Raw genomic sequence first — 144,179 nt, 5'->3', positions numbered from 1 at the left:
CAGCTAGCAAACCAGCTTCTGCTGGACACTGGTCCCAACGTCTCTGCTCCTGAGAGCAGGATTTAACCACCATCTATCTGCTAGCTGCACCTTTTCTTCTCTGAAAGACCTTCTCTCATGCCTTCTCTGTGCTGAGCGTTTCCCTAGGGATGCAGGGCAATTTCCTCCTTCCGCTCTCCTACGTGAATTGCTCCAACATACGTTATCTCTAAGACCGGCCTCAGAGTGGTGCAAGTAAGATATGCCTGATGATACAGGGAGCACACGCCTGGAGGATTAGCAAGGGTTTCATGCCATGGGGAGCTGTAACTACTATAATTTTCCCTCAAGACAGGAGATCCAGTCTATCCTGCTGTTTGATCCTTAAAATAGTCTCTTTATTTGTCTGTTTGCAAACTAGTTCAATTTTCTGAAGATTAAATTCTCTCGACATTAATGATGGAGGCAATCAGCTTTCTTACAAGAAGTTTCTTTAACATTTCCCTCAGCTACAAAGAAATCTAAGCTTTGAGAAGTTGTATTTTAGCAAAAATGCCTGGGAGTTTGCAATGTTCATACTCTTACTGGTATTACAGGTCACTGCCCTTCTCAGCATTTACCAAACCTGAAACACTAAATAGCTTGTTATTTCTATTTAGAAATGTGTCTATGCTTGCACCCTAGTAGTAAGGCTAGTAACATTAGTGTAGTAAAGAAAGATTAAACATTCAAGTAATTAGGCTTAGTTCCAGTTCATTTTCAATTAACAGGAGAAAATCCTCTCAGACATAATAGGCTATTTTAGGTTTGGTTTTAGTTTATTCGTCTGAGAAAAGTAAGCATTTAGGCTTACAAGTTAAAATCACTAATGCTGTTAAAAATGTAGTTTATTAAATAAAAAATGAGAAAAAAATATCAGAAAATTAAAATACTGATTTCAAGGGTATTTTCCCTTTTCAGGATGTTTTAAATGTTGTAAATATCCCAGAATGAATACTATACAAAACATCTCAGGGAAGAAATTGTAGTATTATTATATAAGGTTTTATTTCGTAATCTTTAAGCTTTCTATATGTTTATTTACTGTACTTAGAATGTAAAACCTGCTCCTGCCCAATTTATTGATGTCCGCTTGTCTTCTCTGATCCCATTCTTGGCTGTCTTACCCATGTTGAGCTGGGAAGGTTTATCCAAATACCTTTCTTCCCTGCCATACTAGGCAAGAAGATGTCTTCTGAAGACATCTTCCTGACCTTACAGGCAAGGAGAATATGAGTCCAGGGAAATAAGAAGGTTGGCTGGCCAACATCTCTCATTGAGGTTGAACACCGTGTGATCAAACAAAAAATAAAAAATAGCCTCTTCCCAAACTGATGTCAATTGTTAGGAAAGTAACTGTTTCCTCTCTATGTGGCAAATGAGGTCCAGCAGTTTACATAGGTAGAAGATCAGAAAGTATAAGGGTGAGGAAGAGAGCAGATGTACCTCAGGATTCTTGGGTCAAATCTATATAAATGGATACGTTTGAAAACACACACACGTCAGTTTTGCTGGTTCTGATTTTTCTATTAAGGAATCCTTCTTCTCAGATGATTTTTTCCCAAAAATCAATAAGACCTCAGACTAGAACTTCCCGCTCCACCCACCCCCAAGCTGCTAACTTTTATGTTTCTTGTGTTTCTCCCTGTCTTTGAAAAGTTATAAACCCATCAATTTTTTTTTTTTTTTTCCATGGAATCATTTTCTTTTCTGTAGCAGGACAGAAGCTATTGATGGGTATGTATCAGTGAGCTGTAGTTGGAAAGGTGGAACAGAAGAAAGGGGACAAGAAAAAACAAAGAGCATGCAGAAAATCCTAGAGCTGCCTGATATACTTTTGATGTAAACACATGGCAAAAACTCTGGTAAAGAGTAATGAGAAAGTTACAGATGCATGAGGAATCAGCAGTGCAGTGGACACTTTGCATCTGCGAGAAATGCAGGGGAAAAAGTGACACCATTCTCATTCAAATTAGTTTGACAGAATTGAAAACGAATGCTTACACAAAACAAGTAAACATCATAGTCACCTCTCTCCAGCAGTTCTCATTGAGCAAGCATTTCCTCTTACCCTCGCCAGTGTGTATCCAACTCCTCAGAGACACAAATGCTCCAGTTCCAGGGGAACCTGTGTTTAGAAAATCAGTTGAAGTGAAAAGGAGACTGATAAACATTTAAGAACAGTGAGGAGCTAATGATCCTTTTACAGTTCAAAGACACCACAATTACAGTAATCTTTACAAAAGACTGTGAGCAGAAGCTCCTCCCTGAGCACACATGTGGGAAACCTCTCACGGGACTGAGTGCTTCTGCTAAGCCAAGGTGCCACGACAAAGCTGTATCAGAAAGAAATATAGGACAGCCAGTATTCAGGGGTGAAAAGGAGGTCCATTTGGTGCCATGTTTAAGTTAAACTAACACATCTTTTCATTTCCATAAGGTATTTTAGTCCTTTTCAATTCTTTATTTTCTGACTCACCTGTACATTATTTTGGTGTCTTTGTACTTTGCTATCCCCCATTACAAAATGGAAAGAAGACGAGCCAGAAAAATAACCACTCTGGGACCTGGCTAGCTACATCTAGGCAAAAAACCCTGTTGCAGGGTGGTGTTTCCTACAGAAAGATACCTCAGTGTCCTGTAACCCAGCTTCTCTCCCATCACCTCCTGATGCCTGGCCATTCCTAGGTATGTCTCTGATAAGGGAGTGCTGATAAGGTCCAGCTGTGGAGTTGGCAGCCATGGGCCCCAGTCACAGTCTGCCTGCCAGAAAGCTTCAGAAGCCCAAACATGTTGAGATTTAACCAATTTCCCATGACAGAAGTTTTATTTTTCTTTCCTTTAGCAAACCTATTTAGTCCTTTTCTTGTTTCTTGGTTGTTCTGGATAGATAAACCCCAGTTTGAATCACAGACTTCAGGATTCGCACCTGTGTCAGAAATTTCACTCCAGTTTTCTAATTTTATCCGTGTGGCTTTTTATTTTATCCACTTGCCCTGCATAGCTTGTTTATCTCCTAAATTTCTCCAGCCCACTTCTGTTTGCTTCGTGATTTGTCTCTTAGCATGTTGCTCTTCCACCTTCCTAAAAATAAAAAGCCTTAATTTTCCTATGGATTGCTCTGCCACCCACCACTGCGATTTATAAAGACCTGTCACCACATTCAAGTGCCAATCTTTCTCCGTGAACAAGTATTGTTCATTGGTGCTATACGACTTTCTGAAACCTCAGGTTCTGCACTAGATCTGAAGAAGCCAGGCTAGTATATGAAAATTCTGAAGTCAAAGTTGGATGGATTGGATCGGAAGTAGACAGCATCTTCCTGGCACTGTCTGTATGTCCCACAGACTGATTTTCCTATCTCCTGTCCCACGATCCACATTCACTCTTTATACAAGAATCTGTCTCTTTTTTTTCAATCACGGAAATGGAGTGCTGTAAATAAGTTACCATCTCTTCGCTTGCAAGTCTGCCTCTTTCTAGAGGTTCATGCAAATAAGAGAAGTTTCTCAGGTGCTTGACATATGTTTTCCTTGTTATTCTACTTGCTCAGAGCCTGCCTCCTCCCCACCAAGCAAAACCAAAAAACCCCAGTGACATACTTAGCCCAACAGGAAATTTTTATTATTGACTTCAAAGAGCATCAAATATTAATTCAAAGCCTCAGTACTAAAATGCCCCATTCTTGTTGAAAATATTTCAATTTAGTAACTATTTTACACAGTGATACTAATACAATTAGCTGGAGCTTACTTTCCACCCCCCCCCCCCGCCCCCCCCGATGCTTATATGTAGAACCACAGTTTATGCAGGTACCATGCTGGTCTTCAAAACACAGAATTAAATACATAGTTAACCTATCTTAATGCTGAAACAATCTTTTTTGCTTTTATTATTGACTGAATAAAGACAGATTTGCAGAAATTGTTCCCTGCAAAATAAGCAGTTCTTAGAACATTTGTTACTCTTTAAACATATAGGTCATAGAAACTGTGGTTAAAATTATAGTGTCATATCTCTTTTTCCTGTACTTCTAACATAAATTAAGGTTTAAGTACTAGGTTATTTTAAGCAGTGATCAGACTTAATTAGAATCCAGCCTGATGCAGTTTGTCTTTTCTAATCGGGAAAAAAAACCCAGAAAATCCTACGACAATCACCACTGCAAAGCCCCAGTGTTCTGCTTTTGAAAGGAAACAAAATGACTTCTCAGAAAAGAAGATGGGCATCTTAGCAGAACCATTTTAATCTGAAAAACAGAAAATTGCGTGATTGAGTGGTTATGGCTCCGAAGCAAAATTTACACAGTGAGGACTTCTGGGAACAGCCAGGTCATGCTCTGAATCCAGAGCCCCACTACTGGGACTGGGGCAGTTTTTTCACTTAAAGTCTTTAAAAACAACCCTTGAATCTGAAACTAAAATTTTAATTTTTCATTTGTACAAGGATTTTCTATGATTTTCTGATGGTTTTCTCACTTTAAACTTCCTACTGAGTTTCCATCCTTTGACCTCTATTAGACTTTGCACCTTTTTCACTGAAATTTAACAATATTTAATTTCATTACAAGTTTTAGGAGAAGAAACTTGAGGTTACCTTTTACACAGTAAAGATAGAAAAAGTCTGTCTGAATCAAACAGAGCTCTTTTGTATATGAAGAATTTGAGTCTGATTTTACTCTCATGCTGGAAGAAATGTGAAGTCTTTGAAGTCACTCCATCAAAGTAAACAACAACACAGTAATAAAGAAAAAAATGAGCTGTTTATATCTTCTTTTTTGTTTGTTTCTTGCCTTAATCTGAAAAAATAATAAAAATAATCTGATTTATGATTGTTCTTTGTGTATATAAGGCATGACAAATACATTCAAAAATACAGACTAAAAACAGTCCTGATAAAAAATTCAGAATTCTTTCCTTTCATTTGCATGGAGTGAGTTTTGGCTTTTCATTTTGATTTTTTAGAATTCACATTTTCCACTGTGGTCTCCTTTATTTGGTTTATTAATATTTCTCATGTCATGAACAGAAATGACAGGAGTTCTGCTTCACTTTTGACATTTAGAATCAAACACATATATTGAGTCAAAATAAGTGAAGCTCACAAGTTTCCCTCCATTTTGTTTTTTCTGACATCACTGTGAGTTATAACTTTGAAGCAGTGGTGAATTAAAACTTTGATGCAGTGGCTGTAAGAAATGCATGAATAAGGAGGGAAATCTCATGTAGAAAATTAAACTCAAAAGAGGACTGAATTAACTAAAATGAATTAACTATTTTTCCTGAGATGAGATCAAATTAATTTTTACAGAAAGAAATGGTAAGTGATTTCAAGTGTATAAATGCAATGGTAAAAGTGGAATGTGTTTTATTCTAGGATGTTCATTCAAAAAAAAAAAAATCAGGGTTTTTAAAGCCTGAGGGGTTTGGGTTTTTTTAATTATGCAAAATTAAATTACCATGATTATGTTGAGAAGAACAAAAGGATGAACAAGACACACATTTTCGCAGGGGCAGAATGTAGCTGTGCCAAAATTTCTGCACATAAAGATCATATAAGCAAATTTTAAACTGAGGAAAAATGTCAGAGTGAGCTCCTTGGGCTCCTTGTAATTGCCGCCCAGCCCAGCCCAGGGCAGAGCAACTCACAACATAAGACGTGATGCTGCTGGCACTCCTGCCTCGCCCTTTCCAAGGTCTGTAAGTTTCATCACAAGTTTATTTTCTCCTTCAGTTTTGGTTTGACAGTCAAGCTATCTTTCCTTTCTTTGCTCTATTATTTATATGTTTACAGTTAAGCACACAGAAAGCACCTAGAATAGACTCTTCAGTGCCTTCTGATGTCTCTGCGGAGGATTACCCCAAACTTCCACTGGCTGCAACCTGGCTTTCACTGGCAGAAGTTTCCTTCTCCATGCCATTGTGGAGACAACCTTCTTACCTCTCAGGGTTGGTTTAACTTTTTAAAAACTACAACATGCTGTATTCAAGGCTTCGTGAATTAAGATGTAAAGAACAAGTGCCAGCAGGAAGGTTACTGCAGTTCCTCCCAGAGCAGCCCACCAGCCGAGGACCTCATTTCATCCACCTGCACAAATGGAGATCTGGCACTGACTGAACCCTGAGTGCCCAGTCTGTCCCTGGGACTCAGGGCTGGCTTCAGGGCATGCTGAGGAGCACCGAGAGCACTTGTGCAGCCAGCACAGTGGAGGAGCGATTGAGAGAGACTTTCCCTGTTTCAACTGTAGAAAATACTATTCCTCTAGTTAAATCATAAATATACTCTTAGAAAAAGCATGAGGAAAAGTATAGGTTACTGTGGTAGAAAGAAAAGAAGCAATGGAAATGGCAGTAGGTGATGTAATGGTCTAAAATCATGAGGGACCAGACAGTGGGGTGCCAGCGGGCACATTTACATTGGACATAGCTTCATTTCTGAGGAATCTGTCCCTCTTAAGGGCTTGGCAACACTTGTAGTGCTTGGCATGCTGACCTAAATCAAATTGACTAGAGAAATCCATTTGCTTTAGTTTGGGTAGGGAAAAGGGACACGTTTTCATATCACAAATCTCTTCAGGGATCTGAATTATCTTTCTTTCCTTGCAGTCATAAGAAATATGTGTTCATCTCCTATGCCTGTGCATGGTTAGTGGCTCCTGGGGGAAGGAAAAAGATGTTATCCTTGTTGTCTGGCTAGCATTTTAGGAGTCCCCAGAGGTGTTCCACTTCTGTGCATCCTTAGGAGGGCAACCACCGCGTGCAAGCACAAGCGAATCAGTCAAAGACACTGTTCAAAGGGAGGTGAACATTGTAAATGATCCTGTCATCATTGTACAGAGGTCCTAGAATGGCTTTTGCCAGGAGGATGCAAACATAACGGCTTTTGGAAGGAAACAGAGCCACAAAGCAGTTGTGCTGAATACAAACACAACACCAGTCCTACAATGGGGCTGATAGGGCAGCAGGAGCAGAAGGAAAAGCGCATATTTCAGTATTTCTTGTAAAGAAATATTTAATCTAAAAGAAAAAAAGCAGGCAGAAATGTCAAGGAAGTGTCTTTATATTATGATAGGGAGAAATATTATATCTTTATCTACATGGAAGATGTAAAACCTATTTCGCAAAATGGATTATTAAAAATTTGACTTCAAGTACAAAAATCTTAAAAAACCTCTCCCATTTCAAGATTTTTCTATAAATAAACTGAGAGCAAGTTTTGTTTAAGAACATAACGTTTAACTGCAACATAATTGAAATAAGATTTGATTTTTATGAATATAACAGACAACCAAAAAATAAAAATAAAAAGGCAACAATCTCTTAATCCCAAATAGACATAGTAATTTCAAAATATGGCTTCCCATATCACCTCTCTGCCCCGTCCTCCAGCATTGATATCAGTGAAATGTTTGCAGAGGTTATTGAGGCTTCAGTGAAATTACCGCCTCTGATCAAAACAAAGGTTTCCTAGGGTTTCCAGTTCTCGCTCCATCCATGGTGGTAACCAGACATTATAAATAGACTGTGCCCTTTCACTCTCCCTCTCGCTAACTAAAATGCAATCGATACCTCATCGTCCTTTCTTCTGAGCAGCAGCCCACAGGTTATTCAGCTTCAAAACACCGCTATTGAGACTGTCAGTGTCAAAGGAAATGGCAGGATTGTCCTGCACTAATGCGATTCTGTCCCTAATGTGATGGCCTGTGGAAATAGGTTGCCTCTGTCTCTCGTGCGATATTCAAACTGCATTTAAGCCTTTACCAATTCCTTCTTTTCTCTCCTGCAATTATTTTCTTTTGTTGTGGGAACTGAAGAGGCTCAATACTCCTTTAATAATCTCTAATTGAAGATCTCCAAGCGTTACTTGGGCAGCTTGTGTCTCGGAGGATCTCCTAGTGGGATCTACTCAGCGTATCACTTCCAGAGCTGTTGCACAGGAAAGAGGGGTTGTGGAGCCGTGCGCCTCCCGCATTGTGCCCAGAAGAAGCGCGTGGGAGAGAAGGGTCTGGAGCTCAAACTGTTTTTAAAAAGTTTTCTGTGATTTCCCTTCACTGAAGGCTCAGTGTTGATTTTCGTGGTGTGGGGCTTGGTAGCACGCAGATCAGTGCGTGTTGTTGGAAACAAGAGGAAGCCACCCCTTCTGAATGGCTTACCCTTACCTAATTCTTCTCAGTTTAGGGATCAAGAAGGAATCTCACAGGTGCACTCTTGCTTAGTCCGATTCAAGCTCTTTGTTAACGCCACAAGATTTTCACTAAAGACCAGCTTTGTTGTGCTTCATCTTCACAAAGAACTGGCATTTCTGATGTTCGGTGCTATTACACTTTCTGGCAGTTTCTATGTTCCCCAACGCATCTGCAAAACAGGCTTCTCTGGTAGTGACCTCTGCAGGTCAGATCTTCTTGTCCATGGTGTGAAATATACTTGTAAGCTACACAACTCAGAAGCATAAACTCATGCTCAGAGAACCTCAAAGTTTGCATGATGGCATTATCATACTCTGCAAAGCTGTTGGCAACTGCCAAATACATCTCATTTATATTGAAGTCTGAGAAAAACATAATTAGCACCTCATATTAAAAAGAAAGCAGCATGCTGTTGACAGCAAGCCAGGAAGTTGATAAACACAACTTCCTCAAATTAAATTTTCCTGAAAAACCTAGATGAGGACATAAATTCTGAACAGGATGGTGTTAGCAGCTGTGCAGCACAGTCACAATTAAACTCCAAACCCTAACGTTATCACTTACTCTTATAATACATCTTTTCAGAAGATTTTCAAATTATATCAAGCAAATATAATGTTTTGGGTGGGGGGACTCTAAGGAAGGGATGCTTTGATAAAATAAACACCACTTGAAAAAGAAGCGTGCAAGTTGCTGAAAAACTCTTGCAAATCCAGAGTTCGTTGTCATCCACGTGTACTGCTCAATTAAAAACGTGGTGTGACTTTCTTTTTGTAGCTACATGGAAATGTAACTTTCAAAATAGAGATTCCTTTAACAGGTAGAGCATATTTAAAAAGAGAAAAAGAAGTGAAGCCGTATGTTACACAGTGCGGACTTCCTTGCTTCTTAGAGCCCACGGCAAGCCTTGAAAGGCAGGGGTATGTGGCTCCGTGGCTTCCCCCGTCCTGGTGCTGCCTCACACCAGCTGGGTGAGTGCGGGGAGACCGAGAATGGAAGTTGCTTGCTCCTGTTCTAGACCAGGGACAAATCTCGACAACCTAGAGGTCTCAACCCTGACACGTGCTGTTCCTATTTTCAATGTGGGACAACTTTTGCACACTCCACATTTTCTTCGGGGCTTATCCTGAGAAACTCACAGTCCAGTCTTCTACCATCTGGACTGCTTTCTCCTGTCTTCCTTCACCACCCAATTTTCCCCCAACTTGCATAGTACAGACTTTCTTCCTATGCATACCTCTTCCTCTTGTTACAACGTAGTAATTAGAATCATAGAATCTTTTAGGTTGGAAAAGATCTTTAAGATCAACTCCAACCGTTAACCTAGCACTGCCAAGTCCATCACTAAACCATGTCCCTACACGCCACATCTACCCGTCTTTTAAATACCTCCAAGGACGGGGACTCAACCACTTCCCTGGGCAGCCTGTTCCAGTGCCTGACTACCCTTTCAGTGAAGAAATTTTTCCTAATATCCAATCTAAACCTCCCCTAGTGCAACTTGAGGCTGTTTCCTCTTCTCCTATCGCTTGCTACCTGGCAGAAGAGACTGACCCCCACCTCACTACAACCTCCTTTCAGGGAGTTGTAGAGAGCGATAAGGTCTCCCGTCAGCCTCCTTTTCTCCAGGCTGAACAACCCCAGTTCCTTCAGCCGCTCCTCATAGGACTTGTGCTGTAGACCCTTCACCAGCTTCGTTGCCCTTCTTTGGACACGCTCCAGCACCTCAATGTCCTTCTTGTAGTGAGGGGCCCAAAACTGAACACAGTATTCGAGGTGTGGCCTCACCAGTGCTGAGTAGAGGGGGACGATCACCTCCCTAGTCCTGCTGGCCACACTATTCCTGATACAAGCCAGGATGCTGTTGGCCCTCTTGGCCACGTGGGCACACTGCTGGCTCATATTCTGCTGGCTGTCGATCAACACCCCCAGGTCCTTTTCTGCTGGGCAGCTTTCCAGCCACTCTTCCCCAAGCCTGTAGCGTTGCATGGGGTTGTTGTGACCCAAGTGCAGGACCCGGCCCTTAACCTTGTTGAACCTCACAGAGTTGGCCTCAGCCCATTGATCTAGCCTGTCCATTGTTTCTCTCTAATTGTGTTTATTCTTTGGTGTTCATATCCTTCTACTTTATTAGTCCTTTTCTCATTGTGCAGATGTATGTTACGCTGTAGCAGCTTCTAGGTGATTTTTATGTATTCTGTGCCAAGCTTGTCCTTTAATAAATATTAAAAGACGAACACATGTAGAGTCATAAGTCTGAGAGAAGCTGAAGGGACTGATTTCTAGAAGCACACCAGAAGGCTGCCTATTTTCTTTGGCTTGATCCCAAATGCTACCCCCTGTTATACCAACATAAGGTTATACTGGGTGCAACTGCCTTCAGTGATGGCGACTGCCCTGGCAGTAGGTTGCACTTCTTCTGAAACAGGCAGGTGAAAGGAGTAAGAGAAATATCAAAAAGAGAAACACCCATTACCATTAAATCCAACAATTTTTGTGGGTATCTAGGTATACCTGATGTCACAGTGCAGCTCAGCAGTGATTGCACAGAATTGTCTGTTGGCAGTCTGTGCAAAGGGTGAAGAAGGATTTTTCATTTCATGCATCATTTGCAACTACCTTCAATAATTCAGCAAAGTCAATACATACCCTTGATGCAAAGTTAAGAGAAAAAACCCTGAAGCAAACAGACAGAAGTAAGTAATCCAGAGAGTGATCAAGCAGTTAAATCCTTTTTCACTTTGTTTTTTCCCCCCTTTTGCTACATACTACATGAAAGCAAGTAATTTTTTGCACAAAGTTCATTACAGTCATGGAAACCCCTTGAAATAAATACATGAGGACACCCCCCCCCCGCCCCCCCGCCAATCCCACAGTGATTTCAAGGGATTTTGTAGTGCCTATATTTGCTCAGATCATCCAGGGTTCAAACTGCTCATTCCCCAGTGGTAGAGACCAGAGAGTAGCCTTGGGAGAACATTTAATCCCCAACAGTAAGATGAAACTGTCATTTAGACGTGCTTCTTTACCCTGACCTCTGCTTCCCAAAATGGAGAGAGAATGGTCAGGATAAAAATGGGGTAACACAGAAACCAGAAATCGCTGCAGAATGACACCACAGCCCATAGTCTGAGGCCAAACAAGGCAGCACTGACTTCCTCAGGATGTCCAAAACCTCCAAATTTGATACATATCCCACTCATCGTGTGACAAATGCTGGCTACAAGGGTGGGCATGCCACGTAGCCATCTCAGAGTGGGCAAAGGGCTGAATCAAGAAAGCCAGACCTCCTGCGAGACAAAGCACTTCTTTATCCTCTGTGGATTTTTTTTTAATTTAGGAATGTGACCTTCAGCCTGCTGTAGCATCAAGTAAATGGATAAACTGTTGTGACCTCAACAGACTGCATGGCTTTGCTGGGAAAATGATTGAAGTTTCACACTTAAAAAGGGAGAGGATCATTCCATGAACACAAGTAACTCTAGAAGCCCCACAAAGTGCCTCTAGAGAAGAGGAGGAGTGTGTTTGGGACACACATAAGGCAGAGGGGTCAGCAGGTTGATAAAGTACAACTTTTCTTGACAGCATGTTATTCAAGAACCACGTATGGTTGTTTTGGGGGCTGGACAACAGAAGCAGGACATTTGTTTCCGTGCTGCAAGATCATTATGGCTGCATTTATGTGATAAAGCATATTACTTGCAGAAGTAACTCTTTGGCCACACCATTCCTCTCAGCCATGGCACTGGGATGGGAAAGCCAAATGGCGTTGGAGATGTGCTGTTCTGCTCTTCAGTGTTTGGGAGCCTGGACTGTAAATGGCGTAGCTGCAAAAGCCACCTCTATGTGACTTTCTTAGTCATCACAGCTCTCCTTAATTATAAATGGCTTTCATTCTCAACCTGCTTTCGAGACACTGCTTGTAAAACAAGTTCACAGCAGCCTTGCGTGTGAGGCAGCAAAGGCATTCACTGCTGCGGCAATAAAAGGGAAAGCCTTGGTGAATCACTGCAAGCAAGAGGCATGCTGGACTCTGAGATTGCTTGAGAAAAGCCTCCTGGAGAAAAGCATAGGCAGTGTTCTGGGGGTTAATTTTTCTCAAAGTTTTCTTTTGAGAGAGGTTTTCTTTCCTGCTAAGAATTCAGATTTCTTTCGGCTCCTGCTTCATCCTCTTGCTTCAGCAGAACACAGCAAACACATTTCATTTCCTTTCCTGCCTAGTGGGATGCTGAGGAGATGTGATCTCTGAATTGGTGTACGTTTCAGCTGGCCCACATTCCCAGCAAAATTTATGACACATGCCAGTGCCTCTGCTAGCTGATTGGATACGGCCAGGGAAATGGAGAATGCCTCAACTCGCTGAGCTTCAAAAAATGAACTTCACTTAAATGATGTATTGTTGTTTTGCAGCAAAAAGGAACACCTGGCTTATACAGTGGGGAAAAAGAACAAAATGCAACATTCATAAAAATGACTGAAAAGGGACTGGAGAATATGGTTATTTTTGCTTCCACATGAGAGAACGTGCCACAAAACACTGCAATTATAATCTGGTGTATCTGTTGCTTTTGTTTGACATGATTGCATTGGTATGTCCACTAACTCAGTTTTAATCTTCATTAACTTCTACTGTACTTTACAGAACAGATTCAGACTGTCTGATGCTTCCCATGTCACTTGGAAGAAGCATTAGGAAATTATTATTGCTTTTCTTATGACACTAGATAATTACAGCTTCAGACATAAAAGTCATTTATATTGTATGAGTGAAATTTTGGTTTTGCTTATCCCATTGTACATCCTCAGTGCAGATGCGTTGGCTATATTCTGAAATAAGAGAGTAGAACTGACTCCTGAAAAAAAGATTTTTGTATGTAGCTTCAGTGCAAAAAAGATTTTCAAATATTTTTAGGTAACTTAGAGTTCAGAATTCTGAATATGGAGCACATATTTAATTCAGCTAAATTAAGAGTTAACCCAAATTGTAACTGGGCAGAGAGAAGCAGAGAGGCATGGGAGGAGAGCGAATGACCAGAGAGGACCCAAAGGTAATCCTTTATCTATTGAGCTACAATAGAGAATATAAAATGCAAAATCTGCATGTGTGTGCATGTATCTGCAGGATAGATAAGATCTATATTTATGTATACATACACAGAAGAAATATATAAACCAAGGGATATATTTTTAGCAACAGGATATATATAATGCTACAACACGCACTAATTTGCTTTTTCCTAAATGCTGCAGAAAAGCAAATCCTGTAGCAGATTCAGCATGAAGACATAGAAGCCATATCATTCATTAAAGCCAGACCAGCCCTTTTCTAATAAGTAAACAAACACAGCTGACTCTGACTCTTATTTACATGTAGACTCCTGCACTCTGCACCGAGCAGTAAAAATTTTGAGTAATTTTAATGCTTGATGAGAGTGTTATAAGATCCTAGCACAAACATGAATGAGGTTCCTGGGAGAGCAGAGGTACCTTATGGCTGTCCATTATAAGCCTGTAAATAAATGGTTCTGGCGTATAAGCGCTGATGTAGAGCTATTGCCTGGGAGTGTTAATAGAGTTAGTGCCTAGCAATCCCAATTGCAAATGAGCAGCTCCACCTAATTGGTCCAGCAGTATTAATATAATCAAAGTATACTCATCTTCACTGGGAAAATGTGATACCCATTTTGGTCTGTATCGTTCTTGGAGACATCATTTCAGCCTTTGTTCTTGGGAAGCAGAATCCATTACGATGTATATATTTTTAAGAATAATTACTTGGCAGAAAGTGCTGGTCCCAGAAGAAATATATTCTGAATTGATTAGCACTCAATCACCCACCCCCCCATAGAGTTGGGGAGTTCTGCAATATCTTTTGTGACTTTTCAATTAGCTTTTGATTTGGGAACGTTTTCACCTCCTGCCATGGAGGGAGTTGGCTGGCAGGGTGCAGAGAGCAGTGTAAGGGTATGGTGAACCCTCCAAACCTACTGCTGTCTGAGGGTCAATGACAGGTTTAAAAACTACAAACATGGTATTTTCAAAATAATATGGAAAATAAACAGTACTGCTAAGTACCTGCCATTGCATGTGTCCCTTGTTTTTTTGTTTTAAACATTTAGTACATGGGTTCCTCAATATTCTGATGCTTGGAGAAGGGCACAGTCACTCTTGCAGAGATAATTCACCAACTGCAAACATTTCTGTTCTCCTGTTTGCCTGCCTTCAGTTGAGTGATCTGCTAAATAAGAGCAATTCCTGAGACTGCAGTGGACAATCCCACTCTGTGCATTAGCCTGCCACTCAGTATAAATCAGGAGGTGACCAAATTCCTGGCAGTCTGAGCTGTGGGGCCAGTTATTTTAGAGGATTACATATGAGCAAATCATACCAGTATAGAAACCACAGTCAGTTTCAAAATGATCTGCCAACCACAAAATGAAATGAATTGGCTGGATAATTTATTCACAAAAAGTAATTCCTCCAGTTTTACTGCTTAATCTCCCTCTCAAAATGGAAGTCTGGCAAAATCAGTGTATCAATGTGTGTATTTTTGAAAAGTATCATATGAGAAATTATCATCATAACATACCATCAACAAAGTTATGGAAGCACCTTGCATTTGTATTTCAATAGAGTAAAGGAACTGCTCATATGCAAATTATACAAAAATATAATAACAGTGATTTCTTGGTATTATAGAGAAAACCAAGACAATTTCAAGAGGCAATCTGAAAACAGAATGCTAGACACACTGCTTTCATCAAACCAAAGATCAATTGTTTAACAAAGGCCTGGTGGTCAGACCAACAATTAGCTGCTGTTTCATCATAATAATTATAGTGAGCAATTGAAAAAAAAATTAAAAAACAATCATTACAGGCAAATAAAATTCCTGAACTGCTGATTCCAAACCAGTAGCCTATTTCTGTCTTTTTGAAACAGCAACATCGTGTAGCAGCATTTTCAGGATAAAAGCCTGTTTGTTTCAAACGCAATAACAAATCTTCCATTAACTCTGGGAGAGAAGGAAAATGAGGGACTACTATTTTACCTTTATTTCTATCTCCATATTGCTTACAAGAGTTTGTAAAGTCCCTTTCACATGTGAATAAATACCCCAATTCCTTCCCATGGCGTGGATGTGTGTAAGGTTAATAAAGCATGTGAGACTGGGAAAACATTGCCTATGAAACCATCTCAGGATGCTCTTTTATACAAACAGATTATCAGCAGAGCATCTTTGAAAGCAGCTTCCTAATTTATTTTAAGTTAGGCTAATTTCGCCTCTGATGTCGTTTATTGATGAACTAGAAGCCTGCTTGCATCGGAAGGCAACTATCTCAAGTGAAACACTCAGAACTGTAGTTTGGGCTCCAGGGAATGCTTCAGCACTTGCTGACGCTCAGGAGATGCTGGACCTGATTTGCATTTCTCCTTGCTAACTCATAGCTCACTTGTACAAATTCTCTCATGTTCTTCAGAAGAAAACAATTTCTGAGAAAAATATGACCAAGACAGCTATTGACAAAGTTAGTCACTATGGAAGGCTAAAAAAATAAATAACAAATAGGAGAGAGACAAAGAGAGATTGACTCTCCCATGTCCTTGCTCCTGAGGAAGAGTAACACCATGCTGCCTCTTCCTCAAAGCCTCATCTCCAACAGTGACCAGCAGCATGTGGCTGTCTCAGAGGAAGGACCCGGGCAGGTCATGGGCGAGCACTGTCCTGAGGAGCTGCGGCAGCACCAGCAGGTGACGGTGCTCTCAGGGAGAGGACCCTGAGCTGGGGCAGCACTCCATCCACTTGGGGATGACTCATGTCTCTATGCCACTTGATGCAAAATTAATGCTACCACTGCACAGCCCAGGGTCTTACTTAACTGTAACTCTCATTTGATTTTCTCTGAAACTCAATGATCATTTCCAGGAAAAAGTGAACTCCCCCACACTGCCTTCAGCAGCTCAGCTCAGCTCTCAGAGAAGTGGCTTCACTACAAGGATGTTTTTCGGACTTCAAACTGCTGGTATGAGATGTCTTCTGAAGAAGGACAGGGAGTTTGCACTTTTTTGAAGTGTTGCAGTGGTGATGAAACACAAACCACAGGACCAGCACTACTGTATTGCGTGGCAAGGTTTTGGTAGTGGAGGGCAGGCTACAGGGGTGGCTTTTGTGAGAAGCTGCTAGAAGCTTCCCCTGTGTCTGATAGAGCCAATGCCAGCTGGCTCCAAGACGGACCCACTGCTGGCCAAGACCAAGCCCATCAGTGATGGTGGTAGCGCCTCTGTGATAACATATTTCAGAAGGGGGGAAAAGAAAACCTGTGCAATGGCAGCCAGAGAGAGGAGTGAGGATATGGGAGAGGCACAACTCTGCAGACACCAAGGTCAGTGAAGAAGGAGGGGGAGGAGGTGCTCCAGGTGCCAGAGCAGAGATTCCCCTGCAGCCCATGGTGAAGACCATGGTGAGGCAGGCTGTCCCCCTGCAGCCCATGGAGGTTAACAGTGGAGTAGATATCCACCTGCAGTCTGTGGAGGACCCCATGCTGGAGCAGGTGGATGCCCGAAGGAGGCTGTGACCCCGTGGGAAGCCCATGCTGGAGCAGGCTCCTGGCAGGACCTGTGGACCCATGGAGAGAGGACCCCACGTTGGAGCAGATTTGCTGGCAGGACTTGTGACCCCGTGGGGGACTTACGCTGGAGCAGTCTGTTCCTGAAGGACTGCACCATGTGGAAGGGACCCACGCTGGAGCAGTTCGTGAAGAACTGCAGCCCATGGGAAGGACTCACGATGGAGTAGTTTGTGGAGGACTATCTCCCATGGGAGGGACCCCATGCTGGAGCAGGAGAAGAGTGCGAGGAGTCCTCCCCCTGAGGAGGAAGGAGCGTCAGAGACAACGTGTGATGAACTGACTGCAACCCCCAATCCCCGTCCCCCTGTGCCGCTTGCGGGGAGGAGGTAGAGAAATTGGGAGTGAAGTTGAGCCTGGGAAGAAGGGAGGGGTGGGAGGAAGGTGTTTTAATTTAAGATTTAGTTTTTGTTTCTCATTACCCTACTCTGATTTGATTGGTAATAAATTAAACTAATTTCCCCAAGTCGAGTCTGTTTTGCCCATGACAGTAATTGGTGAGTGATCTCTCCCTGTCCTTATCTTGACCCACGAGCCTTCTGTTATATTTTCTCTCCCCTGTCTGGATGAGGAGGGGAGTGATAGAGCAGCTTTGGTGGGCACCTGGCATCCAGCCAGGGTCAACCCACTGCAACTACATTTAGCAAATATTGACTATGCGGAGCCTCAGAAAATAATTTTATATGAACTGGTAAATGGCATTACTGACCCCTGCAAAAAGGCTGGAGATGAAAAGTTTCTTTATCTTTCACCTTGTGGTCCTGGTATGTATGTTCTCCAGGTACAGCCTTCCCCCTTCAGCTAACATGCGATCTCCAGAGGAGCAGTGAAGGGGATTTGGCAGATCCAGTTCCCTCTCCTCCCACCCTGCCCTGCCCAGCCTCTGGCTATGAGCTGAGCCACCCTTTCTTTGGGACCCTGCAGCCCGGTGGTGATCTCAGCCACTTGCTCTTGTTGCAAAAAGGGTTTGTTTTACAGGCCAAACAAACTACAAGGTGGCTGCACAGCGATCCCTGACAGCAGTTGTAAAGCTTTTTCTTTTCTTTTTTTTTTTTTTGTTTTCAATAGCAGGGTGTTGAAGATGTGTTTGAGAATGGTGTGTGAGTTTTCTTACATTTGAGAAAGGATGAACAATTTGCAAAGGTGGTATCTTGTGGTGGAATTAGAAAAATATCAAACTCTTATTTTGCACAGAATGGGAAAAAAATTGTTCCACTTCTGTCACTTAACTAAAAGCCTAATTCTGGAATAAAGACACCTTCTTTCATTCCAAACACTAAAATCACAAGAGCTCGTCATAGCTTTGGAATCAGCACATCCTTGGGTTTTTTGCGGCAGTTGTCCCCCCTGGCCCTTGCTGTGCTCTGTGCAGTTGAATTGTTCCTCAGATTACTAGTGCTTTTCCAAGGAAAATATTAAAAGTGCAATAATCAAGATAACTTGTTCTACAAGCAGTGTCACAAGGCTTTTTCTCTATTTGGCATTCAGCTTCACAGCCTAATTAATTAGCATTTGTACAGCACTTTGAAAATATGAAATGCAATTGAACTGCTAAGTATTATTATTAATACTAGCAGCAGCACCATTTTGCTCTACTGAATGCATTTTCCAACAGACTTGCTATAGAAAAAAATAGTCAAGCCTCAAGCCAGCTGAACTGACATGCTATAAACTTGAGATGCACTTAGAGCTTCTTCACCATATTTGATTACAGTAAGCCAAATGGCTGAAACATCTGCACAGCTGTGCAAATTTTTTTAGTCTATTAAAACCCCCCCCTCATATAGCACAATTTGTTCTGAATCTGTCAGTAAGGTAGATAGATAGTGTTTTGCAGGACAATTTTGGGATTGTTTATGAAAAGGATTCTGAGATGCTGGAATGCTGTAGGCTACCTCTCATTTGTATGTATCCAAATATGCCATGAAGAGAAAACTGCTTCATGAGCTCTTGTAATTGTATCTTTCTCATTTAGCACAGAAACTGCTGATAGTTTAAAGGCACAAAGACTTCTAAATAGGCAACTGATCCCTGTTGCCCTCAATTTAAAAATATAGCTGTAACTTGTAAACGCAATATCTCCTGGGACACATCTTTCTTGATTTCCATTTTGGTAGCTGCTGTTTTTGGCAGTGGCAAGAGGATATCTGGCCTTAACCTTCTGAATCAGTTTTATTTCAAAATCAATGACTTTTACCCCATGCTGGCTATTTGACACTTACATGCTTGCTAACGCATTAGTAGCTGCATTCAATGTTCCTTCACCTAGCTGCTTCTAACTAACAGATTTTTATTTCCAACCAAGCCAACTTGTTCTGCTTGAGGTAATGAGGTAACTAGCACTTGGCTGCCGTAGGCCAAAGAGAGACTGCAAATGACTGTGAGACTAAATCATTAGGTTCTTGCAGTTTGCTTCTTGTGATGGCCCCAGTAGCTGTCAACAGAACAGGACACGCACCTGAGACTTCGCTAAGTCAGTGCACGGACTGACCTGGGGCAAACCTGACTGCAGAGGAGGCGAGCTGAAGCTGCCGGGCCTTGCACAGGAGCAGATAGGAAGCACTCTGGACATCTTTTCTGACAGTTCTGCTACAGGAGTGGTACCCCCCTCTAAGGGCAGAGCTGACCACTAGCAGCACTAACTCACTTTGGGGTCTACTTTGGCATGGCCAAGTCCATACCTGCCCAGGTTTCGCAGTGGGAAGCAGAACCCATGGACTTGCAAGAGACAAACCTCCCAAACCCTTAGCCAGCTCATGTACGCTACTGCAAGAGAAGGCATGAGGAGACAGCAGGGGTCTGAACAGACACCTTTTTGGACATTTAAGGCATGACTGTAACTAAAATATTCTGCTTATTGTGCTGCAAGAATTTCCCTGTGTATTGACTCCTACCTCACGATGTATATCTGTTAATTAAAATAAAAATAATCAAAGTTCAAGTTTATGCTTCTCAGTTCCCTCCTAACACGAGTTGTTATTGCCATGCTGGTAGGAGAGGGGAGTTTCACAGTTGCAAGGAAGTAATAAATGCTGTTTAGTTCAATAACAAAGAAAATGGGGCACCAAGGCAGAAAAACAGGTAATAAGACTGGAAATCCTGACTCCACAAAAGTCACGGGGCCTGAGATCACACCCTGGGCTGTAAGACTTGCCTGATGGAAGCAACAGGGAGGTATATATCCCCAGGACAGTTGGGAGATGGGTCAAAGAAAAGCCAAACTTTTTGGGATGAGTCAGTTAATGGGTACAAGTCCAGGAAGCAGGGAACTTTACAGCAGGTATTTCTCAAAGTCTTGAACAGCTGATGGATCACTACAGGCAGATAAAGTCCCAAGAACAGCAACAGCAAAACAAAGCAACCTTGAACTCTGAGGAGCTGATAATTTTCATTAAAAACATGGTATTTAGTCATAAAAATACTTTGTGGTTCTAGTTCTTGTAAATGCTTCACCCTCCCCTTCCAAATCCCCCGACAGTGAGATAACACACCCTTTCAAGACACAGAATAGAAAGATCTTTCAAATTTCAAAGCTGTGTGCTGCAGTGTGCAGGCAGCACTAAACTGCTGATGAAGATTTGTCTGATAGTTTTCTGAATTCTGGGGATATTTCCAAAGCCAAAATACCTATTAGAGAGGCTGATTCATAAAGCAAAACCAGCTCCTTTATTCGTCTCTTTTGCAGGGTTCAAAGGAAAGACCCTGTGATAATGTTACAAAGTACTAATAATACAAACCTCATGAAAATGAAGGAAAAAGAGAAAATACCCAAGAAACAAAAAGCCTCCAGAAAAATCACATAATAGAACTCAAACCCCACGAAGCTGGTCTTTGAATACAAGATTGGCATAATACATTTCAAATCTCCAGTCATACAAAAATGTCTTTTTGCATATGAAAGATCTTTGTAATTTTTGCTATCATCACTATAAGCCTCAGATGCATTGGCTTTGATTTGGTAAACAATAAAAAAGAAATAAAAAATCCTAAGTGTTCTCTACAGATGTGTAAAGATGCTTTAAAAAAAAAAAAAGTTATTGCTCCATCCTCCATACCAGTTGTAGAGGGAGCTGCCATCCATGACTGCTTAGTTTTTTGTTTGTTCTTTTTTCTTTAAAAAAACCCAGACTCTTAGCCTGATTGACTGAGTCTTTCAGGGGAGAAAGGGGAGGGAGGGAGGACAGAAGAGGAAGGAATGTTAAAAAAGCCAGGGGCAGTGGGGTATACTTAATGGGAGATTATGCATCAAAACAAACAAATAAATTAATAAAACAAAGCGCATGCTACTTCCAAATTCAGCTATGAGGAACTATTAAGCACATTTTAAAAGGTTCTGTGTTTCCAAACAAGTGGAGAAAGTGAGTTCTGTAGGCTCAGAGTTTCTCAAGGACACAGTACTTCGAAAATTACTGATATTTTGAGTTGTTCAATATTTGTTTTCTGAGGAATTATTTTTCCACCTGCTTGTATTCATTTAGTGTTTGAAAGAGGCACAAAAAGGCTTCCCAGAAGAAAGGCAGCTCAGTTTTATGTTCTTTTACAGAAAATCTATAAAATTGGAGCCTGAACTTCAAGTCCCAGCACAATCACACACCAGGTCCCAGCAGCCAAGGACAGCAAGGTACCAAGATCTCTCCTCCCCTGAAGCAGCAGCAGCACCAGTTGCCTGTGGTCCTTGAGCTGTGGGATGCTCTGATCTATACCCCACGGCTTCTGCCTGCTTCTCAAGCAGCAAATGCTGTATTTGTGCAAGACACAAGGGGAGGTCTGAAATTCAGGTGGAAAGCAGCAAACAGACCCCATGATTTCATTTTGCCCAAATGCCATAGCCATTACCCGAGAGGCCTTGCCTGTGGTGTGACAGAAAGGCTGGACCATAAGTACATTATGGTCAACCACACAAAGTAACTATTATGCTTGTTTAATGTGTTTTCGTTCCTTGATATGATATCTTAAAGCCTAAGCAGAGTTCAAGAAGCTCATTTAATTTTAATGTATTTTATCCCTCTAACCAGAACAATTTTTTCTTCAATTACCTTTAGCAGAAATCTAATCTAGCAAACAAGAACAGCAACAAAATATGTCATTACAAATGATTTTTACAATTTTGCTGTTACTCTGATTTATTATGGTGTCAAGTTTTTCTAATTTTGTTTGTTGATTGCCCTTTTAGGAAAAAATATGTCTTTGAATTTGCAACAATTGCTAGCAACACGTATGTAAATATTTGGATGTAAAGAAGCAATTTCAATAGCCATTTAAACAGGGTAAAATACCTGCTTAGATACATAGAGTAATGAACTCAGGTCTGTTTACCAATGGTTTACAAAAAATAAAACCATGCTCTACAAGACTATTACAACGTATAGCTCATAGCCAGAATTTAAAGTGGGGTAAATACTTTCTGGCAAGGTCATAAAAAGAATCAATGCTGGAAATTTAGCCTTTCATCACAGAACTATACAGATAATCGCCAGGCAACAAACAATATGCTAGCAATGACCATTTTTTATTTCCTTAAGAGGTACAGGCGTATCTACATTTTCAAACATTATAGTGCAAGAGCAAAGGGTCTATGGAGGTAAATAGCCCATGCTGCGCATTCAGTGTCCACCAGATTTATGTTTAGGCTGTGCATTTCTGCCTGGGTTTATCTGGACCTTGGATATGGATGAGTGCCCTTCAGGGATGGGAGGGCATTAGATAACCTCCTGGAGGTCACCTTCCAGGTCAGCTCACTCCAAACAGGACCAGATGGTGTAGTCCTGGCTGCCTGGCGTGGTGAGCCAGACCAGGGAAAGAGGGAACAATCCCAAAAGTGCCATCTTGATCCAAAAACAAACATGAAGGAAAGCACTCCTACCTACAAAGCTAACGCTGCCCAGCACTGCAGTGCCCAGGTGTGATGCAAGAGCTGCCTCCATGGATGTCAGCAGTACCCAGCTCCGTGTTCGTTCCTGGCCCCTTGTGGAGGGAGCAAAGCCCTGCAGGACCCCAGCAGCTCCGGGGTGGCAGGCACTTTGCTCCCTTGATTGTTCCTTCCAGATGTGTGCAGGGATGGAGGGTCTCACATGCACCCAGCACGTTTCCCCCATGCTTGCTCTCTCATGCAGCCCCACGTGCCACCCATGGTACACTGAACATTTTTTGGGACCATTTTTTGGGCTCAGGGTTGATGGGTTAACCAGGCTGGCATTAAGCTCTTATTAATTAATTAATTAAGCTCTTATTGCCTCTAATGTGATCACCAGACTACAAGCATCTCTCCTCAGGTCAAACACAAACATTTCATTAAAAGGAAGACTCTAAAGACTCCGATTACTGGAGAGCATCTAACTATACATGCAGCTTTGAAGTTTTTTTCTGGCCTTGATTTTTGTTATTGTATCTCAACAGAACTGCAATAAAAATAATGTATTGACTTCTATTTCAGATCCAGAAGAAATACAGAATGCAAAAACCCAGACATATTACTTTTTCTTGAGATATAAATTTTGGTTCAAAACTGGATATTGATAAATAGAAAATATTTCATTGACTGATGGTGACTGCTTTCAAATTTTACCCCACAGGAAAGGTTATTTTAAATATAGTATAGAACATACAGTAAGGAAGGGGAGAAGGGAAGGCCATGGAAAGCTCCAGAAACTGGCTGCTTCCTCTGAGGGCAACATCACATAGCAGGTACTACCCTGGATGACATGCAACACTTATTGGAAAACGCTCTTCTAAAGCGTCTCTGTTCAAGGCGCCGTGTTATTTTGCCATTACAGCTGCCGTTTTGCCATCTTTCGAATTCTTCCAGCTTTATGCTGCCATTCAGCTCAGCTTAACCATGGACAACAGGGTTTCCCAACCTTTCCAGTATTCAGCTTCCAATTCACTCCAATTAACTGTTCAAGTAAAATAAAACAAAACCAAAAAATCCCCCATAGTTTCTTTAGAGTTTTAAGTTGTTTAACTTATGTGATGGCAAAAGCCAATGAAGAGTAATGCTGTGCCGATTGCTAAAATAAATGTGCGACAGTTGCAGAGAATTGCCAGTAAAGAGCAACTCAATTCAGTTCAACAAAATCTGGTAATCACTTTTCGGTGACTTTATCGAAGTCTCTTTGTATCAATTAGAAGGTCTTTGCTTTGAAAGATCGAGGAAAATGATTAATAAAATCGGCTGGAGCTTGAATTTCTTTATTAAGAAATGCCTTTGATTTTATCAGGGCTAAAAAAATCAAAGTTGAAGTCCTATTTCAGATAAGTTTTTGTGTTTCTATTTTTTAAATTAAATTAAAATAATGCTTATCAAAATTTTACTTTAAGTGGTTGTCAGGAATTGTCTCTTTTCTTCCTCAAACCTCCAGAGGCAGCTCCTAACTCTCCAAGTTTGATAAATAAGTTGTATAAACAGTGCCAGATAGTTTCCTCATGAATATAAATATTTTATATTCAGATAGCTTGTTTTATTTCTATCTAGGTATATCAAGGTCATTTTATTCTGTATTTGTTCATAAAACATTCGTTACTAGTCACACAGGAGGAGTATCGGTAAAGTAATACTAGAGGCTTTCCAGCAGAGGGAAAAAACAAAAAAAACAAAGCATCTTAAGCACTTGAGGGTTTCTCCTTTTTTTGTTTATTCCCTAAGTGAAAACGTGGGGTTAGAAGCCACGTTTCTTGACTATACTTGTTTTCCTTAAATCAGATGAACACAAAGGCTTTAGGAAATGTTCTTGTGGAAAATAATTCATCTGCAGTCACCCTGCACTCTCTGAAAGTTCAAACATGTGAGAGAAGAAGGGTTACAGAAGGCCAGGGGATACATATAACTTCTCTTTCAGATTCAGAAAAAGCCTAAACTCAGCTTCTCCAGGAAAAAAAATGGAAGAAGAGGGTGTTTACACACTATGCAAAATAAAAGGGTAATAAGTTGTGTTTTCTAGAGTTTCCACAATCACCTGGAAAAGTAAGCACACGTTTGGTAAAGTAGAAGGGTCTTTCGTGTCCCACTTCTTGGGGATAAATCAGGTTTCCTACAAAAGTCTTTAATTAGGCAAAATTTTTCACTTCATAAGCAGACACCCTGAACACAAGGTACCGTGTTGTCCACGATTCATACATGCAAAAGCAATTTAGTAGCTCTTCATATTCAATACAGACCATCTTTAAATGCTTTGTCATAGATATGTGGATTTATTACAAACATGGGCACATCACTGTGATGATTTTTAAACCTTCATAGAATAAAAAGCTAAAAAGTAACTGGACAGATTCTTTAGAAAGTAACAAGAAAACCTGAAGAAGTTGTAGGGTATGAATTTTTACTGCTAGTCTAATACTGACTTTTAACTGCTAAGCAGCAGGAGTGGAGCATTCTGTTGCAAGCCAAAAGCCAACTGTCCTATTTAGTCCTGCAATCTAGGGAACTGTAGACTGCACAGTATAAAGCCTTGGGATGGAGCATCATGTCCTTTTGCAGCCAAAAAATAATAATAATAAACAACACAGAACCAAGCTTCCAGTTATCTTTTGTTTAAGCTCAAATGCTATTCAGTGGATGGAAATTTCTACCCACTTTTGAATCTGCTATTCGGCTTCCCAAATGGAGGTTCAGCATCTCCAGTATTTATTGCCCTCAAGACAGAGAGGTCCCTAGATGCCTTTTGTCCCTTCCAATTAAGTTACCTGCTGTGTTCCCCACATATATGCAAGGAAATCAGTTAAAACCACCTCTCCTCTCTGCCACTTTTATGTCGCTCTCTGAGCAGACATCATGCAGAGAGGGCCATATGTTGGCCCTTTTTCACTAAACTCAGTTTAATGCTCCCAGTCTTTTCTTAAAATACGCTGATCAAAGATAGTGTAGAGGACATTTGAAAATGCCTGATGGCAAAGTGGGAGTGTTCAATCCTCTTCCGCTTCACACCAGGTGTGTGTGTGTGTGATATCGATGTCACTCCAAATTATCTGAAGATTTCTTTAAGGACAGTTTGTTGGAGGGGGGAGGTCACGTTTTCCTTCCCTTTGCAGTGGTGTTCTTACAAAACAAATATACATGACATACAGAGACTCTGAAATTTAGCAGCATTGCCTATGATCTGGGTGCTGTTAAACAGAAGAAAACAGGTAGAGGCAACGAACATGGAAATATTTAGATATTTTGCCTTTCAAAAAGTGATCTGACCTTTAAATAAAGTTCCCTTGTAACATTTTCAGCTATAGATTGTAGCCACTGATGATGAGCTTGGCTTCTCCATTTTCCTTAAAGAGAAACAGAATGTTCACATGTATTTGAATGTATTGTATGAAAACTACTAAGACAACCTGAAAGTACCGTTTCTCTTCTCCTAACTAGAGGAACTAAGCCCTGGTAAACATATATAATGCCAGACTTGATGGGCTCGTGGGTTTGGGGTTTTTTAATCACAATTCCACTACTCAGAGCAAAATGAACTTTGAAGAAAATAATTTCATTCCAAAATGATATGGAGAATTTGTGGTTTTGAAGGAGAAAAAGCATAAGAAAGCATAATTGTTATGAGTACTATTATGACATAATGTGACTCAACACATCATAAATTACATAATCATGAAATGGAGTTATGAGTTAGGCACTGCATTTGACAGAAACAATCAATCAGACCTATTCTGCAAGTGCCGTATTAGCAAAGCAAACATTCTGGAAAAGCTGGGATTTAAATTTACTGAGAAAGAGTTGCAGCATGTCTCAGTCACATTTTTTTTTTAAAACTAGACTACAGGCAGGCTGTAGCAGTGGTTTTTAATGCCATGATTTGAACCTGACAGCCAGCTGCCAGGTAAAATGAGAGGAGATTACCTTTTGGCAACTGCCCTCTCCATTTCCTAAACTAAATGACCTTCAACCAGAGCAGCAGTGAAAATCACAGCAGTCTAATCTTAAACGTGAACCCTGTGGTGAAAGAGCAGTGGTTCATATTATAAGTAGAATTCATAAATGCTTTGAATCATCATCAGATTACATCAAAAATGCCACTGTGTTCAAAAAGAGCAGCTATTACACAAAGAAATGTAATAGAAAAAGGCTTAACAATGTTATAGAGACAGACTAATGGGCTTCCCCATTCCTTTCAGATTCAGGAAGATATTGTTTCCCTTGTTCACCTTCTCAATGCAGATAATTTTCTACAGATTATCTTTTCATCTGCCCTAATTAAAAAAATATGCATGCATTGGCTGCTACTTAAAAGAAAAAGCAATCACTTTAATTTCTGTATGCTAGCTTTGCACCCCCCCCGTCCAATGATCACCTGTACCTCTCCCATGGTGTACATCATACAAGTCAAAATAATTTCTATAACATCATTCTTCCAGATCTCCTGAGTGTCAGCTGTAGACAACAGTCACCCAGTTTTATCTGCTTGCAAATTAGTTTTAGGGCTTTTGCCTGCCATCCTGTGTTCACTGATTGTTTCAGGGTAGTAGGAATTTTTGGGTATCTTTGCTCAGCCTGGAAAACAGGAGGGCTCATCCTCCCAGTCCTCCAACCTCTGCTTCACTTTGGGGCACCTAAGCCCTTCATAGTTGCTGGAAAGTTTCACAGTCAGCTGGAAATCGCTTCTCATTTCATTGAATTATAATCCATCTGCTGAGCAAATGAGGCAGCAGTTGATTATGTTTGTTGCAATAACTGCAAAAAGCTCCCATGTTATGTGTTTGTGGAGACCAAGCCTCTGTGATTTTCCCTTTGCAACCACTGTTAACGAGGCTGATGATTCCCTATCCCCTTCCAGGTGATAGGTATGTTTTCTGTACAACAGCCTAAACTAGCAGACCTGATCCTAGTTGGCCAAGCAGAAGTCTTGATCCTACAGCTGCCCTGAGGAGTTACCGGTGGTAGACATCTGCATTGTTGCTTTTACAAGAGCGGTTCATTCTTTTTCCAAGTTAAATGATCCCCATACCTTTGGGGAGTTTGGGTTTGAAAGGCAGAGCAGAAAGCAGCGCTGGGTTCAGCACTGCATCTCAAAGCATCCCAAGCAGCTGGTATGCAGAGGGGTCTCTCTTCTCTGCCTTCCCTCCTCAGATGTAGGCCTGCCCGCATCTGCCTCCTGCCTGCTAACTCTGCGGCAAGGACAGCGCTCATCCCCTGCGTCAGGGGAAGGAATGCCCTTGTCCCTGTGTGTCCCTCCAAACACACTGACATACTGCCTTTAAATCAGAGCATGAGAGAGTTTCTCACGTGAAGGGCAGCAGTGGATACCTGAGCGGTCATTACTAGAATGAGAAAGAGAAACACAAGGCTGCCTTCTGTTTCTGATGCTCTGCTGAATACAAATAAAATAAAATTTAAAAAATGGAAAAGGGATTATTCCAAAGCTTAACTTACAATGGCACATTAATGACCAAATTAAGACTGAAGAGAGAACATGGCAAATCATTAAAATGCTAATGACGCCACTGAAAGATGTAAAGACCAAGGATGCCTGTTTTGTGTGTGGTGTAGTGATAGACACATTGACAAAAGTGATACTAAGTGAAGATTGATGGTGTCTTTCTAATGTGATTATAAATGCCTGAATTTTTTGTAGGAATTTTCTGTCTCTGCTCTATGAAATATGATCTTTGTTGTTTCTATAAAACATAAAGTCCTCCAGCACAGAAGACAAAACTTCGGTGAAGTCAAGCACAGCCTAGCATAGAATGTCATTGGAAACCAAACCGTGCTGAGGATCTTCTGATGCTGACCGTATTTCTGGGGAAAAGCCATTGCATGGAAAGGGCTGCTGGGAGTTAGGAAGCTCCTTACAGTTCTCACCCCCCTCTGCCACTCCCCAGAAAGACCAGTCACAAGCCTGTGCTAAGGCCGGTTTGAAATGGGATGAAAATTCCCGCACAGTCAAAGTGGCACTGTGAATGCAATAAAAGGTGGGAAAGCCACAGTGCAATGCCGTTCAAAGCACATCTGTAGCTTTCTGTGAACCTGAGTCTATCAAGCTGTTCTTCGACATTACAAAACCAATGCACTGTTTCAATTTTGCACCGCAAGCAACTGAGAGCACGGCTACTTATCTCTGCACCATCAAGCATTTTTGACTTAATGGCATAACATCTACTTGGAACCTGATCTGATGCCACACTGATTATACACTTGAGATGAAAGCTCCTTCTGCGAGGTTGCCGATTTCTTTAATGCAGGTCACTATATCATGGTCAGCCAGTGCATTACTGCCTAATCCACTAGATTGCCACACAAGCTTTCTGGCATTCAGAGCAGCCCTTGCCCAGGTGCTGCTGAATGCTTGGAGGAATTCAAGTCTCAATACACTCATAGAGAAGCATCCAAGAGCAGAAAAAGGTGGCAGCAGTTCCTTGCCCAGTACCTCTGGTACAGTAGCACTGGAATATCAGTTGCCCTTTTCACTTGGAAAGCAGTGAAGCAGTAGGGGAGGTTCAGTGTGGAAAGGATTAAAAAAATTATTCAGAATATTTGCGTACTGATGTTTGTCCTGCTCTGTACAGGGAAGTGCCTCGCATGTGGGGCAATAGGCGATTATGTGTGCTCAAGCCCCTGCTCCCCTACAGCAGTACTTGCCTTCTCCAGACCCTTCAGACCTGCAACCACGACAGTCCCTGCCACTTGCAGCAGCACCCACTAGATCACCTAATTAAGATGATTTCACCAATTTGTATGACCCAGACTGAAGGGAGACAGGAAATTTGGTCTCTCTCAGACCCAGTTGGATTAAAAAGAGCAACCTGGTGTCACACAAAAATCCTTTAGCTGCACATAATCACGGCACTACAGGACTCGCTTTGCACCAAGTCACATAAGTGCTTTATTTGTAGGACAAAGAAGGGATGCAAAAAGCTTTACTTCCACATACTGACTCCCTGACAAAATTACCTCCTAGTACTTTATTTTCTTTGAAAGGAATTACACATATTTTTCTTCATTACAAAGGACTAAATCTTTGTATCCTCCCAGCTTCAGTTAAACCCTCCGGTGTGGCGACAGATAAAGGATGTTCAGAAATTAAAATATGTGACTTGTATAAATACATAATGAAACAATTGGCAAAACATTGCAAAAAATAATATCTCTACTGATAGTATACAGAATTTGAAGTCCCTAATAAAACTAAACATTTGGTTTCTGCAGAAGAGAAAGCTCCTAAGAGGCTTAACAGCATTAAGAGAAGAGAATAAACTACTGTTAACTTAATTTACTTTAAAAAAAAGTTAATCCTGCAGCAGTCATTTATATTTTTCTGACTTAAAGGTGCTACTATGATTCACTTTCATTCCCAACTCCATTTCAGTATAATGGAGTTTAGATGTGCCTATGAGACTGTTGATTTATCAAGCTCTAAATTGCACGTTCTTCATTTTTACAGACCAGTCACTTAAAATCTTTGCTGTGATGATCTGTGCTGGGAACGAGTCTAATTTTTTTTCTCTTTTTGGGAAAGCAGAAGAAACCATATGGCAAAACTACACACAAGCCTACCATAATTGTTCCAAAAAGCACAGGAACTTTTCTCTTGCAATCTTTTTAGTTATTTAGTAATTGTAAAAGAGTTGTCAAACCCACTTTTTCAATGCTGTTGCTGAAAACATTACTAGCTTTTCCAAGGATACTTCAGCTGAGCAGTGATTTTGGCTTGAATTTTTTTGGCTTAGAAAGACCCACAACCTACCAAATGTCAATCTTTTTGCTTCTCACTGTCAGAAATCACAACTAGTGATCATGGACTTCGGCGTATTTCAAAGCATACAAGATGGATATTCAGACCTGGTGTGTGGCAACAGGCTTCAAAGAGGGGAAAATATTTTTTGTACTGTTAGATTCACTGCTGCTCCTCATTTTTAGATCAGCTGGAATAAACATCTAGTTTGTCCACAGCATGAACTGAAATCATAAATTAAATAGCATCCTATTTGCTTCATCTTAAGCTACCCATATAGACTCAGAAATTTATCATATTTAAACACAAATTTCTCAAGCTATCCACAATAGCTTTTAAGAGACGCCAAAAGTATTTCACAAATGCCACATTACTTTTTAGAGAGGAGTGAAATATATTCAGTAGAATAATTTTCTGAGACTCAATTCAGAAAAATCATCGTCAACAGACAAAAGCAGTTACTACCACCCGACAGACATGCTTCATCTAAGCCCTGTCTCATACATCTTTAGTAAGTCTCCTGCTCTCACACCATAGCCCAGCACCGCTACACTCCACAATAACTGTTTTTTTTTTTCCAAATGTCTGCTCCAATTAAAGTGTTAGCAAAACTGTTGGTGCTTTGTTAACTATCCATACATTAATCAGGATCAAAAAACCCTCAACACCCCACATGGTAAATTGGAAAGATACCTCCTCACAAGGGTCTGTCTTCCCGTCCTCTTGTACAGAACAACATGCCCTGTTGCATGCAGACACATGCTTCTATGTTTTGCTCACCAAACCAGCTTGTGCATCTGAGTGATATGCAGATCCTCAGTTACTTCATGAATAACTCATAAAAGCAAATCACAAAAGAAATAAAATCACGCTTCTGGCAAACCATATGTGAGTCTAAGGATCTATTGCCATTAACAATTGCTTCTTCAAGACAAGTGGTATAGTACTTTAAAAGCACTTGGTAGGTTGATCTAAGCTAAAAACGTTACTTGGCTGGGATACACAAGCTGTTATCACATGGACCGTGACATGCAGCACGGTCCATTAGGGATCTCTCCTCAGGCTGTGCATCTCGGGACCAACACTCATGAGAAGTTAAGGGGTTTTCCTAGTGGCAGAGTTAGCATGAATCCCATTTACATTGTAAGCATGGCACACTGGGATGTGACATTGCTTTTCCGAACTCTGGACGGCCATCCCAAAGGTCTCCGTTTGCTAACTTACCCTGTTCCACAGGGAGAATGTACTTGGCAATACACCTAGCTCTTATCTCACAATTTCACTTCTTCCCTTCCTCTTATCTTACAGAAAGTGTCCTACAACTTCGATCATTTCAGCAACACTTTCACAGCAAGTGTAAGACAGAGGAAAGGAGCGAGGCTTATTACAGTCGAAGTGCCACAAATTCTGGCTTTTGATTTATTTTTATACTTCTGCAACAGAAGCCAGAAAAAGGGAAAAAGTTGGGAAAAAAGATTTTGATATGGAGTATTTAAAAATGCAAGTGAGACATAATCTAAATGAAAATTAAAAATAAAGCAAAGAGGTTGTGTTGATAAATAAGGGAAAAAGCTGACTTTGAGAAACAAAATCCTCTTTCTCCTAAAAGACAGATATTACTTTGTAATATTTGAAAAACATAAAAATATGTAGTTTCTTGAACACATTGATATTATTAAAGCTTTTTTTTTCTTCCTGGCATCAAACTAAAGTAGTTTCAGGAAGTAACATGCTTTTTTCCTAATTTGCACAATGACTCCCAAACTTTCTCCTGCAGCTTATTTCTATCAAGTTATAATGAGAGATCATCCTTCAATCTTGCAACCTGAAAGTAAATGTTGGAAGAGCACATGCAATCCTCTGCTGCCTGCTTCTTCATCTTGTATGCATTGGTCAGAGGAAAGGAACACTGCAGAGAGAGCAAAAACTGGTGTTGCTGAATTGTGCTCTGAGCTCTGCCACAGACACAACCCATAAACTCGGGTAAGCAATTTAACGTCTCCGGACCTTTCTTCAAACTTCAGTTAGTGAAAGCTCAGTGTGTATAGGTCCTAGCTTTTCCTGGTTGTTTTACTTTATATGCCAGTACAATTAAGCATATGCTAGTCAGAATGAAGTTATGGATTATTTTTAAGTAGATAAAATGAGACCCTGTGAGCAGGTAGAAACAGTCCTTTGGAAAATGCTGCCACAGGACCGCAATTGCACCAAGTGGCAAAGCTAGATGAAATCTATGCTTGTATTCATCTGCAGGGAAAATATACAGCCATTTCAGGCTGCAAAAGGTTTTCGAGTCTTCCTACATACAAGGAGGCCACACTCTGCGATAGGCAGGAAGGTTAGAATTTGCCTGAAAAAGCCCTTCAGAAGTAGTAAAAGATAGGTGGGGAGATGTGATCTGGCTGCCAGTCCACATCTGGCCAAGACTAGGATCAGCAAATCTCAACATTGTTTCAGAAATTGCTAGTATTCTCCCTTCAAATGTTTACTTCCCAGAGTAAGAAAGTTGAAGTTTTGCAGGCAGCTCCACCTCTGGCTGCCAGCTGGCTGAAGCTGGGTCTTGGTGGAAGAGTTCGGCACAGAAAGTTGATAATGTACTACAGAATCCACCACAAAAGCCCAGGGTGTCTCTGCAGAGAGGCAAATGCACTGGTACACCACAAGTCAAAGCCTATGAAGTATTTGCGTCAATGAATTGGAGACCATCCTGCTTTTCCTTGGACAGTGCTGCAGGGACACCGCAGGGGAAGAGGTGGGTACAGGTTTGCATACCCACCACAGTTAACAGTTTGGATTACAGTGGCATTTGGTTTTGTCAGGTACAGTTCTGCTGAGCTAACTCCAACTTGTGAGCGCTCTCTGTCTCTTTGCTCTCCATTCGTGGGTTTGTGCACACATACCCTTCCCAGCTTTATTCTACTGCTGAGGTTCCATAACAGCCCTCCGCATTGTACTTTTGTGGCTATCAGAGAGTTTGACCTCAGAGTCAGAAACTGGTAAAAAAAAATAACAAAGAAACACCTTACTGCAAATGAAGTTTCAGAAATGCTGTGTTTGCTCTAACTCTGGTGGGAGGTGTGGGAGCAGCATACCAGCAGAGCATTAGTTTTAAGACCTGATCAATGTATTTTTTTTTTAGTTAATCCTTAATAATTTGCTTACAGCAAAGCACCTGAGATAATCACTGGCCAACCAAAAAGGGTTTGAAAATTTATCAGTTAATCAATTTAATCAGCTATAACATTACAACATTTCTTCTTCCTTGACAAGTGAAAGAAAAAATTCCTAGCTCTCCTAAAGGCCATGTAAAAATTTAAGATGCCTGCTTCCTGAGCACCCACCTGCCTTCTTTTGATTTAAATGTGACATTTATAAAAATAATAAGAAGAATATCAATGATAACACTGCCTCTGTCTGCAGTTTTTTGTTTTGCTTTTGAACAGATGCACCACTTAGGCTACTACATATTAAGCAGAGACCAAGTGTCTTTGATCCTATCACTGGAAAACAGATTTTTCTTCAATTATGGTTCCATATGTTTCCACTTCTAATAGCCTATGCAGCTGTATGTTAAACAAAAAGCCATTAACTCAGTAAAAGCCAGTAACTCAAACTAAGATGTTTCAGTTTCCATATCCTAAAGATCTGGCTGTAACAGCTTCAACTTTCAAATTTCACTGCATTCAGTTACTAACATTTAGGGAGGACTGAAAAGTGTCTCTCTGCACTCCAGTTCTAGCTCAGGGCTCTTGCAAGTTTTGCTTCCAGAAGGATTTCTTAATTTATGTCTATGCTAAGAAATTTTTCCTTAAAGGAAAGAAAAGCTGAGGTTAACCTTAAATTTGACAACTTCCCTGGGATGGTAATTTTGTAGGAGCTCAATCTACATTAGGTATCTCATAAAGGAAAAGAAAACTCTTGCATCTTCCTGTATTAGAGGTTCTTCTGCTCTTTGGATTCAGAGAATGCCTAAAGTCTTGAGCTCAGAAAGTCTTAAATGAAGATAAAAAGCAGTAGTGCCCTTGATAAACAACACTTAGAAGAGTTGCGTGCGTTTTTAATTCTTTTCTAAAGGAAAAAAAGATTAACCCAGTAACTTAGTTAGTTCACGAGCACAAGAAGAACAACATCCAAAACCAAGCAAAGGACAGGCAGAGAAAAGCTACTGTTCTAAACCCTTAAGCTTTAGGCTACTACTAAGCTATAAACTACAGATATAAAACTCACAGAAAAAAGAAGAGAACTTCAGTCAGAGAGAAGAAAGAACAGCCGTTCAAGCCTACACCAGCACAAAGTCTCCATCTTCTCCTGAATCAGTCCTGGTCAGTCAGCTTTCCCTTGGCCTGTGGGACTCTCCTTTATAGCCTCTGAGCCATCGTCGTTCACATACTCACCTTTTGCACCTGGTTTCCCTCCTCTTGCAAACCAGCAACAGTGGCTTGCCCACAGGTGCATGCATTTTCTTGTTTGGGCTTTGCCTGTTTTCTAAGGAAACATTGACAGAATAAAGACAAATGAAAAGGGAAGCCAAAGCTGCCACAGTGAAACTGCAACCTCCACATGCTCGTATCACAGAGAAACTGGAAAGACAAAATGATGGTGTGATCCTCATCTTTAAAGAAAAGAAAATCTATATCCCCATATTCAAAGAGCATCTTATAGGAACACACTACCCTGTCATCACACTAAAAAATTACATGTGCTCTCCTGAAAGGTCTTTTGAATAATAATAAAAAGAGAAATGAAAGGGTTCAGTGAAGACTGGGGAAATTAAAAAGCTGTCATAGAAAAGACTGTTCATGCACAGTCTTTTTTGTTGAAACCATATAACCTCCCCCCACCATGTTTTCAAATGGAATAGTTTTATACTTTGGCAATCATCTTACCTTTATTAGCCTGTTGTGAAAGCAGAGGATGAATAAACATATGTCATGTCAGGCCATGCTGTTGAAAATTCCAAGATCAGACTCTCCTGATGGACCCCTGTCCTGGTTTCAGCTGGGATAGAGTTAATTTTCTTCCTAGTAGCTGGTATGGTGCTGTGTTTTGGATTTAGTATGAGAATAATGTTGATAACACACTGATGTTTTAGTTGTTGCTAAGTAGTGCTCACACCAGTCAAGGACTTTTCAGCTTCCCATGCTCTGCGTGGCGCACAAGAAGCTGGGAGGGGGCACAGCCGGGGGGCTGACCCAGACTGGCCACAGGGCTATTCCATACCGTATGACATCATGCTCAGTATATAACTGGGGCGAGTTGGCCGGGGGGGAAGGGATTGCTGCTCAGGAACAGGCTGGCATCAGTCAGGGGGTGGTGAGCAATTGTGTCGTGTATCACTTGCTTTGTACATTATTATTGTATTATATTATTATTATTATTATTACTAGTACTACTACTATCATTCTATTTCATTTTACTTCAATTATTAAACTGTTCTTATCTCAACCCAGGAGTTGTCTGACTTTCACCCTTCCAATTCTCTCCCCCACCCCACTGGGGGGGGAGTGAGTGAGCGGCTGTGTGGTTCATAGTTGCTGGCTGGGGTTAAACCACAACAACCCCCTTTAGCCCTCCTTGGGTACCCCAGTACTGTGTTGTTCTTCAGATGAGGATCCCAGCAGGATCTCACCCTGTGAGGACACTGTAGCTGGATAAAAGACCTGGTGACACTTCAGTAGCAGTCAGAGCAGGTGTCCAAGCTCCGGAAGAAAAGTTAACACAACTCAAATCCACTTGATGGGAGCTCAGATTACTTGCAGCTGAGCTTGTTTACACTACTGAGGACCTAATCCTACAACTTTTGCCAAAATTGACCCATATTTGCATCAGAAATAGTTTCTTCAGCTGGGGTGTATCCCAAGGCACAGTAGCTGTTGTCTGAGTTTATGCCCCAGCTGGAGCTCCTGCCATAGGCAATTTGTCCAGGATAGTCCTGCAGAGGGCTCGGCGTGGTGCTGTGCTTGTACTCATCTGCCCTAGCTGGCTAATGCAGTAGGGCCTGAGGGACTGGTGTGGGTACCAAAAATCAGCACATCTCTGAGGACTCTATGTTTATTCCAAGGGGTTTCAGGCAGCTGGGGGTTAGGAAGCCCAAGGGAGATACACATATAGCTGTTACAACTTCCTCTGTAACACCATGCACCTTAGTGACATCCAGGAGTCAATTCACAAATGAGTCTATATCTAGTTTGCATGTGTTAAGCAGTTTTTCCCTTTTTAATTTTTTTTTATCTTTTTGGTGGGCAGGACAGGCAATAAACTATGTCGTGCCTAATTTTTACTTGATTTTGTCTGTTTCGTATTTAACTTGTTACAATTTTCTTCCAGAAGGCACCTTTGTTCCTCCTCACTCCAGAAATGCATTTGCTGTTTCAAATATAGATAAGTGCTCTTCTGTTCCAGCCTTCTTAGCATGCTTGCTGAAAACTTCAGAATGAAAAATAAATGAATATGATACAGCGTAACACAATGTTTCTGACTCATATCAGCAGTTCCCCCAGAAGCCCTCATGTGCCATCCCCAGGCTGAGGCCACACCGTGCCAGGCAAAAGCCACCTCAATTCTTATGTCTTGGAAGAGCACTATCTTTACACACCGAAAATTTCATTTTGTTTTAAAGGCCCCTGCCCTGCACCAGCCTCCAGAGAAGATAAGTTTTATCAGTCCAGTATCAGCAAAGTGACAAAGGAGGGCGCAGCGCTGTTCCAGCATGAGCCAGACACCAAGGTTTGCTTAGTGGTGCAGCCAAGTGCTTCAGCGGCTGATGATTGAAAGCGGAAGCTTAATGGGGTGAATGTGAACAAAGGATTAGAATAAATGCCACCTTTTGAAATAGAAAGCAAGTGGCTAAATGGCTTGGGTGAGACAGGAAAGCAGATGTAGAGCAGAGAAGCAGTTCTGCAAAGCCAGTCTGGATTTTAGATTACAGTTGAGTCATCTTCGTCAGCCAGTATGATGACAGCCTCTGTCTGGGTGGCCTGCTGCATATCAGTAGGTGTGACAGGAAAAAAATACATGCTCCTCTTGCAAGATCTGATTTATTTCAGAAAATGGTTGTTTTCTGGTCTCCTGAGTAAAGCTTCTTCTAATTAAGCATTTCCCATTAGAACATGCCACCCCAATTACTTGTACGCATCTACTAATCTTCAGCCTGATGTATCTTCAGGCTTTAGCAGGATAAGCGTAATCATCTATGAAAGCTTGTGCCAGATAAAGGAGAAGGAAAGGATTTTGTCCTTCCACATTTAAACCAGCTACAAAGTCTTGGAAGAGATTTTGCACTGGTGGCAAGCGAGTTGAACCATGAGAGTACCATACAACTCACATCACGTCAAGTGGCACAATTATGGCATTTTAAGAGAACAGGCACACGTGGCTCTGTACCTCCTCTCGCAGGATTCCTTACCTGGTGGGACTATCCACACAGCCCAAAAGGACTACTGGAAGAGGAATGAGTTTAACAGACTGACCCCTGAAGCATCCCAACCCAAAGCAAGGGCTGAGCTTGCTCCGAGTGCAAGACTAGCATCAGGCTAGTTGCACAGGCTCGGGGGTGGGTGAATTCTCACTGTCTTTGCCAGAGGAAGCTGTAACGTGGCAGAAGGAATGAAGGGTCACACTGCCCAAGGGAAACCCCAGCAGAAACCAGGACATTGGTGATGGTGGGGTGAGCGTGAGGGCATGTCTGACCTGCACATGTCTCAGTGAGCCTCATAGACTAAGAACCAGTCTTGAGATGTGACATTGGATTTGTGCAAGAGCCTGGAGCAGAGGTTGTGGTGCGACTTAAGAAGATGAATCTCTGAACCCTAACCACACACCAAAGATGAGGCACACAGGCTATAGCTGTGCCTGGCCATGATGCAGCTGGGACTAACAGGACATAACTAGCAAAGTGTCTTCTCTGCCATTTTTCTCCCAGTGGTCTTCTTGTAGAGTGCATTTGATGAATGGGAATAACCATAAGCCAAGAAGCGAACAGACCTTTGTGCAGCTTGAGGGCCGTCCATGAAAATAATGGGCCAGATTTTAGTATAGATGAATGCTTCAGTAGACTTCTTCATACTTTGCCAACAGAAAATATTTGGCTGCTGTCTCTGGCAGTAAGGGTAGGGGCAGTGCCAGCTGCCGTTCTGATAAGGCAGCTACTAATGGATTTCACCATCAAACAACCCTCACTGAAAGCTGTCCAGAGATGCCTGGGTAGACAACATTCATTAGACAGAAAAGGGAAATTTCTTTGCTGTAAGAGAGGAATGGAAAGCACATCATTCCTACACAGCTGAAGGGAAACGGATACTATTCTGGTCTGACTGCTCTTCCCTGTCTCCGACACAGCGACAGGGATGCTGTCTTGTCCTGGCAGTGTTGACGAGTGTTTGGTAATTATAAGTATCTGTCAGACTTTCAGTGTCAATATTTGTAGGTAGCTACCTGACCACATTTTGAAAACAGCAGAACATGTTCTGTACTTACCATGTTTTAAAATGGATCAAAAAATTTCTTTAGGAAACCAAATACGAGTCAAGAGACTGAAGTCAAGTCCTCCAGTCCTTATTAATTACAATTATAATACCATTTGACTTGACACAAAGGTGAAATTGCATTCAAATCACTTCCAAATTTGTTTGCAGCATGTATGAATCTAACTGAAACTAGTGAGATGTGTTCGCCTATTTGAGGAGGGAATTGCTGTATACATACCAATGCCCAGCACAGGTAATATACAGGCATTCTTTTTAATGGCCAAGTTTATGCAGCTAATTCCTCACGTTCAGCACCGACTGTACAATAATCCTTTTGACAAATGAGTCAAGAAGCAGGGTGCTGCTGAGCATAAAATGTGTTATTGCCTTGCACAGATCTAGGACATGTAGATGAGTGAGGATTAATAGTTACAATTAGAAACGTAAGAGCAGACTGTAGATTGTGAAAATAATTAGCAGATTCTGAAAAGAATTTCCAGCCCCACAAAAATGTTTTAGTACGGAATACATTTCAAACAGAAACAGTAAAAGAGACTCAGCCATGCTCTTCTCATAATGATACATTCGGGATTGTTAGGACAGGATTTGAAAGCTTGCTGGCTCCGTAACAAAGCCAGCTCAACACTCATAGCCAGCTAGACACCATGGCCCGTGCTGGGGGTGGCAGGCAGCCACTTGGCTTCCCAGGGCAGTCTCGGTCACATTGTACCTGTATTCCTACCTGTGCTCTTGTTCTTCTGAGGGCTGTAGCCCTTCACGCTCCCATAGGATTCATGCTCCCCAAGCCCTCGGCCCATAGAGGAGGGCATCAGCAATGCTGTAGGATGTGAGCACCCTGACCAGAGAAAGGATGGGGCAGGGTCCTTGATGCAGGATCCGGGCAGGTGTGTGGAAAGAGCTGCCCTCTGCTCTGGGACCAGGGCTGCTCCTGGTCCTTAGGAAGGCAGTGGCTGGAGAAAGCTCCTGTGGTTTGCTGAGCGTGTATGTTTCCAGCATCCTAATCTGGCCCTGCTTTAAACATTGCTAATAAAAGAAAATGTGGACACTGCCCAGGAAATTTAAATAATCCTTAAAATGGATTATAAAGTTATCTTTTTTAAATATAGTAAGTGCTATATTCTCTTTGTTTTACTTTTGGTGTTAGAGGAACGTGGTTTTTCTTCTTAAGATGAACTCTGAGATGCCCTCATTTTTCAGGAGTGCTGGGTTTTGGCAGAGACTCTACGGATTCAGAGACCTGCAGTAAGGTGGAGAAGCTGGCAAAATGAGCAGTACAGAAGTGGCCAAACTGAAGAGTTGTGCTGAAGCAGCCTGGAAGAAGCGGTGCTGGCAGAGAGGCTGAGCTGTGGGATACCAGAGCTGCACTGATCCAATGCCGAGGTGTCTCCAGAGCAGACCCTTGAGCTGCTGTCCTTTACAGATCAGCCGCTCTGCAGCTGCTTCCCAGGTAGGCTGTCTCTGGGATTTAAATAACTAAAATGCCATTAAAAAGATCATGAATCATGCTCACTCAGCAATAGAAAACAAGTCTGATTTGCCTTTCTTTTCTTTGTTTGAAGGTAATACATTACTGGAGTCTACAGTCCCTTAAGAAACCACAGTCCACAATTTATCTTTCCAGAAAACTGTCCTTTTATGGCTATCCTTCCAGAAGACTGCAATAGCAAAGGTACTTTGAGAAACCCAGTCAAGAAGATCCAGGGTGGGTTTCAGATGACAAGACTTTAACAGTACAATGATGGCTCATTGCCAGTAATTCCACTCAGGTAAGCCTTACTTCTGGCCAGGAGACAGCATCCCTCCCAGCTCCGGACTGAGGGGGTTGCCTTTCCAAAGTTTGCAAATCTCTAACTTAGCAATGAATAAAAAATTTTGGCAGGAGAGGAGCGTATAACGATCAAGTGTAATGAAATGGTAACAATACATCTCACCAATCAATAAGAACACTCTCTTTGTACAAACATATTCCTTGTTCATAGATCAGCTAGCTTGTGCAGAAGAGGGGAGTTAACAGCTTTCAGTCTGGTTTAAGAGAAAGACTAACTGATGATGTGAAATTACCTGGAATACTTAATCATAGAGATCAAAAAGTTTTTGTTTTTTTTGTGTAAGTACAGCTTCAGAAATCATATTACTCCAATATAATTCCCATTGTTGCTGTCAGTGTGGAGTGTCTAAGTGCCTAATATATCTAACACAGATGTGCCAAAGGGCTACAATTAAATCACTCTGCACTCATCTTCTGGTACCAATCAACTTTTTCTCCTGTTAATGAACAGACACATGCTGTTTTATACAGAGTCTGATTGACTGGTTGACATGAAAACATAAAGTGGCAGGAGCTGGTGAAAAGTATTCGTTATTCTCTCTGTTTGGAGCTGCAATAGAAGTGAGTAATTGTTTCTGATTGTGGCAGCCACTCTCGTGCTGACTGATGAGCGCTACAGCACTGGCACAGAGGTTGTGTTAGACAGGACAGTAACCCATTTGTGAGACCTTCATGGAAGTTGAAGCATCCCCAATATGTTTTATTTTAAGTGGTGAACATGGCTTTGAATTGATATTTTTCTACTACCTGGTCCATAGAAGTCATCTTCACACCTTTGGCAGATTTCAAAGGAGCCTTAATCTAATACTATAGCTCAGGAGCCACAGAAAGGCAAAGAAGGTTTCTCAGCACCTTTAGGCAGCAGAGCCAAAAAAACCCGCACACTGCAGGAGTGTCTGTCACACTTGGTACATACTTCAGGAGACTCGTATTCAAATTGAAGTCTACCTGTTGATCTCAATGCTAGAAATAGATGAATTTTTTCCAGAGCTCAAATATGTTGCTATAAAAATGAAGGTCAGTGATAAGACCAGATGAGGAAAGAACCTCTTATCTGGTGAAAGACACCCCCTCAATATCTATGTGGTCCATAGAGATAGTAATGACCACACCCCTGTACTACTGGTCTACAGTCTTTGTGGTCCCCAGGGTCTGGGCAAACCCATCCTGTTTCTGCATTACTCTTAAATAACACTCTGCATTGGTAGAAAGTTGAGTTTGCCTGAGAAAAAGGGTGTCTATAGCCAGCTGAAGCAGTGCCCATCATTAAAATACGACATGCAGGGTAAAAACAGTAGGAAAACTCGTTACTGTTGAAGCAACTGAAGACTGTTGACATAGGAGTGTGATACTTATTTTGGAGGGAGGGTCTATTAAATTATGGTCCCCAAATACAAAATGATATCAAAATCAATCTTTGGAAATACCTGGGAGTTTCAGTTACTTTTTAAGTTAACATTTAAAGAGCAGATGCAGTGAAAAATGAATGGGTTCTAAGTTGGGCTGGATACAAAAGAGGTCATTTCCCGGTGTAGATGGACAGGGTAACATGTGCCCACACTCGGCACAGCTGTGTGAGGGCAGCACATCCCCATGGACACTGGTTTTCTGAACTATGCAAAAGATAAAACAAAAACAACAACAAAGCAAACCACACTTTTTCACCCTGATAGAGCATGAGAGCAAACACTGAAATTGAATCTCAGTGTTGGCTGAGTGTGTACAATTTGGCTGCAAGTACTCAACTTTCTTTTCCTAAACAATAATAATAAACTTTCCTTGAGCAAAGCACTCAGAACAAGTGCTGAAATCGAATTATAAACCTGTGCCTTTTGTAAAAGAATTAAAAAAAAAATAAAATCCCACTTAGAATTGTCATTTGACAACCAGTGGTTCCCATAAAGTCTGTTTTAATGCTATGTTGCAATGACAGAATTACATTAAATTCCTCAGTAGATAATCATAGTTTTAAATTAGTAAAAAATAATTCTGTGCTGTTTAGAAGGCTTTCCAAGTTTAACTGCAATTTTTCTGTGTTGGTTTTTTTTTAATCTATTTTTGTTTGTTGGTGGGGACTGCCAACGTTTGTGTAGATATTTAAGCCCAAGACGGCATCTTAGCTTAGCCATCTGTGAAAACAAAAACCAAGTAAAAATATAGCTTTGAATAAATGAAGCACTGAGGGAATTTCATACTTGATATAAATAATTGCATCTATAGCTTGTTGCTATGCAGTTAAGAAAAACATTTTTCTTATCCTTGGTGAAGACCCATTTCTTTAAAAGGTTTCACTTTTAAACATGAAGACAATGAAACATTAATATTTTTCCATCTTCCGCTTCAAGTGTACATGTGAGATCAATGCCTTGCTGTCTGGTTTGATAAAAATGAATGCAAAGGCTCTGGAGAGAGGTAGCTGATGCTCACCAACACTTTCCATGGCCTCAGCCAAAGGCTAGGGGCTTTCGGCTTGGGGCCCAATCCAGTAGGGCTTGACATTCAGGTGCCCTGTGGAAGGACCAAGCATAAGAAACTGAGGGTCCTCCTCTTTTAGCGGGGTTAAAGGAGAGCTGTAAGGCATCAGCTTTCAGAAAGTGGCACTTGCTTCCCAGGTATGGCAAGAAAAGTCACTTTATAATGAGCACATGGGAAAAACCCTGAGGGCACAGAAAAGAAGGGAAAGCAAAGGTGGCTCTGGCAGCAACAGTTTTTCCTGTCTTATTTTTTTTCCATTTCAGCTCTTGGGAAGTGGCACATTTTGTTGCACGGCAATACTTGTAAGGGAGGGCTGGTTTAGGAACTTGTCCTTGAACAATTCATCACAACTATGTGTTTAACCATGATCCTGAGCCATAAGCCTCGGCTCCAAAGCTAAGCGAAGCATTGACTTCCTGGACATAATACGTAGAAATTACAGACTTGACTCTTTTGTAATAAAAGCTGCCTTGCGATGGCCGCCCTGGAGGCACAAAACCAGAGATGTCCTGCTGCTTTTGGAGTGTTGCAGGGCAAGGGCTCCCGTGCCCTTGCTGCCATGCACAGCCCCTGCCTCCCACCCAGCATGGGATATGCCTGAACACCCACGTCTGCATGGAGCCAGGGGCAGCACCAGGTCTGCTAGGGACTGCCTGAGGTCATTGCAGATAGCCCCAAACAGGGGAAATGCTTGAATAATACAGTGTGACTCCCTCCCCATGTGCCACTCTCATTTCAAGCCTGAGAATGAAGACTATGAGGATCAGAGCACCTGTGTAATAAAAACATAAACCCAACAGCTATTATGCTTCCATCCATTCTGTGTTTCTTGTGGGAATATTCAGCCCTCTCATTTCTCCATTTCAAGTCCTGAAGGGCCTTTTCTGATCATTGCTTTAGACCTGCTTCATAACAGTGCACAGGGTTTCACACTGGTCCTGAGCTCTCAGCGAGGCCAGAGCTCCCTGCGTGCATGCTTGGAGTGCATACATGTGTGTACATTTACGTACATGTACAGGGGAAATAGCAAACCCAAGAGATTTCTTTAGCCTCAAGAAAAGCTTGACATTTTTTGCCTCCTGTTTGTCATGTTTTCCTGAGAAAAAACATAGGACTTTCTTGGCTGAAAGCTGTCATCTTCAATGAAAAGCTGATTATACAGTGGAAGTAAATAATAAAAGCACGATTCTGTCTGGTTGCCTGGGCTAAATTCATGAAAAACCCTCAGTTTGCACTCAATAATTTCCTCATGAAAAGCAGTGTTTTCTTAAGGAAATAGTGACAATTTGCCTTGGTCCAAATTAGTGAAGATATAATCTGTCTTCACACTGAAGATATCAAATTTGCATGCAGATAATTGTGGCATGAGAACCGGTGGTGTCACACAGCTTTAATGACGGTTTGCAGTAGAAATACCAAGAGAAGAAACACCTGCTCTACAGCTTCTGCGGGTTGCCAGCGTATTATTATTGGTTCTGACCTTCTAATTTCCTCTTTATTTTCTGCTCCTGGCTGCATGGTGAATAACAGGAGCGCTCTTTCAACTCCTACGTGTCCCCCAAGCGCTCCCCCCTTCCTCCTCTCTCTCTCTCTCTCTCTCTAAAAATAAACAAACTACCAATTTAATGACTAACTAGCTTGTACTCTCGGAAGAGTTTCCTGAGCTTTTGTAAAAACGTTGAGCTTTGAACATTTTTCAAACAGGAATCAGTATTTTTGTCTCTCTTTCTCTTAACTTTCTGTACATGCCAGGGAAGAGCATTTTAATTAGAGGACTGTCTGCACGACTCTGCAGCCCACCTGCCTCCTTCCTGCTGCTGGCGGGGAAAATGCCATAGCGGCTGCTCACGTGTAGCCAGAGCAGCCAACAGCTTATCAATCAGGAGGGCCGCCCCTCTGCTGAAAGGAGCAGGACGATCGCTTGGGACGGCGGGAAGCCCTTCCCAAAAAGTATCGTCGCGTGTGTAATTGCCAGAAATAGCGGCGGGGGGGTGGGGTGGGGAAGCGGCAGAGGCAGGGCCCCCGGGCGGCAGCGGGCCGGTCCCCGTCGCCTCGCCTTGGGGCGGCTGCAATGCTGGCCGACAGCCATGAGATGTCACTGCTGTCCCGCACAAAAGCCGGTAGGCGCTAATTTGTCAGACAGACCAGAAAGACTGAGACGTGGTCACTTCGTGCCTTGCTTTTTTCCTCTCCCAGACCGTCTTGCTTTAGCCCTGGCTGCTTCCCGGTGCCTCCCGCTCAGCCCCAGCAAGGTTCCCACCGCTCCAGTCCGGAGGCATCTCCGGTTGTCAGCACCTCCAGTCCTGCGGTGCGGCTCTGCGCAGCAGCTGACACCACTCAGCACGCGATGCCTTTGGGTCTGTCAGGAGATGATACAGAAATGTAAGGCTTGCACCATGGCTAAAGCTCCTAGGCTGTGGCTGCTTCACACCACCTTTTTCTGAAAAGAGACCACCAAGGTTCAGCCATTTTTCTGGGAGGCTCAAGTAAAAATTATATGTTCATTCCCTTTAGATTTATAGTCTGACCTGATATTTACAAACAGTAACAAGGGCTTTTAAGCAGTGGTCTAAAGTACCTGCCACGCCCTGCTTGCTGTAACATAGTTTTTATTCTCATCTCAAACCTTCTGAATCAGAAAGCAGATGTTGTAGGAAGAGCCTGATCTTCAGTATTATTTTTTGATCTGTCTACAGCTAGGCTTGATGTTGTTCAGCTCTTCAGTGTTCAAAATAAATGTAAATGCACGCTAGCGGGGAGAAGACTTAATTTTCTGGGAAGTTAAATAACTCTGCTTTCCTGTCATATCCCGTGTGCTATCCTGAATGAAAAGTTCCAACCCAAGTAACTCAGGGACAGGTGTCCTTCATTAGCACTTAGAAATTCCTCTCTCGTCAAACTTTCAAGACAATTGCATGCTTTTCACCCTAGACGAGGTGGAAAGTAAATGAGGTTTATCCATGCAGCAAATCCTTCAGAAGGCTGGCACTGTCTGCCATTAGACAAGGACGGCAGAGGTACAGATAAGGAAAGCTAGTCTAGGAAGCATAGTCTTACTGAGGCATATAAATATGCCTCGTATTAATAGCTGTTTATTAAAACAGGTTATAAAATACATTTTCAAAGTTCAGGTGAGTGACCATCTTAGCCATTAACATCCCAGGAATGTACTTAGATCAAAGTTTTATGACCTCTATTTATTACAGCAGATAGCACTACCTGAAAATGCCCACTTTTAAAATCTTATTACTGTCAAATTCCTTATTTTGGCCAATGATTTCACATTCTTGCATGAGTGAACATTAAAGTTTTTGCCTTTTTAACCTCCTAATCCTGGTGCATAAATCATTTATAACTGATTCTATTCTATGTGTCTTTTTGGTGTTATTGGATTCTTATCTTTCATTCCAGGCTAGGTTTCTGATTTAACATATTAAAAACTTCAGTTCAGCTTTGCTTTCCTTATTAAGATACAAAAGAAGCAGTAGCTTACAGAGTGCTGAAAGAAAAGCACACTATATAATTCTTTAAAAGAAAAAAAAAAGAAAATTAAAAAGTTTTACTTTAAAAGAAAGGAAGATTATGCCATCCTCTCATGTGGCACTCCTTTACGGTTGTCGTACAAAGGCAGAGAATTGCTTCTAATTTTGAGCAAGTACGCTTGTGTGCTCTCCCTTAGCCATTTTGGTTCAGATAGCGAGGTCAAGCCCTGCAGCCCTAGTTCTGCTGGTGGGGCTCAGCGAGCTCTTGCTTCTCCAGAGCGCTCCTGGAAGATCTCTCCCTGGAGACCTGCTGGCAGGATCGCAGTCTGGAAGGCGATGGACATAAAATTCTCCATTACTATCCCGTGTTGCCTCCTTCTTCTAGCACTTACACTATAGCTGGGTGAAAAACTAAAATCAGAGCCCATCCCACTAGCAGAAAAACAGCAAAAAATAAAACCAAACCCAAACCCTACATATTCATATGAGTAGCAAAACCAAATAAGCCTGATTTGTGTCTCAGAAGTGGTGTACATTAAAGGTTTTCTTATGACAAAGAAGGGCTGACAGCTGAAAGGTTCAAAAGTGATGAGAAAACTGAGGGGACCAGCTTGGTTATACAGCGTTTGTATTCAGAAAGTCCTGGCTATACTTGCTATAATAGTATGACAGACTAAGAGCCTACCAGATTAATTTACAAAAGGCAGGGCTGATCCTTCATGTAGGTACATCCAAGATGCCTAAGGGGTGGATGAACCTGCAACAATAGCAGGATCACACTGCAAATTAAAAATTCATCCGTACAGAATTAGACACTTGAGTCACTATTGGACATAGAAAGATGGGTGGTTAAAAATACATATTTTTTGAACAAAGACGAAAGGGAGAGATTTTTATCCACTTTTAAATGAAATTGACCTGCTTTAAATAAAAAATACCTTGTTCATGCCTGAAGTATACCCACAGTTCCATAAATTTGAACATCAAGCAGTCTTCCTTCCCTGTCCCAGGGAGGCTGTTGAAATTTTTATATATATATACATCTATACACTCCCCCTCCCTTGTACCCTGTATGTCTGTTATGTGACTTGGCCACACCATGCTCGGGGACCCTGGCAGCAGATGGAAAGAGCACGAGTGGGCAAACTTCTATTTCATTTTCCATTTGGATGTGTAAAGCATAAACCAGACACAAACAGTAATGAAGTAATATTCAGTATTATTGGCTTAGATTCAGACTTAGCTACTGATTTAGCTGAAAGTGATTTTTATTCAGGCTAAAGGGAAGGAGTGGGTAAATGGTCTTTTTGTAGCAATAGCTGCAAGCCCTGACTGACAAGCCGGCCAGTGCAAGGTGAGGAGATGGCAGCCAGGTGCCTCTGGGTCTCAAGAAGAAAAGCAGCATATTGCATTGCCATGCTAGCCACCGTGCTGGGACCCAGCCACCCCAATGCTGTCTCGTGTATTTTTCCAAGACGGCTTGTAAGAAGCTCATGAAATCAATCTGGCAAACCTCCATGTGAGCTTTTCAGGTTATCCTACTTATTTTCTGATTTGGGATTCATCCAAATGAAAAACAAATTTGGAGCACAGCTGGGCAGCTCTCACCTCTGGACAGCTGCAGAGAGCCCAGGTCCTCTGTAAGGGCTACAGGGGAACACCTGTGTCCTGGGGTGCAGGTTTCCCAGAATGGGACACGCCCTGAAACCCAGCTGTGATCCAATCCAAAAAATGGGATTCTACCAGCTTTGTACTGCTTCAGACCCAGGGTGGTAAAATCCTGATGGATGTCACCGTCATTCACTGTTGTGCTGCTATAATTAATCCCTGGTTCAGCTGCCAGTTATTGCAGATGCCCTTCTGCAGACAAAAGGGGCCTTTTTTTTCCCCCCATTTCTTTTTCTGCAAGTTCCCTGACCTGGAAACCTGACATTTTCTGGTCCACACTTATGAACATTTCAGCTCTTCTCCTTGAGTCCTGTTTAGGATCTGTACTGACAGCAAAATGGCACAGACAGTAGAGTCTGCACCCACCCAGAGGAAATGCGAACAACACAACCTTGTCAGGATGTTCAGCCTCAGTTATTCCTCCTTTACTACCTAAATTCATTTATTCCAGCATCCATTTCAAGTGATTTCTTTTCTATACAACATTTTCTATATGCTACCTAGCTCCACAACTGCTCTCTCAGTACAGCAAATTGAAAGATTCCCCCCTACTTTAACATTCTTTAAAACAGACACAGAATCCAGCATTAGTTTTCCCTTGCTTCTTGAAAGAAAAGGGCAAAAAATAGGAAGAACATACTCTACAAACTGACAAGCCTGCCTCTGTTCAGAGCACTGCAGAAACTGCCAAAGAGTACTGGATTTGCAGAATAATACCGACATACAGCTGCCAAGGTCAGCCGGCCTTGTGCACTGGGCTGGCAAGCCAAAGTTACTTACATAACTACTGGCCATCGGCAGTCAACTTTAAATTTGGCACACGCTCCTCCCCGCCCTGCCCCCCCCCCCCCCCCAATGTATAAGGAAAAACATATTAAACTTGTTCTGCCTTAAGCTGTTTTTCCTCACTTGTTTATTTTTTAGATCTCTTCCAGCTCGAGATGCTCACAACTACTGCTACAAGCATAAAATTCAGCGTTCAGTGAGGGCCCGATGGTTTTCTCAGTTTCTTTGCAGACTGCTGGGATTTTATCTCATTAATGGTGTAGACATGCCAATATGAAAGGTCATGAAAATAAGTTGGGTCATCATAATCTAATCCTCCAGTTTCGTCATGCATATGCATTTCTTGTGTCCATCTCATGCCAAAACCTGGTATTTCATGTTCTTACCAACAGTAGCTTCTACTTATGGTGGGTATCACCATAGGCTGAGATGGATTACTCCTCTAACATCATTACCTGGTCTAAGTACAAAGGCAGATATAGTACGTACGCCTACCACTTGGAAGGGAGCAGCACACATGGGGCTGTTGCAGGAAGCCCTGCACCCTCAGGGCAACTGGGGAAGGGCTGGGTGCCCTGGGCTGGGTCCGGCCAGGTCCCAGCTGGGGCTGCTCAGGGCCAGCAGGGCCTCGCACCATCCCCAACAACTATTTCCAAACTACAAACTCCCTCTCCCTGGAGATGGCAAGTCACAAATGAAATAGCAGACCTAGTGAAAAAGTGGTTAACAGAAGCTTTAGCAGAAGAATAGAAGAATGTGGAAATAAGCCCCCCATTTCTTACATTATCTGAGAGCTGTTCAGCCATGAATTGTCTGTAATAATTAGCATGAGAATATCTCCTTGATGACATTCATACTGCATAAAAGGGTCTGCATTTCCTCCATCAAAGTGCATATTTATGAACCGAACCTCCGAAAGACGGAGCCTTTGATAGTATTATTTTAATATTTTTTGCATATGATTTAGAAGTTTAAACTTCAAGAAGCCCTAATAATAAAAAAGACTATCAGATTTCTGCTAGTCACCTCCATTTCTAGTAAACACAAACGCATATAAGGGAGTCACTGTTTAAATATGAAAGTGATAGACTATACAAGACAGAACAACATGAATAAATTTACTTTTGATCTTTAATGATCCTGAGAACAGTGACTTGAAAAACCCAACCTTGAATGCTGAAACCATTACATAGCACATGGTTTTCTCATTTCCCATTTATTTCTTGACCCCGGTGACAACCTATACTGAGTCCTGAAAAAACACACTGAAAAAACTCTTTCTCTGTATGCCCGTGTGTGCGCATGCTTCTGCCCCTTCATTGTTCAATACCTCTTATTTTATATACCTGATTACTGCAATTCCTCTTAACTTAAGCTTGATCTAGGCTTATCAAGGCTCATAAGGGGTGGGATTACAGGACTCACCTCCATCAGAGGTAGGACTGCAAGGACATACAATAGACATGCTGCCACCAGCTTGAGTAGCTTGAGTAGCTTGACAGTAGCTTTGACAGTCTTAGATGTGAGGAATGGCAGTTCCTCTTCTTAGGTGTAAAACTTACTGGAGATTTGTCAACAGAGCCTGCCCAAAGCTAGTGGACTTGTAGCTTCTTCTACTTACTACAGTCCTGGTATCATTTCTAGCCCTTTGTTTTAGCACCTACACCAAGCAGGTGTCTGAAAGTTTAAAACCTTGAAGTCTGAAAGGCAGATAATGGTTACTTTCTGAAGTGTTTGTAGAGAAAATATTCCATTTTGTTACCCTCCTTTTAGCAAAATGGGCAAGCATGTGAATTATCCGAGGCTTGGATAACTCAGGCTGAAAGAGGAGCCAGGGAGGGAGTGTGTGTATGAAGAGGCGTACAAGAGGAGGTGATGGGCCACCAAGCCTGGTGCCATGGGGTGCTGGCCTATTTTCTCCCAAACCCAAGTCCTCCCCACCTCTTCTACACTGCCCATTAGAAACAATTCCCCCATGGGCTGCATCTGCTCCTCCGGTTTGCAAGACCTCAGTGCCACTGGGGAAGACATTGACATCCATGATGGATTTAGAGCTGCAGCAGCCCACTGCAGATCTATGAATTGCAACATAAGAAAGGTTTGTTTTCTCACTAGTTTTTAGAGGCTGCCAATGTAAAGTTTGGAAAGTTGAGGAGAAAATAAAAGGAAATATTAGTGAGGTACGGTCTCCCTGGGAACACAGAAGGAACTTTTAGAGTGATATCGAAAACAATGTTTTTCCTCCTACATGGCACTGCCTGAAAATCTTCCTATAAGCTTTCTACATGGAGTTATTTTATTTCAAAATTGTCAGTATTAGGCAATTACAATTCCTGTAGCTAAAGCCTTATTCTTTTGTTAGAAAGCCAACAATTTTAAGTTGCATAATTTTAACATTTATATTATTTAGACAAATCCTTTGACATTTAGCATGCATCCTTAAAGCTCCATTTCTAATATAACTCATGTCTTCTACTATTTAACAATAAATAATTTGTATTTAATTCATGAATGCAGATAGCAGTACATTTTATGCACCAACAAAATAACGAGTAGTACATATCTTACTCCTAGGGATGAGAATGATCTGGATGGATACCGGCTAAATCTCCTTACTAAAGAAAATAACTAATATTTGCTACACAAATAACTATTCAAGGCATCTCGATTTATCTGAAAATTGAATAGAATATTCTGAATAAAAAAAATCCAGGAAAAAATCTCTTCACACTTTAAAAAATTCTGGAAATATTACAGTGTTGCCTGGCATGCATATTAACTGCTCAAAATAGTAATAGTGAATGATTGTATTTTCAGGAAGATTAATAAAATTACCTTCCTTATCTTTCAGCTGTTTTTTATCTTCTTAAGATTTAAGTTCTTTGGTGCAGGGATTGACCTTTAGTGGCCAAATATGGGCCACTTGCTCAATACCTCTGAGTATTACAGGAATGAAATTGGTATACAAAAATATAGTATATTTATACTTGTGCTTATAAAGAAGAGAGCATTATAGAGACCAGGGTCTTATCCCAATGAAGTTACAAATATTTTTTGAAATCTTCAGTGAAGAATGATTCATTTGTTCCGGTATCCCCCACTAGCTGGTAGAAGATTTGGCAAAAAACAACATATTCAACGCCAACAGCTGTTCAGAGCTATTCTGATCTTCTCCTGAAAAAACACACAGTGACTCTAAGTATGTGCCCCTTAATTAACAAAATAAATAAATTTTATAAAGTATATAATTATGATGGACTTCACAGAATTTGGTCCAGAGACAAACTTGGACCTTAACATGCTGTTTTCATGTATCTACTTTGAGGACCATTGAAATGTTTAGACTGCATTTCAATTCTGACATGATTCCACCTTTTTATAAACCATGCCACTGTTATCTAGAAATAACTCTTACCACGTCTTTTGCACCATCATTGCTTGGTCAAAACGCCACTGGGGATGATGGAAGTGAGCCCAGGTGCTCCTTCTACGCCCTGCTCCCCGTGCGAAGGAAGCCATAGACCCCCTTGCGTGGCCTGGGCTGGGGCCCATGGCCAGCCCCAATGTACCCACTGTGGGGTCTCAACCTGGCCCCCACCACACTAGTGTTGTTTAGATCGAGCATTACTTGGAATAATCTGAAAATGCAGAAACTTAGCACATGCCCACTTTTTTTTTTTTTTTTTCATTCTGAAACAAAATAAGAAATGAATGGGTGAAATCAGTCAGAAAATGGATAAGAAGAAGAAAATGTTGATCTGTACATCACAAACACAAACACTGTAAAATGCTTGTCCCAATCAGAAAACAACCACGTAATTCAGAACATGCAGAAGCGGCAGGGTGTTTTCGGAAAACATTAATTCATCACCACCAGAAATTCTTGTGGGAAAACACACACATCAGTTTTGAAGGATGGTTTTTCTTTGATCCAAGACAAAATTTCTGATCAGAAAAAAGAGAGGATAATTGGTGTTTCAGATGTTTGCGGGGCATGTGGGAATCCTCCCCGCTCTATTCAAGTCTCCATTTTGCTTCTAAAAGGAAACTTAAATGTGAATCTCCCAGGTGAGCATTTTAGCTATTGTCTAATCCAAGATGGGTGAGATTTCACAAAAGAGCTTCACAGGCATCCTGACTTTGTGCAGGACATCTTTTGGATGCTTGAAAGAGCTGCTGTGACATTAAAGGATGTTTTCGAAGACTGGTGCAGGGCCCTACTCCAGCCCACTCCACTCCCTACCCCTCCTCCCTCTGCAAAGCAAGCGAGAACCAGGAGCAAGCTTATAGTCTCGTGCTTATCAGGTTATCAGAATAAAAACTCATCCACATGAAGGGAGAAAAATAAATCCTATTACTGTTAGCATTGATTTAAAAATCACAGTTGTTTTACTCATAGTTCTTATTCATAATTCAGCTTATAACCATAAAAGATGAAGGGGAATATGCCCTACTTTTCCCTTTGTGATTTGACAGCACTTCTGTTGAGTAGCTTTGCCATGAAAACAGGTGGTTGCTCAGTTTCCCCTGCTGTGTTTTTGGGCCTTCCACAACACAAAAGGAAAGAAGAAAATCTCGAAAAAGCAGGGGGGGAAACACAAACAAAACATCTCAGTCAATTACAGCCCTCAGACTGACTTGTGCCAGCCCTTTCCTTGCTGTTTGCCTGCAAACTGATCAGTTGACAGTGTCTTTTTCAACTAAAAGGAGGTGTTTGCTCTTATTAATGACTGGAGAACAAATCTAACCTCTAATGGCTGTGACTAATAGCCCAAAGTCCGCAATCTCCATGGAGCAGGAGCCTTCAGAGCATCTCAAAAGGAGACAAATGTAAGTCAGAGCTGTGAAGCTGGAGAACAGGGTGAGGGCCTTAATTGCTGGTATTCTCACTAGCACCCATTTGTTCCTGCTAAAGGCGTAATCTCTGGAGGTAGCTCTGATGCCCGAGAATGCCAATGCGATTACACATGCAAACATGCTGTGCACAGCGGTATTGCCTCTGCCATCGCTGCAATTAGATGTCATCCCATCTACCTCTACACACTTTCCAACTGTCCAGCCTCTGCCAGGCAGAGTGTCTCTGCACGGAGGCAGAGGTCAGACAGCGGCGCAGAGGCGATGGAGATAACCTGTCGAAAACCCCATCTGTGTTGACTTATTCCTCTGGCAATGTATCAAACAGGAGCTGGGAAATCTAGTTGCCCCCTCAAAGCCTTCCCAGCTTCCTACACTATTGATTAATGCATCCCAATGAGTTCAACCATGTCTCTAGGGTTTTTGTGTTTGCATATCCATAGCCATTTCCAAACAAATTGCTGTTTCCAATAAGTGGGTCTGCTGTACCTTTTTTCTGATTCATGAAGGCTTGCTGCTGCTGCTTAGTGCATTTGTGTGTTGGCAGATCCTTGCTGCCTTGCCTGAAAGTGGCTGTGTTTGATTTCTTAGGACTTTGCCTGCCTCTTTTCAGAGATACGATGTCACCTGGAAACCCTTTCCTCAAACCAGTTTATTTTGTCCTGTGTGTTGGCAGCCATCGATAAATATCCTCAGCTGAACAGATCCCACAGCCAGGAAATATCTCCTGACATGCAGGAAACGCCCTCTCTTCTTCTCACATTACCTTAAGCGGTGAGGCTCAGCTTGCTGTCAGCCACCTATAATATCGTTGCCTGTTTTTTCTATTTGCTGAACTTTTATTTTGTACTTATTTTACTCACATTTTTCTTCAATTATGGAACTATTCTACCTGCCAATACTGCTAGTTCAGTTTCTCCCTCTCTGTAATTTCACGTGAATGCTCCCCATACTAAGTAGGATCTATTTTTACAGGCCTGTTGCTCTGTGTTGTTTTCCATTTGTTTCTCTTGTGTATTCTGGTCAAGGGAAATCAAACAGAGAGACAGATCCTGCTACTCACTCTTACTCACACTGCAAAACGGCTTATTCAGGGAAGAGCATTCTGCAAAGATGAAAATGCCAAAAATCTGTGCCCTGATCAGGGAACAATATTTGAACACATGGTACTGCAGTGTTTCATGTAGCTTGTGTGGTCTAGACCAACAAGACAATAGCGAACTATTAAAATGCAGTCAGTACTGCTGGTTCCTCCTTTTATTAAAAAAAAATAATGCCCACTTATCTGTTCATGCACAGCAATTGACTAACTCATTTTGACATCTCACAGCTAAACCCAGCAATTTTATTTTGGTGAGCAGTTTCCTAGGCAGGCAGAGTGAAGACTGCTCCCAGGAACTCCACCAAAGAACTGCTCTCCAGCAGAAATAGTTCATAACACCTCAGTAATCTCAGCAGCAGGATTATTTGGCATGCGCACTGCAAGATGCATCTCCCGGCTAAGGTACAAACCTGGCACTCAGGGCTGAAGATCAGCCCAGCGTAGACTGCAATGCTGGTGAAGGCCACACCTGCAGCAAGAGGCATGATATGGCACATTGTTCTGACTGTTTGCCTTTAGCTGCTGTGAGCACAAATGCCAGACTGCTAAAGACAAGGGACCACAAAAGCGGCCTCTTTCCCCCCCCCCCCCCCCCCCCTTAAGCTGTTCATTCACTGGCCTGTGATCAGCAGCCAGCTTGTGACCATGGCCAGTGAACCGTCCCAATGTGTCCGCTATCCCATGCCGAATGCCTAATGCTGCATCTGCTCTCTGAGATCTTGTTTCTCAGCTACTTTGAAAGTGTGGTGGAAATAAATCCTCCCTCTGCATACGTGCAGACTGGCAGGTCTCCTCTCTCCTGCTGAAAGGGTCCTTGTCAGCAGTTATGGAGGACTGGCTGTAAAGTGCTCTGTGAAACAAGGACCATTGACATTTGACCTATTTCTTTGGTCAATCTAAATCCATGTTACAATCCTCCCTGTCCTTCAGCTCTCCAAGGTGAGGAATTTGGAATCTCCTATGGTAATATGGCATTTCCAAAACTGACCTCAGCCCTGAAATAGTCCAGGATGTCACCAGGTATCACTTCACTGAGATAGAAATGGGTGCTCCTTCATCCACACCATACACACTAGCACCATCTATTCCTGCCAGCCTGTCCACGTTCTGGGAGGGATGCGGCCACAGGACCTCCCTCCTCCTGCTGAGGGGGCTGCTCCATGCTGTGCAGCATTTATCCCCCTCAGTTTTGGAGGCTGCCGCTCCGCACTGCTCTGTGCCCTGAACAGACCACACAGCTCTGCAGCATCACAGCGAGGGATCAGCTCATCGGCTGGTTTTTCCAAATCTTGGTGTATTATTTAAAACCTTTTGAGATGCGTTACCTATCTTATACATTGGTCTCCCCCACTCTCATCCAAATAACAGATGACACCATTTAACTGCTAGAGCGCACAATCCATCATTCCCTGCAACACCACAGGTACACTGGCTACACCATATGGCAACTTCTTATACTTGAACAGCCCCTTTGCATGTGTTCGCAGTAAAGAGTATTTATTAATCTGGATCTGGTGTTACATGCTGATGTGCTTAAGACAGGTCAAGTTTTGTGAGCCTCTCCCCACCTGTCATTTTGCAAGTCATGGTTTAGGCTTGGCTGATGATCAGCTGTCAGGGGTTTACGGCCTGCATATGTCAAGCTTCTAGCTTTCATCTGAGCTGTGGTAATAAAATTTTAAATAAAAATTAGAGGCAATAATAAGACTTTTCTCCATTGATTCCAGAAGGTTTTAACACTTTTTCTTAGTGCAGGAACATCTACTTTAGTAGTTCCCCAGAACAGGGAGGGAGCCAGCTCTATCCTGACCTGTTTTGTGCCCTCGTTGTTGATCCAGGTCCCAGAGCAAAAGTGTCAGCACCGTAAGGGGTGGCAGAGTCCCTGCTCCTGACAACAAACACACACTGACTGGAACTAGACCACAACATCACAGAAACAATACTGGTAATGCTTTAGACAGCTCTTCATTTTGCTGCAGCTTCTGTTCTTCTCGGTTTTCTTTAGGACTTGAAAAAGAAACTTTTAAACGCCTGCAGGAAGGCTTGTCCTAGGAGATTTCTGCTCTGCTTTGGCAGTCTCGAGGGGTTCAGAGAAGCATCAGTGAAGTGTGCCTTCAACTGCAGGGCTGTGAGCTCCTGCTGCTCTAGAGCTCCTGCTACATTCAATCAGACAAGAAACCTCTTAGGCTCACTTAAAACTCCCAAACCCCCACCCCAAAGCAATACTAGTAGGTCTGATTTTTTTCCATTGGAGACTTGCAATATTCAAAATTTTAAAAGCTATTTTGATGTTTATTTGTGCACTGTGAAATAAATAAGAGATCTACTTATTCCTTTTGATTTTTGCAGTTATTCATTGCCCATCTCCTTCTTCAAAATTAAAATAAAATCAGGCACTGATGATTATTTATTGTTTTAAGACAACATATATCTCCATGATTTAGGCAGCAATCTTCTCTGTGGCTTAGGCACTGATCACAATTTTATGAAAGAACCAAGTAGAGGTGAGCTCTGCTGAAAACCTGAAGAGATTTAAAACAAAAAATTACTTTTCCATTTTATGGCAGGTCTTTATTAAAGTGATATTTCCCCTCGTTTTATCCTCTGAAACCTACTGGAATTTTAAACTTTATTTCCACTTTTTTATTTAAGTGGACACCTACTTCAACATCTTTAAAGCTATTTAAAGTTCAGATATTAAACATGAATAATTGCCTCCTGGTTTCAGTGCATGATGAAATAAAAACTGACAACGCATGTCTTCTGGTGACATTCACACCTGCATCTGTGACAGAGACTTGTAATTTGATGAAAATTAACTTTAGTCTGGACTAGAAGGGCAAGGTTTAAAACAGCTTCAGTATCATATTCTGCGTCACTTTTCCTCCTTCTGATATACATGGGGCATGGGGTGGCGGGGGGGAAAGGAGTGGATGAATAGATGAAATCTGAGCGCTTTTCAGTTCTTTATTGGCTTGAAGCACCTCACTGAGTGAAAAAAAAAAATAGAAAATGGATGTCTGAGTATCTGATCACGAAGTTCTTTAGAGAGGCAATAGGAAGGCAGAAGCTCGCTGATCTCCATCATTCAAAAGCCCCAAGTTTCTCGGTTATCTCCTGAAATGATTAGCAAAAAAAGTGCAACAACTCCTCTCTGAAGCTCCCTTAGCGTCTTTCTTGCAAGCTGAGCACTGCTCACTGAAAAGATGGAAAACTTGTACTTGGGAAGAAGTGCACCTGAGAAGTCCACGCTTGGTTTGTGGACAATGCATGCAACAGAAAAAACAATAGTGAAATTAAATGTATAAATGATGTCATGAATTCTTCATGACCTTTTGTGAACATAGTTAAGACCTGTGGGAGTTAAAGGATAGTTACCAAAGTAAAAAAGTATATTTTAATGAAATATAAATATTAGATGGAATTTTATGTGGAAATACTCCGGAGTCTTACACATCATTTCCAGGGAAGGAAAAGGCATATTTTGGAATCTCTTGAGGTGCCAACTCATTAATTAGTATGGATATGAAAGATATATGCTTAGATGCATCAGTCAAGCAATTACTGAGGAAGTATAATTTGAGAGTATAGTCTGGCAATTATAAGTTATTTTTATGCTCATTTATATTCACCTCATTGACATTTTATTTAGCAGGATCTAAACAAGTAGAAGTAAAACCTTGTGGTGCCATGAAGACCTGCTTTGCTGAGTGGCTTCCCACACATCACTTCTTGACTGGAAGCAAAGAAGGAGCGAGTGGCTCCTGAAGAAAGTCACTAAGGAGTTTGTTTGGGACCGTGGCATGTTCCCCTTGCAGAGTACTGGTGAGGCACAGACCTTGCTGCAAGAACTGCTGCCACACCAACTGTTGCCCAGCTTCCAGATCTTCGGGTGGGAGTCTGGTGGGGGCTACCCTTTGCTGTCCTCATTCCTGGTCTGCTGCTTGTGCTGCTCAGATAACCTCCACTCTCAGGCAGACTGCGAGCAAAAAGGTGTCAAGGGTGGTAGTGCTGCTGCTGTGAGTAGATAATTCCTTTTCCTTAAAATTTCTTCCTTTGAGGTTTGGAAAACTATGAGTTTGCACATCCTCTAGCACCCTCCCCTGCGTCCAGAAAGTCCATGTAATAGAGGCTATGGAAGTCAGGTCAAGCCCTGCTCCCTAAATGCTCTCTACATAATAGCTATGTAAAAGCAGTATGAATGAGGTTTATGTCAAGGACTTAGTCTCTATTTGCATCCATGGTTTTCTATCTAAAGTGGCTAGTTTAGCTAAAATCTGAATAGGAGAATTTTGGTCTACAAAACTCGTTAAGGGTAGAATAGTTAATTTTTTCATTATGTTTGCTACACATCATAAATGTCCTGCTGACCTTACAGTTACACTTTGTACCAGTTCCTTAGAAAGACAAGTTAGAGTGGTTAACTGTTTTATTATTATTTGTTGACTGGACATGCTCCAAGTTCCATCTAAATTGTTATTTCTTATGTGACTGGACTTAAAGAACATTTATTAAAATAATTTCCTTACAGAGGATAAGCCCTTTCCCTAAATGGACCTTTCATACACCATCCATTGTAATGTGGATATGGGATGAAGGCAGACTTTCACTCCCATTCTCATCAGCATCAGGTCCTCAGATAGAGACCCATGTGACGCTAACTACATTTTCAGCACTGATCAAGTGTGCTGTAAGCTCTGTCCCCTCAGAGTGATTTTCCCTTTCAGTTTCTGAAGTGATTTTTCAGGACTTTACATACCCACCCTACAAAGCAAGGCTGTGCAGTGAAGTGTAGGAACATGCATTCCTCAGAGCTCTTAATGTTTTTAGCGTTTCGTATCACTTACAGCATGCAGGCTGAAGAGAGTCTGAAACCTCAAAGGCACCTTTTTAATTCAAAACCTTCTGGGAAGCAGTCTTTTTTTCATGTGGCTTTGCCAGAAGAATTCAAATGACTTCTCCCATTGACTTCTTTCATTCGCTCTGAACATTTCTCCAGTCATTTGCTGCAGACAGATTTCGCGATCTCCATTTTTCCTTGGTACTGACAAACAGGGATCAAAAAGGGAGGCTTCACTGCAAAGCAGAGTCAAGAAAAGTCAAGACTTTCTTTTACATGGCACTTTCTATTTCATCACACCTGGCAGCCCAAGCCCAGTCAAACATGAGGCACCATCGTGCCCCATAAGAAATGCAATAAACAGCTTAATTTTCTCTTTAAGCCCCCTCACTGTAAACTGTGGTGGTGTAGGCTAGATATCTTGCATGATTTATCACTGCAAAGCTGAGACCACTTCCCAGCTTGTTCTTTTAATAACCTTTTCTTTTGATCTCTACATTTTACGTATTCGTTTAGAATTTGTCATTCTGTCTCCTCAAGGACTGAAAGCGAAGCATCTTTTGAAACTGTATGTCCACTATTTGCTATATTTGTGGCTGAGGAGAAAGGTACTCTGGCAGTTTGTGCCTGTAAACAGCTGAGAGTGAATAACCTTGGTGCTGGGGAGTGCATCCAACTATTTTCTGGTAAACTTAGGGACTTTGAGGTCCGTACTCAGCTTTCTTTCAAAAATACCTGAATAGTCTGACAGTGTGAACATAAAATAACAGAATTAGATCTAACAACGTTGTGAACTGAAACATCAGGAAAGGAAGTATTTTACCCCTGCTTTTCAGGAATATCACACTTCTTTTTCTGAGGTATGGACTAATTTGGGTCTTTTGTGTTAGACAACCTTTTGTAGTGCTGCATTCAATTTGTAAGTGGCTTGTAAGTGAGAAAGGCAATTCAGCCTGTGAGAACTTGGGCAATAGCAGCAGAATGCAGCAAGTCCTTCACAGAGAAGAAACTCAGCTAGTCAGAACACTCTGATGCATCTGTAACATAATTAAATCCCCATAATGACCTTCATTAGGCCCAGCATGTAAGTCAATACAAACAACTTTCAACTCAATAAAAATTTTCCCTCTAAAAAGTAACCTTTCAGTTCTATTGCTTTTGTACTGTTTTAGCCATATGCTAAATATTATAATGCCTCATTCTCATTTACCCTTCACATATTAAGGTGAAAACTCTGACCTAGTGCATTCTAATTACTTGGCTTATTAGCTTCACTTTATATCAGTAATGGTGTGATAGCCAACATAATTACTAAGACTTGAAAAATTATACTTTGCTGTACTATTTCATGAACTGTGAGATGGTTCTCTCTTCTTATTAACTTTCTTATTTAATGGGTCGACCAGATTTTTCATCTACCTAGACCATTGATCAAACTGATAATTTTAGATTTCAGCTGCAATTGAGAAATTGCCCCTTAAAATGGTGAGAGATATGTTTTATGTGAGAAAATACAGACATTTATTATTCTTCTTTGCTTCTTATTGACAGGCCACCACAATTAGGTAGTTGTTTGAACACCATTTTTAACTCATAAAGCTTCATGAAATTTAGACGTTTTCCTCAAGGAAATTATTTTGGTTCTTTTCTTCTTTTGTCTTCAGTTTTGTCAAATTACTACTTTTGTATTTACTAAAATTCTGGTTTACCTGTTTTGATTAAAAGCTTTTTTCACTTTCTGGAAGAAAAGTGAAAAACCTTTTCACTCCACACCTTTTCCTTGTTTAAGTAAAATGCTAACTTTCAATCAAAACCTAGCAGGATTGGCAATCGTTCACCAGTTTAGTATAGAAGTTGAGTCTGATTCTGAGAGTTGTTCCGATCCCAAATATGGGATTTTTTATTATAGTTTACAGTATGAAGATATTTTTATATTATATTTTATTTTTATATTATAGTTTACAGTATGAAGATACAGAAGAGACTGTTGTTTTTAAATAAAGACTCCTGCTGAATGGTATAACAAGATTCATGTAAGTAGTCACACATCACCCCTTAGGTGGTGGTCCTCTTTGATGAGGAAAATTGCGATAATGTTGAAATGAGTAGACTTTCTGAAGCCATCAAGGCAAGAGATTGCTGTTTGCTACACCTCAGAGTTGACACAAAATGCCTGACTATCTTCAGGAGCCCTTCTTTCACTTCAGTGGACTTTGGATCAAGCCCTTGATACAAAGATATGGCCCTTTTCTCTTTTAAAGAGATTACTATGTTACACCATCCTCAAAGACGAGCATGCATGGTCCTGCCTGTGCCTGTGCCATGGGACCTGCAGTGCTTCCTGCTGCATGTGCTTTTCCCCCTTCATGGATGGGATTTGCCCATGCTCCCCTGCCACTAGTGCAGGACTTCTGCCTACAGGGGAAAGTCCCAAGCCAGTCTTACCGATGTCCATGTGTCCCTGACAGAGGGGCTCCCCCAGAGGTGTTTCTGGAATATTTGTCTCCAGACCATAGAAGTAGAGGAAGTCAGTCATTTTCAGTGAAATCGTCTTGGAAGCCCCTGGATTGAATTAATCAGCAAACCATTCCTGGCACACTTGTTGGGAAGCAGTCACAGAATAACCTCGTGGCTTTTGGCAGATGAACCTGTACTTTTGCAATGCTGTGACAGCTGGAAGAGTTTGATGCTGTCTTGACTCAACATACCAGTTTGGAGCTTTCCCTGTGGGGAAACCTGTGTGTGTTTTAGGCTTATTTATTTGGAAAAGAAATGAAGTGGACTCCTTATTGGGTTTTTTTTTTGTTTGTTTGTTTGTTTTTTCTTTTTCCCCTCTCTCTCTCTCTTTTTCTAAGCAGGAAAAGAAAATACACCTTCTTTCATAGCTGCCCAAATGAAAGGGAGAGTTGTTGGGAGGGAGACTGCCACAGGACTTTAAGATTCACTGTGAGAAATTCACTGAAGGGGTAAATCCCTTCAGAGCTCATCCATCCAACCAGGAGACAAAGCGGAGCTGTGCATCATCACCCATTAAGAAAATCCATTCTCCCTGTGCAGCTGTGCAATCAAAACCATCTCCCAATTTCACAACTGCATCTTTAAACCAAGAGGAGATAGTGTAAAAATGGCTAGTGATTATTTAATAACTAATAGGAAATTACTTTTTTAATGTAGCAGAGAGCACCTGAAAATGTATTCTTCCTGCAAGACTTTGATGGGGTGCTACTTAATTCTATTGTGCTTGGTGCAATCAGTTTAATAGTTCTGATTTTCTTGACCTCTCTGCATGAGGAACATTATTATAAAAGGAAATATATGAAAAAAACTCCTAAAGGTAATAGCAGAGACAAAGAAGGTAGGAAGTAGTTTGAGCTTGAATGTGAGGCACCAGTGTTAGTGCAGACCTACAGCTGGCTTGACACTTGCCTGCTTGAGTGATCAGAGCTCAGTTCATGCTGCATTTGAGATTAGTGAAGGTATTAAAGCCGCAGCCCTCGATATTGAAGAAAAGGAGGTGAAGGCAGAGAAATTTCAGTCCCAAATTGGATAAATTTGCTAAGTCTCTGGCTGCAGTGCAACACTCATTTATTTGCAGGTGAATTTAATAGACAGGATGTTGAATGAGGAATTACTTCCCAGAGTAGTATATTGGGATTAGGTAGAATCTGCCTAAAGCCAGAACAATAGGTTGCTTTTCTGCTAATTTGTGCTGTAAAAATGATTAAATGCACCTGACATTTTAGGTAATCTTATATATTTAAATTAATATGAAACTCAAACTGTGTTTTTGGAGTCTTTTCTTCACCAGCATATGCCTATGTTATAATACACATTGTATAATATATAACTCTGTATCTTGTGGTTTCTTGATAATTTAAGCAAGAGAGTCTTTTAAATTAGCTATTAAATTACCATTCAGAGATCTGATCATCTTCTAATTTCCGTACAAAGTCCTCCACAGGGGATAAATCTAGTTTAAATGTTCTCTTCTTCCTATGATTTTATACCCTGGCTGCAAAATGATATAACATTCCTGCATTTCTAACTGAAATACATTACAACTATGTGAAAGGGTTTAGCACAGTTTTGTCAAATAAGTCTATATTTCAATTGTAAATGTATCCAGAATTATGAAGAAAAACATGATTTCTGGTTTTGTTCAATTCTCTTACCCTAGCCGTAGGTGTGATACCTGAGTAATTTAGAAAAGCGCAAATAGTGATGGGTTTTTAAATGCTTCTGAATGCTAGTTTTCTCCCCAGGTTCCCTTATTTACTAGCAGAAATGAAATTCTACATTTTATTTCTTCTGACTTTTTGAGCAGATATTAGCTAACTGCTTTTCTGGGCAGCAAAGCTGCAAAGAGTTTTCTCAAGTTGAAGCAAGGGGTAAATTTCTTTCCTGCTCTGCAGAAGATCTGAATCACGTTTGGTGCTTTCCCTTTGGACCAAACAAGGTGGCAGGAGCCCTGCACCGCAGCACCATGAGCTGCTGGGGCTACTGCAGCCTGGGAGCAACTTGACTACAGTGGATTTGGGAGGGATATTTATTCAGCAAGTGTAAACAGAAAAAATACAGCTCAAGGATAGTCAATAAAGATGAGGATAGTAGTGGGGTACTCTGGGCTTCATTTCCCCTTCCCTCCCTTCTTGGGTCTTCCTACCATTGCTGCCTTTCCAGCTGACCCTTATTACGGTAGATCCAGTTTCCTGACTGTGGTCAGCAGGGCTCAGAAACATTTGCTGCTCCCTTCTTCAATGTTATTGCACAAAATAGTGTCGTGACAAATAATGTCATGCCATCATGTGTGTTCACACCGCTGAAAACAGATAAAATGTGTCCACATGAGCTATGGGAAAACCTGAAGAATAAAGATGAGGATAGCCCAGTTCTTCTCTGTTTTGTGAGTTTTGCCTCGCAAGGTGCTTTCAATCAATGTTATTTGAATTCTACTTTCTTCTGCAAAACCCCTCTTCTAGTAATGTTATGCTGATGACAGAGCCTTAGCTAGGAACACTGTCTTCTTCTCCTTGATAAAATAAAAATAAATGGAAAATACAATAAAACAGAGTTGGCCTAGCCTTTAATATTTAAAGTAGTAATAATAAAATCAGAAATACTATATCTGAAACCAGACTGGTCACCCTTATTTGGCAGCCTTATTGAGTTCATTTAGTAAAAATTGTTATTTTTGTTGCTGTTAAGTTTTTGAGCCTATAAGTGCAAACTCAACATGCAAGTTCAATATATGCTTTTTCTGATTCCCATGGGTTTTCAAAACTTAATAATTCTTTTCATGATGCATGAACTATGCTCCAATACCTGCATTAGCCTAGCAGAACTATCTCAAGTGATATGATAAAGTTATAATTTTGATACCATGTTCCATTGAGTACAAAACAGCATTCAAAATTTTTGGAATAAAATGCTTTTCAAGTATGGTTCCTTTCTCTGGGTTTACTGCTCCTGTTAACATGACCATTCACCATAGGCATGTGGTCTATTCTTTTTTCATTCCAGCTGCACAAAAATATAATTCCACAGACCACAAGCTGTGATCCACTGCTAGAGCAGGAGAATAAGGATGCCTTTGTCTGTCTCTATAATGGACTAATCTATTACTGGGCGGGTTCCAGAGCGTATTTCCAATAAATTCTCACTATCACAAATTGCCCAGACATATGTAACCCCAAAGGATACCATTAGTTTTGCTTTGATACAGATTATAACAGACTAATTATTTGTTCCTCTTGAGGTTCCCACAGATGGGGCGTAACTATATGCATTGTTAAAGGCTAGCATGTGCCTCTCTAAGAAAAGTATTTACCTCTCAAGGTTTCCTTTCCTCCTTTGTTCTTCTGTTGTCCTCTAACACTCTCAAGAAGTTATTGTTACTGGGTACTAATTTAATAAAAATGCAGGAGATTCTGACTGAAATGATAACCACCAAAGCTATTCAATTGTTTTTCTGTGTAACAACGCTGATTGAAATTCTGGTCACAGCAAAGTTGAAGGCAAAATTTCCTTGGCTTCTGTGGGGGACTGGAATTTCATCTAAAGTGAATATTGTTTTTGATTTAGACACAAATATCTCATAACAGTTTCTGATTCGCAAGTCTCGTCTAGCATAATACCACATTAAGCAAGCCAAGAAACCGTAATCTAAAGGATATTGTCAAGTGGAGGCTGAACATATACTCATTTCAGGTGCTGTATGCTAAATACAAATCTCTTTACCTGGCATGTGATGTCTACTAGGAGATAATGTTATCAGTTATGTCCCGTGTGCTGCAGAGATCATCACCTTCAAGGTAGAGAAGAACAGCAAAAAAACCAGCAATGTAGCAGGATTGAAAGTAGTAGACATGGAAGAGAAAAAAAAGCTGTGGTAGGGAATGTCTTTTCAGTGATGACTCCAAACATACTTGAATTCTTTTTTAATACAGCCCTCCCCATGAGCAGGATCCGTCCTTTCTGACTGACTCTTCAAACAAAATATAGACAAATAAATCTCACTTTTACTTTTTATATTCCGTGTTTCCCTATGTACCTGTGTGAGGAAATGATCAAAATGCTCAAGCTGAAAACACCTAAGGCTTAACCAGCTAGTTAGCTCTCAGTATTTCAGGAAACAGGTGATAGAAATCTCTTTTGAATCCACAATTTCCTTGCAGCAGGAAGAGCTATCTTAATACTACCTTTTATAGAAGCACATAAAGCAAGGTAATGTACATACATATGTGTGCATGTGTGTATGTGCATGTATCTAGTTACCTATTTATATATTTGGGTTATGTGTGGGAGAGGAGTGGATTTTTCCTATTCTAAGCAATTACTTACCCTATCAATATGTATTTCAGCACTTGCTTTTTTCTCTCCATTAATTCAGACCTTGAATATACATGTTTATTTTTAAATAATTGCAGATTATCCATGAAATGTTAAATAGGATAATGAACTCATTAAGCATTAATCACGTAACTTAGTTCAAGCATGAAAGCAGGCTATTCACACACATTTCTAGAGAGTTATCGTGAAATGTGGAGCGATATGAGGAAACCAGGAAGACCAGCGGTTAAGGTGGTTGCACAGGACCTGGGAGATGACAGTACATTTCATCATCCTACTGCAGACGTTTCGGGTGCTACTACTAAAGGATCGTGTCTCCCTTCACATCATTAGAAGAGTGATAAAACATCTCAGTGGGAGGGGAGGACAATAAGCGCATGACGGGACTTGGGGGATGTTAGGTGACACATCTAATGAAGGCCATTAACGTATCACAGTTAGATTCTTGTGGAGCAAGAGAAAAGTCATTAGTCTTTTTGTGTGTCAGCTGGCAGAAAGAGTGTAGAACAAAGTCACTTTTCCTCCAGGAACTTGATTTCACACAGAAAAGAGACCTTAAAGTTCTTTTGTCACCTATCCACGACACATGATGGGAGCAGTTACAGAACCAGTCTTCTGTTTGAGAATATAGTCAAAATGCATGCATTTTTGAAGTTAGGCATATTGGTTTAGATTAAAATTGCTTAAGCTGAAAAGTCAGTGTAAATATTTTTTTTAAATGCATTCACTTTTTTAACTTTAAATTTTCGATCCATAAATAGGTCTGGTAGAAAAATCTTGACAAAACAATGTTATTTCAGGTCAATTGGAATGTTTTGTTTGATATAAAGCCTTTTTTTGGTGAGAAGCTTTAACAATAAGTATGATTTAATCAAATTTTAAAAAAAAGACACTCATATCTATAGCAAATATTTTGTTAATTCTTACTTCTTTTGCAAAACTTATAAGGTTTTACTTGGCAATTTACTTTTTACTTGGCAGTTTCTGTGAATAAAAATATTCTTTCAAATATTTGTAAAACCAAAAAGAATGATTTTATCAATTAGCTGTTTAAGAATCATCCTAAAATAAATTATAGTTTGGGTAGCTGTAAGATAGTATCTGGCTACTAGATAAAGCTTTTTTTTTGGCAGCATTTCATAAAATAAGGGAGTTAAATGGCCAGTCTCTTTCCCTGACTTAAAATCTCAGATGTCCTGAAGCCATATTTTCTGTTCTAAGAATTGTGATCTTGTTGCTGTATCCAGTATCTGTGTCATGAAGTTGCATCAACCAGGGAAGACCCCTGAAAACTTGGAAGGGTACAGGGTTTGCACTTGTCTGTAGTCATTCAAACCATGACAAACTGAGTCAATTTGTGAACATCGGAAATGGACTGTTATTGAACTAGGACAATAAATTCAATCATACCCACATGAGCATACAGCATCCCACTACCTACAGAGATATTCTGTAAATAGGGTTTCTTTCATTTTCTGAAATACTGTGTATTCAGAAATACATGCAATTCATGGATATTTTTATTTTTGTGAAATAAATGGCAGTGCTCAGGGATTATTTTATATAAACAAGCAATAATAGCAGACTAAAAGGGCATTGCCGTGGAATTCAGGTGGCTTCATCTTAATCTTGCGCTTCTCCAAATATGAGAGGTGGTGAAATACAAATCTCTGACATATGAGAGAGAGCAGCAGGATTCAGAGTTGCACATCACTTCCAGCCTTGGGAATAGCTTTAGGAGCCTCTTCTGTCCAAAACAGAAGCGTTGGCATTAGCCAACACTTCAGCTTTACTGATGCTTTATTTTAGACACCTTGGAACTGGACATGAGAGCACTGTTGGACAAGGTCCAACGCTCTCCTCTCACCATGATTCTGGTGCACTTGCTTTCTTGTCTTAGGAATGTTCCAATTCAATCCTGCACATCAACGCACACTTAGTTTCAAATTCATAATTAATCCTATTGATCTCAATGATACTGTTCTCCCCGCTGAAATATGGACTTTGTGCCATAATGGCATTAATGACATTGGACCAAATTCTCTAAGGCATCGATCCAGTACATGTCAATGCATTTACTGTAGCCTGCACTGAGTGCTATGCAGGGGATATGCAATGCTCCAAACTCAAATCTCAATATGCAAAAATGCACTGCAATTATAGGGCAGGCAAGAGTGTCAAGAATCAGCAGAAATGTTCTTAATGCAGAGGATTCACGTGTTTCCTGTCACACTGCAGCATGTCAGTGAAATGCAAGCTATGATGGTAACACAGTTATTCATCCTCATCTGGCCTGTACGGACACTCACACCTCGAATAACAAACAAGTCTGCTTCTTCCTCCTGAGGTTCAGCATGCTTTCTGGCCATATATTTGGCACATACCCAACAGATTTTAGCATTAAAGATGCTTTTTTATGGTTCCCAGTAGTCAAACAGTGTGAGAAAGATATTCAGTTATGGTAAGCAGTGTTAATAACAATACATTTATATTCATAAGGCACCCACATATTAACTCTTAGCATAACTAAAATCAGAATTTAACTGAAAAAAATAAGGAACTGGAGTCCAATAAATTCTATAATTAGCCAGACCAAAGGAAAAAAAAAAAAAAAAAAAAGAGCTTAATCATTCACACAAACTCCTCCTCCTGTTGTCCCTTTTCACTTATTCTGAAAAAGTCACCAGAAACATGTACCAAAAGGAATAAGAAAAGATATGGATTTTACATCCAGGTACTCCTCCACAGATGACATTAAAGAATTGTTCGAAATGTTGTTTATTAGAGAGTTCCAGAATAGAGGAACAATGCTACGTGATTTTAGAGAAACAGGCTCTTTAAAGAACACTGCCATTAACATGATTTCATAATTCTCTCATCAGGCCTTAAACCTGCTTTAACACGTCAGGCAAAGCTTCATTATTGTGTGAATCACCTAGTGATGCAACATTAGGAAAGTAAATGGTCTATTTTTCTTATTTTCATCAGGGAGTAGAGCTGGAGGAAAGATTGTGGAGCAGAAGAGGACCTGCATCACCAGAAACCCTAGTTTTCTGACCCTTGTATACCCAGATAAGTATAACTAAGAACTTGTGAATCTCGACTAAGCTATTTAGTCTACAAGAGGAAAGGAAAAATAGATAAAAATGCCCCTTTCTGTGCCAGAGAACATAATTCCCTTTGCAGTTGCTGAGTTACCCTCTTTAGTATTTATCAACCAAATAGCATTGTCCTTCTAACTAGTAACTAGGCATGCCAATCCAGATTGTAGGAAAGCTCTTTAAAATATGTTTGACCAACAGGTAGTTAGGTTTATTTGTCTTCCATTGAAGGCAAGGAAAATATTGCTATTCTTGTGCTCAGGCCGTGGGACGGTCCAGGTTTTCACTTTGTGTTCAGTTTGCTCTGCTCTGCTTCTCAAAAAAAAAAAAAAATCCCCCATACAACCATGAAGAGGCAGACACTTTATTGACTTGTATTATTCATCTTTTATCTAATGCAAATTCACTAAAAAGAGAATGAAATAATAATTTCTTCTAAGAATTGCTGAGACAAGTTGCTTATTTTCTAAAACCCAAAATGAGCCTATTCAAAATGGGGCTCAGAAACGGGTGATAGAGACATGCAGATGGCAAATTATTTGTAGTTGGTGGATTGTCTAACCCAATAGTTATGGGGAGGAACTAACCAAAGAATAGACAGCATTTCTCAAGTAATTTCTTTTTTTTTTTTTTTTTTTTTCAAGGAATTAATGAAGTTCTTAAAAAATATTGAAAAACTGTGAAAATAGCAGTGGCCACAAAAAATTAAAACATACTGCATGGGAACAGACTTGTTTTCCTACACCTCTCTTTCACAACCAAAGTGCTATCAGATAGCAATGTTACCAACTGTAAGTATGAGTAGCTTAGAATGACCTCAGTCACTCAATCTGCTCACACAAAAATGACAAAACTGATTCCCTTCCATCTTGCCATTTTCCATTACTGTAGAACTGGAGCTGCATGTATTAAATATGGGTCTCTAATGACTGGCATAAAGAAGATTAGTATACCAGTTGAGATATTACTTGCTAGCATGGTCTTGTGTCCTTTATACCAAAAGAATGGGTTGCAACTGATAAATCACTTTCAAGGAAAGGGATAGCAGCCAGCCTGTCCCATCTTATTCTTTGTATGTTCCTGTAAATGGGCTACCTTCACTTGTAAGTGCACTTAGTTATGAGTGCAAAAACTGTTCTTGGTCAGTCCCATCCTCACTACTGATGACTACAGAAGGAGCCAGAGGGAATGGGTCCTCTGGCTCCAGACACGCTCTAGCACTAGGAAGAGATCCTTCAAGAACAGGCCAGAAGAAAGACATAGAGATATTTTCATTAGAAAGAATTAAAAATGTTTCATTTGTCACACTTCCATTCTCTCCCCTCTCCAAATCTTGCCTGTATCAACCAGCTCTTAGTGCCCTCACTCAGCTTTCTCATAAAATTGTCAACAAGACAACACCAGCATTTCCCTTTCTTCCTCCAAGTCAGTTATACTGATAATAGCTCTGTCTGCCATCATCTCCAAAATTGACTAGGAAAAGAGATTACAGAGGCATCATTTAAATTATTGTTTCATGCAACAGATAGCCTGTAATTTCTAAGAAAGGGTTGCCCTCAGATAGCCCAATCTTTGAAGGAATGGATTTGAAACAAAAATAGACTGATTAATGTATGTATAATCTTACTTGAGAAGGAAAGTGGGAGGAGGAAATCACAATCAACCCTAAAAGGAATCTTAAACTGTCTGGAATAAAATGATTTTGAATGAAAGACTCAAGCTAGTAAACATACTGAAAAGGGCAGAGAGCAGAGCTCTGCCTCTCATGGGAAGACAATTTGATGGGGAAGATAAAGACTGGAAGCTGGTTTAGTCCACTTAAGTATCACATACTTCAGGGGCTTCAAAATATAAGTATGATCCTAACAATATAAATCCTGTACAAGACATCAGCATACAAAATTATCTTAATAGGAGATTCACGGATTTCAAAAGGCAGCTCATCTTATTGGGGAGGCAGCATTTAAAGCAGCACTTCAGCTCCCTGCTGCATCCATTGGGTGGAAAATTGAACAAGAATGATTATTATAGCATTGCCATTTGTATCTCTGTGCTTGTATCAGCACTTACCCTGCAAAACCAGTATTGTAAAGGGTTTTATTACCACAACATCAAAAAGTTTTTTTCAGGGTTATATTTGGTCCATTCAGCCTCTGTGTGAAAGCAATCCTTATTTCACAAGTTTGGATGATGCAAAACTGACTTCATTTTAGGCTATGGATGTAAATATTAAATAATCAGACATTTACAGGTTTTGGAGATTGCCATGTTACTCTAAATCAATATTGACTTAATAAATGAATTTGTACAATATTTAAGTTACTACCATGGTCTAAATCAATATTGATATAAATTAAACTGACCAATATTTATATTACTATTATGCTCTGAATTCTGGTATTACTTAATCAATAAATAGGGTTGTAATTTGTGCCAGGTGGCCATAGCACAGAGACAGTTTCTGGCCTAACCATTTTACTATGCATAGCAAAGGGTATTTACAAACTAGTCTGTAATTACTCAGCTGTTTAGCTGGGATGAATCGGTAGAATATTTTTAACACTGGTAGGAATTCGCTAGTTGCTACCAGATCACAGCACAGGCAGCTCTGCCACAGGTACTTGCTCTTACCCAGCATCATTCAAGCAGGTATTCTCAAAGCCAACACCAAGACATTGATCTCCCAACTAAAAAAAAACCCAGGTCTTTTTCAATTTTCACATCCCTTCAAATGAGACTGAAAGCAGCAGAAATATATTTAGAATGTGTAGAATAAGGAGCAAAGACATAATTTCCATGATTTATTTGCTCTGTAGCAGTACCTATGAGTACCACGACAGTCCTTGCCCCAAGCACTGAACAATTACAGGGCTATTAATGCAAAATGCATCTAGTAGATGACACAAGTCAGGTCTGCATGGGGAATATACTAGACTGTAGCACCCCTGTTAAAATACCTCTCAAAACACCCTTTGAGCCACAAGAAAAAGCAATACAATTCTCCTCCAAATCCTCCCCGTTCACAGCACACAGCACACAGCCCAAGGAAGTGCACAAGAATAAAGTTTGGGACTTGATCTGTTCAGCATTTTCCTAACGGTAATACCAAGTTGTTATATGCCTCTTTGATGAGACTGATTACTATTTTATCATTTTTAAGTCACGTACTCTTTTATTTATTAAACAACAACCACTCATATTCCCACTTTTTAATTTTCCCTTTGACACTAGACCTTCATATTCCTGACTATTTCTTTTCTGGAATGACCTTTCATAACTTTTATTACCTTGCTAAGAAAGGACATTCTTTCCCTTCAAATCTTCTGCAGGCCATCTTCATCCACATTTTTCAACCAGATTCATATAATCTTAGTAATGTATCAGTCGTTCACTGGCAAGTCTGACAGCCTCTGAGTTTATTGGGCCCATAGTCTGGTCTATGACTGGTGGAAAAAAAGATGTGAAAACCATTTACACAGTTTAATACATGGCACATTCAATACTGCATTCGATAACAAGCAGTGGTTTCTAATGCTCAGACAAGGAGAAAGATGCCAAAATCTAGGAATGCTCTTTTGGGCACAGAGAGGGACATTGAGCATTTTGCTCCAGCCCCATATCTGTGTCAGGGATCATTTGTATCTAGTGAACAAGCCCCTTGCAAAGTCATTGAAGAGTCACCTTAATCACATCTTCATCTGGCTGTAGTCCTGAGGATATTTGGGAATTCACTGAAACATTTTCTGTGGACTCCCACTGCTACTACTAAAGAGTTGCACTGCTGATGGTGTCCAGCTAATGCTTCATGCTGAGAGACATGCTTGCTCTCTGCCAAGGGTGCACTGTTTAGTTTCTGTCTATGAAAATTTCTTGGCCCACCCTTTCTGTAAAGATGTCTTTTCTTCTTACTTTTAGTTTACTGCAAGAGCTTAAAGTCTTGCTTAATACTCAGCTTTTTTCAATTCCTTTATTGGCCAAAGAGGCCAAGCCTGATAAGAATGATTTTTGAAGAGGTGCTTCTGTCATCCCAGCCACATCCCCGCCTGCTTAAATCACTGTAATTTAGAATTACTATTTTTGACTCTGTGTAGATCCTTTCATTCTGAATTAGATTTTTTTTCTCTGTTAAGCATTTTCTAATACAAACTCAAAATTTCCTTCAGTGCTTTATTTTTGAAAGTATTCAGTTGTTGTTCTTCTTTCTTGGTAATGCCCCTTTTATCACACTTCTGTCTAAAAAAAGGGGTACGGTATGACGCTCTTCTAGATCTGAGGTTCATCTGAAGCTTGAGTACCATCGGTAATTAAGAGCTGAAATTGTTGTATTGGGATAAACAACAGATTGACTCTGTGTATCTTAGCCTTCATTTTTTCTCTTACAGCGTCTATCATATTTAACTGAAATTATTCATCTCTACCATGAACTGTCAGATACACTTGTCCATGATTTTCTCATTGTCCATAATCTTAGCTTTCTTTTTCTTACCCTTTTGTCCAAGGGAATGTGTCTTGCTTGTCTCTTATGATAGTCAAGTTATTTGCTTATTCTTATACTTGCTGGTATAAACTATTTAAATGTATGTGCGTACTGGACAGCAATCATACCACTTTTTCCAGGGCAATATTAAAAAACTTTAAGAAGAGTACTCCCTCACTTTAATCTCCCACTGTTCACCCAGAGCAATGAATTTCAATTGTACACGGTATTTTTGAACAAAGTGCAGAAGCATAATCTAATGTAAGACACAGACTGGAATATTAAGCTATCAGTCTGTCTAAAATCAACGCGCATTTCGTGGATGCTAAAAAGAAATCAGCAAAACTCTTTATGATTAGAAGCATCATTTAACATGAATGTTTACCTGATATTTTTATGGTTCCTACACCTTATAGCACAAGCTTCAGAAAAACATCTCCATAGTTACAGTACATAACTTCTCATTAAAAAAATAGTAATAATAGGATCATCACAGGGGCATAGGCCTGATGTCTTAATATCATTTTTTTACTCTGGCTATATTCCTCAGATATCTGGAAAACTCAAGACCTGACTTCACTGACTTGAGCAGAAATTTTCTGGGAAAAATCTTCCCTAATTTTTGCACATAAAAAATAGGTTGTCTGATTTTCACTCATGAAAAACTCAGAATTCATGAAAGTGCAATTGCACAAAGAAGCGATAAACAAAAAATAAATAACTTCTATATCACTGCTGCATTAAATTGCTGTATTAGTTACTGTCTTCAGTCATTTTCCAGGGTAAGTAACTCAAGTACTATCAGATAGAAGGCTAGCTTCTCTTATTCCATATATGCTAATGCAAACAGACCAAGTATAATTAATATTAAAAAAGAAAAATAAGAGACCCTTCCTTCCCCCCCTCCCAAGACTTTGGACAAGATAATAATCAAAGGAGCAGTTTGCAAATGAATGTATTCTCTATAGGAAAGCAGAGACTCTATAGATGCAGTGTCACTCAGAGATAGCAGTACAATGTCTGCAATATTTCTGCAGCCTGTAATATAGCTGGGTAAAGCCTGGAGATAGAGTTTCTAGAGGAAAAAAAGAGACTGGGAGTACTGGGGTAAACTGCCTCCTATTAGCCAGCAAATAAACTGGCCAGCAAAATAATTACACTTTGGACCATACCAACAGAAAGTGGAATAAAGGAACTGGGGTTGAATGAGATGGTTCAGGCAGCTTGTACTTGGGAATAAGGCTGCCTGATCTCCCAGCTGAAGGATAAGCAATAATGCAAAGAAATCTAACGGAGCCTTGCCAAAGCTCATCTTTCTAAATGGCAACCTGAAAGCTCACTTCACATGAAAATTAATATATCACTGTTCAAGATGAAATACAGTCAATTACCAAACAAACAGAAACACTTTTTTTGAACGTGGGGGATTGCGTTTAAGGAAAATAAAAAGGGAAATAATCTTGCAATAATATCCTATTCTAAGACTAGAGAATGTTTAACCTTTGAAAAAATCATTAGTTAGTAGGCCAAACCATTGGCCAGCATACATTTCACTTGGCAAACAGGAGCACATCATCAGGCAAGAAGAAAACAGTAGCATTTATAGATAATAAAAGCTGAGGAAGAGCTTGGGGTTGGTACAAGCTCTGTGATACTCAGCATATTGCAGATATATTTGACCTGATAGCCTTCATCTGTTTGTAGGGCCCCAGACAAAAAAGAATCTCTCTTATTCACCAGGACTATTTTCTGTGCTCCTTCAGAAAACCACCTCCTGTAAGTACATTCATAAATGTACCATGATCCACATTAATTGCATTGTTTGCCACATTAGTCCCATTAGGAGGTTGTTCAGACCTTTTTTTAATTGTGGAGATGCTTTTCTAATTCCCAGCATAAGTTTGTTTGCAACTGGTCTCTTGCCTGTGTTGCCTGTCACCGTGAGAAGTTTCTGCAAGCGCCTGACATTTTTATCTCTAAGAGAGGAATTGCATCCCCTATCAGACCTTTTGCTGCCAGGCTGAAGCCCTTTTCCATACCAAACCTTTCCGCTTCCAGAAGAAGTGCTCCAGATGAACCCCTTACTTACAGGGTACTGTATAGTGCCATTCATATTTTTAGATCTCTATTGATAAAAATCTCACCCAGTCTATCCCACAGTTAACTTGTCTCTTTTCAGAGTTTCATCCCATAAGGTATGGTCCTGCTATGATCAGCTTGTCCTGTCTTCTGTTGCTGTCACCGAAAGGCCCCCTGCTCACAGCAAAAAAACTCCTACTACATGTTAGCTTGCACCGTGGCTTTCAATCTCACCTCAATAGCATGATCTTCAAAGTTATCCTCCTCTTCCTCTACAATAATCTCATCTCCCTTCCTATGGTCAATGCTGCTGTCAATCCTCTTCCAGGCCTGGGGCAAGAAGCAAGAAACAGATCACATCAGGAAATGGCCCAGGGAGGGCTACAGGCTCCTTACCATGTGCTTAAGCAGGGCTAGATCCAGGAGGAGAGCAACTGAGCATAAAGGAGAAGAGCATGGAGCACAGGCATGCTAGGATGCATGGTAGGCACTCTACCGAGAAATTATATTGATCCCAGAGATAGAGAGTTGCATAGATTTTTCTGAGGCAGTTCCATGTGAATACTTGCCTTCATTGCTGGAAACACAAATCTGAGTGCTTTCTGGCCACATGACCATTCTCAGCCCAACTCTTCAGCAAGCATTTTTTCTTATTTTATCCCAGGGCTGTTTTTGCCAATACCCAGCTGTGTTGATGGATATTACTTCACAGTACACCCTCCTCTCCTGGAAAGCCACCCCAGCACACAAGGAAGGGTCCTAGGGCCTCTAGAATCAGGAGCAGCTCCGACACCAAGCCTCCCCTCCCTTGGATGTCCTGGGCAGGACTCAGTGGGAATAGTGTCCTATAAAGCCATGAGGGTGGGAGCCTGCTCTGTTAGGAATCTATCTCCTCACAAACCCCCACTTTTAATTTTGTTTCTGTTATTATAAGGCAAGACCCAGAGATAGATGTTTTTCTTGGATTTGGGCAGAAAGTCCTCTGAAGATACATGCTTACAGACCCAGACTCCAGATGTTTCTGATAAATACATTTTGGTTTTGTTTCTAATAGGAAAATCTAACCGCTCTTAAGGCTTTGAAGGCAGAGGTGAACTGTATCAAACTTTATTGTGATTTATAGATACGACTATTCAATTTTATCACTGTCTGGTTAGATGGTGCTGCAGTACGTGACAGCCTGGTTTGAAATTTTCCCTTACCTTCTAGATAAGCCCAAATTCTTTTTTTCTTTTTTTTTTTTTTTTTTTTGGTTATAGATTGCAGGTATGAAAGACAGAAAATGTAAAATTACTGGGAGCTTGGCACTAAAAAATAACGATCCATTATAGTGACATCATTAACTACTTCTATCGGCCTGTTATGAAACTCCAAAATGCATTTGGACAAAGACGTCTGATATCATTCAGGGCATGTGGAGAGTCTAGAATAATGAGGAGCTGCAATATGAAAACACACAAAAGAGATTTCACCTTTCTTCCTGAGTTAATTATCTCTGTCAGAGGAGGCAAACTCAAAAATGGTATTTGCTGTTGTATGCAAGTATTTAATATCTCCTTAAAGAGTCAGCTTTGGAAAAAAAAAAAGTAATTTAACAAAAATAATTATCAGCACTACCTTTGTCTGCGAAATTTCTTTTAAGACATTTAGGTTTATTTTGAATTAACTGAGAATGAAAATAACACCAGTGAGTGTCATAGGTCCACGGAGGACATACTAGGTACTGCAGGGCCTGTGCTTTTCTTACAAAGATAATCATACTGGAGAAGTTTCTACACACAGCTCTTGCAGAGAGGACATTGGCCTTGTATATATTTCTAGCCAATGTAAAAGTCTGCCTATACTTTCTGAAATAGAAAGCAGTAAAATAAGCATGTATTGTCATTATTCAACTTTCTAATTAATGACTGACAAGTGTCTTTTTCAGAAATTATTACTTTAAGCTGTACAAACAGAAAGAAAAAGTGCCCTAATATGTTTTTAAACCATTACCCTCACTTTTCTGGTGTATTCATTCGTTCATATTTCTGTCTATTCTAAGAGCTAACCAAATTCTGCCAAAAATTAATTTGTTAGAAATTATTTACTATACTCTGATAAGACACATCAAGTGATGAAATAATGTAGTCACTGAATAGTTAGGCCAACCTTGCTTAGGATGTCTTATTCACTTTTGTAACCTTGGTATTTGCTTTTCTGCATTTACTCTCAGCTTTACTCTACCTTCCTGTAAGAGACCATGACGCACTCTTGAGTCAATAATTTCCTGCTATAACCCTCCCTTGTTTTTCTCTTGCTTTACCACTTTTTTTATCTTTTTATTTTGTCTCTGCAGTGTTGTTTAGCTTGCTTTGCTCTCCTTTTTCATCCCATTTCGTCTTTCAGAAGCTTCTCTCAAAATCCTTATTGTCTTTTTCACAACTTATTAATCTTCCCTTTGCTTTCTCTTGTTCACATCTGTCTACCTTCATATGTCCCCTGGTATTTTTTTGAAGCATTCATACATGAGCTTCAGAAATGCTGTAGCCAGAGCACCCCTGAGGGAACAGGCGGTGAGAGGAGGGTCTCAGCCCTCCTGGGAAATCTGTTAAGCTATTTGTTCAATACCACACCTTCCTACAGTGCCATCTTCTCGCCTGCAAATTGCAGCCACATACTATATCTTACTTGACAAACTAACATGAAATAAACCACCTGCTCCTGAAATAAACCACCTGGAGGTGCATCCTATACATTAAACTGGGTGCCCCCTATGAACTCCTGCCTGAGCCTCTTTGCAGCAATGGTGGTTGCAAAGGCAGATCAGCTGGAATTGCTCAGTCAGCAGGCAGAAAGGCACAGCAGATGGGCTATAAGTCTCCTTAGAGACTAATGTGCAACCTGAGAATAAAAATATGTATTGGTAAGAATAAAAGCATCCATGTTATATATGGTGTACTGAAATTTTCAGGATAACAAAGACCTGTATCTCAGGCCAGACTCTCATTCTTCCTGTATTTTAATTTTTATGGTTGGAAACAACTGCATCAGCAGAGAATAGTGTTTCAAACTTTGTCTCCGCATCACACATTTGGGTTTGTGGTCCTTCCTACTTGACTATTAGTTTGCTCATTGGCTGTATTATTGCAGCCTGTGAATATCCCAGCAAGAGGCCAAAATGCTGCTCAACTTACAACATGATCTTTCTGCACCATGTTTATTTTTACCATTGCATTATTTTCTTTCTGCCTTTATTTACACTCCCTAAGCTTGCATAGGCACTTCACCTAGATGTGCTTTGACAGTCAGCTTTCTCTGGTATGTCTATTTGTGGTTTGGGTTTTTTTGTTTGTTTGTTTTTTGTTTGTTGTTTTTTTTTTTCTTTTTCTTAGAGCAATTATAGCAGCTTATACCTGGAACTTGCCATCAATGACTTGTCTAATCATTAGGTTGTTTTTTCATTCTCTGATACAACAGGAGGCATAGCTGTCTTTGTCTGGAGCAGATCACTGACCCTTCCTATCATTTATTTTTGCATGAACTGTTGAAGAATAACAATAAAATAGACCTAACAGAACAGTTTCTGAGAAATGCCAGGATTTCAATTCCAGTTCTGTTCATAGAGTCTCCTGCAGATTTTTTTTTTTGTGTTAAATCCATACAGAACATCACCAAAACAAAGGAATATGATTTATTATTATTTGTATAAATGAATCCTCACTTCCATCAAGGTTAAGATTCCTCTATACTAGGCAATATGTATTTTTATGCTAAGGACTTGTCTATGCCTTAAAGAGGTTTTAATGCAGATAGGTTACACAAAGACAATAAGAGGAGCAAAATATTATTGTCCCCACTATACGCCTCCCTGGGTAAGGGAGAAGGAAAGACCAGGTAGCATGAGAGAAATTGTAAAAGGGTTCGGTGGCAGAGCTAAGAGCTGCCTCAGGCACCCCAGGGGCTAGCTCAGTGCCCCCTCCCCTGCCAAGATCATCTCACTCTACAGTTGCAGGAAAACCTACCAGTAATTACATTTGTTTTACTCCACGGTAGGAAGCTACCAGCCTGAAATAGCTTTCTTGTGTTACAGTGTTGTGGGGAAGCATCTCAGGGAAAGGCACCTTTCCCCACAATTTGTAAGCTGAGGGGAAAACGCCATGACAGACTGGAAATCACACGCCCAAACAGACTTGCCGCTTAACAAATTTTGAGTGGACTCATAATATGCGTGGTTTAGCTGGAGAGAGCACCATCCTCAAACACTTTTGAAGAGAAATCTCAGGAGGTAATAGGAGCCTGAACAAGGGTGTTGCAGCATACTGCAAAAATGGCAGCACCCACTGATTCTCTCCTGAACTACCCAGTTCTGCTACCTATGGCCAGAGCCCCACTGAATGCCTGCCCTTTTGCAGTTGCCCCGATATTCATTATAAATCTGTTCCCACAGTCCTGACACTGACATTCTTAAAGCAAATCATCAGCTCTCTGGCATCTCCATTTTGTTTGACATCCGGCAAGACAATGAACCACTGTGACAAATTACTAACATCAGAAATCCCATCAAGGAATATTGTGACAAATAGAAACTCTGCAATTACTTCTTTCATAGCCCTCGACATCGTGTCTGCAAGTAGCATCAATCAGACCATTCAAGATACGATTAGACAGTCTCTGAAACCCCTTTGCACTCTCCAGATGTGCTGTTACATGCTTTACTTACAGGGAAGTGTTACTAATTTTAACATGGCTCTTTTAATCTTGGGTGATCTTTTGATTTTTTTTACTGTTTTGTAGTTGTGGACCTTTTTGTCACGAGAGAATCAGAAAGGCTCTAAGGTGCATCCTTTCGACAGGAGAAAAAAAAAAAAAAGCCCTACGGGTAGCCTCAAGTAATTTTACTGAACAATATAAAAAAATCCTTTATCATCAATATTAGCTGTCCCTTATTCCATTAACACTTTTATATAAATCTTGACAGTATATCTAAACCAGGTTGTTTTAGAAAAGAATACATACAATGCTCAAGGAATAAGACACACTACTTAGTAAAATCTGTGGTGTTTAAGCCTACTGCAGTTACTGTACCTTGTGCCAAATATGTTCCAGGAAAATTTCAGAAGAAAGAATTGTATATGAATTATAATACTTGAGATATTTATTATCATATTTGCTAAAGCATTTAGGTAAGTATTCAACTGAAAAAACAAACAAACAAACAACAGAACTATCCCAAAGACACTCAATTTTTAAAGCAACAGTCTTATTATTTATTCCTTCAGAATCCGAAAAATGCACATATTTCTTTTAACCCTTCAGAGAGCCCTCCATGAAGTTATTTGGGAAGTTATATGACACTTTTAAAACATTATTATTTTTATTAAATTGAAAACCTGCCTTACCATATGTCCCCAACTGCATGGGACCTACTGTGTCACACCTACAGATGATCTAAAGAGGATCCTGACTTGTTTTATATTAACCTTAATAACAAGACTGAAAACTTTGCAGCTGCTTGTGAAGACCTGACAGATCTACACAGACATGCTTGAGAGGCAAGAATGAGCATGACAGCTCCTGCTTTCTCAAAGCATTAGTTTACAACATAAGGATTAAATAATGAAGTTTAAGGGATACAGATCAGGTTTAATGACAGAACTGTATTAGTGCACAGACAGATAAATTTATCTTCAGTTACTTCTAAAATAAAACAGTTTAAAATTAGTATATGCTGCTAAAATTGTGCATAATGAGAAACCATAATAGTTCTGAGGGTTACTTATTAGTTCAATTTATGTATTTTCTCAATGATCTTAACACACTTCTGGTACTCAGAACTGAGTAATACTTTTGAAGATGTCAAGGAGTTGAGACAGGTTATCTAATCCATACTTGGCCATCCCACATCTAGGGTCCACCAAAGACCAGAATTCCAGAATGCTGGGACTCTTCCTGGTTTTAGTCTAATAAATAAGCCACACACACTCTGAATGTGCAATGAAAATGAACTGTTGCCAAGTGCTACAATGTTAGGTGTCCAGTAATTTGACTATATATGCTCCCATTAAGAATTAACAATATTTTAGACTTCATGAGATGATTGTACCAGTTAACAGCATTTGTAATTTTCAGCCATTTTATGCTTTGTAATAGAAAACACGCTACAAAAATAACTGGTGAGCATGTCTGTAATAAATACAGAAAATCATTTCATGTGGACAACATGTGCTTGCTTCATGTTTTCGCACTTCATTTCCACTGAGCAGAAGCCACTTCAGACATTTCTAGCTGCTAGCTTCTGTCCCACTGGGGATCTGGAACATGCACTGAGGTGCCTGGAGAGCTTTGGAGAGAAAAACAGTCTGGTGGAAAAAAGGGAGCTAGTACCCACTGGCAGAAGATGCTTTCTGACAGTGATAGGGACCATGATCTGGCGTGCATAGTGAATATATAGATGTTACACAGGCCATACGGATATGTTCCTTTCTTTGAGCTTATTTCCTAAAACTCACTGTACGATGCGTTGACCTCTTGAAAATCCATATTTGTGACTGTATAGCATGTATTTTAAAGAGAGAGATTAGAACGGGTTTTAAAAGTAGGTAGGAAATTAGCTACCTCAATAATGAGATCTCCCAGAAAGTTTAGCATGATCATGCAATAAAGTCAGACCTGTGCTTCTCTACTTGTCAGGACCATCTAACAAAAAGGAAATAAGAAGTGATAGGGAATCTCCTATAGTTCAGAGATTGATTATTTCAGAGCAAAAGTTCATGACGTCTTTTTTCAAACCTCTGTCACAGACTTGTGGCTAAGCTCATTTCTGTTTGTGTGGTTCTGAATCATTATAGGTTGTTGGCATTCAATGAGAAACTGCAGTTATCATGAAGGGATTTGTGCTATCTGATGGGAAAGAGCCCATTGATTTTTTCAACCTGCTGCAACAGCTGCCTTTGAAGTTGGAGATGTTCTTTAATGTGTTAAAATGCCACAGATGACCAGTAATAATTCAATGAATAATACTTTATGCATTTAGTAACAGCTTACACACAGCCTAAGATATTGAGGAATGAACCAAGTCAGTGGTTTAATTAAGTGTAACCATTGCATTCTTAGTATGTTAAAGTACTTTGCTGGTGAAGAGATCAGGTAGAAGTTGGCTGAAAAGGATATGGGAGTATCATGAGATCTTTAATTTCACTTGCACCAGCAAAATGAGGCTGTTCTGAACACTAGAGGTCTTCGGGACTAAAGAAACTGGATCAGGTTTTAGAAGATAATCCCACTCACAGAGTCACTGAAGCTGGAAGGATGAATCCAGAGTTATGGGATGGTAGTATTGGAGATCTTTATCCTTCTTATGAGCTTTGAGCAAAGCATGAAAATGTGGTAACTTTTCTCAGGCTTTACAAGAAAGTAACTAGCGTGTCTCTGAAACAATTCAAATCTCTTAGATTTATATAGTTAGATTGTCAAAAGGTTACAAATACTTCTTCACACTGGTAAATCCAAAGATATCTTGGCCTTTCATTACAGTCTGAATTTTCCTTCTCAGCCAGAGGAAATTAAGAGCTGGAGGAAAGCAATAGACTGGAAAGAGAAAGCCAAATGATCTGACAAATGACTGCTGTAATGCAATGTAAAGGTTAGGCAAGAGAAGGATGTGTGGTAATGCATTATGCTTGGATATTTTCTACTGACTTCTACACCTGTCAGCCCTCCACTTGTACACTGACACATGTCCTGGCACCACATCTGTAATCTTACTGTAACTACAAAGATGTGGAAAGAAAGCACCTAGATCCCCTTGTGTTGTGGTGAAGCTGTGTTTTCCAGCCTTCCAGAAGGGGCTGTTACAGGCTACCTCAAGTTAAAGTACTCTTGGAGCTGTTACGAATATGGCATGTTATGAATCTGCCTTGAGCCAAAACTGGCTTTAAACTTTTGCTTTCTGTCCTGTACTCTTTGGAGAACTAGAGGGACGAAGAAACAAGCAGCACATTTACAATAAAATGCAGTGAGATTAGACTCTATAGTAAATGTGTCTCTTGGAATAATTTAACAGTATTTGGTTAAGCAACCAAAGATCTTCTAGTAAAATCATTACTGCTCATATGAAGTTATCTATCCTATGTGTAACTGATGTTATCAGAGTGATGTTATCACTATGTGATCCAGTGTTTCCTTTAAAATGAGAGTTCTTCTACCCTATCATACTGATATCTCATACATCAAACAGTGCCAGTAGGGGGTAAAGGAGTTAAGAGAAGGTTGATGAAAAAGTTTCCCTCTGACAGTATGCTGGATCCCAGCTGGTGTGTCTGGAGGTGAAATTTCTGCTAATCTGGGAGGTGGTCACCAAGCCTTGAGAAGGCCACACAACCTGACTCACATGAACAGCCAAGCAAGGGCGCAAAGTAAGAGACAGTGATGGGAAAGACCTACAGAGCAGGATGCTTCATGAAAGCCATATACTACAACATTGTCAATCAACCCAAACGTGCACACCTCAGTTATCATAGACTTGCAAACTCAACCTCGAGAATGCATTTGGATGCTTCACTGAAAAAGAGAAAGGCAGAAAACATTTGACATTTTCTAAACAGTTAAAAGAACCAGCTTTTTTGTATTTAAAAACATAGGAAAATCCTTCCTCTCCTCTGCTGCTGGAAGCATTCAAAAATGGATCTATGACTATATGAATTCACATTTCTTGCTGATGCAAATGAGTATGGCTCCACTGAGCCAGTGAAGGTCTGTCCTTGGTTCACTCAGATTCATTTTTGAATGCTGCCAACAACAAACAACTGATTTTTCTTCACTTTAATTGTAGGGTTTGGCACCCACAAGTATTACAAGCCCAAGATAAGCCAACTGAGTTTGCTCTGTGAGATGAGCTTCTCCTCACAATTTAGGTCTCTTCACACTCCCCTACCTGATCTACCTTTCATCCTGCCCTCATTATCTGCTTCTATCCCATATCTTAAGGCTTAACCTAAAGCCTATCGAAGTGAAATGTAAAACCTCATTGAATGCAATAGACTTTGGATCAAGCCCCTAGGGATTAATCAGTACGGATAGTGATCACCTCTATGAGCTGCTGAATGCCTTCAGGTCTCAATAACATTAACAAATGTCGTAGGACCAAGCCCATAGCTAACTAGTGGTACCAGGACTAATGGGAGCCTGATACAGACATCTTGCAGCTTTTGGGCTTCAGAAGTTGTGGCACATTGATCTGACAGGCAGAGGAGCTAGTGCATTGGTATTGGGAGGCTCTAACAAAATATTTCACAGGATGGGAAGCTTCTTAGGCCCATCTCAAATTTTCATCTGAGTTATCCTAATAGGCTTTTACCTCAACCCTCCTGGGGTGTGGTAAGGAGAGGGGAAAAAAAAAAAAAAAAGGATAAAAAATTAATTCAGGTTAATGTTCTTTTGTGACTGCTCCCACTGAGCACAATAAACTGACATGCTGCTTTTAATTAGCATTTAGTTAACTGCTCATTTTTGTGCAGAAACTATGCACCAACTCCAGTGAACACAGAGGTGCTGAAGTGAGGGCGGGGATGGCGGTGGGGGGAAGATTGGGTGGAATTACTTGAAAAGCAACCATTTAGATTTAGTGCTTGGGCTCCATCTGATTTCAAACTGTGCAGACAGCAACAATGGAATTTGAACAGAAATCTAATTATTATTGATAATTCAGCTTAAGTAACAAACTTCAAGTCACTATGCATTAAAATATAATAGGGTCATACCACTATAACACCAGCACAACCCAAACCTGAACTCAACAATCAATGCTCAAAAATCACGACAAACAAATAACATCTTCCATGGTAAAAGCACTACCATTTACATAGCTGTAAGCGATTTCATCAGCACAGATTTGACACAGTCATTGCTCTTACCTTTTCCATTTGTCCTCCTTCCCACCCAATACGATAGGTATCTACCTAACTACAGTTGCTGTACCTTATTCCAGTAAGAATACAAGACCCGGCTTTTGAAAATCAGACTGTGTAGTTTCAGGAGAACACTGGCCTCCTCTGAGCTCTACTCCTTCCTCTACCACTACTCAGTGCCAGAAATCTTGCTAGAACATGAGTTTGGATTGAAGAAAATGACCTATTTTGTTACCACAATTCAAATGAGCTGCTTCTTGAAAAATTAAAGATCATCTTTGCAAAAAAGGGAACTAATCAAGCGGTTGGCTGAATTTATAAAGAGGGTAATAGGTCTTCTCTACAGACTTGCAGATGTACGTCACCACATACACAAACTTGTAACATGAGCTACTGCATGTGAAACTTGCACACCTCTTCAATTGAGGAAAAAAATACAGCTTGTCTTTTCTTTCCTAAGTTTAAGAAAATATTAATGGCCAGAAAACATTGATTGCCGTCCTTGTTTTTCCCACCTGCTGTTCCTGGGCAGTATTCTCCAGACAGGAGCCTGAGCCCAGTGGTGAGCTGGATTAGTTGGAAGCCACTGGAATTTTTCCATACCCTGTCTTTACTATCATAGGATATTCAACCACAGAAGCTGTGCCATCTTTGAAAAAACATTTAGCAAGTTCTTCAAGACAGAAACAAAGCATTTATGTTTTTCAACTCCTATGGGACACCAGGAAATTTTTACCATTATTTCATTATTAATACTGCAGTAGGAACTTCAGTCATGGACCAGGAGCCACTTCCATGGCCTTGTGCTTCATTTATGAAAGTCAAAATAACAAGGTGGGCCTGCCATATGGGCTTCACAGTCAAATTCACTGTATTCTTGGTTTGACCTGCACTGAAGCTATTGCTGCAAGCCCAGGAGAGCAGCTTAATTCCCGTGCATGGTTTCAGATGCTGTTTACATGGTTAGACATCTCTTTACTTAACAAATATGCCTAAAGAGACATGAAACATCACCCACTGGAAAACAATGCATCTAAAGAGAGGGTCTTTTTACAGGACTACTGTAAGAACAGAAGTAATGGTTTGGCATCGCTGCTGTTGTCTGCTGTAGGCCCTGGTGAACCCTGAGTCCTGTGCTGAGGCTTCTGTACTGAAGTTGTTAACCTTCTCTCAAGGTACTGCACCGAGACTCTGTAATACTGAATTTGCTAAGGATAGCTTGTTATACGTGAGAAAATATGAGCAATAATCACCACTGAATACATAATTCTTTTACATGCCTTGTAAAATAATGTCATTTTTGAGTACTGAAAGGTTGCTGGAAAGTCACTCAGCATTACTAGGGTATCACTTCATTATCATATGCTTATTTGTGTTATTTTCATAAGGGAAACAAATGCAAAATAGACAAAAAAAGGGATGCACTATTTCAGAATAGTAAAAATCATAGTTCAAGATATTAATCACACTGAATCCCATGAGCTTTTGGCAGATAATAAACGGGTGATAGATCGATCTCTAAAATCACATGCATATTACGAGCATAATCCTCACTCTAATGCAGGGTCATAGAATTTTACGGTCTCATAAGCTTGCAAGATTTCACCTGGAACATCAAAACAATTGGTAAAAGAGCAATAAATTCTACAGCTAGCCATCTGCTTACCCTCCTGACCTTTCAAATCTTATAAAAACCCAAGCTCATAATTTTTCACTCTATGAATTTCAGCTTTTTTTTTTTTTTTTTAATACAGTATATTCAGAAGCTTACTTCATATTTTCCATGTAATAAAAAAGATCCATTCCAATTGATAATATTTTGTGGCAATAGACATTTTTTCTTGAAAGGACTCTGAGTGCTATCACTAGAGTTAATGGGATTGTGGGGCGTTGCCAGTTGTTTTATCTGGTTGGAAACATTTATTTTGAGTCGTGCCCTTCTTGTATGGGTTCACCTAGCAGTCCCTATTGGAAATTACATCCAGCAACTGCTTTGAAAGAAGGTTAAGTAGCACCAGTGTCTGTTTCCTACGTTAATCTCTGGTATTGTGAATTGCTCTGCTTTGGTTTTCAGGAAGTCATAAAGGTTAAGGTTTCGTATTTCTCAGCACTGAACTATCATATGTTCCCCTGAAATTAATATTTCTTTTCCAGCTAGACAATTAGGAATATAAAACCTATCAGTACATAGTTCTAACACATTGTACTATGCCAATACTTTTATATGGCCAAAACCCTATACAGTATGTGTCACATTTCTGAAGTGACACAAATCAAGAAACAAACTATTGCAAAGATGCTCTCTTGACCCAACTCATATGGATAGGAAGGAAAACCGGTAAGAAAACATATAAAAAAGAAAACTAAGTATTATATATGCAAAGAAAATAAATGAGGGCTTACACATATCAAAGTTGAAGAAAATACAGCTTGGAGACACCAGCAGATAGAAAGACGACAACAGAAAACCAAGGGACATCTTAGAAACAGCTAACAAGCAAAAGCCAAATCAGGGCAAGGGCTTCAGACTGATGTTCTCTGTGTGAAATGCACCAGAAGACAGCACCCTGTTAGGGTAAAGCAGATCGGTTCTCTGATGATTTCACCAGTGGGGAAAATAATAGTCCATACCATCTTTCTCTGGCACCTTTAGCAAGCTTGGGGAAGGATTGCTCTCTCTTCTGTAACACAGAAGAGAGACCTGCTGTCCCTCATGTTGTAGTGGTCAAAGCACCAGTTGAGATGGACTCTGTCAGATGATGGAATTTTAATCCTTTCTCCAAAAGTGATCTTCTCATTGCTTTTAGGGGGTGGGCTTTTTTCCATATACCAGAGATAATGGCATTAGTTAATAACCCACTAGTTAATATTCACAAATACAAGCAAGAGGAAAAATCTTAATTGTTATTCACTCAAAATAGGTTCCACAGTTCTTTCATCAACAAAAGATTTTTACATTTATCCTGACCAATGAAAAACTAAAAAAATTATAACGTCCACATGCAATTCTAAAACTGATTTGATTTTCAAAACAAGAAAAAAAATTCTTAGATTAAGATTACCAATTCTCCCCTGCTCCAAATTCATTTGAAATCACGTTATTTTCTCCAGTTTCCTGATAAGATGGAATCTATGCAGTCTGTCCATATGGCTGTCTCCCTTAATAACCCTTGAACTTCCTGGTCACTTTTAAAAAGGCATAGCTTTCAGAGGTGTGAAACTGCTTTTCATATAATGAAAACAGTTGACTGTTGAAAAGAGTTCTGAATTATTGCCTCAGCTGAGGGAAAGATCTTTTCCCATTCTCAGAGATAAGAGCCAGCAAATCAGCACACATGTGCTCTGAACAAGCCACAGCAATTTGTCCAGCCAAATAAACTGGGGATGCTGGAGGGAAATAGGCTTGCTGTAAGACAGAGATTGTCAAGGAATAATGAGAGAACTGGAGGAAACTGGTTGTAACTGGCAGTAGGATGCAATTAGGGGACATAAGGCACAAATCCACGAAAAGAATGATTTTTAAAACCAGGTTCTGCTCACAAAACAATGCTTCTTCCAAAAAAAAAAAAATAATTAGAGTACAATACATTAGTTCACCTCTTTATGAGCCCTCCTTGAAAATACTTTGAAATAAAAGGTGTGGACCACAGCGTTTCAAAGAAGCAACAGGAAAATACCTGCCTTTGCACCATACTGTAACGTGCAGGAAGGACTGAGTAAGAATCCGCTTATGGGAACCATGTAGTCAGAATTTGTATCGGGAGAGAGAGCTCTCATTGAGTTATAATACTTGACATATTCAGTGAATTAAGGTAGCCCACTGTTAAGCCTGACAGCAAAAAAAATTTTTTTGCTAACATATCTGTCAGTTGCACTATGTTAGCAAAGTACTAAATACAAACTCCTCTGTAAGTATGTGTGTACACTTCCAGGAGCTCTCCCAGAACAAGAGAGGATTGGCCTTGGCAGCCAAATGCAAGCAAAATGCAAAAAGCTCCTCCTGGGACAGATCCAGCTTGGGAAGGAGGAGAGAAGCCCTCCAGAGCAGCACAGGAAAGAAATGGTATTTGGGAGGAAGAATCTTTCTTCAAGGAGAATCCAAAACAGATTAGGGACCATGTGTCTCACATTAAGTCCTTTTTGGTCACGCAGCCTACAGTAAGGAAAAGTGGTGGTTGGGAAAGAACAAGTAGTCCTGGAAATTAATAAACACCTTAAACAACAGCAGCAGTTGCCATAGCAAGTACAATATCATAAGTAGCCTGCAGGTCACTGTGCTCTTTTGATCTGATCATTACTGACAACAGTTTCATCTGGTAATTCTGAAAGACATGGGAAATCATGTTCTTAAAGAAATACCATTAAAAATTTAGCAAGGAGGGTTTTGAAACCAAGAAGAATGGATACTAATGGTGCAGTAATTAAGTAAATCAGAGATGATGAGAGCTAAAGGGAAAATGACATGCTTAAATGGGTAGAAAAGGAAACAAATTTCAAATTATGATCACCCACAATTTTAATCATGCCACTTTTTATTTACTCACCTAGGGGAAACAGGTAGCAGTTGAAATTTATGTAATGGCATGATGAGAAACTGGGCTTCATCTCTTCCTTCACAGTAGATGTGAGTATGATATTATTTCTAACATTTATTTCTAAGAAAGGAGAATCTTTATTCAGGATGCTAAACATAAAAAGACAGATTGGAGGTTCCATTAGCTTTCTAGTGGAAAAAAAATCCTGTGCTGCAACCAAACTGAGTCTACCTAATTGAGGTAATGATTTGGACAGTCACAGAATAGATTGCTGAGTAGAAAAGTGATCTCACTTGCACTGTTAGTGGCCCATTAGCACCACAGCCCACAGTGGGATAAACTCAGTTTAACAAGAGAATATGTTGTGTTTGATAGGCTCTGATACAGTTTCCTTCAACATACCTCCCTCACAGGCAGCATCCCTTTCTGTCCCAGGGGACAAACCACACTTTTCTGTAGATATATTAAGAAAGAAACATGTATTCACCAAAAAGCATGGATGATGCAACTTTTAGGCACAAAATAACCATGAAAAAGGAACTCATCAGAATTGCCTGTGCGTTAAGTTCATCTTCACATTTAAGATCTGTCTGTGCTGGCATTAAACAAACTTCAGAGAAACATGCTCCACCTGCACCTTCTTTCATTCTGTGAGACGCTCGTCAACCTTGATAGTTCAGCCTCATTTGAATCATTCCTGTTTCTCTGCATTGATATCAGGTTTGCTTAATGGAAAAGTATTTTATATGTAGAGGAGAGAATTGTAACTGTTACTCAACCAGGATACAGTTGATCAAATGCAACAAAATAATACCTTGTTATGTTGTGAATAAATGCAGTATTATAGCCATACATCCTTCAAATCAAAAAATCAAAAACATGTTACATATTTTTATATTTATTCTGTGTAGGCTTCCGTATGTTTTCTACTCATTTAGGCTTATCCTTCAATAACATAATACTTATACGTTAGAATTCATCCTGTAATGTAATCACTGTATGTAACAAAATCTTAAAAATACGATTCAGTATCAAAAGCCTGACTTCTAGAAATTATGTCCTTAAAGGAGAAGAAGAAATGAGAAGAATGGAATAAACCATGGTAGTGGATGATTATTGTTAGAAGACATATAAATTTTTCCTTTGGTCTGATTTTTGCCACAGTTGAGAAACTCACTGAAAATCAATACAAATTGTTACTAAATCATAGAGTCGATTTAGAATAATGTAAAAAAATACATAAATCCAAAATCCACATGTGTAATTGTTGATTTTCAAAAATGCAAACTACTTCATAGCCTTGGAAAACTACGTCAGTAAAATCAGCTTCTCATACAACCTCCTATGCAATCCTGAGCTGCCCTCCCTCTCCAAGTTTCAAAGCTGAAAGTTTAATTCTGCATGATGTATGTGCCCTCCAAAGAGGACAACACTCTCAAAAAAAAAAAAAAATTCTAGTAAGATCTCTCCACAGTAAAATAAAACAGATCACTGTATCCCCTTTTTTCTTTGTAAACAAAGACAAAATCCACTATGAGATGGGATGAAGTTTTCACTTGACTTGATAGTGAATGAGATGGATCTGATCCTACAGTTCTGTCAGTCTTCAAGGCATACACACAGCACTTCATTTTTCAGCCATACTATATGCATCAAAACATCAAGTATGATCCTCATCACAAACAGCTCAGGACATGAGAATATTGTCCAGCAAGGTGACATGCTTGCAGAAGTTTCTGAATTTCATTCAAATTTCACTTTCACAGTTTATGAAAGGATTATAAAAAAATATAGTAGATTGCTATGCTAAAGTAGCCAACACAATAGTGTAAGGTTTGTGTTTGCAGACTTAACGGTAGATGAGTACAGAGGAATAGGGTGACGCTATTAATACTCATGGAACATCTTTACATCACCTATAATGACATTCATCCCAAAGGCCAGCAGCAAACTTGCTTTACATACCAAGTCCTTGATCTGTATTCTGTTTCACTGCACAAAATGATAGCTTGCACTATCTGTTTCTCCTTCTCTATTAACACTTCAAATGGTGCTTGTTCACTAAGAAAAAAAAATATCAAAAACCAAAACACTCTCAAATCTAAAGTCATGGCAGCAACACTAGCCAAGTTAGGAAAAGATCAAGATGTGTTAATATCTCTGGAAGGGCATAATTATGAGAAAAAAAAGGGGTACTACTGTCTCCTCGCCAAAACAGACGCACTACTTGTGTATGCCTGCGTGAACGCATGCAGAAACTTAGCTCCTCCAAGAATACATGCCAGTATTCCCTTGGAAAAATGAAAAAGCTAGAGACATTTCAGGATGGGGAAAACTTTTCACCTTTTCATTGACATATCCATCCTGTCAGGGCTATTTCTTGTACACTCGTAGGGTAATTCAAACAACTAGTAAAAAAAAAAATACCATACAAGACACTTTGCCTTTCTTTGTTGGATATTCTCCTTAATAGCTTTTCTTGCCTTTGGGCCTCCTTTTCTCCTCATTCTTCTCCATGTTCATTCTCTTCTGACTTAAAATTAAAACATAGAAGATGGGGAAATTTTTCAGCTTGCTGAATTGAAAAGCATATGTCTTGAGGGTAAGATCCTGACATGATGTAAATGTACTAGATCTTCTTTACCAGAGCTGTAAATCAGGAACGCCCAGTGATGTTCCATGGGCAGCCTCAACCCTCCCACCTCCTTCCATTTGCCTAGAGTGCATTTGGGATAAATTGGGTTTTTTTTGGTTGGTTGGTTGGTTTTTTTGTTTGTTTGTTTTTTTGTTTTGTTTTGTTTTTGGTTTTTTTGGGGTTTTTTTTGGGGGGGAAGGGGAGGGAATTGGATGGGTTGGCAGCTTTGGGGTTTCTTTTTTTGGAATCCTATACTGTTCTAACTTAGCTAATTACTTAAACAGTTAAAGTAGATTAACTATATATGGTAATAGATGCTTAGCCAAATGAATTATGAATAGAGAACTGCCATCATGTTATCTCGCTTTTTAAAAATCTACTTGCAGGATACAGACCTGTGGCAAAACAATTATCAGAACATCTCAGTACTTAATAATACATTAAATTCAAGATCTATGTTGCCCCTGGAATGTGTATGTATGTGTGAGTGAATAGTAGCACTTTTTCAGTTTTTGTTTACAAATATTTAAGCTAGAGAGCTAATATCCTAAAGGTACAGTTAGTAAGTGTCTATCCAAGGCAGTACTGCATGAGTTTCTGATTTCTGAAAGAGCTGTAAAGGAGAACAAAAGACTTTTAATCTCCTTGAATTCTTGGGTCTGTCAGTCTTTATTCAAAGTCTGTAGAAAAAAATCCACATTCTTTGTAGATGATATAACGGTCTAGCCAGACCCAAGAACAAAAAAGCAGCAGAGATGAGCACTGTGAATTAGTGTGTGACAAGTAACATAACCTTCAGACCAGAGATTTCACTACCTACGGGTTACAGCACAGCAAGAAAAACCTTGCTCTTCACTTCATGGCTCACGTGATTACATCATTTTCAGTGGCCAGCTGCAATTACTTTTTCTTCTAAAATAAGTATTTTTATTTTCCATTGACTATATTTTCTTGTGGTTATTATTTTTATTTTAACTTCAAAACACATTTCCACTAATCATACAGTTACTCACTTTGAGAGAAGGAAATTCAGTTACAACATTTGTTCATATTTATTGTTATACCAACAGTTTTATAATCACCACAGTGGTCTCCATGCTCACCATCAACAATATTATTATACTATACAATTTTTTCCTCAGTGCTTGATATCTCTGATTAATAAAGTTAAATGGTTGTAGATGGCCTCTAATTTCCCAGCCCATGTCTGGCTTTCCTTTGCAAGCATCAACATATTCTGTCTAAATCTTCACGCTCCTCATTCTGTTGTCTTTATGAAACAGAAGCAGCGAGCATCAGAAAGACCATGTTACCTAGTAACTGCTTTTTGCAGCCAGCCTGAACTGGCAAGGACTGCATCCTTCCTAAACTATATTCCTAATCCTATTGTGAAGATCTTTCCTGGCAGATGTGCCATTATTGCTCTTTCACTTGGTCTTCTCTCATGCAGTGCAGGAGCCCTTACTTTCAGTACCTATTTCCTACTGACCACTGTCACTAACTGGTAACATCCTCTTTTTCACCTAAAACAGATGCTTTCCACCCTGGAGTTTCACATGATGAAACCCAATACATTTTCATTATTTCCTACCGCAAGCTGATTACAAATCCCTAATCAAATATCTTAAAGCATAACACACTAAAGGTCACATTTAGTCACATTTGGTCAGGTTTAGTTAGTGATATCCTTTTGTACCATTATAAATGTTTTCTCTGCTTTTCATACTTCTCTGCAACAAGTTCTTTGCACTGCAATGACAACTTGGGTTCTTCTGACACGCCTGAGGATCTGAGAGTAGTAAGTTTTCATAATGTGCTGCTAGATATATAAATTATGTTCTTGATTTCTCTTTGTCTAGAAGACCACTTTTGGATTATACATAAATGCTGAAGAAACAATTTGATTGCTACTTTGCATTCACAGTTGGGTTAATTATTACCAAAATGCTTACATCCTTTTTGTTGCTCTAGAGAACAGAGCAACGAATCTCTTCTCATTTAAAAATAAATACAGACAATTTTAGAGTACATTATTTCATGTGGCTTCTAATTCAGTGTTATTATCCCACACCAAAAATCAGAATGTGGAAAGATAGAGATTAAGTGGGGGAAATCTACGACAGGACTGAAATGCAGACTCATGTGTGCATGGAGAGAGCTCACCATGTTTGCAGACTATACAGGTATTCATAGGGCAGTTGTACTTATGAACGTTTGTGTGATGCTGAGACTTTTACACTGCTGGAGTCTCTAAAAAAGTCAAATGGAATATTTCTTTGGGCTGCACATTCAAAAGCAACACTACCCCACAGCTTAACTAGTGGGTGCTCCCATGACTCTTGCTACAGCCCAGAGCAATGCCAATTTATGGCCAGAACAGGCCACTGTGCATGCCTGTTTATTTCAATTGGAAGAAAACTTTGAGCACATCTCCATAGCTGTGTGATCAAGTTCCAGGTTCATTTACATGCTCTACCCTTTCAACTGTTCTTAACTGTTTCATGCAGATTTCTTTCTGGCTGAATAGTTCATGTTTTTATTTTGTTTAGAGGTGAGCTGTTTGTCAAAATTCAGCAGAGTCACTGCAGCCATTAATGAGTCCCACAGGTCAGGAAAACAATGACACATTTTCCCATCAGGCTCCAACTAGAAATTGTGTATGAGAATAACTGAGGCAAGAAGAGTTTGGCATCAACGTGATTGAAGCTAAAGAGCTATCTCAAAAATGTCAATTCATAATCTTTGATTCAAGAAATCATTAGATTGTTAATTATTTCTCTTTCTTTCCTTCTGAATTTAAACTTTAGAGTAACAGTGCTATATTTGGCTTGGGAGTAGATGATAATAAGTTGAAATTACAACAAATTTTCAAATCAAAGAAAGCAGGAAGTTTACATTCTAAATAAAATAAGAATCTCTTTTGGCTACAAAGATGCCCTCACAGAGAATGGCAGGACAGCTTGAGTCTTTGACCAAAATCTTTTAATAGACTGTATTAACAGGCCTTAAGATAGCATTACTAATACTGTATATATTTACAAATGTTACAGCATTGACTTCACTTCCACACTCCTAGCACACCATTCCTTTTTTGCCCCTAGATGAAGACTACTTGGAACACACTCAGAGTTGTGTGTGGTCGTCTTGTGCTTCCCAATTCCCATAGAAAATCCCCAAGCTGAAGAATTTTTTAAATTTTTTTTTAAGGTTGTCTGGGACGAGGCAGTGTGGGAAGCCTTCTCTGTCACCAAATGAGGGTGTTAATTAGAGTTTATCACTTCTTGCTACCAGGACACAAAGGGACTTAAGGAAGAAAAAAGAAAAAAAAAAATCAAAACCAAGGGAGAGGTGATGGATTATTCTGAATGTTTTGTATCCCAGATATACCCACTCAAACTACCAGCTTTTCCAGAGCACATTTGAAGACTGTGAGGATGGGTGGTAACAGATTTTCACTGCACAGGGAACAGGGAAAAGAAATACCACAAGTAGAAAAACCTCTCTTCAACGACAAATGACCCAATTTGTTCCTCCCCAGTAACTGTAGCAACTTGGTGCAGCTTTGCAAGTCTATGTCATTGCTGCTACGAATTGGTTACTTTAAATGGATCCTCACTTTTCTTAGCACAAGGCATGGCAAATTGCCTGTAAGTAATTTTGGGTCAGGTATGCCAATTTTTCGTTTAAAGTTGCAATTATTTTTTCCAGCTTCCACTTACTCTCACACAGCCTTTACTCAGTTTAAAGAGAGTCAGCATATATAATAGTTTGCATTGAAAGGAATGTGATACAGCAATTTGAGAGAGGATAAATGTTTTGGATCAGATTCCTTTCAGTTCCATTCTCTGCCGATACTTTTACTGTGGTTCTCCAGATCAGACCCTCAGCTTATGCATTTTGTAGGACCTGGGCAGCCTTTCAGTTGTCTGATCTTTCAGTAAGCCATGTTTTCTCCAGATGCTAAAATTGAATATAATTTCACTTTATTCAGTATTAATAAACTGTAAACAACATCATTGCCTATTCTTGGCAAAGTGCCTGAATTAAATAGGTCTCTTAATGTATCTTCTATCTGTATTAGAGCTATTTAAAAGCAATATGCCAAGTGTGCTGATGATAAAAAGACCCTTTTTCATTCGTTTGTTTTTAAGCTCCATATATTCCCAGTGAATATTTTCCTTAACATAAGCAGTTGCCAATATGAGCCTTTGTATTTACAATACATAAATTATTATCTAGCTTTACAAAGAAACTACTATTTTCCTAAGCAAGATTGTCAACTCTCTTTCTTTAGATGCTAAAATTCCAGGATAAATATTTATGAAGGCAGTGCTTATCTCCACACTCTAGTGAAAAATACCCAGTGGACAACTGATGCAACAGAAGTTTTCCTCTGCGCTGCTTCTACAGGTCTGATCACTTTTGGAAAAGATCAATTATTATTTATATAGTTGCCCAGGAGAATTTTTTTTTTTAACTGAACAGATGTTAGGTAGAAAACCTGGAAAAAATTCATACCAAAACTTTGTGTTAAGTTAACGTTCACTGTAAAAACAGACAACAGTAGTCAGTAACCATTCTTATTTAGACAGATCATCTATAATCAATTGTTAAGTTCATTTTTTACAGGCCTGTAATCAGCAGACAGATTTGAATACAGTCAAGTCCTGAATCTAACATTTTGTGGATATTTTAACTTGAACTCTGAACCTTCCTTCTGTTGCCAGTTTCTCCTGTTTGAACCAAATAGCCACCACTACTTTTATTTCAAAACTTAATTAAATGTATGTTATGAACAAAAATGCTCAGGATTTAAAAAAATAAGTCCCAAAGAATCCGACTTGGCTATACTAGAAGTATTGTGCTATACCATAATTATTTAATACCATTACTGCTATATATATTTAAGTAGAGTCTAAACCAAAGGGTCTCCAAGTAACTGAGAATCCATATCAAGACAGTGTCATGGCTCAGTGTTGGGGGGCCTATTCACTTTTCTTGCTACACTTAAGCTTGCCACTGATATGTCCAGGGATGAGCTGAAAGAACAAACCAGGGAAATTCAATTCTGAAGCACAGAAGTCTTTTCCCTCTTGGTTAATAGAATTATGTCAGGAGTGAATTTTCTATTATATATTTAACAGATATTTTGAGGAAAATTCCCAAGCTTGTATTTTGCTGTATCAAGGAGGAAGAATCAATCACAAAAATTAAGACTTGGTACCAATAACCAGAAAATATTCTGTCTAAAGAGTAACAGCTGTCTTCTTCCCAATTTTAGATAGCTCTACCAAAAAAACCCAACCATATGCCAATCTGGAATCCAACAATGTAGACTCTGGAGACCAAAAATATCATTTCAACCCTCTTGTGTCAGTAGAGGGGAAACCTTTCTGAAACTCTGGGAGCACTTCACTGTTCAAAAGCTGAGCTTCAATCACTTCTCATAAACTTTGGGCTTTTAGATGTCAACTTGGGAGAAACTGAGGCTGTTTGTACAGCATGTGGAGTACACTGAAGATAGCCAGGGTTCTTCCTACAGTGCAGTCACATTGTTAAGTAATGAAATACTTATTTGCATCTTTACCCAATAAAACTCCATATAAATATAGGTGCTGATAATGTAACATTATTTATGGATAACAGCTGGCATATTTCCCAGCTGTTTTCTTGTTGCCTGCTATAACATATGTGAATTTAAATTTTCACCAAACGTCATGGATTGTTTACAGTGCTCCAGCTGCAGCTTGGCAAATTTTTTCTTTAGGTTTCAGTTGGCTCTGGAAACGATTACACAGACAGCCCATAACAACATAAACAAGTCTTGTGTGGCTACTGAGCTGTTCGTTAACTCAGCTAAGTGAATGTTTGCTGAAAGAAGCAAAAAATGGATATGAAGTACCTCACTTATCTTCATTTTCTGAGGTATTTTTGGATGTTGTTAGTAGAGAAACTGCAGGGGACAGTGGAGTCAAAGAAATCTTTAGGGAAAAATGCATCACAGAACTTTTTTTTTTTTTTTAATTTCCTCAATGATCATAAATTAAAATAAGTTAAATCTACATTTCTAGATAAATCATATTCCAAACAGTATCTCAAGTGAGGTCCTCACTTTGCAAAGGCAACCACAAAAGCATTAATTGACTTAACATAGCAGGACTGGGTTTTGTGGAACAACCTTGACAATCAATAAAAGGTTGCCATGTAAGATGAAGAGAAGAAAAAAAAAAATAGTACAAACTGAATATCACAGTCTGTGCACAACTTTCAATGTACTGCATTGCACAGTAGGAAAAAAAAATATGTAGCAATGAATAGTCTAAATTAGAAAACTGAAGGTGGAGAAGAAAACAGCGAGTAGGATTGACAGGACTAGTCAAGCATGTTGGGTTTCTTTCTCATGGGAAACTTTCGATCAGAATAAATACCATCTACATGCTGAAGAAAAAGGCTGGTACAGAGGGGAGGCTCTGATTTCTCGTACAACAGCTTATGCCATCTCTTCTCTACTGTGCTGCCTCTTCCACAGTGGGACACTGGCATTTCTTTGAAACACACAAACAGTAAAAACACCTCCTGCTTTCTTTTTCCCCTATGTTGCCATCAGTTTTCAGAGATTATATTTAAATTACGCTAAAGGTCAGCCTTGGCAGACAGAACAACTTATATCTGCTTTTCAGAGCAGGTTAAGGATCAATATACAGAAATGGAACTTACACTTGTGTAAGTGTACAAATGATAAGATGATGCCAGCAAGCACAATACAAATATTGATCAATTTAAATATGTGAGTAAATGGAAAAGGAGAAAACATCAGCTATGGTGATAAGCTGACAAAGAGGCTGGCAGCAAATAAAATGGATGGCAAGATGGGAAATCATTCTTTTTCTTATTATTTGTTTTTCTGTAAATTCACTTTGTTTTACCTCTCTGCCTTTTCATCCTGTTTTCAAATCACATTTTAAACTTATCACAGAAAAATTTCTCAATATATGGAATATAATGTTTTAGATTATAATGATGCAGAGCCTCTGTAGAAGTAAAGGATAGCAGAGAAACAGAGCTGCTGTGTTAACTATACTAGATTCAAGATATTTTCTGTAACAAATAAGAAAGTTGAAGATCAAAGTTGTGTCGTGCGACAATACGCCTCAGCCTGGCATTACATATTTTTACTGACAGCTGTAGAAAAAAAGACAGCTTCTGTAGGCATAAGAGGCTTCTATTTCAATTTGGGTAAAACAACACACTTATATACGACACAGGCCTCCAACTTTTTCCTGTGTAGGTGGCTTTGTGTCACTGATAGAGTTACAGAGATCAGCCTGTGGGACCACCTCTGAACAGCGTGTGTCTGCGCTATGTCCAGGGATTACGCATTCCCCACTCCCTCACTTCAGATTGGGACATTCTTCCACTCACTAAAATACTGTGGCATTTTATCTTTTCTTCAGTAAGGGTGTTTGCCCTGAATAATTCAATGTTGACCAACAAAGAGAGGGTCAGTATCTCTGTACAGGGTTACAGACCTCTTCTACTAGAACAGTTCTACAAATGCTACCGAACTGCTCTAAAGTAAAAGCCTTCCCTTCAGCACCGTACGCAGAGACCAGAGCACTTAATCCTTCCTGTTCAGCAGCACTCCTCTGCTAAAAGTTGCTGAATTAGAGAAGGCTTCTAGCTTGTTGGTATTCTGCCAACTGACACAAAAATTAAATTTCACCCAGTTGAATCAGCCTCATTTAGTCAAGGGCCATTTAACAATTTTTTTTTAAAAAGCTCGATTTCACCACCACAGTTAAATGCAACAGCTTATCTCCAATAGAGTTACCATATCCTTAATATCGACTTAATCCCCGAGCTCAAAGATTAAGGAATGGATATTATTGAACAGTGATTCCATAAAACGATGGTGCCGGAAACTCATTACAAAATTCCTTTTTTTTTGTTTTTGTTTTGAAACCTTCCATCCTGAAGGCCAAGTCTGATCAAATGCCATCTTAACCTTCCCCTGGAAGGTCTATATCTCAGAAGATCTGGTTTTAAAAAAAAAACAAGCAATTCTGCACTGTGGCACATACAGAACCATGTAATTTTGCACATTCGAATTCCTTTCTGCAAGCACAATATACAATTTGCTTGAAAGTCTAAAGACCTTTATCCAAAACCTTGCTGTTAGTCTACATGTAGTGGCATAAGTGGAAAAAACCCAAAAGACTTTGGATCGAATACAGAAGGTATGCAGCTTCACTGTGGTGAAAGGGGATAAAATATTTGGTAGTTGTTTTGAATTTATCTTCTTCACAGATTTTCAATAGCACAGTGTTAGATGGATAGATGTTAAGTTGCTGCCTACATGAAGCAGTGAGGTGATACTTAATTGCCTTTTCCATAGAATCATGAGCTGTGCTTTGAAGTATAGAGTAAAGCCATGAATTCCTTCCACTTTTCCCACTTTCAAGCTGTAACATCTGAATTTTCCGTTACTGAAAGCAGCTGGGGACAAAATCCCAGCACACTCCAAGTAGTATTTGAAGTTTCCTCTCTTCTAGGTGTTGAGACTTTCCAGCCAAATATCAAAAACAAGGAGACATACTGCCTCTTGTTTCACGTCTTTGTTTCCGCTTTGATGTTGAACTTTGTATTCATTTCTGGATTCATGTCCACGATAAAAATTACAACTAGTAGAACAAATAATGTAACTGAAAATGAGGTGCAGCATGTGACTTCACTTAAAACTGACTTCTCCCTGTAGATACAGTCAATTTAGACTGAATCAGAGCTCCCAGATACGCATCCCTTAAGATGTAAAGGCTTCTTTCCAGATTATTCAGGTCCAATGTTATGCTCTTTACCAAACACAATGGAAAAGAGGTGAGATTTTGTTGATACTATCAGTAATGAGATGAAGGACAAGAAAAAGAGTTTAATATTGTTTAATATTCAGCTACTTTATCAAAATAGCTTATATACAAACATGCAAATGTTCATATGATGAATTATTCCAAGAGAGTATTTATTTTCAAATAGACTATGCTAAAAGCACTTATTTAAGTAACTTCAGCATGTCTTTAAGGCTGCAGACTATGGTATGGGTGTTCAGAAATATGCCATAACTACTGACTTATTCCAAGATCACAATTTGACATAACAATCGGGCACTGGCACATTAGTACAATGCAGACCTCTTTATCAGAGCATCAATATTGAATTGAGAAACAGACAAAAAAAGTCTCTGACAGAGTTTAAAGGAATGTGTGAATGGGGAGGGAAGAATATCTGGAGTGTTATTTGCATTATAAAAAATTTAAGAATTTTTGTGAAAGCAGCAGGTAAATGTCCTTGGGTGGGGCTGGGTGGAGGGTATCAAAAACAGCTCCACCTGAAATCCTTTTACTGAAAACTTTCAAGGTATTGCACAAAATACTGCTGGTTAGAGATGTCTACCATGGTTATGTTCGGAATAGCTCTTATTAGTGTAATGGAAACAAAGAGAGAGACCTTATCACCAGAGGTACTTCCATGTGATGACCTTGTCCTACACCTGCCAAACCTTCTACAACTTGCCTGTCTTACAGGTTATAACAATATATGACTTTCATCTGTGGAAACTGAACCATGTCTCCTTCTGAACTACCTCTGTAACAGGATCAGGCAGTTAATTCTGGTGGCCAGCACCACTGTCATGAGTGCTGAATCTCTCTCTTAGCATGCATCGAAGCCAAGGGCAGGGACCTCCCTATGACACCTGCCACCATCTGCTGGGGCCTTTCAAATCATCCAGTGAAGCTGCTTAACGATGCAGCACTGACAACAGCAATCAAGCACCTTCAGCCAATGGGCCCATTGGCCACATATTTATGCTGAGGTTGCTGGATATTTCAGTAGATTTCAATATTAATTGTGGATGTGCCATTTGCTAAGGAAAAGAACGCTTTGTCTCCCTTTCATTTTTTAAGCAACTACCTACTGTCACCACTTACTAGGTTCATTTAAAGCAAAGGCTTCACTTTTTGTTCTCAACTCTGTGATCACTTGGGACTCAGAATGGAAGAAAAAGATGAAGTGGGTGAAAGCGTGCCATCATTTTGCTGGGGATACCTCATTGTTTCTGAAGCTGAAAAAATAAAAAGAATCTGTGCCAAATGCTGGGTGAATATCTGGGCTTGAATGTCCAATATCTATTTGACTATCTGATCATTCAAGATATGACCTGCCAGACATCAGAGCCTTCTACATCTGGCAAGTGAATTTTTTCCTCTTATTCCTTGCAGCTTCACAGGCACTGACGTGCCCACATATGTTATGAAAAATCTTCATTTGGTTCTTTGGCTCAGAGTATGCTCAGTATACAAACCACAATGGCCTCGCTGTTGAACGTCACAGCCTGGTGTAGGACATCACAGGTGCACCCTGCCCTCTGCACTAGCAGTTAGTTTCTGGTACGCAATGGGTAACAGTGAACACAAATATCGCAGCTCCAGCTAGATACAAGTCTATTTCCGTTTTTTTAATATCTAATCTCAGCAGTAGTTGAAGAGTGGAATGAAACTTGTCATTAAGATAGACACTTCCCACTGTAAAAGCAGAACTTTTTGCCAAAGAATCTGAAGTTTTTCTCCTGAGCTTAAGGGCACCCCCTAAGCAGCACACTTTTGCTCACTGCATCTCTCCAATCTCTACAGCTGCAGAAGCTGCCTCTTAATATTGCAATCTCTTTTTAGGGCACCAAGACAACCTCTAGATTACTGTGATGAGTACCTGACAAGATATATAATAAATAAGCCTAAACTAATCTTTTCATCATAGAAACCAAGGTGTTGGGTCAGTGTTTCCTTAACCAAGGTAGTCTTTTTCTAGCTTTACAACCAGCATCAAATGCTCTCAAGTTTGGAGCCATGTCATTTACAGAAGGAGACTAAGCCCTTTGTGTAATACCTCTTCCTAAGCTTTGGCAGCTGAGAGCAGTTCTGCTCTGTCAGTGCTCTTGCCTGGGTTTGAGGCTTTTCCCCACTCCCGACAACCTGCTGCACTAGTGTCTCTGGACAGTTTGGCCAGTCAGCCCTGTACCAAAGTTTACACACAGCTTCACACATTTTCTTTGTTTCTTTCTTTTCTGGTGATGAAGCAAATGCAATGCTTTGATGATGCACTAAAAAGATGAAAGAAAGCTAAATCCTCACATTGAATCCATATCTCAAGTCAAATGCTCAAATTCTGCAAAGCCCTACCCTTTCCTTGATAGGATACCAATAATTAAAAAAAAAATTAAAAAAAAAAAATCAAACAGCCTCAAAGGTAAGAAAGAATAAAGAAAACTTTAAAAATTCATATAGTTTTTTTTATGATCATAAAGATACAGATCACATACATTATGCAAAATCATTTAAAAAAACATTAAAATAGGCATGCTGCCTCAGCTCTAAGGATGCTTTAAATAACAGATATTTAGAAAAGAGTCAAACAAGAGACACTTCCCCTCTTCTAGTATCTAGAGATAGTTAATGTGGGCAATTCTGAGCCAAGAGTAGTGTCCTTGTATTAAAGAACCACATCCATCTCTTTGCCCTATCACTTGATGAACGGAGGAATGCTTTTAATAGCCACCACATCACGGGGCAAAGAGCTCCACAGTTAATCTCACACTGAAGAAAAACCTCTTGACTTAGACCAAGCAAGAACAAGCACCAGGAATCTTGCATAGCCAAACAGTGATTCAGATCAGAGTCCACAAAAAATGGCAAAAGAGGGAATAAGACACTGTTTATCAAACGCAAGAAAACAAATGTAAAATAAAATGTATCAGGATAGCAATCAGCAACCTAAGATGGGCACGTACTAATGGAACCTGAAAAATGTATTTTCTCTGAAAAATAAATTGTATTAATAATAAAACGTGTGCTATACAGCCTGCACTATGCAACCAACAAGAATTTGGCACACAACATCTGAACTGTTCTGTGACTTTCTGCAGAAGGTATAAATACACCTTTGTACGGTCAAAGTTACAATACATTTATTTTTCAGCTTTCTTCATAGGAACAGCTTCTCTACAGGTGAGAAATACTGTCGTCTCCAAAAATCCCTTTACAACTTGCCATAAACAAGCAAAGTTTCAGGACTAATACCTCAGCCCATTTTTCCAGAAAACTCATATTGAGTATATCATTCAACAATCCTGACAGCTCCTGGAAGCAGCTTAGATTTTTCTTTTTCCTTCCTAAATGATTTGAGTTCAAATAATCTTAATATTTGTGAATCTCATCTAGGAGCTGTTAATGGATAAACAAGTAATTGCTGTCAAGTTATCCTGACTGTGGTGGGTTGACCCTGGCTGGATGCCAGGTGCCCACCAAAGCTACTCTATCACTCCCCCTCCTCATCCAGACAGAGGAGAGAAAATATAACAAAAGGCTCATGGGTTGAGATAAGGACAGGGAGAGATCACTCACCAATTACTGTCATGGGCAAAACAAACTCAACTTGGGGAAATTAGTTTAATTTATTACCAATCAAATCAGAGTAGGGTAACGAGAAATAAAAACTAAATCTTAAAAACACCTTCCCCCCACCCCTCCCTTCTTCCCAGGCTCAACTTCATTCCCGATTTCTCTACTTCTTCCCCACAAGTGGCCCAGGGAGACGGTCAATGGGGGTTGTGGTCAGTTTATCACATGTTGTCTCTGCTGCTCCTTCCTCCTCAGGGGGAGGACTCCTTGCACTCTTCCCCTGTTCCAGTGTGGGGTCCCTCCCACAGGAGACAGTCCTCCACAAACTTCTCCATCGTGAGTCCTTCCCATGGGCTGCAGTTCTTCATGAACTGCTCTAGCATGGGTCCCCCACAGGGTCACAAGTCCTGCCAGCAAACCTGCTCCAGCATGGGCTCTTCTCTCCATGGGTCCTGCCAGGAGCCTGCTCCAGCGCAGGCTTCCCATGGATTCACAGCCTCCTTCAGGCATCCACCTGCTCTGGCCTGGGGTCCTCCACAGGCTGCAGGTGGATATCTGCTCCACTATTAACCTCCATGGGCTGCAGGGGGACAGCCTGCCTCACCATGGTCTTCACCACGGGCTGCAGGGGAATCTGTGCTCCAGTGCCTGAAGCACCTCCTCCCCCCCTCCTTCTTCACTGCCACACAAACTCAATACACTCATAAAAACGCCTAATCTCACAAGAATGCAATAGATGATGCACAGATATAGTATAAATGCAAAAATGCACTGAAAGCATGCTACATTCTCCTCAATGGTCACAGTTGCTCTCCTCTTACATTTCCCTGGAGAGCAATTACAAAGGAGCTGAGCACAGAGAGCCTGTCCTGTTCCCCCCATCAGGTCCTCTCCTGTGGCTGACTGGTCACTTGCTCTACAACCACCCCACAGTATCAGGTATTCTCAGGCTATCAGTGACTTATGCAGGCCCATGCTCTCACCCAGCTGATGTCAACAGATTATTGCTAAAGAGTCTTGTTCAGAAGTTTCACCTCCTGTGAACTCTGTAAAGTTGCCTGGTGTTTGAAGATGCCTGAATAATTAACTCCTTGAGCTCACAGTGAGGTACACCTTATAAAAACATATGGGCTGACACAATCCTCTTCTTTGTGTCTCTGTAGGTGGTTTCTTACGTTGGCTGAAAGTCAATCCAATATTAAACTATATCCCAAGATTAGATTTTTCCATACTAAATAATTGAGGTTAAATGAAATGACTGCTCCTTTATAGCTCTTGGGATATTCCAGTTACTTTCTCCTTAGAGGATAGCAGCAATCTATGTTAGCTCAGAAGTCAAAAGCGGGATGACAACCGCACCTGGCATCTAAAGGGACCTGATATGGGTGAACAGCATGGTAAAGCAGGTAAATTTAGGTCTGAATTCTGTATCGGTGTCCACGGGGATAAAGGCAGAAATCATGATCCACTGACTCATCAGAAAACACTGAATGGCTTAAATCTGAGGAAGAAAAAAATGGATAGCATCCCACAAGGACAGAAAAAATAAGTGTTAAAGCTGGTCCGAGCACCAGAGGTAACCTAGTATTTTACTTAAACAAAAAGGCCCCCAAAATGCTTGAGCAAATATCCAAATATTAACCATAAAATGAAGTATGTTACTAAAACCCTGTGTATAACTGCTTTTGAGGTTTTCCAGAGTAAATATCCTTGTGCTGTTCCCAACAGCACTCCGAGCAGAAGGTATAAAGGGTTAAATGCTGAAGCAATGATTCATATTCCCATATAATTAATTACTCTAAACACTCAGTTTGGTTACTTCTAAAATGTTGTCCCTAGTTTAGCAGCACGTTATGACTATTTATTTCAGTGTTCTTTTGTGTTTTCCCTTTTAACGCTGTATGCAAAACAGAGGTTTTGAGGATGAATTATTTAACGCTCTGCAGAAAATGCACTTTAAAACCTTCTTCTTGGGGGCCCTGAATGTATTTATTATCCTGGAAAAATTCAGATCCAGCATCTGTTGTCCTGTGTGTTTTACTGTCTAATGATGAGAGCGTCTGTGGGATTTGTTTACAGCAGAGCTTTCTGGATTTTTTGTTTTGTTTATTTCGCTCAGAAAGAAAACAGAAAATTGAAAAACATTATTAATATTTGAATGGAACAGCTTATGAGTTTTTGACAACTTACTGATTAATTCAGGTGGTTTCCAAATTGCCCTCCTTAAGAGAACTGTGGTACTACAAAACAAAAGTTAAAGAAATGAGGAAAAAAAAAATTATTTTTGTTTCCCCAAGCTGTCTATAATCTTACTGTATAGTTTGACTACTTTGGGACAGGAGTCCTGGCCCACTTTCTGAAGCATCTCATCTCTTTAGTTCTTGTCTAGGAAAATATAGTAAAGACTAAATCCACAGGAGATTGTACAGCCAGTGGAGGCTGTACTTCACAGGAATGAAATGCTGATTTCAGGAATGAATGCAACATACACAAAGGAGAAAAAAAAAGGATCTTGTACCCCTTCCTCTAAAACCAGGAGGTATCAAAGTTTCTTTTCAGAGTGGATGGCTTGGCATGACAGAAACAACCTGCTCCCAGTAGGTCTGCAGCCCAGGACCAAGCTCCAGTATCTAGCTGCATCAGAAATGAGCTTATCTGCCCACATGTTGCCTTGCAAAGCCCCCTCAATTAAAAAGGGTGGTGGTAATTGCTCAGGAAGAAAGGAAGCCAAGGTTGGGCTTGGCCTTAGAGGAGATCAGGGCTGGAAGAGGCCAGCACACAAGCTGCACCCAACTGGTAGCATGCTCAGAAAAGTACTGGACACAGGGATATACTAAGCCCTTCTCTACAGGGAAGTCTTTCCACACGTGCTTTTCTCTACAGGAATCAAAATAAAAAGTGGACAATGCTCAGGACAACACTGTGAATTTTAAAAGTAGCTAAAAGGACTATTGAAATGCTTTTTTATTCTTCTCATGTTGTGCTTTCAAGTACTCCATAATTTTCCATTGTGGTCATCACATTTTTAGAAGACTTGGCTCTTCTCACTGCATTGTCAGAGGATTGTAACAAATTCATATTTATTCCTGAAATGAATTCCTTACTCTTATTACAAAGTACTTCTGTTGATCATTTGCTCAATTACAACTCAGACTACTAATTGTCTTCCAAACAGTATGCAGAAGAAAGTAAAAAACACCAGAAAAAAAAAAAAAAAAATCAGTGTGATGTCTGTCAGACACACCATGTACAACCAATAGCTCCATCTGGATCACAGAGCATAAAAACACTCTGGAGCTCATCTTCAAAACTTTCCACAAGCAGGAAGCTCAACCACACACGCTGCCGTTGAGTTCAGGGTCCTGGCAATAACACTTATGCTATCACTATCTGGGAAATCTACATTGGGGTCACTGAAACACAGCAAGGGAACAGATTTTAGTGCAGATATTTGCCAGTTTGTTGCTTTGCTTCAGAAATAGTCTGAAAGTTTTGTAATTTCCACTGGGCAATCAAGGGGGTTTTGTTCAGGGTTCCCCCCTTTATTAGGAACTAGTTGCAGGACATATGTCTGAAAGAGTGCAGAAGAAAGCTGTAAAGTAATATAGGTTACAGTATACTGTGGGAAAGGATACTAGGAAGAGGTGACCAAGAACACCTTTCTCACACTACTCCCTGCATTTATAGAGTCCAAAGCCCAATAAATGTGACTCCAAGATTAAGGAAAATAATTAGGCCTACTCTTTCAGTTCACCAACTCTGCAAAATATAATAGTCATATTACTAGAAAGACAGCACAAGACAGATGATTTTATCCATTAATCTCATTTTTTTCAGCAAGCCTACTTGAAAGGAGGGAGGTTATATGTATGCATGTGGGTATTTATGACAAGATTGTATTTACTATTATAAATGGTCTCTTACACATTGGTTAGGAGTAGATTTTTGATTTCTCATTAAAACCAAAAGAAAGGTCAGGCTTTCGTAAAATTACACCTTGCATAATTTTACCCCTCAAAATAAAAGGGGGGGCAGGGTGCTTTGTGTTTTTCAGAGGCAGAGACATGCCCTCCTAATGAGGAAGGAAGCAAGAGTTGCTTTTCTTTTCCCTCCCCTTTTCTCCCCACAGGTGCAGCAATGGTAGGGCACTAGGGGTAGGTGGGGAGAAAAGCACAGAATGGTCCCAGGTCTTGTACCATGACAGAGTGGGATCCAGTCAACTGCTTGCAAGCAAGAGGATGCTTGTGCCTGTATGAAGCCCCATCGGCTTCACATTTCATCTTTCAAGTTGTCTTTGTTTATCTAAACCATACTGGACACCTTTCAGTAGCGTTTATGTAAGAACACCACACTAATTCCGAGAGGAATTTGTTAAATGTTCTGCAAATTGAGCCAAACATCTGCAGAGCTAAAAACATTTGAACACTACAAATGAATCCAGACTCTTTGAGACACGCCAGGGCCCTAGCACACTCCAGGGCCTTCATGGTTAACCTCTGTTCCACCTGCTGTAATGATTTTGGAGAAGATGACAAGATCCTGAAATCAAACCACTAAAAAAAATATCCACAGAGGGAAAAAGTTTTAAGAAGTTATGTAGGTTACAGTTGCCAGGGAAACCACTTTGCAGCAGCCATATGGTCAGAAAATCTATTTTCTTTGGTCTCTGGGGGAAAAGAAGAGGTATATTGGTACAGAATGAAAAAAGAAAACATCCCACAAAAGTTACAGAGCAAAATATTCACACAGATACACTTAATCACTAATAAGAGAAGATAAATGACTTACCAAACTGAGCTACAGAAATCCAGCACTAACTAAAGTATTAATATAGGGGATGCGAGTTCCTTTCCGCTTTATGTTAGTACTTCAAAATGAGCAGCTTCTCTTGGTATCTAAGCTCTTTACTGTAGGTGCGAACTCTATAGACTAAAAGATAATCCCAGCATTAGCTTTAATTTTCTTTGCCGTTGTTTTTCTTGTTGCCCTGTGCTTTCCACATGGGTACTGCTGCTCTAGCAGGGACCATGGTCCATAGATGTGCTTTTTTTAAAACATTTGCCTTCCGTATTACCAGGTTTAAGAAAAAAATTGAGGGAAGGGCTCGGGGAGGGGGAGGGACCTGCAGCAACACGTTACATTTCCAGATCAGTATATGGCCATCTGTATCCTTGCCGGCAACAAAGGCAACAGCAGTTGCAGATCCCATGGGCACAGAGAGCCCCAACGACCAGAGGTGGCCAAGGGGCTCTCTGGCACCTGCCTCCAGGCCTGGTCCCAGACAGGGAGACCATGTTTAAGCTTGCAAAATTGCACCGCAACAAACTTTTCCTGGGCAGTTTTGCAGAGGGGCCCCAGAGTCCCTGACAGATCTGCAGGAAGAAATGATGAACCTGTTTGGTTTGGTTTGGTTCTTTGCTCATGAATAAAAATAATATATTATTTGACTAGATCTCTTTCAGCTCATAAAGGGTTTCCCAGTGGAACTATTTTCAACACTATCCATGACAAGATGTTTGGAAGGGCTGTTTAGTTCCCTAATACCAATAGCTAAACAAGTGCTTGGGGGTGGGGGGAATCTTTGAAAATAAAAAAATTTGCAAAAAGGCAAAGAAATAAATAATCTGGTTTTACTCTGACCATGACTATTCAGTCCTACTTTTCCGAAACAGATTGCCTGTCTGTTCAAACTATTTGCTTTACTCTTATAGCAATATCAACAGAAGTGTTAATAATAACAAACCAAATAGTTTCTGCTTATTATAAATAATGGACATTTACCTGCTCTAAATGGTGCTACATAGATGTTCTCCAAAAACAGACTTAATTTAAATACATGCACAGTCACAACTTATGTTTTAAATCAGAGTCTACCCTGACTTTGGTAGCGTTACAGATCTGCCAAAGGAAAGTCTAAGCTGAAAACAAATGCAGACTATATCCCAGATTTCTGTTTGCCCTTGTGCCAGGCAGCAATAAAGGAAATCCTAACTTTCTTATAAGATGGTGACTCTAGAATTTACCCTATCAGTAATATAACAGTAGTTTCTCCTTCTCGAACAGGATTTTTGGTGTGCTACTGAGACATGGTTTTCAGAGAAAGTGATAAAAGGTATGCAGGTACCAGGACATAGGGATTTGTTCTATTCACATCTGTAAATGTTTGTGGGAATAAAACAATTGATGTCAAGGCTTGCAACAACAAAGCAAGCATATTGCCTTTTCTCTTACACTTATGCTGATATTTAATCTGAACCCTGCACCAAGCAGACTGTAATGCTGAGGGCCCAGTGAATTAATCGTAGCTTATAAGCCTCAAGACGCCCTGCTGCCTGTTGCAAGACTGTTGTTACACCTTGAGAGGGATGCTCAGAGCAGGAAACTTGAATTCATGATAGACAGCTACGCTCTGAGAGCAGGGAAATATTTGTCTACATTTTCAGAAAAAGACGACTGGAAATCAGAGGCAAAGGAAGAGTCTATATTTAATTGAAATTTGAATTTTCTATCTTTTTTTTAGCAAGTCTTGCTTTCTTTTTAAACCATCTTCTGTCTATCTTGATGTTCCTGGAAAGCCTCCATCTCAGGCACTTGCACTTGGCCTTCACCCCAGAAGCTGAGCAGCTCACAGCCATCCTTGGCACTTAGCAGCCGCTACCACCTATTATACTCTCAGACAGCACTGAGGTGTAGAGAGGCCAGAAGAGTTTCCCTGAGATGGCATGGACGCTTGACCCCTTCTTCTCAAGGATCTTAGTGATTGGGCAGACTACTTAGAATAACAACACTAAGAATGTTTTTGCTGGATCTTAAGATTTCAGCTGTGTAACTAAGAAAGCTTCTAGAGGTTATGCTTAGAAGTGCCATGTGAAAGAACACCCTGAGGACCATCCCTATATCAAAAAGTTCCCTGGTTAAGACTGTCAAGAAACTAAATGGGTAAGTGAGAGCAAGGACCAGCCAACAGCAGTGGCAGAAGCTTGTAGGCAAGTTTATTAGAAAAATGATCTCAAATGTCCCCTTATTCACCATTCTAGCCACTTCAGTTTCAAAAGAAACCTTTTCTACTTACTTAGCCCAGCCTGTTTACCATGGCTTACCGTTTTGTAACTGAGAATATTGGTTTTCCAAGAGCACAGCTAAAGACCCAGTAGCTACAGTAGGTTCTGCTGCCAAATGAGATCGCGGATTAGCAAATCACTGAAATGGTACAGGTATGAATTTGTTCTTGTTTACTCAGACCTTTTCTCAGGCCTACTGCCAGCCTACCCATGTTGTCAAAGGAGTGGCTTGGCAGCAGCTTTGTACCTCTGGATGTTTATTCTGGCAAATTTAGCAACTGATCTTCTATTGCCTGGTGCTGTTGCAATGAAGTCCCAGTTGAGGCTTCCAACTGAGAGCAGTTTGCATAAGTTTCTGAACCTCTGGTTTGCAATCGTCGCATCTCATTCCTTTTGATGAACATGAAGATTGCTCCTAGCGATACCTGAACCTAAAATGAACCGAAAATGTATTACAACTTTCAAGCTTGCCAGGCAGTGGAGGAGAAACTCACACCAATCCCAGCTCTCAGAACAGCTGTTGTGACAAGGTGATATTGCTAAGGAGTCTCAAAATAGAAGCCAAGGCAAATACTCTCTCTGTAAGGGTTCTGCTGTGTTTTGCAGTCTCCAGCTGGAATCTAATTGCAATTTAAGCCCAGAGCATAAAAACCACAGCATTTTCCACTTCTAAAGTTCTTTCAAGGAATCAGAGAAAATTAAATAGTAAATCATAATCTAGATTTTCATAGAACCAACATGGATTCTCCAGAGACGTGGTAATTCCTTTATCTATTCAGTTGAATTTAGTGAAACACTTGTTAAAATAACAAGGCGCCAAGGAAGATAATACTTTATTTCATATATTTCCCATGATGCTCTATTTTTTTTTTTTAAAAAAAAGATGACAGTAGATGCTAGATATAGACAAAAAGCTAACACGTGTTTTTCCACAGATATGCATTATTTAAAACCTTTTCTTATTTGAACTTATGGAATTCTTCCACATCTCAGTCAATTATCCCAAATGACATTCTGATAATAAAAGACAATTGACACAATTTATTTATACTTGCTGCCTGGCTACATTCCACCATGAGGGGGTTGAAGGTTGCTGTTAAAGGTATTGTGTGCACAGACTGATCTATGCAAACACGATATCCATTTGTCATGCATGAGTTTATTTGCCCATTTATTTTTAAACCAGGCTATCTTATTTGCATCCTTCTGTATTAACAAGGTAACATCTACATGTTTCATCGCTGTTCTGTTTGATATGTGTTGAGGAAGTACTGCATGTTTCCCTTTCTAGATTATGCCCTGGGGATTATCTACTCATCCAAGACAAAACCAAAGCAGCTCATTTTTCCTGTCCCGATCCCCCACACCAAACACAAAGTAAGAGCTACTGATGGTGCCAGAGGTCTTTGGATTGGGGAGTTCTTTGTGGACTAAATCACACTTCCCATACCCATTTTTAAATCTTCTTCCAAATGGAAATTCAAATGATGTGGCTTTCCCCTGTAAAGAAGTATCTATGCAATCTCATACAATTTTTTTTGCACCATCTATATTAGTATTTATGATCTTTAAATATGCACCTTTATCAATATCCAGAAAGAGGACCATAAAATAATCGTAAAACCATAAGCAATGGGTTATCATTAAATCTACGTTACCCTTCCAACCTTCCCAAACCATCAAGGTGTATGATCCTAGAACATAAACCATCTCTTCCTAATAAAGATTTCAAACATGTGTGGTTAGTTTTTCACATGTGCTCTTTTTTATGTGTCCTTATCCACAGAATATATACATTAATGATGGATTTTCTGCTTCCTCTCAACTGAGATGTTTCTTCCTAGGTCTCCTGCTCAATGCAGGCTAGCTAAGCTATTTAGCCATAGCAGAAAGCTATTTGAATTGGTGTGTTGCAGCAGCGGTAGCTGCAGGACAGCAAAGGCCAACTCAGCTTGTTGCAACAGGGAGAGCCTGAAATCTGGATTTGCAGAAAGGAAATGTCACCACTGACCAGCACTGGCTAGCAGACTCCCATGTTAATCTTGCTTAGAGTTTGTCTGAGGACAGCTGGAAGAGCACACCTCAGGCTGCACTGAGGCTTTTCTAAGTGCATGTGCTCTGACAGTTCACTATATCATGACAGTCCAGTGTTTGGTCTTGGCCCATTTCAGCCATGACAGTTGATAACTTTAAGCAATGAGACTGTTAAGACATCTGCCCACCAAAATGAGGTACAATTTAAAAAAGAAATGAAGCCTCATATAAGCATTTGCTCTTCCTTTGCACAGAATTACAGACATAAGATACCACTGAGATAAAGACATCACTATCTTGTCCACCACTGGAACACTGCTTGTTGAAGATGAAGGGACAGCCAGTAGAAGGTGAGAAGAGTTGCATGCTCCTTCTTTGCACTGCTTTGAGCACCACTGAGTAAAAGCCACTCTAAATCCAGTTACTGACCACATAAGAGAGAGAGAGGGTCCTTGCTGGTGGTGACAGTTTGCCTGAATGTGAAATACTCAGTGCACTTAATATTTTTCCACATCATTCCCTCATTACTACAGAGCGAGTACATGTAATCCTGTGTGACCAGAGAGCTTGGGTGTTCTCCGTTTCCGAGTGATCAGCCTGGAACAGTGCAATAAAATCTTTTTTTCAGATGAGAGTTATTCTGCACTGTCTCCTTAAAAGTGTCTTACTTTGGGAATTTCACCTCTTGGCTGTCAAAAAAAATGTTTCATTTTAAAGCTTGGACACCGTTTTTAAAAAGTTCATAAATATTTAAATGTGTAAGGAAAAAGCACCACACATAGGATGTTCCTCAGAATTTACCCAAATGTTTTATTTTCTCAGTTTTATCTCCTGGACACTCCTTACTAAAGATATTACTATAAAAGGTGATGAGGAAAAGCAAGATTTAGCCAGAGCACATTTTGTAATTCCTTTGAGATAATTTTAGGCATTTTCTTATTTCATAAAAACATAAAAACTTCATTGGAAGAAATTCTGGGATTGCAACATGCACCTTTGGTGAGCTACTTCATCTCTGTTCTGTTCACTTATAACCTGTGCTCCTCTGCTAAGATTATATTGGGATATACATTTTATTTGGTAATTGATACTATGAAGCATAAGGGAAGATGTCAACTTAAAATCTCAGTTTGCATTCCTTTCTACATAGTGTAAGTTTGCCATTATAATAAAAATTTAAAACTTCTGATGCTTTTCTGAGTGTTCTAGGTAAAAGGATAACTTGAGATGAACAAAGGGAGAGTGAGGTGGCTCTTCAGCTATAGACCTGAAAGACAATTTTGTTTTGTAGCAACTTCAGAAATCTCAAAAGTCACTTTTGTTCTGCTTTAGAATAAAAGAATAAAAGCAGGATGTTGATAGTATTTACACATAACCATGACTTTTGAGCTTTCTAACTGTAGGAGGGGATTTGCAAATAATTCTATGATCAGGACATTATCTGAGGATGTGAGAGATCCAGATGAGCTTGGGATCTACCTGACTCTGTGCAAATCTCTTCATTCCAGTTTACACTGAATTAGACAGACCTGGGAGTGAGATGGTTCTCGATAGTTCCCAGGCCAGTACCTTCAGCATCATACACTCTAAACACACTTTCTCCTCTTTCCTCTTCAGGCAGAAATATCTAGGTCTGATCTAAAAACACATATTTCACTATCATTCAGGTTTTGAAGACGGGTCTAAAAATCTCTGCTGAAAAAGAACAGAAGTGACTGAAGTCTCTAAGTTATTTTTGCTTCAGTGAAACAACGTGATTGACAATTTGCTGCAATTAATCCAGCTCATTCCCGTAACATTAAATATCTCAAAACAAGTTTCTGAAAGAAGGCTTATTTTAGCTGGGTGAGCCTAATTACCTGTTCTGGATAAATTGAGTATTTAAAGATATCTCAGTTCCGCTATCACATAGCTACTGATACAAAAAAGTAAAATTCATAAGGATTTTGATCCATCAAAGAGATTTTATGCTGTGATCATTATTTTTTACCATTATTAGTAATAAAACATGAGTCGATCCCTTTTGTATTATCATGATGGCAATGTTTCTTCTCAGAGCTTCACCTCTAACTCTCCTGCTGTACAAGTAACAAATACCACAAGGAGTGGTGAGAGTGGTAGTTTTGTTAAGTATTAGCACTGTGCTGACATCTTAGATTCAGTAGAGGACTAACCTACTTTTCATTGTAACTCTCCCTTTGATCATGATACATTCTCCATAGCAGTAGACCACAACCTTTTGCTCTCTTCATGCTCTAATGAGTGTTAAACTCATTTGTATTATTGCGTTAATATCATATGATGTCAATGGTAACAGTTTAATCAATCTGTACCTTTTCTTGACTGGTCACACTAACTCTCTCCCATTCAAATGGATTCTGGGAGTTTAATTAAGTTATCAGTTTTTAATAGAGCTTATTATTAGCCTTCTATTTTTATTTCCCCTACAGACTCCCTCTTGAAACTGCCTTTCCAAAAATGCCACTGTGAGTGCAGGACAGTAGAAATAGTGTTTTCAGATTAACAAAAAGATAAAGTTTCTGGAAAGTCAGTTGTGCTCACTTCCAGACCAATGAGATCATATTGAAAACATGAAACTGGGATGCGTTATGCAAGCACTGCACTGTTTCCTTTACTGTACCCACTCAGTCAGGATTGTTGGCTTGTTATATGGATTAAAGAAGGAAGCAAACACAAGTAGTGAGGCACTGACATGACCCTGGATTTGTATCTAATCCTCAGGATCAGATAGGGGCCATCACAGGTTTAGTTCCTCTGTGCACAACTCTGAAAAAAACATATCGTGATAGACAGCTCCTGAGCCCCGAGTCCCAGTCTCTGCACGGAAGTGCATAAGATCAAAACGTTCAGTGCAAACAGAGGCACTCAGAAGTGGCACGAGGGTCACGCAGCACCTGGACAGAATCCAGCTCAACTCCCCACATCTGTTCGGCTAGGTAAGCTTTCATAGGTTTTTCTTTTAATCTAACTTACTCCAGTTTTGCTTTAGCCTGTACTTTAAGATTTCCCTCCCCCTTCACTTCAGCATTATAGTTATTTTAGCTAACTTGGAGACCGCAGAAATTGGAATGGAAATCCTGAAACACGTTGGAGCTTTACATGACAGGTACAACAAGAGTTATTGCTCATCTGAACAATAACTACAGGTAAATATACAAAATAGGCCTAGAAGGGGCCTCAAAGCCATGTGGTCCATTCCTCTACCTCAAGGCAGGAATATTTTAACCCAGACAACTGCTGACAGGTATTTGTCTACCTTATTTTAAGAGCCTCCTCAAATAGCCTTCCAAACTGAGAGCTACGCAAATTACTATTCCACCACCTTTCAGATGGATAGCTTTCCTTAAATCTGTGTAATTTAAACATATTAATGCTTATCCATTACACACTGGACAGAGAACACTATGTTATCTACCTGTTTCTAGCCAGCCTTTAAGTGTTTTGAGGACTATTATATCTTATTCTTCCTGTCTCCTTTTAGATATTCTTACCTTACAGGAGGACCTTGCAGCAAAGCAATCAATACTCCCGTCAAAAACTAGCTATGCTATTGAAAATCCTCCTTATTCCACCTTCACTCGGCTAACGTAGCTCCAATTCCTTCAGTCACTAAAGCAAAGATAATCTGTACACAAGACAGTACATATCAGGACACCATTCATAAACATTGCATTTTGTAATCAAAGATAATATGCAGTGGGTTAAAAAAAACTCAAAAAACCATGATCAAATAGATGCAAAAGCGGCAACCCCCACTGCTTGCTTCTTCACTCAGTGTGTTACTCAAGTGCATATGAAAGGGAGGCTGGAGAGCTGACAGGAGATATGGCTTGCCTTAATTTGTGGAAGTAGTCATGTCATAGCTTTGGTTACTAGCACAAGCATTTAATTTGCACAGCCTCTTTCAGAGTTTGAAATACAAGACACTGCAGCTGAAGGCCATTTCATAGTCAGTGTCAAACAGAGTTTGCTGTATATGTGCGTGGGGATAATAAGGTTGGTTCCTATCACTTAGCATTGCCCAGGATCTATCGTTTTAATGTTATGGACTGTGACACATGTCAAGTGAAAAGAGCGCTTCACACAGTGAACTAGACATTTTGAGATGCCTTTAAGTAAAAAACGTACATCTAACATCTTTAACCACAACACTGGGGTGCTGCTTTGAAAACTGCTCAGAGATGCTGGGACCTCTGGAGCTCGTGGAAACGGATCTGAGCTCTGGACCTGTTTGGGGGCCACAGAGGGCAAGCACCTGCTCAGATACAGGGGTTTTAACCTGTTCTCTCAAGATGCTGTAATTTATAGATCACAAATCCTTTTATTCTGATGGACACACGTCCTTGTACCTGGAACATTCCCAGAAGCATCGTCTGTGGCAAGACTTTATTATGATAATTGCAAAGTTACATTAGACTGTGTGGAGTCTGTGTAGCAATGTTAAATTAAATTTCTCATTGGCTTCAAGGCTTGCTATCTGTAATTAGTGGCTTCTGTTCTTTATTACACTGATCAGTAGTGCAGCGCTATTCATCACCACAGTCTTAGTTAATTATCCTTGCTAATGATTTTCAGTGTGAAAATAATCTACAGGTCCCATTTGCAAAGATTGCTTTGCGTTGAAATTATTTGCCGGTAAGGCACCATCGTGAGCTGACAAGCTGTGGGCAGGGAGTTATCCTGTAAGATGGTAGCTTAGTTGATGCAGTCAAGAGAGAAGAATGTATTATAATTTCACAATTTGGCATTAAGTTCGTGACTACTATCTGCCAGATGTGTGAGAGGGTGGGAGCGAGATGTCATAACAGCATGCTGAGGGGAGCTCAGCTGGAGGCGACAAAAATAGAAAAAGGAAGACTTTAAGCATCTCTGCAGTTTTAAGCAAGCACTGCTACTGACTATTGCTGCTCTTCTAATAACAGCCAAAGTGTACGCTTATGGCTAAACAACCATACCTGTATGCGACAGAAAGGACAGCATATACTCTGAAGTTTAAAGCAGAGGTGTTATCTGTGCTGAGTGGGTTTTGCCCTGCAGATGGGAGGTCTAGCTAAGGATGTGGTTTGGCAGAGGTTGGCAGTATCTCAGAAAACTGAGATGTGGCCGTCCTTTCTCAGGTGGAGGAAAGAGGCACAGAGAACAGAGCCAGCAGGGGACAGACATGCTTTTCTCTTTATACAGATAGGGGTGATAGAAGATCCTTGAGAAAGGAAGTCATCTGTCAGAATCAAACAAGTTTTGTTTAACAATTGCTTTTGATTACCTAAAACTCTTAATAGCTATAAAAATCCAAGGATAAAATTTCTCATGCAATGAAAATACCAGACTGTGAAATTAAACAACAGCAGCCTGCCACCTGCCTTCTGTACTCAGTATTTGTTCTGCTCTTGGAGATACAAACACACCACACACACATTAATTTACAGTGCACTAGGCACGTGCAGTACCCTCAAATAATCAAACTAATGCAGTAAGGAAAGAGGTGAAAGGACTTGCACAGAGCTGATGTCATTTGTCTCTGGAAGACATTAAAGGAGATATGAGATCACCATTATTACAGGGGCTATCAGAAATCATACACATTTCACAAAGAAAACAGTGAAAGAACCTGGGGGGTGGGGGGTGCAGAAAAGGACGACGCTTGGTGACAGATTCTTTTCAGAAGGAAGGTGTCTTTCTTGTGACTTTACCGAGTAAATGTGAAGTCAGCTGCAAAAATGCACAGATAGGAGTGAGAGCAGGGAAGACACTGGAGCAGAACGGCTCCAGCCCTACCAGCCTCTGTCAAATAAGAGCCTGGGATATTTGATTCTTGTCACAGAACACTTCACAGGTACTGCCGGGCTGCAGGCAGCATCACGGATCTTTGTGGGGTGTCACATACTTGTTCAACAATGGTAAGAATCCTACAGACTGTAAAATTTGTATCCAGCAGAAATCCCCAGAGCAGGAGCTCTCAGCTCTTTCCTGGGGAAAAGCCATTTTCTTATGAAATGGAGTTTCACAGGGTGCAAAACATGGAAGCACTGTTTAGAACTTGAAGCTCACATAACAATTAATGTTTGTTAGTAGTCATCATTAAACACCTTTAGAACTAACCTTTAAAGTTAAAACAACACAGCAAACCTTTTCTCTCTCTTTCTACCGAGTCTTATGGCATACACTCATTTGCTTTTGTCTCCCATAAAATCAGCTTTCATTCATAACATGCCACATCTACTGCATACAAACTACAGAAACATCTACTATACTGTAGGGTGCCAGGGACTGAGAAACCCTACTCTAAGATTTAGTGCTCCACAAATACAGGCAGTAAAGCAGTTAGATTGTCAGTGAGGTTTCCGCTAGCGCAGACGTGTGAAATTCCCGCAATTAGTTTTTTTTCTTTACTATAGAGCACATTATGGAAATCCTCCTTTCTGCCTCTGAACCCTAAGGACCAGGGATTTTATTCTGTAGAGGTTTGGGTGACCACACAACTGTAGTAGCCTCTTTATGGCAAGGAGTAACGGCAATGTCCCTTTTTTAACCCCCAGGGGTGTTGAAATCTTTGGGCAGGGGGGTGTAACTGCTTGGTGCAACTCTGCAACAATTTCAGCCTGGAATATGTAGTGATTTTTCCATCCTAAATCAGTCCAATGCCCAAACCAACAGCTTGGCTCAGGTGCTTGATTTTCCCCTTTGAAAAATACTCTGAAATAAGTATGTTTATAGTTCTATGTTTTCTCTCTTCAACTGCTGGGAGCCAAATGAAGTGTGATGTTGATTTCAATCTGCTTTGCATAAAATACACAAAACAGACCTTTGCACTTCCAACACTGGAAATAGCACCAAGTGAAAACTGCTTTCAGCAGAGGCTCAGGGTCTGCATCTCCCTGGTAGCTAGTTTATTGTGTCTTTCTGATGGTAGCAAACTGTCAAGCTTTATTCTCCCCTCTGTGCCAGAGGGCACCAGCACTAGTCCCCCTCTCACAGAGGGCTCAGGTGGGTTGTACTACTGTAGCAGCATCTGCTCAGGGTTTCCTTGGATGCAGTAACTCTTACCTTCCAGGTAAGACAGTTGTGTGTCACACAAACAATGCCAGTTACATCAGAGGTCAGCTTCAATTCAACCAGTCGAGCATGGGAAGTGGGTTTATACCTTGTTTTAATTATGCTATACTATCAGGAAGTATTGGTCTATGCTACCCCTCTGTGTGAGTCACAGCGCCAATACATACCATAGTTATTTCTCAAGCTCCATCCTAAAGAGTTAGATGGCATTTTTTTTTCTCCCACAGGTGCTCCTGGGAGCTCCTCTAGAGCTTCTAGGAATTTGCCAAAATCCTGTACATGCCAGGATCACCCTAGACCATGCCTAGTTTTTACCTCCCTGGAACTTAATTCACCAGGGCATTTGTACATGAGCATCACCTTCCCTCCTAGCCTTCTTTTAACTTAGACCTGAAGTTCAGGCTGCAGTAAGTGACCTCTAAAACAGACATAACGCACAAGAACAACTTCTTCCTACTTAGTGTACATTAGGCAACGTTTGCGAATTATTTCAAAGTATAAACAATAAGTCATGGGAATGTATATGACAAGATCTGAAAGCAGTGCATGTGGCTTGCATAGAGGGGAAAGAAAGCTATGATAGATGCACTGTAGCTCCAGCAGCAATGAATTTCAAGCATGACTTGAGTATGAACATTTTCCAAATGTTTCTGTTGTGAAGGTGGGGTGAGAGGGAAGCTAGCTTGCTTTCCCTTTGGAGAGAGGGGAGGGAAGAGACTAATAAGAGAAACTATACAAACTATCCAGTGGCTCTATGGTTTGGCAGGAATAAATTGAATACACTGTTTTAAGAGTTAAATAAGACATTTTTGCTTATAATGCAGGACATAAAGGCTAACTACTGAATTATGAGGCTGGGAGTGATATTCTGCAAATGTTTCTGCTTGCAGTGCTCTCTAATACCTGGTATCAGAGCCTTTTTAACAGCCTTTCCCAAATACATTAAGATGCAACATTAAGGAGCATAAAAGAAAGAGGGTTCAACAATGCGTTTAATAATGCCCAAGTAGTACACCAGTCAAGTTTTAACAGCTAGTCCTAAATTTCACTGGATCTGTATCTATACAGTTGAACAAAACTTTCACCCGAGTCTTAGTCTTGTTTTAAATGTTCCACCCCCACTCCCTGATTTCTCAAACTGAAAAATTGCCTTCTAGTTCAGGATCAGAAGTCCAGAAAGAAGAATTATAGATTCCATGCTAAGTTTATGCCTTCCTGAAGACCTTTATCATTAATGATCCTTTTTATTTCCTGTCTCTCAAGCAGTGTCAAAGACTATGGAGTGTAGTTAAGCCATAACAACTCCACTCAAAAACCAGTGTAACGCTTTCAGCTCGACATTAGGTCCTAGATGGTTATGTTACTCAACTCCTTTGTAATACGAGAAAGACACAATGAATTTTCCTAGTGTCATCTATTTTGTTATTTGTTTTGATTTTCCATTAGTCAAGAATTTAACTACTTCTTAATATTATACAGGACTAGCATATCTGCTGAAGGGTATACAAGTCACCAGATGTAATAAAAGTGAAGGGAAAATAGTGCCTAAAATGTTCTTGTTATTTATAGCTGAGTTATTTATCAATAAATGGCAGCTGTATATAAATAAAGTAGGTTTGAGCATTTCCAAAGACAACTGGCAGCTTCCATTACTGATAAGTGAAATGAAAGGGATTCTCAGTAAGATAGCCAAGATATATTGGTCAAGAAAGTTATTAGCTTTCCCTCTCCCAGTAAGTCATGGAAGGAGGCTGCCATTGACAATACAGCAGATGAAAACCTATGAAAGGTGACAAGGTGGAAAAACAGCAAGCAGTCAACAGACAATCAATTTACTGCAGGGGGTCTAGTGACTGTAGCGGCGTCACACATCAAATCACCTAATAAAGTCAGCTTCTACCTACCTGCAGGGAGATGATAACCTTTTTTCCCCATCCTCCTCTCCATGTTATATCTTTAAGTGATTAATTTTGAGCTGCATATAGCATGTAAGATTAAAAGGAGGACAACAGAAAGCAGTTCATATTTAAGCAGAACCAAGGCAATTAATTAATCTTACTCTGGTCATTGCACTCAGCTTAGAAACTTTCTGCCTGGAGATAGCTAAGCAAGGCTTAACGCTGGAGAGTGGATGCCCTGTTCCTGGCAGGACTCACTGTCTGCCCAGCAGAGACAGCTCTGAGCGTCATGGCTCCCAGCCTGCCACTGCAGTACTCCTGGACTGCTCCCAAACTTGGCAAAGAAACTGTTCCCCCCACCCCAGCAGTCAGGCAAGACTGTTGCTCACACCCTGTACCCATCCTAGCACCAAGCCCCTCCAACCACCACCTCCCCAGTGTGTGAATGTACCAGAGTGCTCCAGCGACAGACCACCACCAAGCTTTTTGGCCTGCTGACGAGTGAAAGCAGCCAGATGAAGTAACCACAATATATGGTAGCAAAGATATCGTGCTTTAAATGTACCTGGTTTGAATGCTGAAATACATATGAAAATATTGCTAGAGCAAAAAGGGGAGTCGGACAATGAGAAAATCAATGTGAAAAGTGAGCAGGTCAAAACAGAGCTTACTAAGATGAAGCTATCTGCTTCATGAGCTCTGCTTAAGAAACTTCAGGTACTTGCTCAGAAAACACAATTTACAGAAATAAGAAAATAGATCAGCATTTTAATCTACTCAACTTTAAAGGGGCAGGAAACCTTGTTGAAAGGAGAAAAGAAAACTTCCTGCACTTTCACTTATATCTTGGGATTAGAATAAACTTCTGTACATGAAAGAGTACACTCAAACTGCAAAGCTGTTTTCGTCCTCAGCTGCAGTAAATCTGCACATCTCTGCTGAAGCAAGTGAAACAATGCCAGCTCCCACCAGCTGGAGAGCTGTCCCAGACATTCACACCCAGGGAAGAACACAGCATGCTGCACTTTAAATAGATTATACTCTTAAATATTTTATTGGACTTGAAGAGTTCAGCCTCACATTATGTCTTTCTTTGAAGCAGAGCTGGTGACGGCAATTATTTTTCCAACTTCCCGTGATACCATAAACTCTCAATTACAGCTTCATTGCAAGATTGGCCCATAGGATAACTTGGCTGCTGGGGGAGGAAGGCTTTATTCGGACCACAGGGGTGTCCACATGAAAGGAAAGACACAACAAGTTGAATGGCAAGCCTAGGACAAATTAGTATGGGGAACATATTTATACAATGATAAAGTTTTTTTAGAGGATAGCCCCCAGTTCATGTTCTGTGTTCAACAGGAGGGTTTTTTTCATCCTATCACGATGAAGGGGTGATAAAGAACTGTCTGAGCTTCTGTAACTGCTAAGCAGTTGTGAGTAAATGATGTTGGGCACAAAGGGACCTGGTGGTGCATTACACCAAGAGATTCATTTGCTCTAGCCACCTGGCTGCCATGCTGCTCAGCCAGCTTATCACATGACATAAACAAAAGAGATTAGAGCTTGCTTTTGTTTTGCACTGCCTTCTTGCTTCCTGAATGTTACCTTCATCCTTTCAAATGTTTTATATAAGCATTTATTGGAAGTGTAATTCTTGTTACTGAAAAGTGGTTTAATATGTGTGGAGAAAAAAATAGTCGTCTTTGTAGTGATAAGGTAATAGCATATTTTAGGTAACATTACAAGTTATTAGCATTCCATTAGTTATTTTCTCTTCAAAAAACCTCCAATGTGAAATTCTTGAGGACATTAATCCTTATTATTGTTACATACATTACATGGAGACATGGGCTCTGCTTTAGTGAATTGTGTTTTGTTAAATTTTCTACGGTGCTTGTACCAAGTCTGCTTATTTTCATCTTGCCAGGTCACCTTCCTTTGTTCTGAATTATTATCTAATAGCAGGTAATGCAGACAGAATATCATATTGTCATAATAAATTGATATTTAATAGTATATAGATAGGTGCTAGGGTTTCACACCCATCTTCTGTCAGATGTACCAGGAATCTGAATGATAAGCAGGGTTTCCAACTCTTAAAAAAGAAAACAAGAGACCCTCAAAACAAGACAGTAGGAGTCTATATACTTACTAATGTGCCGAAAAAGAGGATTCCTCAGATTCTGTCCTCTCCTGTAGAAGGTCTTGTAATTGGGATTGTAAAGTAAGAGGTGTCACCAGAGCACAAGAGAGCCAAAGGGAGCAATAAATTGAGCTACACTGTTGAACCAGCACTGTCACAGGGTGTGCAGAGGTAAGTACTTTTTCCTTGGGCAGCTGAATAAATGCCCCCAGCTTTCATAGTTAGATTAGACAGAGGAATGGGGTGTGCAGGAGGGCAAGTCAAGTGGTCCCCTGGAAGAGGACAAAGATAATTGTAGTGCAAAATTTAGACTAAAGACCAGGATTACCGACAGATCTCAGTATTAGGCTTATGTTAATCTTTCTTCTAGTTGAAATAGAAGATTCACAGCTCCTTCAAAATGCAGAGGCATCAGGATAGCAAAGTAGCGTGCTAACAGAGGAGCAAGGAAAGTCCTAAAGTATGGTTTGCTTTGTTAAGGTGACAAATCTTGCCTACCAACAGGGGGAAGCGAGAGCAGGCATGGCCAAAGGAAGCACCAGTGCGAGCTGTGACATTTGTGTCTGAAATGAAAGCCAGTGTCGTCTTTCCTCTTTACAAAAAGAGGAGGTACTGGGCACAGCTGCCATCCAGCTATGGGCACACTCCAGTCTCTCACAAGTTTCAAAATACTTCAGTATAAAACAAATTTGCTTCACGTTGAAGAGTAAATACTACTTCTAATTGTATTTTTTAGTCAAACGAAGGTTGAGAATACTTGTAAGTGACCTGGACTGGAAAGTAATGTGTTTACTTGAGGTTTTAATATCATTTAAACTAAAAGGTGTTAAAACAAAGAAAAATATTTATATGACACAAAAATATGAAACTATTTTCCAGTAGTTCTCTAGTCTAAAAAAGCTGCCATATTAATAGATATCATCTTTTAACTTTCCTGGAAAGCTGTCACATCATTAGATAGCATATCTGCAAGTCAGTGATAGACCCAAATTAATTTAAAACTAATGACAGAACTAAACAATCATTTATTCCAGCGTCTTTGACAAAGAGGCAGAGATGTCTGTCAAATATTACTTTGTGGAAAAAATTTTCTTTCTTGAAAAGCCATTTTCCAAGATAAACTGAGGTACTAAGTGACTGACTAGCAAAGTATTTCCCTATATAATATTTTCAAAATGCACCTTACTAATGACATGCATCCTTTTAACATTTTACTGTGCTTTTCTGCAGTTATTGATTATAGTGACATTAAACTTCAAAATGTCTTGCATTTCAAGTCAAGACATCTAGAACACACACAAGCTTTAAGGTTTGAGCTAATATGCCAGGTCTCTCTTCTGGGAAGACAGACCACTCTTACTGCCTCTACAGAACAACTGTGAAGGTTTCAAAGTGACCCGTAATTGTTTTCAACTGAATAGCTGGTAAATATAATAGTTGACTAGTAGATTGTTTAGATAATTTATGCTTAGTTTCAGAACAAAGCCCTTAAAGCATATATTGAAATATATTAACTTACAGAATTCTAAGTTACAATCAGAAAATCAAATTCTGTTTATCGTGCTTTTGCTGTTTGACTATTGTACTTTGTTTCCTTGTTTAAGTAAGACTACATAAAACAGAGGAGAGAAAGTGTAATAGAGGAGGCCAAGAAATAATTCCCCTCATATGTTAAAGTTCAAAGATACAACCCAGTTTGAAAGATATTTTCATAGCCTGGCTAGCAGGTTTCTCTGCTCTTCTAGAAACTTTGCACTTCCCCAGTAGATTAAATGAAATTATAGGTAATTATTTCAGCTGAATTTGTCAGTCTAACACTGTCAGGAACATTAAAAATCTTTTTTCTCATGAGGTCCCACAAAAATTCAGAAGAGCAGCATCAAGAAGAAAAACATAGATGTGTCTAGCTAGCGAAATATTTCACTGATTCTAAGATGTAAACTTTAAGCGACAGTGATGTTCTCATATCAACATCTAAGAAATGGCATATAATGATCTGTGCTTTCAGAGATGAAAGAAAAACAAATGTAAGAGGTACTAAATAAAAGAAGGATGACACAGGAAACTTGTTAAGTGTTGCTTAGCAAAGATGCATTTGTGCTATTTGTATGGATGTCACACACATTACCTACTTTGATAGAAGAATCACATTTATGTTTACCCAGAAAAAACTAAAGGCTTTACCACGTGAGGATACTGATGCACTGCTGAGTGGTTCATAAGAAACTGGTTCCCCTTGAACTTGTTGTTGGATACAGAGCAAGTACTAGCATACATAACAATAAAAAAAAACCACCCACAACTTCACTCAAAGCACAAGTTTTGTTTTATTTTCCCTTCTTTTATAATGGCTAGAATAACATAGTGGGGATGTTTGGAAGAGCATCTTGCTTCCTGCTGCTTGTTCTGTAGCAAATACTTTATTTTTTCCCCTCCTATCATTCTCCAAACTTTGGTTTTTAGATCAGGGAAGAAGCAAGCTGCTTTATACCTCCAGCTTTTGTTTTCTGCCCGTAAAGTTTTAAGAAGTCTCCAGATTAAATGGGAGTTAAATCTCTAAACATTTTGAGGATCTGGACATCTTTCCAGAGCTGCTTAGAACCAGTAACTGAAACACATCTATCAAATTGAAATACAAACTGAAATATATCTCAAATGAATACAACACAATGAGATTTTACTGGTGTGACATACTAAGTGAGCGCTAAGTAAAAAGGAACAGACCTCCTGGGTATTTGTCTGAAGTGACAACATCGATTTGGGACAGGTTGTTCTTTGCTGGGGATTTGATCCTGAGCTCATTTGCTGTTACACATGTTTTAAGCCAGCAACAGCTTGGTGCATGCCACAGGGCTGTTGCTCACACACACACCTGCTCCAAGGCAGCATTGAGAATTCGCCTCAGTTTTTTCCCTTTTCACCGAAATTAGACACCTGGTGGTTTAAGATAATATTTGGTTAGTGTGTCATCGTCCCGTTCCCCCCCCCCCCCCCCAGAAGCACAGCATAAACTCAGACAAATACAAGACAGTTCATCAAGAATTATACTGATGTAAACCATCACAGAATTTATCTTTTTTTTATTAAGTTATACTGGTGGCCCTTTTTGCATCATTTTCCTTACAAGCTTTCTCTTCTTGTAGGTCTTTCCTTCATCATCATGTACTTTAAACACTGAAAAACTTCCAAAGTGGGCTCTGATCAGCAGCAGCTCATACCGCACACTCCCACACTTATTCAGCAAGAGCTAATGAACCCATGGGGCTGTGCAGTCCAAAAAGCCATGTGCAGCTCAGCCAGTGGCAGCCTGTGACACTGTATGATGGGATCAGCTATGGGTGAATGCTTCACAGTAAAGCCTGTAAAAACCCACTCACTGGTACTAAACCTGCCAAGGTCACAAGGAAAGATGGCAAGGTGCAGTTGTAACCCAGTAGCAGCAGCTTTGGAGAAAGTGCTTTCCATTGCCATTAGAGGCAGAGATCGGTGCGATGGTCACAGCATTACCTGTTGCAGTGCAAGTGTTTCACACCATGCCCTGGCAGCAGGGCAAATATCTAATGGTCACTTCTGATAGCAAAGCTCAGACTCGCTCCTCAACCAGCAAGGGGCTTAGGCAGTGACACTGGATTTTTATGCTTAGGTCCATCCATGTCACTATGAACAATCTCCTTGGTGCCAACATTAGATCAATACAAGATTACATATCAAAATAGTATATATCTCAATCAAGTCACTCACAGAGAGATGAGACAGACTCCACTTCTACAGACCAAAAAGAAATAACAGACTTATTCTCCATTAAGCACTTTCCACTAGCTGCATTTCTTCAGCACTTCAAAGAGCAAAACATACTGAAGAAGGTGATGCTGAAAAATATTCTATTCACAGACTAAAAATATCTTTATATTCAATCATTAAGATTATGAAAATGCACAAAGTTTTTTCCCATCCATTAGGAATTATATTAATTACTTAGCGATCAGACATCTGTCTCCTACTCTGACTGTACACCAACAGAGTGCTTTCTTTCTCAGGAAGATGCGAGACTCGAGTTCACAAAGAACACAAAACCTCCTGTGTGAATCAGGAGCTCTGGAGGAGATGGCATTGCTGAGCATTGCTGCACCTCATCAGGACACATGCTCTCTGGAAGACTATATTTGTCAGCATCAAGTGGTCTGTTCTCAAATACTCCTATTGATATAGATCTTTAGGAATAAAGGTCCCAATACCAGAAATGGGGAACACACACAACTATCTAGGTTTTCTCCACTTCCCTACTCCGATACGGGGGAGGAAAGCGAAAGAGGCAAGTAATCCGTCTTCTCCCCCAGTAACAGGGCTACTACAAGATCCCAAGATAACGATGGCAGACTTTAGCTGCTATTTAGCTGCTTCCCTGTGCTGCCCCGCCCCCGCCCCGAGTTGCAACTACAAAGCAGAACGTCTATATGTTGTGCAAGGCAGGTAGCATCCCCTGCGTTGTAAGAAGAGCACACATTGCTCTTGCCTTCAGCAGCACAGAGAGCACAGCTCACAGGCTATCACAGTCAAGGGCAGGATGCCTCCGACCAGACGAAGCTTGTGGCTAAATATCATAGGACATGCTGTGCTTTCCCAAAGAAATTTCCGCATGTTCCCAAAAGCTAGCTGATCGTATACAAGCAGGGTCCATGCAGCAGGTGAAGGCTGGCCCCTTTCAAATCTCCACACAGGTCCTCATTTTAAAGGAACTAAAGTTCATCCTCTAAAACCAGCTGCATCTTCCCTATAAAAACACCTCCCAGCCTGGCTCCAGCATGCTCCCACACATGCTGATCATCACTGATGATGTTTCCTTGTTCACCTGTTTTCATTCTGTCTGCCATTGTTCTTTTTAAATTGCTGTGACAAAAAACTCAGCAGCCTTTGAGAGATACACCCACTGCATTGTTATTTGCACATTTTCTTCTGTGTGTGTATAACAGGACAATGTGTTTATTACAGTCTTACTGGTTATTATATATTGTTGCCTGAGTGACTACACTTCTAACTTCTCTTAAATTAACAAACACAGCAGTAACATTAGTAACCTCTATCCTGCTAGGTAAAAATAAATCAGAGTAAGAAAAAAACAACATAGCATGGGGTCCTCCCACTCAAAAAGCTCATCTTGTCCAGTAAATACAATTCATTTATATGTTAGAAATATAATGCAACTGTTTAGATAAAAATGTATATGGCATACAATTTGTTCCCCCAAACTTCATATATTTTGTCAGATGCTTAAAATTAGGTTTCAGAATGCATGATGCACATTTGTTTACCTGTGCACATTGAATCAGTGCCATTTCTATCATTAAATAAAACTTTAAAAAAAATTTTGTGTAGGGATGATGAAGCTATCAAACAAATAAGTTATCATAGACCTTTCTGCAGTCTTCTGAAGACCTAGCAAATATTACTTCTTCACTACAATAAATAGCTATCGGATGCAATATCCATACTAGCACGTGGAAAAATTGAGCTACGAACCTGTTCTATAAGCTGAACTTTGAGACAAGATCTGTAGTGTAGAACAAAGCATACAGCTGGCTTGCAAAGCTGGTTATGGTGGGAACATGATTTGTACCCACTGAATTGCTGTAATGGGACCTCAATTTCATTATTGTAAGAAAATCGTTAGCCATTTTAGAGAGAAAATATCACAATATAGAACAAAAACTCATTAACATTTAGCAATCCCCTGCAATTGAAGGCTTTTGTAAAGATGAGGATAATCCAGTAACATTCTTGGATCAATAGAATCTGCTTCTTTCTGAAGGCTTCATACTCCATTTTCACACCTAGAACTAACACGTTCCAGTTTGATAGTTTGGAGTTCATTTGGAGAAAAGATTTTGATCCAGATTTTCAATGACTTCAAGTCTTGTTATAATGCATTCTTTCATTGTTCAGTTGATTCTGATTTTTCAACACCTTTGAGCCAAAAATGTATTTTGAATTCAATCATATTTTTCACAAATTCACAGGTGCAAAATATCTATGACTGCAAGCTAAAAAGCTTCAGCGAATGAAGCCAGGAGATGTGCAGAATTACACAACAAATTAAACATTACCGATCCTTCAGGGAAGTTACAATGATCAGGAGAGATTAAAAGCTGCTGCATGAAGTCAATGGGAGTTTTGAACTCTCCTTCCATCATAGCAACGTTGGGCAGTCCTGACAAAAAGACTTTAAACAAATACTTTTTGATAGTCAAATGTAAGAACTCAACAGTCATATACCCAGACATCAGTAGGCTTCAGCTAGAGGTTTAAACACCTAATATGCACATAAACTCCAAATATGTCATTACTTTACTGAAAGTATCTGCTTCACACCGTTGTGCGATATAGAATCATTTTCTCAGGAAGTAATACCAGGTATGATGCTCTATCATTTACACACATCCACTTGCTTAAAATTTTTGATAGCTGAATGGGTTATGTTTTTGTGATTTTGCTGTTCAGGGTAAGCCAAGACAAATTTTGAAGACCAAAAAAAAGAAATCAAGGAATAGTTGTGTATAAGCATGCCAAATAATAGGATTGTCAATACTCATACTGTGATGATAATGGATCAAGTACAATCTCGATAAGCTCAATTACAGCCAAACTTCATCATGCTGAAAGACAGCCTACATAGGAAAGGAAAATCAGCTGACTGTCCAATCCACCTGGAAGCACCTACAGAGCAGGCTTTTTAAGCCGGGAGTATGAGAGGCTCTGTTGAAAGCGCTGTTTAACTGCATCCAGCTACAGGTGACATTACCTTCAAAGAAGTCTGGGTGGGTTTTGTTAAGGCTGTGGATGATGTAGCCTCTATGAGCAAAGTGATCACATTCAAAGGATGCGGCTCTTTTAGGCAGAGCTGGTAGATAACACATAGGCACTGACCTGAAAAACAGCCAATGTACAGCACAGTAAATACATAAATCTGCAGAAGCAGATGAGCTTCCAAGCTAGAACTGTCCAGGAAAATGAGCTGCTCTATCACTACTTCAGATGGTTTCTCCTTATGAAGGCTGAAGCATCATATGTCAAATTTAAACAAATGTATGCTGCACTTGTTACACAGGTAAATTATCTCCCCTATTAAGTTTAACAAGTGATGATCTGGATTCTTCATCACATTAAGTTTTGAATCCATTTAACCATCTAAAGATTGTATTCTTGCTTAATTAGAAGTGATGGGCCTCACACAGGAATTGCTAGGTGAAATTTCTATGGCATATATAGCAGAAAGTCTGTGTAGCTGGTATTAATAGTACTTCCTGGCCTCAAATCCAGTGGCATCTCTAAACTCAGGTAACGAGTGCTTGAGTAACATGTATTTTGTTACTTGGTTTAAGATTTCAGTCCCAGGTGCATTCAGCAAGCCTTCCTCAATGGCCTTTTATGTACATATCAGGCACTGTCAGGCTGACGAAAGGGTTAACACCTGGGGTGGTACTTTGCAATATCATGGGTCCCACCCTGGAGAGCAGCCAAGCTAACACATAATTACAAGTGTTAAAGTTATCATCACCCCTCATCTTCAGGAGTTATTCTCAGACTAGCTTTATGCAGTTTGCTTGCCATTTCTCTCAATCCCTTTGAACAGTTTGTACCATTGGGAATTGCTACAAACGTGTCCTAGCACTGAAGCAAGCCCATCAGGAGATTGTCTCAGCCAGCAATTCCCCTCCAAGCAGGGGACAAAAGCTGCGTTCGCTAAAGCAGGAGATGGGGTAGAGCAGGACAGGCTGAAGCAGCCCCGTAACTGCAGAAAGTGATTTAAGCCAGCAGCACCTCACACAAAGCTTTTGTTCAGAAACCACTCTTGCAATTTATTCAGAGGCTGAAGCAAACAGAATCAGGATTTCCACCCCCCCCCATTTCTTCCAAAGGCTCCCCTGAGGCATGGCCCCCTTCTTACTCTTCCCCCAACCCCTCATGTTGATCAGCAGTTTAGAAATCCAGGTATTGTTCTTTGTATTTTGATGATAGTGTTGGCTTTGGTACATGAGTACTTTCCTTGAGAAGTTAAAACGCCTTTGTTGGTGTGATTTTGATCACTTGCACTCCCAGCAAAATTAAAGCAGTGCACAGGGTGCTTGTTTGCCAAGGCTGTACATTCAAGTACACTTCCCTCCAGCGTTTAGGGGAAGCCTATAGGGAGAATCATTAACTTCTTAATATGATTTGATGTGTTTGGTGCAAGTGTAATATTTTGCTTGTGTAACTTTCTTCCTTCATGTCCATGAACAGAGGCTTCAATACACCACTTCAGAGCTAAAAACTGAAGATGTTTTAAGTATTCATTTACTGCAAACTAGAATCTGACCTTATTACAGCAGAACTTGATGGTTTTGTTTTGAACTCATACATAAGACATCATCATCATTATTCTATGATTACAAAACTACTGGTTGTGGTTTTCACACCAGCATATGCTTTAGCCTAACTGCATTCAGACAAGACACTAGTGCTTGGTAGATAATCCCCTGTATGATGCTGCTAAAGCAAGTAGAAGCTCCAACATTCTTACTGATACTCCCCAAAAGAGTTAACGAAAAGATTTCTGGCATATGGGGGAGGTGAGGGTTCGCTCTTTAGCATGAGGAGGCTCAAAAGATGAAAGCAGTTATCTGTGAAGATACTAATTTATCCTGATAGCAGTTTTAATAACAGCACAGTTTTTCCTCTTAATGTCACTTCTGCTGCATTACTTCCTTTTCATTGTACAAAAAGGTTAATTGTTAAAATTACACTTAGGAATAGAAAATAAGGTTAAAGATGATATCTAGCTTCTGATACTCTGTTTAACCACCAATACAAGCTGGTAGAGTTTCATTAAGCAAGAAAGAAGAGAACCTGGGGAGCAATGCACAGAAAAGCCTGAACACGGAAAAAGAGAAAAAAATTCACAGTAAATTGGTCAAATCACACACAATTAACATTAAAAAGGATAGCATCACAATAAGCCAAATACAGTGCTGACTTGTATGCAATTAAATATAGAAATTGCTCGAAACACTGTTTCCTATTTCTTTCAACACAATCTTAACATCAATATTCTTTACTTCTCTCTTGGTTTTGTTCAAGCCCACAAAGAAAATCTACTGGGAAAATAAGAGGTAGGAAAATCAAATAGATTAGTTATGTCAGGCTTGATTCTCTCCCTTGTGGCACTGGTGAAGAAGTGTAGTTGCTTACTGGAATTCTACTAATGCCAAGTGGTGTAAGGGAAGAAAAGATTCATCGCGTTCTGATACACCCTGTGAAAGAAATCAATGACAGAATGTTGTATTTGATGGAACTTCTATTTTATTTCTCTGTTTCTAACTTGCCTATTATCTGACTCTGCTATCCTTTCTTATTACTTTATAGCTCCCATCCTGAGCTGCCTTCGCTATCTGTTTCTTCATACCAGTTTTCTTTCAGTTATAGCTCCTTTTATTTCAATATTTGTGGCCTAATTCTTGGTACCATTTTACATGGCTGTAGGCTCAAAATTAAGATAGATTGGCACTCTTGCCATTCAGATGCACTGTATACTCCTGCTCTCCAGCCTAGCTTTGTGGATGTTCTGTAAATGCCAAACCATGTTTTCTTCTTTCTGCCAGAAACTTTCAACTGCTCTATCCCTACCCTGTATTTATCACCTTTATGTTTTATGAAGGTCTCAAAAAGAAAAAAGCCACCCACAGCACTGTATAAATTCCCTTTTTCTTCCTCTTCTGCCTCCCACAGTCTCCTTTCACTTTAATCATTAATATAGTTTCAAACTACTTATCTTGATGACAAGCTTTAGGATATTCATCCATGGTCAAAAACCAGAGAAAAATACTCTCGTTTCTCTACATACTAGTTGTCATATTCATTCAGATTCCCCAAATTCTTTCATCAAAACAAGCTTCTTCCTTTATCATCTGCCATCCCTAAGAAACTAAGCCCCCTGGGAGCTCACCTATTCTGTGAACTGCTATCTTGGATGTGCCTTTATTTTGTATTTTCACAAAAATAAGAAGTTGCAGGAGCTTTATCAGTGAAAAAATCATGAACCCTTGTGAGTGTTGTCAGACAACGAGGGAAAAAAGTAATCAACTTCCTTGTTAAAACATTCAAGATGCAACATATGGGCAGCTTTGTTTACAAGATGCTTGCATGTAACATACATATTAAGTTATAGTCCTTTTATTTGACTAGCTATAATCACTGCAACTCTCACTTTTGCCTCACAAAACCAAACTTCGTTAGAAGCTGCGCTTATGTAGCTATATGCAAAAAACTGACAGAACTGAAACACACACACAACCCCCCAAAAATGTATATTTAAAACATATTTTTCTTTGGAAGCAGAAATTTAATCTGAATTTCAAGGGTGGCAAAGATAATTAGCTTAAGAAAACACATGCTTTCATTATTAAATTTAGCCATAGGATCTGTCAGCAGCATCACTTGAGTGATTTATATGCAGACAAGAGTAGGAAAAAAAAAGTCACAGCAAATATTAACAGATTCAGCTTAAGCAGATATGGATTTCATTCATATATGAACAACCATGCGGTAAAGCATATTATTCCACAGAAAGAACTAGACACAGGAATTGTTCCAGTTTTACTGCCTCGTGATGGTCTTCTTTGAAGACTGCAAAACCCCTCCTATCTCTCAAGTTCATACCTCAGTTTCACCTTCTAAGTTAAGCAAAACGCAACTGCAAGAGCTCTCCCATGATCTCCACCTTCCCCAGAGCCCAGCTAGTGCTCACAAGCATGGAGGTCACACGGGAAGTTCTTGCTACACACACTCTACTCTGCAAATTTGCAGCTCTGCAATGCAAATTTACTTCTAATAATTGACCCTCAAAGGGGTAGGACAAAGTCACAGAAGTAAGGAAGGAAGCAGCACCAGGGAGGGAGACTGGGAATTGCCATTACAGGGGTGACTTTATGAGACAGCCAGGAAATCCTGAGATAAGCATACAGGTATTCTGCATTAGCCTCTCTGCAGTTCATTTACCTGACAGTCAGGCTAGGTCTAGGCTAGACTCCAGGGTGCACAGTAACACCAGAGAACCTTTCTGGTTCACAATTAAAAATAAAAACAACTCAACAAGGAGAAGGAAGTCCACACTTTCTTTAGATCTTAATACATCTCTCCTATTTTTTTTCAACAACATGCTGCAAAAACTAGAAACTACAAAAGGACTAATTCATGAAATAACAGTATCAAACTGAAAACCAGGAATCCATAAAATAACTGTGTAAAAATACCTTTAGAAGACAACAGATACTCTTTTCACTGCAAAAAATACAGAAGACCGGGCAATATGCCTAGGTCTTTGCTGGTGCTTGGCTCTTCTAGAAAATACTGTGAGAGCTAGTGCTTTTGTTGCTTGGGTGTGATTTGTGAAGTCCTCCAGCTGAGGGGCATAGAAAAGGTTTTGGTCTTTGACAGCAGCTGTAGATGACTGTTCAGATTAAATGAGAAGACAGGACTGACTTGCAGCCCGCAATCAGGGGAACCAACAAAGAAAGGAGTAAATAGGGTAAATGGTTGCATGTGCATTTGGGAAGGGGAAATGGGACTCCACAGCATGAGAGTCCCATGATCAGAGACAGCCTGTGGGTCATAATGTCCCCTCCCTCCAGTGATAAATTTGTTGCTTCATTGAATTTTAGCTATTTCACATGCATAAAGGTAGAAAGATGTTATTTTGACATCCAAGTGACTGCCTCTGGACTACAAGAACTGGATAACTATTAGCTTCATCTTTATATTTCTGTCTCTTTTAAGTTTGTAAATTTATCACTACCAGGTTCCCAGTTTGTGTTGTACCTTCTGTTCCAGATTAGCACTGAGGGCAATGGATGCCAAATGTAAATTTCTATTTGTTGCTATCAGACCGCTCACAGTGAGCAACTGCCCTTATTTGGTGGTGTCAGCAATAAATTTTTGACGTAGACGTTCGTAGCTGCTTTTCCAACTGGTTCTCAGAAGGCACCAGCTGCTTTCAAGGGGCTGGTGAGATATCTGAGGGTAATGATGACCATGACTTCACAGCTGAGATGTCTTCAGCTTTTGCAGCTTCAGGAATTTAAGCTCTTAACTAGTATGGCAGCCTCAAAGTAGCCTGATTTGGATCGTGTGAAAGCCAATAGAAGTACTCTGCTCCATGTGACATTACAACTTTGTTTAGAATTTATTAGTGTTGGACACAAAAAGGTCCTTGAGGCTAGCTGTTACTTATAGTTTAGAGGAAGCCATTTTTAGTGAGACAAAGAGAACACTTTTACAGCACTGACACAGTTGATAATGTAATTTGTGGAGGATAATGTACAACCATTAAAATGAGATGCAGAGTTTCATAGCTGCAACTACTGTCTAACCACCAAGTTTGACTTTTTTCGCCCAATATATTTCTATAATTATACATCTAATCTCGCCACTGTGGATTATTTATAAGGTGAGTTTTCCCTTGATTTTCTGTGGGACACAGTGGCAGCCAATTGCTAATTTAAGCACAGTGTCTCTGCTGTAGGAGACAAGAAATTTTTGCCCTAAGTACAAAACTACCTTGTAATTTTATTTTTTTTAGAATAATTTAACTCTACCAGACCTACTGTCCTTCTTCATTCACAATGCAGTCACATTTGGACCTTTTCTTTTCTTAGTAAGTCTAAAAAAGAGAATAGCACTAATTCAGCCTCTTAATACACCCTGAGGTGTCAAAAATATTTGCATATGTGTTTCATTAGTAGATAAATTAAGGTCCAGCTTGCAAAGAGAGTAAGACTAGCAGAGACTGGGATAAGAATATTAACAGCCTATTTCTTGCTGTGACGGAAAAGCTGTACACTCTGACTTTTTTATATTAAAATGAATTGCATCTTCTTACAAAATATGACTGGATCTCCGTATCAAGATATATCTTGTGCTCTTTCCTTTCTTTTAATGCTACCTTTTCCAGTGTTGGGCTTTTTTTCTGCTACATACGTTTCTCTCTAACTTTTAAAAGGAAAAAGGAGTGATTTTCTTACTGACTCTAACACAGTCAGCTGCATTGCTGAATGAGAAACCGTTTTTTCTCAGCAGTTTGCTGGTTTAAATGTCTATCCATAGGTTTATTTCATAAATTATATCGTAAATGAGCTGAAAATGCTCAGATCTTTCTAATCCCTGCCAGTTTCTGCTGACTAAGGGAACCCAAAGTCTAGACCTGAGGATGTTTATTCAGCACCAAACATCTCTACCAAAACATCTTTATTCTTCTTAAGTAGACCAAGCACTGAAATAATGCTCAGTCTCAAATTAACAGACCTGGTCTGCAGACAAGGTTTTACTCTGCTTGCAGAAATGAACAGTTCTTTGCTTCCAAAGAACTAATTATAACAGCACCTGGCAGCATCACTGGAGATAGGGCCCTGTCAGCATTTTCTCCAGACCCTCATATGTAGACGTTTACAGCTCAGTCATTTAAATTTGCTTCAGCCTAAAACTTAATATAAAATTTCTAGTGGCAGGCACTTTTGTCAGATATGTTTTGTATGGCCAAATTAATTTATTCTAGATGACTTTTAACAAATTAAGTCCATGAAATAGTGGTTTTGATAAAATTGCAGAGGTGGACTGCAGTTGATTATTTTCCTCCTAATATCTTTAAAGAATAAGAATTGATAATGAATTTGTTGGAAAAGAACTTATTCTGTATGTGTACACTTGCCAATATATTCTTTGAAGTTTTTATGGGTTTGAAGGATTAGGAGGAACATCTTGCTCAAAATGACAGGGTTCTATTTAACAATACATATTTAGAAATATGTATTTATATCAAATAAAATCAAGCATAAAACCCCAGTAAACCTACTCCACAACCTGACTATATACTTTTTTAGCTCATATGTGATATGAGAAACTACACAGTCGATCTGATGTTTGGCTGTAAAATGGTACCATTGCAGTGAAACCCAAATAACTTTTTCTAACTAACTGGAGGACTGAATCGTGGCAGAATTACATATCCTCCCTCCTGTATCTATCTATCTATTTTTTAAAGAAGAAATGAAATTAATTCAATTATCAGGACTATTACCTCTTCCAGACTGATACACTATAATCCATTCAGCGTTCAAGCTTGAAGAGAATTTATGTCATCCAACTTTGCTTAATCCAGCTGACCTCGCCATAATGACAAAGGATCTTTAACACCACAGAAACGTTCTATAAAAGCTAGATAAGGAAACACTCCCGACTGGCTTGTTCCACGTGGCACACCTTGCTAGTTTTGTTTATGTAATTTCTGGTTGTCTTAAAAATATACAGTTAATATTTTATGTAGTTCTATTTCAATGTACTGATTTAATTGCTTACCAGAGCTTTTCTAATGCCTCACTGGAAAATAAAACAAAGCAGAGAAATATTAAAAATAAAAACAAAGCAGAAATAACACTGTAAAGGTTAAAACTTAGGAATTTCCATATAAGGTTAACCTTATGTCTAAGCCACTGTTCTAGTATTTCTTTGGTGGTTGTTATCAGTCTAACTCTTGCATCCAGCAATACGTAAACTGTGCCAACTGTAGAGCTAACAAATAAAATGTCAAAGCAACAACAGACAAAAATCTCCCACTGAAAATAATTCCCCATTTCCAAGCTATGAAAAACAAAAGCCAGGACTTGATAAAAAAAAAAGAAAGGACTTGTTAGAAGCAAAAGAGACAAATCTATGACATTAGATGGCCGCTAAAGGCTGACCATTGCCCTTGTCCCACACTGGTACTAAGGCACTCCTTGAGCTTAGGATAGAGCACAGAGAGCTGTGGTGAACATCCAGGAAAACTGAATACATCTATATTAACTTGATGATTTTCATTGAAGAGCATATATTAAGCTAACTGCAGAAGTAGGAAACAAAATTATTCCAGTACAGAAGAGGGTAGCTATGAAAATGAAAACAATGGGAGCCTTACTATTTTCAGAGATCAGTTAAATGAATTAACCACTTCTGTATGTACTGAATAAATGAGAAAGTTAGATTGGGTTCTCATGCTATCAGACGATAAACAAGAAACTGTCTCTGTCCCAAAAAGCATAAATTCCACAAGATGATACTTGAGTTATACTTGTTACTACGAGCTTGGTGCTCTTCCAAAGTGCAAAAGCCCTTGCATAGGGAAAAAGATTAGCATTTCTGGAGAGAGGGAGGGCTTGTTCTGTGGTTTAAAATGCCCTTCTCCCTGTAGTTAGGTATTACCCCTTGCTTTTAGGTCACTGACATGAGGCTGAGCCATGTCTGCAGCCAGGTGACTGCAGCAACTCAGATGCAGTGACCTAGATCCCTCCCGGCAGGGTTCAGGCCAACCCGGCTGACTTTGCCCAGGACTAGCTTAAGAGCACTGATGTGACCTGATTATACAGGGACAGCAACCTCTGAAAGAGGATGGGAAGGACCACAGAGGGGATGAACACATGTTGAACGTCTATAACTGTTTCCAAGAAGGTATTACTGAGGCTCCTCCTAATCCTTCTGGTAACCTAACTAACTAACTCAGTATTCCCATTATATGTTTTTTAATTATTAATTCATTAGGACAGAGGTTAGAGCATTGGAAGATACATCAAAGTCTTCAGCTAAATTGTGTCAGAAGAATCACTAGAGTCCTATGTTGCAGCTGTGTGTGTGATGAATTTTTTTTTTTTTGCTTTTGCCCTGAGGCAGAGTCAATTATTTCTCACTAGGAAGATTTTTCTGCTAACCCTGTGGATAAGATTTATTGGATTTGGACCATTGGTTGTTAAGCCCCTGGTCAAGAATCCATCTATCGCATTGCTACAGCATGCATGCTATGCAGCCTTTCTCTCTTCTTTCTTATTCCCTCTTAAGCCTTGTTCCTTCCAATTGACATCTCTTATTTCCCAACTAAGCTCTGCCCCCAGCATCTTTGTATTTGTTCCTGAGTAACAAAATGTATTAATTTGAAATTATATTTCAAACAATTTCTTCTCTCAAACTAACAAACTGCTGGTGTATGTGTAGAAAGTGCACACTGTTGGTTCTTTTCCCATGCAAAACCGTGAATGATTAGCTGGATCCAGGGAAGGCATTCATGCTTTTGCATGGGTGCATGACTGGAAGGATGGAGGCTTATTTTTACAGGGAATCATCTTAACATAATTAATGTATTAATAACTTTTGATGAATGAACCCAAAATAAAAATGGTAGAAGATCCTGTTTTATAAGGTAACAAATATGAAAAAATGCACTACACATAGAATAGAATAAAAAGAGCCACCCGAATGCTGGTAGGGGGTCACAAGCGTTTGAAAGCAGGAGCCCTGGCTGATCCCTGTGAGGAGACTTACAGACTCTGCTTGCCAAGCTCGCTTGCCTGTGGTACACCACTGAGAGATGTGGTCCAAGGTTTCCCTTGAATTTAAGCAGCATCACAGCCCAGTCCTTCACTTCCAAAGATCCCAGTACCTGTTCCCTTCTCCTGAAATCCAAGAGTCCATGAACCAATGTAGCAGCCTAGGAAAGGAGTACAAAAGCACAGACTTTCCAACCCAGGCTCTGTTCTTTGTCAGTCACATGTACAACATTTAGACTTTCAGCGTTTTCATTTTTAAGTACCACTATTTACTAAATACTATCTAGTATTTACTAAATACTAGTTACTACTATTTACTAAAGGCTGCTGCTATTTGTCTTTTTCAGAAGGATTCACCAAGAGGTAGATCTTGCCTTTGTAGCCCCGGTCCCATGCCTGGGGGTCATTTGCTTTTACCAACTGTGTGGGACCTCCAGGCTCCCAGCTCACACCCTGCATAACTTAGGATATACACAGGGAGGGAAATCTTCTGTGGCATATCTTCACCAATTTGGGTTGCTCAGAAAGCAGCTAGGCCCTTCAAGCACTAACACATGATAATTAGTAACTAGACCTAGCTCACGTGCCAAATTATGTTCCTAAATCATTTCCTAAACCATGATATTCACTTTTTAATGAGTTGTTAGGAAAATAAATGAAAACCTCCAGGTGTGAATTCCAAATGAAAGCGGTTAATAGAAAAAGATATATTCCAAGAAATTATCTTCTATTAATAATATTGAGAGAATTAGGTGGTGGAAATTCTTTAAAATCTAAGCCAGAGAACAAGGTAAAGTGACATTACCTCTGGCAAGTTCAGCCAGAAGTACATTTACTTAATAATCCATCTGAATGATGGACGGGGCAGTCAATAACGCAGTAGATTAACAGGGACAGAGTTGGCTAAAGAAAGGCAAGGAGCGAGGACACAGCCTGCGAGTGGCCCTGCATCCCCAGCAGAACAGATCTGCACAGGCAGGAGCTCCTGCTTTCTCCCCTCCACGTCAGTGCTTATCACAAATGATCCGTAAATAATGATGGTACAAAAGAGAGACCAGTAAATTTAAGTGGAGATCATTGCAAGGAGGGTGAAGTAATGTCTCCATATAAACACTGTGTGAAATGTGTCAAGAGGTGTATTTATAAATATATAATATATATGTGTTTATTTTTATGAGCGTTCCCAGCTAGAGACTTACTGCCTCAGCTGCTACATAATTCAGACAAGAAATACAAAGAATTCATGGTCAAGTATACACTTACGTCATGTTAATACAAGTCAGTACACAAACACATCTACATATGTATGTATAACATGTAAAACAAACCAGAAGCAATCTAGGCAACAGAAGACCGTTATCTGTCTTGCTGGTTCATTCAGGAACTGAATGAGCACACAGACTGTATATATGTAGGAAAATTGATATATTTTCTTGTGCAGACAGTAAAAAAAAAAAAAAAAACAGGAAAAAATATTTAAGAACATTTCCAATAAATGCTAGACAGTTTCTTTAAACTCAGTTTATTCAAGTTTTTCCTTGGTAGATATTTGTTACTCTGTGTGCTCGA

Source organism: Nipponia nippon, unplaced genomic scaffold (genome assembly GCF_047370975.1).
Source record: "Nipponia nippon isolate SJK-2023a ecotype South Korea unplaced genomic scaffold, ASM4737097v1 scaffold_5, whole genome shotgun sequence".
In the NCBI taxonomy this organism is placed as follows: Eukaryota; Metazoa; Chordata; class Aves; order Pelecaniformes; family Threskiornithidae; genus Nipponia; species Nipponia nippon.
The sequence above is the reverse complement of the archived record's forward strand: the minus strand, read 5'-3'. Positions refer to the sequence as shown.